The sequence below is a fragment of the Macaca nemestrina genome, chromosome 17 (assembly GCF_043159975.1).
Source record: "Macaca nemestrina isolate mMacNem1 chromosome 17, mMacNem.hap1, whole genome shotgun sequence".
Lineage (NCBI taxonomy): Eukaryota > Metazoa > Chordata > Mammalia > Primates > Cercopithecidae > Macaca > Macaca nemestrina.
The window spans coordinates 75,842,597-75,961,644 of record NC_092141.1 but is presented as its reverse complement, the minus strand read 5'-3'; the positions used below and the strand labels follow the sequence as shown (position 1 = coordinate 75,961,644).

The 119,048-nt window shown below is 47.5% G+C and overlaps 1 protein-coding gene across 2 annotated transcripts; it reads right to left on the bottom strand.

Moving 5' to 3' along the window:
* Positions 1-15,305: 15,305 nt before the first annotated feature.
* On the bottom strand, positions 15,306-105,300 carry LOC105469030 (calcium voltage-gated channel auxiliary subunit gamma 5). Of its 2 annotated transcripts, none has more exons than XM_071083487.1 (6): positions 105,145-105,300; positions 60,720-61,018; positions 59,192-59,278; positions 57,564-57,704; positions 53,659-53,804; positions 15,306-16,215 (listed from the first exon to the last, which is right to left on the bottom strand). In XM_071083487.1, the coding sequence occupies exons 2-6, from the start codon at positions 60,913-60,915 to the stop codon at positions 16,210-16,212; spliced, it is 576 nt and encodes a 191-aa protein (XP_070939588.1). In that variant the 5' UTR covers positions 60,916-61,018; positions 105,145-105,300; the 3' UTR covers positions 15,306-16,209. The 2 variants fall into 2 exon arrangements, with proteins under 2 accessions (XP_070939588.1, XP_011717856.1); XM_011719554.2 differs by lacking the exon at positions 15,306-16,215 and adding an exon at positions 49,352-53,349.
* Between the last annotated feature and the right edge of the window lie 13,748 nt (positions 105,301-119,048).

The following is a 119,048-nucleotide window of genomic DNA, read 5'->3' as shown; positions in this document are numbered from 1 at the left end:
CCCCCAACCCCTCCCCCCCCCCACACACACACACAGCAGGGTGAGGATAATGAATGTTCTATGAGCAGCTCTCATCTGAAGGGAACTAATTGATTCCAATTTTCATTTTACCGGATCCCATAATTCTTTATTATGCCTTCCTTTACGACTTAGAAGGCTTTGGCGCTGAGCTGCTGTGTAACAGGAGGGCTGTGTAATCCACACGATAATCATTTATTCACCAGCAGGACAAATGTGCTTTGTTGTCATTAAGAGGATGCACGACTCCTACCCCTGTCGCCCTTCTTTTCCCATCCAAGACAGGTGTGTCAATCTCAGAGCTGCGGGAAAAGTCATCTTCCCCTCTGAGAAGGAAGGGAACGGGAGGCCTCCAAGGAATTTCACAGATGAATCTGAAATCTCAGCCTCCTCTCCTTGGACATTCTAAGACAAATGGAAGGTTTCTGGGAAAATCGTGCTTTGAGATGGATCCCTGGTGGCAGGTGGCTTGAGACAAAATTCATTTAAGGAGAAGGGATACATCTACGTCTCTACAAGGGCAGGTGTTCGCCTCTCTGAAGCTGGCTGGGCAAAGTTCCAGAAAGCCAGGTTATTCGGCACGTTTTGAAAGACAGGTCATTGCTGTTCTGTCCTCTTTGCAAAACCCACAAAAAGTCAGCTCCTCCCTGCAGCTGACTTCACAGCTTCCTGAAGGCACGGCCTCATTCACTCACTCACTCATTCACCCTCTTACTCCACACACATTTATCAAGTCCCCGCAGCGTGTCAGGCACTGGGAATATAGAGATGAATAACACTCGTGGCCCTGTTGTCAAGGAACCGACTTTCTGGTAAGGGAGGAAGAGAAAAGCAAGCAAATAAAAGAGCTACAGAGCTGGGTGCAAGCAGGGAAAGAAGCAGTTACAGGGGAGGGCGGGGTGAGCTGGGGTCTGGGAAGGCCTCCCAGAGCTGGGGAGCCGTGAGATCATTCAGGCCGTGTGGGGTGGAGAACGCAAAGCCTTGTAACCAGAAAACGACTTTAGGGAATGGTTAGCAGCTTATATGGCTGGTGTGGGAAGTTCAAGAGGAGGAATGGCTGAGGTTTGGTGAGCTAAGTCACGAGGGCTGTGCCGGCCAAGCTAAGCAATTTAGGTTTTGTTCTGAAGGCAGCGGGGAGCTGGGACCAGGACAAGTTTTGTTTTGTTTTTTGTTTTTGTTTGTTTGTTTTTGTGAGACAGAGTCTCCCTCTGTTGCCCAGGCTGGAGTGCAATGGCGCCATCTCAGCTCACTACAACCTCTGCCTCCGGGCTCAAGCAATTCTTGTGCCTCTGCCCCTCAAATAGCTGGGAGTACAGAAATCTGCCACCACATCTGGCTAATTTTTGTATTTTTTAGTAGAGACGGGATTTCGCCATGTTGGCCATGGCTGGTCTCGAACTCCTGGCCTCAAGTGATCCTTCTGCCTCAGCCTCCCAAAGTGTTGGAATTAAAGGTTTAAGCCCATGTGCCTGGCCCAAGTTTTTATGAAAAAAAGAAACACTATCCAATGTGCAATGTATGCATTTTAGAAAGATCCCTCTGTCTGCATGGGGAGAAGCTTTGGAAGGGAAGATTGGATAGGGGTGCATGAGAACCTGACCTAGGATGTAGTCAGTCATCATGGCAAGGAGGGGAGGAGGTGAGACACCAAGGAGATACAAATCTCCAGGACTCCAGGAGTCATGGGACGTGGAGGGTGAGAGAGAACCCGGGAGCTGAATTTTGCTCCTGAGATCCCAGCTTGGGAAGCTGCATAGATGATGTTTTAGGGACGCTTGCAGTTGTAAGAGAAACTTAACAGAGATCTAAGCAATAAGGGCACTTAATTATTTTCACACATTGAGAAGTCTGGATGTGAACCTTTTAGGGCTAGCTTAACATTTCAATAGTGTCATTAAAGACCCAGGATTTTTATTTTTTTTCTGCTCTTCTACTTTTTTTTTTTTTTTTTTTGAGACAGAGTTTTGCTCTCGTCACCCAGGCTGGAGTGCAATGTTGTGATCTCGGCTTACTGCAACCTCCACCTCCTGGGTTCAAGGGATTCTCCTGCCTCAGCTTCCCCAGTAGCTGGGATTACAGGTGCCCGCCACCATGCACCATGCCTGTCTAATTATTTTGTATTTTTCGTAGAGATGGGGTTTCACCATGTTGGCCAGGCTGGTCTTGAACTTCTGACCTCAAGTGATCTGCCTACATTGGCCTCCCAAAGTGCTGGGATTACGGGCATGAGCCACCGCACCTGGCCTCTCCTACCATCCTTGATGCACTGGTTTTTTACCTCACGGTTGCAAGATGGCTGCTGCTGCGCTGGATATTTTCATGGCATTCAAGGTAAGAAGAAGGGGAAAGAGGTGGTCACAGCCACATGTCTGTTACCTCTTATCAAGAAAACAAAAACTTTGGCCATCCTTAGCTACAAGGAGACTGGGAAAATTAGTCTTTAACTTTTTAACTTTTCCAGCACTAGAGTGGAGGCAAGTAAGGAAGAAGGGGATTGGGCATGGGTTATTGACTTGGCAGTGTCACCAACCAAGATGGAAAAACTCAGAGGAAAAGCCAGCATAGCCCTGTGCCCTGGGCTAAGAGGGATGTGGGAGAAAGAGCAGCCTCTACCGGCGAGGGTTATGGGGCAGCAGGTGATATATGGGGAAAGCTTGGGGCAGTGTGTCCTTTGCTTCCAGATCATTCAGTTAGTGGGAGGCGCTGGAAAGAGGTGGAGGGTGGCAGGAAGAGAGAAGTTCAAGCATTCCCCTACTTCCCTGTCTTCAGTGGCTGCGTCTCTTTGCAGGCTCTGGGTCCAGCCTGCTCTGGTTCCATCTTCCCCTGGTTAACCCCAGGCCCTCCTCCCTCTGTTCCTCCAGACGAGAGCTGATCGCTCCTTCCTGCTGTTGCTCGTGTCTGGGCTGCCTTACTATGGCAGTTTGGCTTCTCAGCTCTCCACCCTACCCCATTGCCCATGTAATCAGTTCCTTAGATTAGATTCTGTCTGTTTCAAATACTCAGAAGGGCTTCTGTTTTCCTGGTTGGACTCTAACTGCTACACCTGTCTTTGAAGAGGCTGGGGGTAGGGAGAGGTTCAAAGGAGTTTGTTTCCTGAAATAATGGTCACAGGAGGTCCCAATAAACAGAGACAGAAAGAGAGGGAAGCAGGCCAGTGCTGGATCGGAGAAGCCGAACTGAAAGCAGGAGAGGGAAGAGGGAAGACTGCTTCTTGGCTTCCTGAGGTTGACAGGGACGGGAGGCCTGGCCAGAAGGGCTCCACAGTTGGAAACTTCAGTAGATGGGAGGGCAGGGGGATCCTGGATCCAGCCTAGGCTGGAACCTGTAGTCGTCTGATATCCTGGAGTAGGCGGGGATGGGGTGATGGCCACTGTTTACAGAGAGCGAATTCAAGATGTGGAAACTGCCCAGAGTGCTTAGTGCAAAGAGTGAGGAAACAGGACAGGGCTCCTACATTTGCACTCTCTGCTTAGTGACCTACAGTTTTGCTTCTGGTGATCTGTTAGTATATAACGACAAGGCTTGCACCATGGAAAGCTCTGCCAAGGCTCAAGTTGGGGAGGTCAGTTTTATCCATTAGGAGATGCTCTGTTATGCAGCGGTAACAAGCAACCCCCAATTCTCAGGGTTTTAATATCTTGAAAGTCTATTTCTGACTCAGGCTACATGTCCATTATAGTTCCACAGGGGGGCTCTGTGGCTGTCAATCACCCAGGTACCTATCTGGTCACATGTGTCCCTGAGTACTGCAGCTCTGGGGAGGAAACATGGCATGCTGTGTGCTAGCTCTTAAAGTTTCCACCCAGGACAACTGTCATTTCTGCTCATGTTGCATTGGCCAAAGCAAGGCACATGTTCACCCCTAACTTCATTGCCCAGGAGGAGACATGGAATCTTTGGAAAGAGATCTGGTGAATGCATCCCAACCGAAGTGGTCTGGCACTTAGCCAACTACACTGCTGCTGCTGCCACTTGGAAAGTCATTCACACTCTAGTAATAGTTAGAGCACCTACATTGTGGTAGCAGCTCTGCCTGTGTTCACTGTGATGAAAGCTCTAGGAAGGCAGGTATCTCTATTTTGATCATTGATGTATCTCAGGCACTTAGAAGAGCAATCAACACATATTAGGTGTCCAACAAATATTGGTGGGATGAATTATTAACTCATCAAATCTCACGACAACCTTGATGCAGTAGGTATTGTAAGTATCTCCATTTTTTCAAAGGAAGAAGCTTAGGTTCAGAAAAGTTAAGTAAATTGCCCAGAGCTGAATATCTTGACTTAGAAATCATTGGATCCCACATAGACCTGGTCTGAGCTCCTCTCCTCTCCCTTGCCTGTGCTTCTCTCCAAGACGCTGCTGTCCCCTGCATCAGTCTGTCGTGGGGGACACCTTATCACCTCTGAGAGGCAGGAGAGTGTTTGCTATGCATTTTCCCCTGGGGAATGTTATTGCACTCTCCTTCCACAGGCTGATGGATGGATGGCGGGTGTCCTGAGCTCTCAAATCCCCTGCAGATGCTTTGGGTCATGTGGCAGGTCCACTCCTGCCCTGCAAACATCAGAGCATCTGTGACAACCTGGGACAGAGGGGATGGAACTCAGTGTGCACAGGGTCACACACCCCATTACTTTTCTGGAAATGTCACCTGCGGGGGAATTATCTGATCATCCCCATTCAATTGGCATGTATCAGACCTACTGTGTGCTGGACACCATCTTTGGTGCTGGCCTTGACTTTTGAGTAACTCACAGTGAAGTGGAATCCTTCAAGATGGAGATGATTTTTTTTTTTTTTTGAAGATGAAGGAAAGCCCCAGACTATGGATAGTGATGGATAGTGACAGTGGGAACAGCCAGCACCTCAAAACTCTCAACAGCACTAGGCATAGTTATCTGAAGTATGTTCATCCCTGTTGGTAGACTCAGAGTTGTGTTTCTAGACCGCTGTCACACCACCTAGGGTGGTGGGCTTTGGGCTTCTTTTGGCTTTGCCCCGGTGGTGTCCCTTCCCCTTTCTGTGGGCAATGGCACCTCATCTCCCCCTGGAGGTCCTCCTGTCCCCTGGATGCAGCATAAGGGGACTGTTGACCCAGGCGCCCTTCCCTCTGCTGACCAAGGTTAATGCAAAGATACGGATCCCTCCTGGTACCGGGTCCCTAGAGAAGGTGCCCAGTGGTACCCACCACTGTGATCTTGGACCTCTCTCTGTTTCTGTCCCATTTTCTCTGCTTCTGTGAGCCCTCCTCTGCCCACCTCCATCATAGAGAGCTCTTTCTATGCAGCTTAGACAGAGTTGCCAGTCTACCGCATGCAACCAAAATAACCTAACTGATGTACACAGGGTTACTAATTCCAGAGCTGGAGGGCAACTGAAGGGTCATTTGATCCAACCCTTTAATCCTGTTGCTGAACAAATTAAGACCCAAGAGTAAACTGAAGTCTGGAGAGTGGACGTAATGGCAGGCAGCCGCTGAGAGCTCTCTGTGAGTCAGCCGTTCTACTGAGCCTCCCAGGCAAGTCAACAAGCCAACAGGAGGGTTGGCGTTCCCATCTGAGAGTCAGGAAGGTGCTGGAAAGTAAAACAAAATAAAAATTTAAAAGGCCATTCCCCACCTCCATGCCCTTGCTAGCACTGTTTTCACTGCCTGGAACACTCTTCCCCACCTCAACTGCCTTGAAAACACCTATCCATCTCTCAAATGTCAACTTAAGCAGCACTTCCTCTGGGAGAATTTTTGGGCCCTCAGGGTAGGTAAGCAGCCCTCCCTCCGATGCCTCATTAGCCTCTTAATAAGCCACCATAGCACATGTAAATGGGTTTCCAGGTTTGTCTCATGACCGAGCATCTTGGGTGCTCCGTAAATGTTAGTTGAAGAACGGATGAATGGTATGGAGCTGTGGCTGCAGGCTGAGCTGGTGAGGGAAGGCTTCCTGGAGGAGGAGGCATTGAGCTGTGTATCAGTGATTATAGACATGGTCAGGTAGTGGGAAGAGTGTCTTTTAGCACATGGCTGGCTGGCTCACTTACCTGGGGTCTTCCCTACTACACTGTAAGTTTCCTGAAGGTAGGAGTAAAGTCACATTTAATATTGTGTCCCAGTCTTAGCACTGTGTCTGGCACAGCATGAAATATTTGCTGAAACAATGAATGAAAACATCATGTATAACCAACAGACACTGGCCCAAAAGCTGGCCAAGCTGAAGATTGTGGCTATCACTAGAATTCTGGTCATAACCTTTCACTGTCTGTGTGATGTTGGGCAAAACCCTTCCCCTCTCTGAGCCTCAGTTTCCTCATCTGTTGATTGAAAGTGACAGGGAAAGTGTGGTCTCTAGGATTCCTTCTGTTTGTCATCTTGGAGATGGCGCTTCCTATGTTTGGAGAGCTTCCCACATTATGAATTTTCTTCCTCTGTCCCCAGGCAGAAATCAGAACTCACTTTCCCAGACTCCTTTGCTGCTATGGTACTGTCATGTGACCTGGACACCACCTATCAGATGCACAGGCATGAGTCTCCCATGGGTAGGGCAGTATTAGGCAATAGAGAGGCACTGCTTGTGCCTTGTCCTTTAGTGGGGAGGGACAGCAGTGGTGGAGTCCTGGTGGTAACACCCATGTAGGGCACACCTGTGGTAGGAGCTGAGGTGCCTGTGTTGGCAGCAGGAGCCTCTGTACTGGGAGCTACTGGTGGAACGTGCTGCCTCCTCCAAACCTGATTCCCTGAGCTCGTGCACAGTCTGTGATTTGCATATTAGCCCTTAAAAAAATTCCATTTCAGCTGAGACCAGCTAGAGTGGGTCCTGGTGCTTGCACCTAAGAACTGTGATAAATGCACCATCCAATTTGAAGATTCCATCATTCCAAATAGGATTTGGTGGTCTAAGACTAGGTTTTAATTTGATTTGATTTTTTGAGACAGGTTCTCACTCTGTCACTGAGGCTGGAATGCAGTGGCACAATCATGGCTCACTACAGCCTCCGCCTCCCAGGCTCAAGGGTTCCTCTGAGTAGCTCAGACTACTGGCACACACCACCATGCCCAGCTAATTTTTTTTTTTTTTTTTGTAGAGACGGGGTCTCACTGTGTTGCCCAGGCTAGTCTCAAACTCCTGGGCTAAAGCAGTCCTCCCACCTGGACCTCCCAATGAGCTGGATTACAGGCATGAGCCACTGTGCCCAGTCCTAAGACTAGGTTTTTAAATGAAGATAGAGTGGTTATTCCACAGTACTGATTTATAGGTCTGTTATCCAGCTTTCTTTACCTTTCAGCACATGTTTCCTAGTCATTTTTCAAAGCCTGGAAAGCTGTGTTTTTGAGAGATCTCACCACTTCAAACCACTAATTTGGAGAAAATGTCTCAGACCATGGTGCTGGCCTTCACATCTCACTAAGATCCAGGGCCAGTGCTATTTAGTTTTCTGCCAGGTGGATTCTGAATTTGGTGTCACATAGGAACAGAGACAAACATGCATTGCTCGTCTGCACACAGACCTCAAGGCTGCAGTGCTGGACGGTGGGGCCGAAAGCAAAGCCTTTAGAGTTTGACAACCCTGAGTTTGAATCCCAGCTTGAGCACACACAAGCTGTGTGGCCCTAGCTGTGTAACTTAAGCTCCCAGAGTCTCAGTTTCCTCATCTGCAGAATGAGGATAATAATGCCTACTTTGACAGTTCCTGTGAGGATTAAATGAAATAATGTTTGTATGGCAAGATATCATTGTTGATGCCTTCTCCAGAATCCATTTTCTATTCCTGTATAAAATTCACCCCAGAGTTTGGTAGCTTAAAACAGCACTCATGTATTCGCTCATAATTCAGCAATTGGATGGGGCTCGACAGAGCTAGGTCAACTCTGCTTCACGGGGTGTTGGTTGACACTGGCTTTTCAGCTGAGATGGCTTGAACAGTTGGGGACTGGCTGGGTCTGCTCCCTCCTTCCTCTCTCTCCTCTTGATCTTTTAGCCCCTGGGGCCTTTCTCTTCCTATGGTGTCTGCTTGGACTCTACAAGGCAGCTCCAGGCAACAACAGAGTGGAAAACGGAAGTTAGAAAAGCAACTCCTGTAACTCGCACAAGTTCTATAGGTCACTTCTGAGATAGGACTCAATCCCAGAGGCAGGGCTTGGGCTCAAGACCAGACTGAAGACTGAATGAAACAGGGAAGAGGCAAAAGCACTGTATTAGTTCATTCTCATATTGCTATAAAGAACTGCCTGAGAATGGGTAATTATTATAAAGAAAAGAGGCTTAATTGACTCATAGTTCTGCATGGCTGAGGAGGTCTCAGGAAACTTACAATCATAGCTGAAGGGGAAGCAGGCATGTCTTACATGGTGGCAGGTGAGGGAGAGAAGGAACTGTTAAACACTTATAAAACCATCAAATCTCATGAGAACTCACTCACTATCATGAGAACAGCATAGGGGAAACCGCCTGCATGATCCAATCACCTGCCACCAGGTCCCTCCCGAGACACGTGGGGATTATGGGAATTACAATTTGAGATGAGAGTTGGGTGGAGACACAGAGCCCAGCCATATCAAATACCTCTCCATAGAACATGCCTACCAGTGCCATGTCAGTTTACCATTGCCATGGCAACGCTAGGACGTTACCAACCCTTTTCCATGGCAATGACCCAATGACCAGGAAGTTACCACTCTTTTCTGGAAATTTCTGCATAACATTAATTTGCATGTATCTAAAATTAGGTATAAATATGGCTGCACAACTACCTTGAACTGCTACTCTAGGCACATTGCTCATGGGGTAGTCCAGCTCTGCAAGGAGCCTGGACGTCTGCTGCTGCCATGCTCTGCTGTTTCAATACAGGCTGCTATCTAACACCACCAGCTTGCCCTTGAATTGCTCCTGGGTGTAGCCAAGAACCCTGCCAGGCTAAAATTCAATTTGAGTGCTCACTTACCTCCATCACTTCCACTGCCTTCAACTGGTCCCAGCAAATTGAAATCAGCCCAGATTCGGCATGAGGGTTCACACAAGGCTGTGACTTCAGAGAGGCAGGATTCATTGGAGGTCATTGTGTAAACTATAAAATATATCTTAGGGTTTTTTTTTTCTTGTTTTTTCCTCCCCCTTTTCCTGTCAATGGAGTCACCTAGACTCTTGCACATTGTCTTAGGGAAGAGATGCAACAAGACAGAACATAAAGAGGAAAACAAAAAGTATCTTCCTAGCTTTGGTTCTTAAAAGCCTAAGCCTGGCAAGGCACGTATCATATCCCCTTCTCCCTCCCGACACACAACTGTCAAGAAAGAGAGAGGGGACTAGAAACTGACTTTGCTTTACAACGTAGCAAAGTCAAGACCCTAGCATCCCACAAGACTATGAATATGAAACAGAAATTAAGGAAAATAAAGCAAATTAGAAGTCAATTACTCATCCTCAAATAATTTTTTTATCTTTACATTTTGTTTATTTATCTTTACATTTTGTTTATTTATTTATTTGAGATAGGATCTCATTCTGCTGCCCAGGCTGGAGTGCAGTGGTGTGACCTCAGCTCACTGTAACCTCTGCCTCCTGGGTTCAAGCGATTCTCCTGCCTCAGCCTCTCAAGTAGCAGAGCCTACGGGTGTGTGCCACCACTCCCGGCTAATTTTTGTATTTTTAATAGAGATTAGGTTTCCTGGTGTTGGCCAGGCTGATCTCCTGACCTGAAGTCATCCGCCTGCCTCAGCCTCCCAAAGTGCTGAAATTACAGGTGTGCAACACAGTACCTGGCCTTATTTTAATTATTGGTTTGGTAAATACATTCTCATGGTGGACAGTTGAAAGGTACAAGCATGTATAGATGGGAAGTCCTCTTCCTCCTCCTGGTCCCAGTCACCCAATTGTCCTCTCTAGACCAGCCAGAGTTGCTCAATTTACAGGTGTCCTTTCAGATAGTGAGTCTCTAAAACCAAGCAAATATGTTTTTTTCTCCTCCTTTTTTACAAAAATAATAACATACTCTAGATTATATCCTATATCTTACTTTTAAAAATCTTATCAACATATCTTGGAGATAATCCCATTTCTGTATGTAAGATCTTTCTTATTACCCTTTTATACATATATATTTTTCCATTATGCAGCTCTATCATAATTTATTGAACAAGTCCCTATTGATTGGTTGTTTCTCAACTTTAACTAACACAAATTACACCACAATAATAATCTCATATATGTGTCGTTCCACACGTGTACAATTCTGGTATGGGATTTGTAATTGTGATTGATATTGTCAAATTGATCTACATGAGGTTCTACTATTTAATGCCTCCATTATCAATGTATGAGAGCACCTGTCTCCTCTCACACCTTCCAACATTGAGTATTATCAAGTTATAATAACTTTGCCCATCTTGTAGGTAAAATACGGTATCTCAAGATAGTTAACATCCTTTTTTCTTTTTTTTTTTTTTTTTTTTGAGACGGAGTCTGGCTCTGTCGCCCAGGCTGGAGTGCAGAGGCCGGATCTCAGCTCACTGCAAGCTCCGCCTCCCGGGTTTACGCCATTCTCCTGCCTCAGCCTCCCGAGTAGCTGGGACTACAGGTGCCCGCCACCTCACCTGGCTAGTTTTTTGTATTTTTTTAGTAGAAACGGGGTTTCACCGTGTTAGCCAGGATGGTCTTGATCTCCTGACCTCGTGATCCGCCTGTCTCGGCCTCCCAAAGTGCTGGGATTACAGGCTTGAGCCACCGCGCCCGGCCTTTACATCTTTTCATTTATTTCAAAGCTATTAATATTTCTTTTCCAGTGAACTCCTTGATCATAGACTTTGCTTAATTTTCTACTGGCTTGTAGACTATTTTCTTTTTGATGGGAAGGAGTTCTGTATACAATGGGGGAATTTATGCAAATGCATTTGGGTCCTCCCTGGCTCCCTATTATGAAATCTGAAAATCACAGAGGCTTTAATTTTGAGATTGGTTTTCTTCTCCCCTTGGTGCTTCATTGCTAGTGTTGTCCTCCCAATGTTAGGACATCCAATTAACCAAACAGATAACATAGTCAGTGGAACTGAGTAATCATGAGGGTTTCTAAAAATCAGAGAGGAAAGGAACACATCAATGTGCTGTCCCCCAGATCTAGAGCTAAGACACCTCACTTTTTGCTGGGCATGTCTCTAGGAATGCTCAGGTCAGGGCTGGTATGATTGGCAATGACTTTTCTCCCCACAGGCTATTTGAAGTCGTGGGCTCTGTTCTTGTCTACGCAGCAAAACTGTAACATTCACATGCTTCACCCACCTTTGTTAAGTCTGTTTTCTTGTTTCAATCCAATTGGAGGTTGGTTGACTACTGCAATGGGGAAAGATTAAGAAGTGAAGAGTATGAGTGCTGGAATGAAATAGTGATATGCTGGGTATTGCTGTGTTTAGAATGCATTATCTCATACATGCCTCTTAGCAATCCTATTACTCCTATTTTTCAGACATGGAGACTGAGGAACAGAGAGATCACATGTCTTGCACAAGGTCCTACAGTTGGTATGTAGAGAAACCAGGATTCAACCTTAGGAAGTCTGGCTCCAGAGTTCTCTGTTTTACCCTATGATTCACCTTATCTGCAGCCTGCTGAATATTTTTGTCTTTTGTCCCCACGAGAAACAATGACTATTTCAGCAATGGCAAATAGGGCTCATCATGTATGCACACTCTGATTGCTTTGTGGTGGCTGCCTGGAGCACTGGGTTGAAAAAGACCCAGGCTCTGTAGGAGGTGGTTGATTAATGATGTCTGCCATTCAGAACAAAGACGTAGCAGCAGGTGTACCTCATCTTTGCTGTTTCTGGACTGTTCCATTGAAGTCTTTAGGTCCTGGATTATCCAGTTAGCCCTGCCTTTCCTGGCAGTGTGATCTCCCTCTGCCTTAATATCAGCCCTCAGTCCTCAGGGTTCTTCTCTCTGATATCCACACTCATCGCCTTTGCTTGTCTGTGCTTCCTAAAACACGGACTCTCCTCCCACAACCCAACTGCACTTAGTCCTACCTCCAGTGTGAGACTGCCTACGGTTGCCCCCAACCTCACTCATCCTGGAGTGAGTGTTGTGACGTGAGTCAGCATTAATGAACTAATCTGAGATGTATCTCAACACCATCATAGTCCCTGAAGGTAGGAACAGGTGGGGGCAAATTCATCCTTAGTCTCTGTCTCCCCCAGAGCCTAGCACAGAGCCTGGTGCAATTTGGATCCTCAACAAATGTCTAGAAAATAAATAAATGAAAGAATAAATGGATGGCATTATTCTGATGTTTCACATTTGTACATCGCACTCATTCTTTGGGAGCAGGGATGGTATCAACATAGCACCACTGTGATGGACGATAATAATTTCTTTAAATCTGTGGGGACAGAAATTGAGCTAATAAATCATCTTTCACAGGGTGGTTATGGAGAATTCTGAATGAGATAGAGAATAATAAATGCTTACAGAAGGAACTCGGTAAATATTTGACTGTTACCAACAGTAACAATAGCAATAATAATGCCACATATTGATTTAACTGTTGTAACTGTACAGAAGCTATTCATCTTATGCTTTTCATGCTGTTTATTCAATGCTTCTCTTTCACTGTCAATGTTAATACATAATTTATATCAGTTAGCTTTGGCTGTGTAACAAACAACCTGAAAACTTAGTGTCTTAAAGCAATGTTGATTTATACACTTTAAATGGGTAAACTTTATGGTATGTAATTTAGGCTTCAAAAAGATGCTTAGAAAATAGCAACGGAGAAATTTTACTTTTTGCTTAACAAATTAGTAAAGATTTTTAAAGTTGCTTTTTAAAGATAATGGTCCCTGAACCCCTAGGGCTTCGTGAGGCCCTTTGAAGATCTGCAGGTGATCAAACTATTTTCGTAATAATACTAAGATTTTTTTTGCCTTTGCTACTCTCATTCTCTCCCTAGTAGACAATGGAGCTTTCCACAGGCTCTATGATGTGTCATTTTGCAACATATTGATGCAGAAGCAGATAGGAGAATCCAGCATCTTTCATTAAGCTAGATTTTGATGAGATTTGCAAAGATGTAAATCCATGCCATTCTTCACACTAGGTATTTTTTGTTTTGTACATAACATGTTACCTTAATTTATGCTAACATTTAAGGAGTTTATTGTCCTTATTTTAAATGAATTAATATTCTTGAAATCTCTATGCTTTAATTTCTAAAATGGCTAGTACCTACACCATCCCCTTTGCCTCTCTGTGCTCCCTAAAATGCAGCCACATATTGATAGAAGTAACTAACATAAACACAAGCACTTTGGGATCCTCAGTATTTTTTAAGAGTGTAAAAAAGCACTGAGACCAAAAGGTTTGAGAACTGCTTCTATACAGCAATGTGACAATACAATCCGAGGCCTTGAAAATGGAACTTTTCTTTAATCCATTAAAGAAAAGAATGGAAGTTTTCTTTAACAATAATTTGTCCTAAGGAAAAATCAAAAGTAGATCTTAAGATATTTTTGCAAGTACAGTCATCACAATCTTATTTAAAATAGTAAAATATAAAAACAGTGTCAATGTCCATCCATAAGGGGTTATTTCAATGAACAACAATGAAATAAAATACATATGGCTAACAAAAATACTGTAAGATAGTATTTCATTGCAACAAAAGTGTTCACAATTCATTAAGTTAAAAAAAGTAGAATACAATTTGGTCTATAGAGTGTGATCCTATTCCCTTTTTGTTTAATTTAATGAATGTGGGAGACTAGAATATGCCTCCCAAAATATGAAAGATTGTTGAACTGAAGACAATTAAGAATCAAATACAGGATAGTTTTTCGTCCTCCCTCTATTGCCTGAAAGCAGAACATAGATTTGCAAACACAAGTATCCTGCCTCCCTCTCTACCAGACAGAACAAAGGTTAATCACGGAAGACAGCTTTAGATGACACCACAGGAATTTATATTAACAAGCTTTACGAACTAGCTTTTATCTGCCATTTACTTGTCTCCCCACCCCCTCAAGTTGCTGCCCATAGAGACTCAAAGTCCTTTTCCTTTGTTTTGTCACTTCTCTAAAGATTTATGCTTCTAGGCAACCTACAGAACAGGAGAAAATTTTTGCAATCTATGCATCTGACAAAGGGCTAATATCCAGAATCTACAAAAAACTTAAACAAATTTACAAGAAAAAAGCAAACAATCCCATCAAAAAGTGGGGGAAGGACATGAACAGACATTTCTCAAAAGAAGACATTTATGTGTCCAACAAACATATGAAAAAAAGCTTGTCATCACTGGTCATTAGATAAATGCAAATCAGAGCCACAATGAAATATCATTTCATGCCAGTTAGAATGGTGATCATTAAAAAGCCAGGAAACAACAGATGCTGGAGAGGATGTGGAGAAATAGGAACGCTTTTACACTGTTGGTGGGAGTGCAAATTAGTTCAACCATTGTGGAAGACAGTGTGGCGATTCCTCAAGGATCTAGAGCCAGAAATGCCGTTTGACCCAGCAATCCCATTACTGGGTATATGCCCAAAGGATTATAAATCATTCTACTATAAAGACACATGCACACGTATGTTTATTGCAGCACTGTTCACAATAGCAAAGACTTGGAACCAACCCAAATGCCCATCAATGATAGACTGGATAAAGAAAATGTGGCACATATACACCATGGAATACCGTGCAGCCATAAAAAGGATGAGTTCATGTCCTTTGCAGGAACATGGATGGAGTTGGAAACCATCATTCTCAGCAAACACAGGAACAGAAAACCAAACACCGCATGTTCTCAGTCATAAGTGGGAGTTGAACAATGAAAGCACATGGACATAGGGAGGGGAACATCACACACCAGGGCCTGTCAGAGGCTGGGGGGCTGGGGGAGGGATAGTATTAGGAGAAATACCTAATGTAGATGACGGGTTGATAAGTGCAGCAAACCACCATGGCACGTGTATACCTATGCAACCAACCTGCACGTTCTGCCCATGTATCCCAGAACTTGAAGTATAATAATAATAAAATTATTTATTGTTCTTTGTTGAAGATGCTATAGAAGTTAGAATTCAAAGCCACCTCTTTGAGAACTACTCATTCTCTGGTTGTCTCCCATGTATATATGAAATATACATGTTAATAAATTTCCGCCTGTTTTCTCTTGTTAATCTATCCTTTGTAACAGAGATCCTTTGCAACTAATAACCTATTGGAGGTTATTATTACACTCTATGCAATATTGTGCAATGTTGTACATGAACATCTATGCAACATTGTGAACAAAAATATTTGGTCTTCCTCCTCATTTCCTGTCATACAGATCCAAAAACCTTTGGAATCTCCAGAGTGATAAGAATATCCTTTGCATGCTAATGAATGACTGGTGGCCAGGAGTTCCCTAGGTAGCTTCAGGATGGGGGTTGGTTACTGGAAAGACTAAAGTATGATTATGAGGTTGGAACTTTTAGCACCAACCCTCAACCTCTTGGGAGGGAGAGGAACTGAAGGTTAAGTTGATCACCATCGGCCAATAATGTAATCAATTGTGCCTGTATAATGAAGCCTCAATAAAAATCCCAAAGGAAAGGGTTAAGAGAGCCTCTAGATAGCTAAACACAATGGAGGTTCTTGGAGAGTGGCATGCCCAGAGAAGGCATGGAGGCTCTGCACTCCTCTCCCCTACAGCTTGCCCTATACATCTCTTCCATCTGGCCATTCTTGTCTGTATCCTTCATAATATTCTTTATCACAAATGGGTAGTAAAGTGTTTCCCTGAGTTCTGTGAGCCACTCTAGAAAATTGATTGAATGCAAGAGGGGGTCTTGGGAACCCCAACTTATAGCAGGTTGGTCAGAAGTATAGGTGACAACCTACTATTTGTGACTGACATCTGAGGTTGGGGGTAGTCTTGTGGGACTGAGTCCTCAACCTATGGGATCATACACTATCTCCAGCTAGACATGGTCAGAGTTGAATATGATAAGAGGACACCCAGCTAGAGTCTGCTGGAGAATTGCTTGGTATGTGGAGAAACAACCTCAACATAGCAGGTGTCGGAAGTGTTGTGTTGAGTAGTGTATTAGTCCGTTTTCATGCTGCTGATAAAGACATACCCAAGACTGGAGAAAAAAAGAGTTTTAATGGACTTACAGTTCCACATGGCTGGGGAGGCCTCATAGTCATGGTGGAAGGCAAGGAGGAGCAAGTCATGTCTTACATAGATGGCAGCAGGCAGAGAGAGAGAGAGAGAGAGAGAGAGAGAGAGCGCTTGTGCAGGAAACTCCCATTTTTAAAACCATCAGATTTCATGAGACTCATTCATTATCACAAGAACAGTGCAGGAAAGACCCGCCCCATAATTCAATCACCTCCCACCAGGTTCCTCCCCAAACACATGGGAATTGTGGGAGTTACAATTCAAGATGCGATTTGGGTGGGGACACAGCCAAACCATACAAGTAGAGAGTAGAAAAACCACTTTGGTTTTTCCAATATCTCAGAATACAAAGGAAAAAAAGAGTTTGTTGTTTTTTTCCTATCATATCAGAATCTACACATAGTAGATATCTCTGTATGCATAAAACAAAGAATACTGAATGTTAAGAGTAGTGGTATGTATTTTAAAAACATTATATAAAATATGTTTCACTGTATTAACTGAAAAACTGGGCAAAAAACATTATTAAAGATTAAAAATTGATGATTTCTTTAGCCCACAGTTTTGCGAGTTGGCAGTTTAGACTGGGCTCATCTAAGCGGTTCTTCTGGTCTGAGCCAGACTTAGCTAATCTTGCCTGGGCTCACCCATGTGTCTATATTCAACTGCCAGTCAGCTTGGTGGTGCTGCCTCTGGAAGTCAGCTGGTTGCTGGGGGTAACGTGTGTCTTTCATCATCATCACCCAGCAAGCTGGTCTGGATTCCTTCACATGATGGCTCAGGGTTCCCAGAGCAGCAAGAAGGGAAGGTGCAGGGCCTCTTGATGTTTATGATTAGCAATCACATGTCAGTTTCATGGTATTCCATTGGCCAATGCAAGACAAGCCCAGCCCAGATTCAAGGGGTGGTGAAATTGATGACTTCATCTCTTACTGGGAGGAGCTGCAAAACATCCTGGTGCTTTATGCAATCCACCACATAATAACACCAAAGACCCATTTATGTGACAGAGGTTTAGTTTATGCTAAGCACTGTGTTAGGGGCATGGTCTTTGCTCCCAGTGTGGGAGACGGACGTACATCTCACTAGGATACAATTTCATGCACTCAGAATGCCAAGTACACCGTAGCTGCTCAGGAGATATTTGTGGAAGAAGGAATAAAGCTCGCACAACCCCATGCTCCTCCTACCAACCCCACTAATAAGCTTTGTTATTCTTCGCCTGTCATGATATGTCACACGGCATCAGCAAATCGTTCAGACGCAAATTCACATGAAAGCAAAGAAAGGTTTCTTCTAAGATGAACAGACAATATGCTGAGTTGTCACGGGGTGCGGTCTGATCCAGTACCAGCAAACTGCTCGCTGCTCCACTTTATACGGGAGAGGGAAAGAAGCGAAGAGGTATTCATTTAGGAGAAAATCATTACTCTGGATTTAGACACGAGCAGACAAGCATATGAAAAGAACACATTCCTTTGATGTTGCCACTGATACTGAGTCTTGACGCTCCAGAAGACAGTCTTGCTATACTGAGCTTGACAAACAAGCTTCAGAGAGAAGAGGAGGCTAGCAGGAGAGGAGGCTGGGGAAGGGGAGTGTGTGTGTGTGTGTGTGTATTTGTGCATGAGAGAGAGAGAGAGAGCGTGCTTCAAATCTTTTCATCTCTGAGAACAGAACACAGGATACCTGTGAAGATTTTGGTTTACTTTAGAATTTTATTGATTAGAAAAAAAATCAATGACTTAGTCCCAGGAGTCTTCCTCCTCCAGGGAGAAGGTGGTGCTTGGAGCAGAACCTACACCTGCTGTCTGTATCTCTCTCCCTGCCCTGCACCTTCAGAGGCAGCCACTCATCAAATCAGGACCACGAAAGTGTGGCCACAGGTGTGCCATCCGGAAACAGGCCTCTCCCTCTCTGAAAAGCTCACAGCCTCTCATGAAATACAAAGAGAGCAATGCCCAGGGATGCTCCCGTCTTGTCCTGGTCGTCTCCTGGCCCTGGAATGCAGAACAGCTTGGGTTCCTCGCAAGTCAGAGTGGAAGAGGTTGGTCAGGAGGAGCGGAGGGATGTGGGCTTTTTCATCTTCTGGACATACAAAGTGCCGTGGGCACAACTGTCCACAGTGGTTAAAAAGCGTGGACTTGGCTGGGCACGGTGGCTCATGCCTGCAATCCTAGCACTTTGGGAGACCGGGGCAGGTGGATCACTTGATGTCAGGAGTTCAAGACCAGCCTGGCCAACACGGTGAAACCCTGTCTCTACTAAAAATACAAAAATTAGCTAGGCGTGGTGGTGCACACCTTTAGTTCCAGGTATTCGGGAGGCTGAGGCAGGAGAATCGCTTGAACCAGGGAGGCAGAGGTTGCAGTGAGCCAAGATTGCACCAGCCTGGGCAACAGAGTGAGACTCTGTCTCAAAAAAAAAAAAAAAAAAAAAAAAGGGGGGGGGCAGTGATGCATTTCACCTGGGACACCCAGGGGAGTGCATTATGCAGATGAGTGGATTTGTGTCAGAATTCTTTTGGTTGTAACAGAAGCACTTAATCAAGGTTAAGCCAAAAGGAATGTATTTGGTTTGTTGGATGAGTTGAAGAACTAGCTGTAGGAAGTGCAGGGATGTAGCTGGAAACTCGGGGATAGCTGCATCTTTACAAAGACCCAAATGCCACCAGGACCATTTCCATCCCCGAGCACTGCTGCTCTGCCGGTGGCTTCCTTCTGCATTGTTACTTGGTCCATGTTGTTGGAGGGAAGCACAAGCACACCCTTTGAACATGTCCCATTGTGACTTCTCCCTCCAGGCACCCACTGGGCTCCTGAGCAAATTACTCTGTGCCAGCCCAGTGGGCGCTCCCCAACATCCCTTCTAATCATTCCCATCCTTGCCCAGAGGTCCTCTCAGAGCCCAGTCTCTTCTTAACTTATCTTGTGTTCTCCTCCCCTCTCCTTCCCACCACTCCCGCCCACCCAGGCCTCCAGCAAGACTGAGTAGTGCTTTGGCGGCCTACTGGGGCGGACAATTGGAAATGTAGGAACCATGTCCTCCACAGAAAGGTATCATTCAAACCCTTATCAGTGAGCCCCTTGCTACCATCAGCTCATTGGTGGTGGGGCTCACTGCGCTGGCCTCCCAAGCCAAGCAAAGTCTTCAAAACTATCTTGGGGAAATGCTAATGCCCTAGCAGGGAGGAACAGGAAGAAGGAGGTTCCAATTCCCTTCCCCAGCTGGACCTGGTCTCTGGGTTGGCCTGGGATTCAAGGAGCAGGAGCTATAACAAGGCCTTTGGGCTTGGAATAAAGGGATAGCTTAAAAACGAACACACAAACACAGCGGCAGCAGCAGTAAGACCAGTGCCCCAGACACAAAGATAGAACTGAGGGGCAAGAAGGCAAAAGACAGGCCAAAAGCAAAGGGTCCCAACCAGAGAGAGCAGGATGGGAGGGGGCCCACCAGGAGGGCAAAGCAAGGTGGAAGGGCCACTGGTGAGGGTCACATGGCAGAGCCAGGGAAGCTCCGCATGGGTCGAGGACTAGCGGGTACCTGCAGCCTGACCGTGGGGACATAGCAGCTGGTAGACAAGAATCCAAGGTGGTTCAGAAAGGTCCATTGGAGGATCACTCCATCCCGCCCACCGCATGGGCCTCTGTAAATGCTCTCAGTTGAGCAAAGACTCAAGAGATTCTGCCCACTGTTTAAGAATGACCAGGCTCAAATTAAGCCCTTATTCTGACTGACAACTTCCTTGCACGCTACCCTGCACCTTGGGCTTGCTATGCCCTGTTAGTCGTTATGATAATAATAATAATAATAATATAGTAAAGAGAGAGTAAAAGTTTTCTTTTTCCCCTTGGGATCAGCTTTCTTTGGGTCTTCTTGGGTCCCGTTTTCTTTAGAAGTCCCTGATTGTGGGGTCCCCAATGACCTTTTCCCTTTGGAACCGTCGCGGGTGCTTATGCCCAGAACCATCTATTTTACAAGGATTATATCCACGTTAGGGGGTGCTTATCTCTTGTTAGTTTCTATTGTTTATTTTATGCCTTTTTGGGCTCTTGAAGGAAACTGTAAGCTTTGCAGCCTGTCTTACGTCTCTCTCACGTTCCCTGTGATGTCCAGCACATCATTGGAGAAGAGGTTGGAGTCCGCAGCCCAGTTTGGAGAGAATATTGTCTGAGGGAAGATGGTGAGTGTGTTCATGTATCTGCCTTTGGTCAAGGTAATGTAGTGTAGAAGCCTCTCAGCTAAAGCCAGGCTCACTCCACCACCAAGTGCCATAGTCACAGAACCCTTAGTGTTTGGCTGGGCACACGGCCACCTTGAATAAAGACTGCCTTTCCTAACCTCTCTTTGTAGCAAGGTGAGACCCATATGACTACATCCCACCCTAAAGTATGCAAGAGAATTTTTATAGGTAACTTTCAGGAATTGTCCTTAAATAGAAGGTATTGTTTTCTTTTCCCTTTTCCCCCTAATTGGAATGTAGATGTGACGCCTGGAGCTCCAGCAGCCACTTTGGATCACAGATGATTGTAGGAATGGAATCCTCTTGCGACACAACAAGATTGAAAGCCTGGGTCCCTGATACCATGAGAACCACACAAGCCATACCTCCCTGCTTCTTGGATATGAGAGAGAATTAAGAATTTTATCTCGTTAAGCTACTATTATTTTGGATTTTTTGTAGCCAAATCTAATCCTATGCTATATCCAAGGGTGCCTCTGGGCCTTTCTATCTCTAGTACCATTCCCACTCCTTCCTGTCTCCACCAGCGTGACCCCCATGTAACACAAATCTAGTGGCTTCCAATGGCTCTCCATCACCCAAACAATAAGGCTGCCCACACACCATAGTCTTGCACCAGCTCCTCAGTGATGAGGTCCCTTTACCTCCCCAGCCTCACATCCTCCACTTGCCCTCCGCCTTCCTGCCTTGCTGTGATCACACAAAATGATTGGTGGCTCCCCAACAGGGGCAAGCTCACTTAGTTCTCTGTCCTTTCTCTGCTGCCTGGAGTGTCTTAGGCTCCTTGCCTGCCTGGCCAAATGCCTGCTCACTCTTTAAGGCCCTGCCCAAGCATCCTCTCCTTTGTAGTCCATCCAAGTAGGTCTGACAACTCCCATCTGGGTCCCCAGGGTCTCCAGTAACCATGTAATAGCACTTAGCTCCCAGAGCTGCCCCTCGACCCTCTTGCGTGGATTGTGAGTTCATTAAAGGCAGGGCCTGCAGCTTCTTATTTCTCATTTCCTGGGGTCTGAATAGCACCCAGCGGACTACAGGTGCATTTGCTTGCTGGCAGGTTGATGATTCCCCAGCAACTGCAGAAATGAGTGGTGTTGATCCTGGCATGCTGCTTCCTAGCTGCCCCTGGAGAGTATCCTGAGCATGCATCTCCTCTCCCGGAGGTGGGCCTGAGGGTGGGCAGATCAGGGCTCAGGACAAGCATTTGGGCATGAGGGAAGCCATGCCCTGTGGGGCGTGTCTTCAAGATGGCAAAGCAAAGCTAGGACCAAAAACTCCTAGAGAAGACTTAGGGGAAGGAGGGGTGGAGTGTGTGTGTGTGCACCTGTGCACGTGTCTGTGCGTGCCCGTGTGTGTGCATGCGCCTGTGTGTGCCTGCGTGTGTGTGCGTGCACGCATGTGCTCGAGAATGTGTGTGTCCATGTGTGCATGTGTGTGTGTGTTGGGCGTGGGTATGGGTGAGGCTATGGGCTTGCATATGTGTCTTTCTGAAGAGGGGTGAGTTCGAGGTGTGTGTGGGTGAGGAGATTGGCAGAGACCCTTTGGGCCTTTCTGTGTACACGAGCTGCAGGCACACACGTGTACATGCCTGTGGGAGAGGTAGGAGTGTAAGATGTGAGGGGTGCCCTTATGTGTGGACTTCTGTGGGTGGGATGAGGGATGCATGCCTTCTGTGTGTGAGGAGGGATGACCGTGTGTGTGTGTGTGTGTGCATGCACATGTGTGTGCATGAGAGAGAGAGAGAGAGAAGGAAGAGGAAGATGGGGAGGAGGGGGTGGAATTAGAAAGGAACAGAGAGAATGCAGATGAGGTCAGCACCTGTGTGACTGGGTGTGGCTCAGGACCTGCATGGGGTCTATAAGTGCTTCCTTAAAGTGAAGACAACTGGTTTTGGGGTAGGCAAAGTGGGTTTTCTGGGCTTCTTGTGCACTAAGGGCACATCTCCCGCTATTTCCTGGCCAGTGGGTCAAGTCTGGGCTAGACGCCCTGGCAGGAAGGAGGGCTGCACGCTCTCCAGAGCTGATTTCCAGGACGGCTCCTGCCAGCCTCCCCTCCACCTCCCGCTTCTACAGAGCTTCCAGCAGGCAGAGGCTCCCCTTCCTGGACTGGCAAAGCCAGTGGGAGCTCCAGTGGGACAAGAGAGGCTCCCATCCCACTCCTCTCCCTGGTAGGTGCCTGCCTCGCTCTCCCTGCCTCAGGGTTTCATCCAGTCCCTGAACGGCAGTGAAATACTGGACCAGCCGCAGCATCAGCAAGATGCAGAACTTCTTAGAACCGGTGCATCTCACCTCCTCCCCAGACTCCGAAGCAGAATCTCCGGGGCAGAGTCCAGCCGTCCGCTCGACCAGCTTTCTGTGTCATTCTGACACTTTCTAAAGTTTGCAAAGCACTGTCCTGGATGGCCTCACAGAAGCATCATGGGGTGAAATAACTTGGCCATGGATACACCCACTTTGCCATGCACCAAAGATGTATTGACCACCTGATATCTGCCAGACCTTGGTTTAGGCACTGTGGATATGTCAGCGATCAGAGTAGACAAAAAGCCCTGCCCCCATAAGCTTATGTTCTAGTGCGGGAGACACACAGTGAAGAACACACCAGAATGCTAAGTGTGTCGGGTGTTCACAGGTGGAGGGAAATAGTCCAGGGAGAGAGGTAGGGGGGTGCCTGGCTGGAGCTGCAATGTTCAATGGTCCAGCAAGGGAAGGCCTGGCCAAGAACGTCAGAAAAGACTGAAGGGGGTGACGGGGCAGCCAGGCAGATATTGATCAGAAGAGAGTTTCAGGTCCAGGCGAGGTGGCCCACATCTATAATCCCAGCACTTTTGGGAAGCCGAGGTGGGTGGATCGCTTGAGCTCGGGAGTTTGAGACCAACCTGGACAACATATAGTGAGACCCCGTCTCTACAACAAAATATAGAAATTAGCCAGGCATAGTGGTGTGCACCTGTAGTCTCAGCTACTTTAGGAAGCTAAGGTGGGAGGATTGCTTGAGCCCGCAGGTTGAGGCTGCAGTGAGCTGTGATCTTGCCACTACACTCCCGCCTGGGTGATAGAGATTCTGTGAAAGAAAGAGAGAGAGAGAGAGAGGAGAGAGAGGGAGGGAGGGAGGGAAGGAAGGAAGGAAGGAAGGAAGGAAGGAAGGAAGGAAGGAAGGAAGGAAGGAAGGAAGGAAGGAAAATAAGAGAGTTTTAGGGGTAGGAAGCAGCTGCCCTGGGGCAGGGAAGCATGCTGGGGGCATCCGTGGAGTGGGAAGAAGTGAGAGGTGAAGCAAGGAAAGCATGGAGCCTCTAGTGCAGACCCAGGACTTCAGCCCTGACCTTCTCTTTGCCTTACTTAGAGACAGCTGGGAGCTGAGCCCACTGATGTAAGGCTGCTGTAACCTAGAGTATGAGGGGAGCCGTGGAGGGCTCGGAGCAGAGGTAAGAAGTGGTGAAACTTGGATTTCCTGAGATCCCTCTGGCTGCTGGTGGAGACTAAGGATGACGTCAACAATTCCAGCAAGAGTTTTCTGTGGCTCGGATGGGGATGGTAGCAATAAAGTGGGTAAGAAGGGATCAGATTCTAGGTGTTTTGTTTTGTTTTGTTTTTGTGATAGAGTCTCACTCTGTCTCCAGGCTGGAGTGCAGTGGTGCAATTTCGGCTCACTGCAACCTCCAACTCCCTGGTTCAAGCAATTCTCCTGCCTCAACCTCCCATGTAGCTGAGATTACAGGCATGTGCAACCATGCCCAGCTGATTTTTGTATTTTTAGTAAAGATGGGATTTCACCATTTTGGCCAGGATAGTCTCCATCTCCTGACCTTGAGATCCTCCCTCCTTGGCCTCCCAAAGTGATGGGATTATAGGCATGAGTCACTGCACCTGGCCCAGTGTTTTTTAAAAAATTTATTTTAACTGTGGTGTAATACACAAGACATAAAATTTATCATCTTAACCGTTTTATTTATTTATTTATTTGAGATGGAGTCTCACTCTGTCTCCCAGGCTGGAGTGCAGTGGCATGATCTTGACTCACTGCAACCTCTGTGTCCCAGGTTCAACCTGCCCCAGCCTCCCAAGTAACTGGGACTACAGGCGCGCTACCACGCCTGGCTAAATTTTGTATTTTTAGTAGATGTTTCACCATGTTGGCCAGGATGGTCTTGCACTCCTGACCTCAAGTGATCCACCTACTTCGGTCTCCCTAAGTGCTGGGATTACGGACATGAGCCACCATGCCCAGCCCCATCTTAACCATTTTTCAGTGTAGAGTTCAGTAGTAGCCTTACATATGTTCCCATTGTTATGCAACCACCACCACCTCCCTTCCACAGAACTCTTTATCCTGCAAAACTGTAACCTTGTCTTCGTTAGACACTCACTCCCCATCACCCACTCCCCCAGCTCCTGGCAACCCCTCTTCTTCTTTCTGTCTGTAGGAATCTGACTATTCTAAGTAGTTCATATAATTGAAATCGTACAGTATTTTTCCTTTTGTGCCTGGCTGATTTCACCTAGTCTAGTGTCTTCAAGGCCCATCCACGTCGCAGCATGTGTCAGAACAGACTTCCATTTCAAGGCTGAACAATATTCCATTGTATGACTAAGCCACATTCTGTTTCTCTATTCATCTATCAATGGATGTGGATTCTGGATGTATTTTGAAGGTAGAGCCAAGAGGATTGGGTTGGGAGAAGGTGGGAAGAAGCAAAGAGCTGAAAAAGATCCTAAGGGACTTGCTCAGAGCAATGAAGAATGGCACAGTCATTACGAGAGTTAGGAAGGCTGATGGGAGTGGCCTTGAGCAGAGTCAGAAGTTCAGTTCCAGAAGTTAAATGAGTGATGTCTATTAGCTCTTCTGGTGGAGAAGTCAACCAGCCAGCGGGGGTTTGGAGCTCAGGGGAGGGGTCTCGGTGGAGATATATGTTTGGGATGTGTCAGCGTAGACGTGTGTGTGGTATGTAAACCATGAGATTGGATGGACTCCTCTGGATGGAACCAGAGGAGAGAAAAGGTCTAGGAACTGAACCCTGGAAGCCTTAGTGCTTAGCGTTCAAGAGATGAGGAGGAGTCAGGGAAGGGGCTGGGGAGTGAGCGTCTGGGAGGGATGTATCCTGAAGGACAGGTGAAGGTCGTGCTTCGAGGAGGAGCAATTAATCAACAGTATCTGATGGCAGATAGGTCAAAAAAGACCATCCTGGCCAGGCGCAATGGTTCACGCCTATAATCCCAGGACTTTGGGAAGCTGAGGTTGGTGGATCACTTGAGTCCAGAAGTTCAAGACCAGCCTGAGCAACATGGGAAAACCCCATCTCTACCAAAAATACACAAATTAACCAGGCATGATGGTGGCACACCTGTAGTCCCAGCTACTCAGGAGACTGAGGCAGGAGGATTGGTTGAGCCCAAGAGATCATGGGTGCAGTGAGCTGTGATTGTGCCACTGCATTCCAGCCTAGGTGACAGAGCGAGACTCCATCTCAAAAAAACAAACAAAAACAAAATTAGCTGGGTGTGGTGATGTGTGCCTGTAGTCCCAGCTTCTCCAGAGGCTGAGGCGAGAGTGTCGCTTGAATCCGGGAGGTCGAGGCTGCTGTGCACTGTGATTGCACCACTGCACTCCAGCCTGGGCGACACAGTGAGACCCTCCCTCAAAAACAAACAAACAAACAAACAAACAAACAAACAAAAAAACCAAAAACCGTCCTGAGGGCTGGCATTGAATTTAGCAATGTGGGGACCCCTGGTGACGCCAGTGACAGCAGTTTTCGGTGCAGTGGTTGAGGCAAAAGTCTGATGGAAGGGTTAAAAAGAGGGTGGGAGGGAAGGAGCCCTAGGTAGCAAATATGAAACTAGGCAGTGGAAGAAGGATTCCGGGAGCCAGAAAAGCTTTTATTCTGCTCTGTTCCTTTTTGAGACGGGAGACGAACCATGCAAGAAGAGTCTAGCAGAGGGAAGCCCAGCGATACTGGGAAGAGGGAAGGGTGACTGGGGCCGAGGCCTTGAGTGGGGTCTTGGGATCCAGGAAGCAGGAGGGGGACATGGACAGGCTATCCTCAGTGACAGGAGGCATGATGGCACAGGTGGCACGGATGTCAGCAGAGAGGTGGCTGCTTCAGTTTCCTCGGTGAAGGAACGTGAAGATCAATCTGCCGAGATGGAGAAGGTGTTGGGGGCTTGAGGCCAGAAAAGTCCAAGCTAGTGACCAGGTGGCCGGGGGCTGAACAGACTCAGACATAGAGCTTGACCTTCAGTAGCACTGAGGACCCATTGGCGGCCCCGGCTATGACCGAAAGGTGGTTTGAGTTCAGCAGGGCTGGGGGTGTGCCCAGTGAGTGTGCAGAGGTGAGAGGCAGAGCCTGGGTACAGGGGCGGGAGTCCAGGCATGGACCACTGAGTGCAAATTGCACAAGAGCTGCACAGAGCTGGGGTGAGAAACTGGAGCTCCTCGCTCCCAGACCTGAGTTCTTTTTCGGAGACCCCATGAAGCTGCCTTACTAAAGCTTTGGGACAGTCAAACCCACTCTTCATCCACTGGTGTCCGCAGATGGGCATGAGGCACATACAACAGTTTGAGCATCCTTGGTGCCCTCTGCCCTGTGACAGCGCGGGTGCAAGCATCTAGATTCTGGGAGCTTGCGGCTTAGCAAGGGGGTGCCAAGGGCTGTCCCAGCTTCCACAATGGGCCTGACACACACTGGTTGCACATTAGTGTAATCCATATCTGTTGAATGAATAACGAATGAACCGATTTTCGGCCTCAAAATTTCCATTTAATGGTTTTCAACCTTTTGTATCTGTAGCAGTTTTGAATAATTAAATTTTGGGCAATTTAATATTAAATTCCTGGCCAGGTGCAGTGGCTCACACCTGTAATCCTAGCACTTTGGGAGGTCGAGGTGGGTGGATCACCTAAGGTCAGGAGTTCGAGACCAGCCTGCTAAAAATACAAAAATTAGCTGGGCGTGGTGGCACACGCCTGTAATCCCAGCTACTCAGGAGGCTGAGGCAGGAGAATCGCTTGAACCAGGGAGGTGGAGGTTGCAGTGAGCCAAGATTGCGCCACTGCACTCCAGCCTGGGAGGCAGAGCAAGATTCTGTCTAAAAAAAAAAAAAATTAAATTCCCACTTGAAGAAGTTAAAAATGTGAGACTAAATAGGTGAGCACCATTTGCAACATAATCCCCAGTGCTGTAGAGCTGTCTCCCAGTGTCACTAAAAGTTTCTGCAATTATCGTCATTCATTTTTGTTCGCCCTCAATGCTCTGATAAAAGTCTACCCCTCCCCTGCTCTCAGACTGCAACGTCAACCCCTTTCCTAGGGGCCAGGATCTAAAAGTTAACATCTAAGGAGAAAATGCAGTTTGATGAGATTTACCCTTGAACATAATTGAATGTGTCTAGTAAGTGCAAAATTCCTGCTTCCCCCACGCAAACCTCTGCCCTGAGATGCATGTTCAGTATGCTCTGAAATGTGTGGCACACAATTAAACATTATTATGCAAAGTAAGAGTTACAGTATTTTTGACAGAGTGAAAGGGCAAAGGATTGGAATCCACTTAAATTCTCAAATCAGGCAATTCCCTTGTAAATTTCTAAAGCAAAGGTCTTGTATATCTGGGCAAACTCACCATTCCTCTGTCCCCGCCAACTTGACCCGAGACCTGCTCACCTCAATTATCTGCTCAGTCTGGGCAGAGGCGGTGGAGGGGAGATGAACACCTAACCCCAGGTCATTGGAGGGAACCTCTTTAGGTTGCATGAATCCGAAACAATTGCTTCATCTGAAATTCTGGAGCCACAAACCCTGAGTTGAAAAAAGAGACTACCACAAGCTCAAACATCAATGACTGCTGATGGTGGGGTGTGGAGCCCAGTCCCCATGTCTCTGCATTGTAGGCGCTGTTTGCATGAATCATCTAAAGCAGAGGAAACTCCCAGGTAGTGGACCACAGACTCCAAAGGGACAGTGACCTGCTGTCAGAGTCTCAGAGTCCACGTGGACAAGTTGCCCCCATAGACAGAGCATAACCCTACATCTCAAATGTGCACAGATTACTGTTTTCACAGTTGGGTAGACGCTATTGTGATGAATAAACTATATATTTATTCCACAGTGTAATGAAATCCACAGTAACTTTTAATGGGTTTTGTGTGTTCTCAAGCAGCACCTACTAACCATATAATCACTTGGATGTGGGCCTTGTAAGAACAAGGTCTGCACCTTCTAAGTTCAGAAAGCTCAAAAGCTCTGGTCCAGACGTCGTAGCAAAGCAATCTCTTAACCAGGCTTCTCACCCTCCTCCCCACCAGGAAGTCAAGGCCACTGTCCCTTTAGGGTCTGTGTTTCCAGCTGAGAGCTTCGGCAGACAGAAGAGCAGATGGAGCCGGTGAGATGTGGAAATCTCGTTATCCAGGCTGCCAGCACGCTGATTTCCACTGTCTCCCATGGAGGGGCTCCAGGGAAGGTGGGAAGGAGCCACTGTAGGTCCGGATGGTGTCCCATGCTCAGAAAAGCAACCTGGCTTTCTTCAGTCTTGGGAATCCCAGCTTGAGCTTCCCAATTTCTTACATTGTGTCTGCTCTTCCTGATTTCATTTCCAATCAGGTTTTATAAACAGATCCTTAGGTTTTGGAAATGTATAGTCTGCTAAAAATGGCAATTGGCAAGTGACTGATTAGGGACATTTGGCACTGGCAGCATGTTGGTGAGTTACATCTGCCTGCTATGAAATCTCATCCTGGTCCCGGTTGCTGTCTGGGCAGCTGCCCCCAGCTGCCGTCCAGTCTCAAGTCCCCAAGTGGATCAGAAAAAGACCTCTTTCTCCAGACTGATAAGGAATTAGGCCATGAGATGAATTCCAGAGAACAATTGCACATGGCAACTTCTCTGAAATTCTACTTTGGGAAGTTATGTTTTTATAATTGCTTCTCCATTATTTCCCCCTTGACTACTGAATCATGATGCACAAACTTATTAAGAAGTACTCAGAGTCGGCCGGGCGCGGTGGCTCAAGCCTGTAATCCCAGCACTTTGGGAGGCCGAGACAGGCGGATCACTAGGTCGGGAGATCGAGACCATCCTGGCTAACACAGTGAAACCCCGTCTCTACTAAAAAATACAAAAAACTAGCCGGGCGAGGTGGCGGGCGCCTGTAGTCCCAGCTACTCAGGAGGCTGAGACAGGAGAATGGCCCGAACCCGGGAGGCGGAGCTTGCAGTGAGCTGAGATCCGGCCACTGCACTCCAGCCTGGGTGACAGAGCGAGACTCCGTCTCAAAAAAAAAAAAAAAAAAAAAAAGAAGTACTCAGAGTCATACGTATAATTCAGATTTGTTGTGAAGTAGCTTTCAGAGGATGAAACAGAGTTGTATGAAAGGAGGATTTTGACTGGGCACATTGGCTCACGCCTGTAATCCCAGCACTTTGGGAGGCTGAGGCAGGCTGATCGCTTGAGGTTGGGAGTTCAAGATTAGCCTGGCCAACATAGTGAAACCCCATCTCTACCAAAAAATACAAAAATTAACCAGGCATGGTGGCACGCAGCTGTAGTCCCAGCTACTCTGGAGGCTGAAGTGGGAAAGTCGCTTGAACCTGGAAAGCGAAGGTTGCAGTGAGCTGAGATCATGCCACTGCACTCCAGCCTGGGCAACCAAGACCCTGTCTCAAAAAAAAAAAAGAAAGAAAAAAGAAAAGAAAAGAAAAGAAAATGGCTGGGCACAGTGGCTCATGCCTGTAATCCCAGCACTTTGGGAGGTGGGTGGATCACCTGAGGTGGGTGGATCACCTGAGGTCAGGAGTTTGAGACCAGTGAAACCCCATCTCTACTAAAAATACCAAAATTAGCTGGGCATGGTGGCATGTGCCTGTAGTCCTAGCTACTCGAGAGGCTACAGGAGAATCACTTGAACCCAGGAGGCGGAGGTTGCAGTGAGCAGAGATGATGCCACTGCACTCTAGCCTGGGTGACAGAGAGACTCTGTCTCAGAAAAAAAAAAAAAAGAGGAAGATTTTGTTTCACTTAACAGATGACGCTGGCCTCCCCAGGTGCAGAGAAAGAGCACTGGAGTGGGAGTCAGGAGACCTCGTTTCTCTTCAGGTTTATCATTCCTTGTGTGATCCTTTAATACTCAATTAACCCCTCTGAGCCCAACGGGGAGTGAGGGGTGGGAGTTGGTTTATGGTCACCAGGGCCATTTTCCAGTCTTCCTTGTCAATTCCATGCCTGGACAAGAAAACATGCATAGTCTTGAGTTTTTGGCGTCCCCAGGGCATTGCACCCCAGAACTTTAGGGGGCCAAGAGCATGATCTTAAATAATATCCAATCTCCCAATGAGAAAATTATTCTCCTCTCAGTGTCTTTCGTTCCCTTTAATTAAGGCAAGCCTCAGTCCTGCTCCTTTATCTCTCACACCCCAGCCACACTTTCTGATCTCCCCCTTGTAACAAACACAGAGCCAGGCCTGAGGTCCAGAAGAAATCAAACCATGTGATTTGGCATTGCGTGGATTTGTCTCATGGCTATCTTCTACTTTTTTGGTGCATGATATTGGATTTCCATTTACTCTAGGAGGCGGCAAAAGATTTTTCTTTTAAATGAAATGTATTTTAGCAAACAAGTTGATTTACAGGAAAAAGGTTAATATTGAGATCCCAAGTGGTACCTAGATGTTGCAAAACATATGGCATGTGCGGGCATAGACGGATCTACTTGAAGTTTAAAGATTTTTATTTATTTATTTAGGGGATATTTACTGATTTATGGCTTAAGAACACTCATCGTACTGCCTCTGAATTGCAGGGTAATCCAAGGAATTCTCTCTCTCTTGTTATCTGCGGATGTTGAATACGCCCTGAGTTTTGATTTTCTGCCGGCTCAATCCATGCAATTGCTGGATCTGAACACCAGAGGGCGCGTCTCCCTTTGCGTCTGAGGAGGCGACCTTGGCCATGGCTCGGTGCCACATTTCACATTCACAGGAATTATGCCGCCATTTTTGAACGTAATCACAACCTTTAAATAGAGTCCACAAATGTCCCCTGCCATTCACGTCTCAACCCAAATGTCACGTCCTCAGAGAGGCCTCCCCTGGGTCTCTTCCACCTGATTCTATTGTATCTTCATCATTGCACTACGCTTGTGCTGGGCGTGTGTTCTTGTGGTTCTTGCGTTCCATCCTCTCATCCCCACTCCAGAAGGTAAGTTCCTAAAGGTTGGGGGCTCTGCCTAGAATAGCCTCTGGCATGCAATAGGCACTCAATAAATACCACTCAATGGCGGAGTGAGTGACCCTTCAGTGAAAACTCAGTTGCAGGCGGCAGGCAAATTGTGCCAGGACGGAAATTGGGTCAGATAAATCTTATTCCAAATCTCAGGATCCTTCACATGTTGGCCTCCTGGTTTGGGGCAAGTTATTTGGATTTGCCAAGACTCTGTGTTCTCAGGTAAGCAGCGGGGAAAGTAGCCACTGTTTCATCAGGCCATTCTCCTCCTGGTAGAGAAAGACATCAGGCCCTTGTGAACTGGCCTGTCTGGCTTGGGAGAAGTTTGGAGTTGACTGTTTTTTGTTTGTTTGTTTGTTTGTTTTTGAGACAGAGTCTCGCTCTGTTGCCCAGGCTGAAGTGCAATGGCGTGATCTTGGCTCACTGCAACTCTGCCTCCCGGGTTCAAGCCATTCTCTTGCCTCAGCTTCCCAAGTAGCTGGGATGACAGGCGCCTGCAACCACCTCTGGCTGATTTTTGTAGTTTTAGTAGAGTTGGAGTTTCACCATGCTGGCCAGGCTGGTCTCGAACTCCTGACCTTAGGTGATCTGCCCGCCTTGGCCTCCCAAAGTGCTGGGATTACAGGCGTGAACCACCGCACCCAGCAGCAGTTGACTGTTTTTATGAAAAATGGTGCTCATCACCCTCGCCCCCTTTAAAAAATACCAGGTGGCGTGCACAACAATTATAGCCTGCATTTTCACCCCAACCATAGCCTCCACCCCATTATGTTCTTCCACTCTCCTGCTTGCTATCTTGGGCTCCTCTAAGTTTCTCAAGCCCACCTCAAAGCTGTTCCCTTGACAGTCCCATGAAATCCTCTGTCCAAGACCTTTCCTTGGGGAGCCCTCACTCATTCATCCAGGACTGGGCTCAAGCATCATTTCCTTAGGGAAGCCTTCGCTGACCACAGACCCCACTGGTCAGAAGTCCCCTTAGGTCCCCTGTTCAAATTTGTATTTATTTACTCAATGTCTAGCGTTCCCATTATTTGTTGACTGATAACGTGCTGGTGGAAAATATCTCAACGTTGACGTGGTTTGGCTTTTAGCCATGGACAGGCTCCAGGGCGCCAAGACAGGCTGCATCAGAACAGCGGGGGAGTTTGCTCTGCCCCAGAATATACCAGAACCTGCCAGAGCCTGCATCTGTGCACTGAGGGTTTCCATGCCAACCAGCTGGGCCCTGGTGAGGGACACTTGATTCCCTAAATGGCCCCCCAAGTCAATGACAGATGTGCCTCTCTGAAGTTGGGAAACTTGTTTTAAAGTCATGGCTGGTGAATTCAGAGAGCTGGATCTTTACTGTTTAGAAATTCATTCTCAAAGGCAGAAAGACTACAGGAAGTGAGTGGCACATTCCCAGATCCGGGGGCAAGGGCTGAAAAAATGGGAACTCTGCCAGCAGCAACTTTTGCTATCAGCGAGTCCTCTCCCACAGCCCCAGACACAAGGGCTCAAACCCTGTGCCCGGGGCCTGCCCCCTCCTGGCCTCTCCTTCTGTCGCGGCCCTTCTCTGACCCCTTCCTTGTTCTTAGATTGTACTGGCACTAAGCAAAAGCTTTTGGAGGTGATTGCTAGATTCTCCACATTTTTCTTCGCCTTAGCTAGAGATGGTGAAATTTCATAATGATCTACAATGTTCTCTGGCTACAGCCGTGCCTCTTTACAAGTTTGTAGCTTAATTATCAGCCAGAGTCTCCTGATGGCAAGATTCTCCCGGTGGGACACACCTGCTCTGCATTCGGAAGCTTGGCGTTTGGGGGGGGGGGTGTGTGTGTGTGTGTTACCGCTATCTTTTTTTTCCCTACAAATTTTCTGTCCAGTTAAGTGTGTTTGAACTGCAGTGGGTTTTTGGTGTTTCTTTTTTTTAAAAAAATCTATTTAATTTTAATTATCTTTGGTTAATTTTAATCATCTTTGGGGCTTGTGTTAGTCCACTGGGGCGGCTGTAACACAGTGCCGTAGTCTGGGTGGTTTCTAAACAACAGACATTGTTTCTTGCAGTTCTGGAGGCTGGAAGTCTGAGATGAGGGTGCCTGCATGGTCCGGCACTGCTAAGGGCCCTCTTTTGGGCTGTGATGGCTGGCTTCTCTTTGTATTCCCACGTGATGGAAAGAGGGCGAGGAATCTCTGTGGGGTCACTTTAATAAGGGCAGTAAACCCATTCGTGACCTAATGGCCTCTGAAAGACTCCATCTCCTAACACCATCACACCAGGGATTAGGATTTCAACACAGGAATATTGCAGGGACATTCACATTCAGTCTATTGCAGGCTCCTCTCCCAGAGGAAATCCCCTTCTCTCATAGAGCATGTGCCAATGACTGGAACCAAGAAGTGGTGTAGGAATGGCCTCTCTTTCTGTCAAGGCTTCTATGTGTGGGTCCGTGCCGGCCGACCTGCATCCCTCCCCACTGCCTTCCCTGCTGCCCCAGGAGCTGGGCCAAGATCGTCCCGGGGATGATTCCCCCTCTCCCCCGACTCCCTAGGGTGTGCCCTCTGAGCCTGGCCATGAATGCTGCTGTTGCCTCCCTCTGCCTTTTGAGGACACCAGGAATTGGCGGGCGGAGTTTCTGTGTTCTGAGTGGGCAGAGGCAGCTGATGCTGCTTCATGCCGTCCCTGCCCTCTGCCCCATGCCTGCCAGCTCCAGAACCTCTCCCAACTCCCCTCCACCATCCACCCATCCACGCCATGTCCTCTGCTTAGTCTCTGCTCTTGCCCAGTTCTTGGAGTCAAAATATCCTGCTGCATTCTGGATTTCCTTTCCAGCTTTCCCTTCTGCAGCCTGAAAGCCCTGACATGGTTAGGTTTTGTGTTCCCAACCAAATCTCATCTTGAATTGTAATCCCCATAATCCTCACCTGTCAAGGGAGAGACAAGGTGGAGGTAATTGAATCACGGGGGCGGTTTCCCTCATGCTGTTCTTGTGATAGCGAGTGAGTTCTCACGAGATCTGATGGTTTTATAAGGGGCTCCTCCCCGCTCACTCAGCACTTCTCCTTCCTGCCGCCTTACGAAGAAGGTGTCTTGCTTCCCCTTCACTTTCTGCCATGACTGTAAGTTTCCTGAGGCCTCCCCAGCTGTGCTGAACCGTGAGTCAATTAAATCTCTTTCCTTTATAAATTACCCAGTCTTGGGAAGTTCTTTTTTTTTTTTTTTTTTTTTTTATGGAGTCTTGCTCTTTTGCCCAGGCTGGAGTGCAGTGGCGTGATCTCAGCTCACTGCAAGCTTCGCCTCCCGGGTTCACACCATTCTCCTGCCTCAGCCTCCCGAGTAGCTGGGACTACAGGCACCCACCACCACACCCGGCTAATTTTTTGTATTTTTAGTAGAGACGGGGTTTCACCGTGTTAGCCAGGATGGTCTTGATCTCTTGACCTCGTGATTCGCCTGCCTCGGCCTCCCAAAGTGCTGGGATTACAGGCGTGAGCCACCGCGCCCGGCCTTGGGCAGTTCTTTATAGCAGTATGAAAACAGGCTAATACACCCACCCTGCTCCAACCCCATCTCCATCTCCAGTTCCCAGGCCCAGCCCCAACATCTTGCTTCTTAAGAATTTGCCGATTGTACAAACTTGGTCCTTTGGCTTGGTCTGTGATGAAAGAAACTCCTCTGTTGAGACACAGACCTTTCGAGAAGTGTGAAGGTATTAGCTGACATTTACTTTACTCTTACTCTGTGCCGGGCGCTGGCTAAGAACCTCATAAGGCTGTCTTCCTTGAATCCTCATGCAGCTCATAAAGTTGATTCTTATTATCCTTTTGTTAAGTGAGGAAGAGAGAGGTGAGGTGAGTAGCTGGGACCCCAGACCTAGCACATGGCACAGCCTTAAAACAAGTCCAGTCCTCGGACTCCAGTGCTTCCGGAATTAACTGAGATGTTGTGCTGTGTCCTGACAGCTGAACTTCTCCACGTGGCTTCAGTCAGTTTCTCACACCTGTGTTTGGATGGGCCGGCTTTGAGATTCACTACACTATGCTACACTACAATACTCAATGAGGTGCAGGGTTGATGCAGACGAAGCAGAGGGCTGGTCTCCATCTTCACAGTCTGGTGTGGGTTGAGAATCAGCAGGCCCTGGCCTTGGGGGGCTGCCCTCCAGCCCCCTGGTCCCCCCTGGGCTCCTGAGCAGCCCCATCTCCTGTCCCAGCTCAGCCTCTCTCTCTACTCCTTCCACCATCTGTACTGCCGCCCGGTACACTGTTCTCAGAAATGAAGCTGGCTTGCCTGACCTCTGCCTGAAATGTCTTTTGGCTCCCTACTGCCTTTTGGGTGAGGTTCACAATCCTTCATCTGGAGTTCAAGGGTCTTTTGCCTCTGGCCCCAACATATGTCTCTGGTCTTTAAGCTCCAGCCTTAGTGAACTTTGCATTCCCAAACATGCCAAGTTTCCCTAAACCTGTGTGGCATGGCATAGTGTCCCCTCCTACCTGGGAAACTCCCATTCCTCTTTTCCCTTTGCAAAGAGACCCATCAGTCCTGCTGGTCACTCCCTCCTTTGGTCCACTGTGAGTCTCAGTACTGACCTCCATTGTGGCACTTGAATGGTAGTGATGCATTGTTGTGGATTCTGATAGGGATGAGTGTGTTACGTGTGTAGGATAATGTCCTTCTTTGCAGGAAGCACACACTAAAGAATTTAAGGATGACGGGGCACCAAGCTGGCAACTTACTAGCCCAGAACCACGGTTCTCAAGTCATGTTCCGAGGTGCCCCAGGGCGCTGCAGTAAACTTTCAGGAGTGCCATAGGATACTTTATTTTTTTATTTTATTTTATTTTATTTTATTTTGAGACGGAGTCTCGCTCTGTCACCCAGGCTGGAGTGCAGTGGTGTGATCTCAGCTCACTGCAACCTCTGCCTCCTGGGTTTGAGCAATTCTCCTGCTTCAGCCTCCAGAGTAGCTGGGATTACAGACACACACCACCATGCCCGGCTAATTTTTTAATATTTAGTAGAGACGGGGTTTCACCATGCTTGCCAGGATGGTCTCCATCTCCTGACCTCATGATCCGCCCACCTCAGCCTCCCAAAGTGCTGGGATTACAGGCATGAGCCACTGCACCCGGCCAGGATCCTTTAAATGTTTGACGGAAGCACAGCAACATCTACCAGACTACCACTATTAAGCCTCCCTGAGAATGGCGTCTCCAAAACCTGACAAGGAAGTGGTCATTCTCAAGCCATTTAATCAGGGCCGACTGCATAGAGGGGAATGTGTGATGTGGTTGTTTCATGGCCTTGGAGCAGAGGGAACGCACAGGGGCCAGAAGTATAATAACATGAATATTCACGACTTCCAGATTTGTGTTGAAAATGAAGATGAAAGAGTGGCTTCTGGAGGAGGGCGGGTAGATGCTACATGTGGATGTTATTGCCGAAAACGATCCTCGTGACCCTCCACTGGGGCCTGGGGGCTTCCACACAGCAGACCATGTGCAGTTCCAGAGTAGAATGAGGACTAAGGCACAGAAACCTAACTACAGATGCTCCTTGTCTTACTATGGGATTATGTCCCAATAAACCTGTTGTAAGTTGAAAATATCATATGTCAAAAATGCATTTGTACTATTTATCCTTTTAATCAATTCTTAATTAGAGACAGGGTCTCACTATGTTGCCCAGGCTGGTCTTGAACTCCTGAGCTCAAGTGATCCTCCTGCCACAGCCTCCCAATGTGCTGGGATTACACACGTGAGCCGCCACGCCCTGCTGAAAATGCATTTAATACACCTAATTTGCTGAGCATCATTGTTTAGCCTACCTTAAACATGCTCAGAGCACTTACATTAGCCTACAGCTGGGCACCATCATCTAATGAAAAGCCTGTGTTAGGATTAAGTGCTGAATATCTCGTGTGGGAGTATTGTACTGTGCATCCCTGGCGGGGAAAAGATCAAAATTCAAAATTCCAAGTATGGGTTTGAGTGAATGTGTATCAATTTCGCAGACACCACTGTAAAGCAGAGAAATCATAAGTGAACCATCGCAAGTCGGGGGCTGTTTGTATTTGATAAATAGAACTGTTGGGTGCTTTTGGCCTAGGGGTGCTGGGAAAAAGTTTCTGAGGCCCGAGGGTGCCATTTACCGTAAAAGCCTGGGAGCCCTCCTTTATAAGAGTTCTTTGTTCTGGCCTTGCAACTTTTCTGTAAGTTTGTTTCTATAAGATTGTTTCAAAATTAAATAGGAAACACCGGAGGCTGATTCCTAGTCCTTTTGGAGGTTCTTTGTAGATAGAAGTTTCTCCTGCCTTACAGGGCAGCCACAGTTGCCAAGCATGGTGAGTGGATGGCTAGGGCTGAGGAGCCAGGCTCCTGAAACTACCCTCACCAGCCATCTTATTATAGGTTCTTCTCCATTTCCACCAGCAGATGGGAGCTATCCTATATGAAATGTGTGCTACACGATGTCCAAACCGTGTAGGGAATCCACTTGTCCCATTCTGTTCCAGGAAAATAGGTTAAAGAAGAGGAAAATAATAAATTGGCCATAAGAGGGCAGAATTGTTAGCTTTTTTTTTTCCTGATAAAATTGGGTGAGCACATGAATTTGGGAGAAAAAAATGACTCTTCGAGCATGCACGTTCTGTGTTCCATGGTCAAATGTATAATTTGGTAAAGGGGTAAATGTAAAGTATTGACTTTTGGCTCCCCAAACCAATTTTCCATGCACAGGCTGGTGAAGAGAGCTTAGGCACTGCTGACCTGCACAGCACCTGTGCATTGGAGATTACAGGTTTAGGTCATTTTCTTAATAAAGAAAATGAGCAAATACATGGTGCCCACATCAAGAAACGTAAGAGTCCCTGGCATTTGGTGCTAGAGTTTTGAATCAATTCTGGAAATTATATTTTAAAGAGACATTGCAATCTGGAGGTTCTACAGAGGACAGTAACCAGGATGATGAAACATCCGGAAGCACAGCACCCACAGGAGGGAAAAGAGGGAGGGGACATGGTTGGCCACTCAGTGAAGTCAGGTAACTACCCTCAGGTGCTAACCTGAAAAGCAAGGTCTACTTGGTGTGGTTCCTAAGGGCAGAGCAAAATCAGTAGATTGAAGTGACTTGAGGCAGACAGAATTGCATGCAAGAAAGGTCAGCTGCTTGGAGCTGTCTGATTCCAGAAGCACTTCTGCGTGGAAAAGTCAACGTGACATTGGGGAAATCAAGCACAGGCTGCCTGAGATGCCGGCATAGGGTGGCATCCTCCTGGCATGTGAAATCCGTGCAGGTTGAGTTGCCGCCGTTGAAGGCTGGGGAGCACCACCTACTCAGGCTCCTCTTCTCAGGCTCCTCTTCACCTCCTCCTCACCCCCTTCTCTCCAGGGACCCCATGAAGGTCCCAGCGCCCCTCGGAGCCCCATGTGAAAACCATTGGATCCCAGTCCCACCACTCGTTAGCTGTGTAATCTTGGACAAGTGACCTCTTTAATCCTGAAAGATGGGGACCCATGATTGATGTGCTTAGATGCAGTCATGTTTGTAAAAGGCCTGACCTGGTGCCTGGCACTGCAGGAGCTGCCCAAGCTTACCCCTCACCAGCAGAGCCGGGATGAGGAACTATAACCCAGCCTGAGTCCTTTCCTCACTCCTTGGCCAGAAGAAGGGGAGAGGGGCCCTCGGGCAGGCAGAAACTAAAGATGTTCTCTATGGCATGTTCCTGCGGCTGCCTGCAATTTCTCTCAACTTAGGCTCACCTGCAAGCAATCCTGGGCGACATCATCAGCACTTACGTAATTATAGTGATAATATGTTACAGGTTGGATACCTCAGAAAGCAGGCACAGAGAAAGAGCTGGCAGGGGATTGGGGATGTCCTGGAGCCAGGTACTTGGGAAAGGAAGGGTGGGAGGGGCGATGGGCAGGGGGAGGAGCCCGGCTGCAGAGCAGGCCCCACTCCTAGGGTGCACTGGAGGCAGACCAGCCCTTCAGAGTTATCCTGAGTCACCTGAGATCACCAGGCCTTTGTTCCCAGCCCACTGGTCCCTAGATGTGGGCTGCCCAGGGCAGGGCATGACCAAGGGTGAGGTGGTGCTCTGCAGCTGAGGCAGCTCCCAGGGTAAGGGCTGACGGCTGAGGGTCGCCTGAGGACAGGCCTCCCAGCAGCCCAGAGTGCCACAGCCTTGACTGCAGGGACATCCGGGTGGGCTCACGGCGTCTACCACATGGTGATTACGGGAGTCATCAGGGGCAGCATCATGGCTTCTCTGCTCGCTGGACAGCTTCTTGAGGACAAAGGGGCAAGACCTGGGCTTGACTGCTGTCTCCACACCCAGCTGCAGCTCAGAGTGTGGCTCCTGGGAAGGCCCTTTATGGCTGTATCCCCAGTGATATCCCTAATGGGCACCTGTCACATGCATCCTTTGCATAATGTGTGACGTTTTATAGCCTGACACAGAGGCAGGCATCATGCAGAGATGGAGGCTCAGAGAGGGGGACTGATCCGCCTGTCAAAGCGAGAAGCGGGCTGCTACCAGGACCGGCCCCGTTTGCTGTAGGACACAGGCTCCTGCAATCATGTGCGCAGCCTGGCTGGAGAGATGTTCAGATCTGTGCTTGGGGCACCCCCTTCCCAGGTCTCTCACCTCCCCCATGACCTTGTGTCCTCACGCCAACTTGCCAGGAAGCTGGCCTCTGCTGGCACGTCACCCCTCCTCGATCCCCACTGTTCTGCTCTCCTGCAAGGAACCCTGGCCCAAACCTGGCCCTGGGCACTGGCCACCCCGAGCAGGGAGATACGGAGCTCCACGGAACACAGCGGCTTTCAAAAGCCATGGTGCCATGGCCAGGTACTTTGAGGTGAAGCGTCTCTAGAGAGACAGAGGAAGATACTGGGGAGAGGAACATTTGGAGCAGCAAGTCAAAGAGTAAAGGGCAAAGGTCACATGTTGCTCAAGCCCAGGCATTCATATCCTCAAGCCCAGTGACCTCAAGGCAAGTTACATGGCCTCTCTTGGACTCAGCTTGCTAATCTGTCTAATGGGAACAACAGCATTTCCTTCAATAGGTTGTAAATCGAGTTCCATATGGGCCTGGCGCTTAGGTATTGAAGAAATCTTAGCTCCTGTGATTTTATCATTTCCCAAGGAAACAAAGAGGTTCTGGGAGCTTGCTCAAGGCCTCTTTGCTCTGCAGCATCTTGGAGAGAAGGGAGGAGGAAGGACCACAGGAGCAGCGACAGCCCTGTTTTCAGGGGGTGGGGGGTGAACAAAAACACCCTGAAAGTTCCAGATTGAGCTACTGTATGGGAATAATTATGGCTGCTATTTTTGTGCATTTGTTTAATAACGTTAATTTGCCGACAGCCTGATATTATAACATCCTCTCCCACACAGAGGTGGCTTGAGTTCTCTATTCACCAGAATCCATTTGCATTTCTTCTGTGGGGTTTGGGGCTCAGGAGCTGGTGACTCACAGCTGGCGGGGGCCTCCAGGAAAGGCCCCTTTCCACATGGGAGCAGAAGTGGGGGTGTTAGCTCCCAGCAACATCACCCTGTGCCAGGGCAAACTTGAGACCCTCCCAGCCTCCCTGGGAATGGCCTCCAGGCTTGCCCTGGGCCTCTCCAAAACCTAGCAAAGAAGTGGCCATTCTTGAGACATTGAATCAGGGCAGACTTCTTAGGGGAGACATCTCAATGTGGTTGTTTCATGGCCTTGAAGCAGAAGAAAAACACAGGAGCCAGAAAGGATAAGGACACAAATATTCATGACTTGGAGATTTGTGAAAAATGAAGATGAGAGTGGCTTCCGGGGGTGGGAGGGCAGGCAGAATGTTACAGGTGGACGTTGTTGCTGGAAACCATCCCCATGTCCATGCACTGGGGCCTGGGTGCATCTGTAGGGCAGTTGTGTGCAGCCACAGAGTGGCATGAGGACCGAGGCACAGAAACTCGAGAGCGGTTGAAGGGAGGTTTCTCTGAACAGCAGTGCTCCAGCTCGTAATGAAGAAAGAAGGGTGTTAGAACATCACCTCTGTGTAGCCACTAACAGTAATGAACCTGGGCCGTGACTATCAATCACTGCTAACTTCCCAGAAGAAAGACAGCCATGGTGGAGCCTGGTGGCCTATACTCTCAGCACATTGGGAGACTGAGGCAGGAGGATCATTTGAGGTCAGGAGTTTGAGACCATCCTGTCCAACATGGTGAAACCCTGTCTCTACTAAAAATACAAAAATTAGCTGGGTGTTGTGGTGGGCATCTGTAATCCCAGCTACTTAGGAGGCTGAGGCAGGAGAATCTCTTGAACCCTGGAGGCGGAGGTTGCAGTGAGCCAAGATGGCGCTGCTGCACTCCAGCCTGGGTGACAGACCGAGATTCTGTCTCAAAAAAAAAAAAAAAAAAGTACAGCCAGATGGCCAGGTGTCACATGCCTCCTGAAGGAGTTTCATTGTCAACAGGTCAGACCTGCATCCAATCAAGCTTCTAGATCCGTCTACCAATTCACAGGAAATGCAATGGAAAGAAACATTCACCAAGCCCAGGGTGATACAGTCAGAACATTCTGGGCTATGTGATACTGTATGGGCCAACTGATCATCGGTAAGGAGGAGAAACTCATGGATGAAATGTAAGAGACCTGAAAACAATTGCAAGGCCAGGGTATTATATGGGTCTTGATAAACAGTAAAGCACCGACACATATGCATGTTTTAGATAATAAGGAAAATTGGCTGGGCGCAGTGGTTCACACCCATAATCCCAGCACTTTGGGAGGCCGAGGTGGGTGGATCATGAAGTCAGGAGTTCAAGACTAGCCTGGCCAATATGGCGAAACCTCGTCTCTACTAAAAATACAAAAATTAGCCGGGTACAGTGGCAGGTGCCTGTAGTCCCAGCTACTTGGGAGGCTGAGGCAGGAGAATGGCTTGAACCCAGGAGGTGGAGGTTGCAGTGAGCCAAGATCATGCCACTGCACTCCAGCCTGGGCGACAGAGTGAGACTCCATCTCAAAAATTAAAAAATGGGAAAATCTGAACACTGAACTGGACATTTGATGACATCAAGGAATTATTAATGTTTTAAGTGTATTGTTGGCACTGTGATTTTAAAAGAATCCTGATTTTTTGCTGATACAGCAGGAAATCATTGCAGAAGAAGTGATCCAATGTTTGGGATTTGCCTCTAAAGAATCTGGGGTCAGACATGAGTTGGTCCTCATGGAAGCTGAGTGATGGGTATCAGGGAGTTCAGCGTACCATCTTCTCCTGGCCGGGTAACAACCAGGCCTGACCCTGCCTCACTTCTGAGATCAGGTGTTTTGAGGGTAGTTTGGCTGTAGGATTGCTGGGAATGTAGGGGGGAACCCACTAGACTGGCAAAAAGGCAAAAGCTAGGGAAGCCTAAGTAGCTCACAGCTGGAGACAGTTTTCCGCTCAGGGGACATCTGGAGATTTTGGTTGCCACAAGCAGAGGATATGGATACTACTGGCATCCTGTGTGTAGGGGCTAGAGATGCTGCTGAACTTCCTGCAATGCAAGGATCAGCACCCACAACAAAGAATTTTCTGGCTCAAAATGTCAATAGTGTTGAGATTGAGGAATGCTGGGCTGTTTTAGTGGGGATGGGGGACATGGGGAGTATGAACTGGAGCATCTGTGCCGGAGAACAATGAGAACGTGTTGATTAAATTAAGTGCACACATAGCCTGTGATGCGTTACATCCACCCCTCGGTATGGCCCCAAGAAATGGTTGCCAGGTCTGTAAGGGGAGACAGACAGCTGTATTTTCAGCAGTGCTGTTTGCTGCGTGTGTTGTGGGGGAGTTGGAAGCAACATTACCCAAGAGAAGTGCTGGGGGGAATTGGTGTCAGACCCTAAACATGAGTCATGTCAGACTCTGGCCTCCAAATCCCACTTTCCTGGTGTTAATTACTGGGATTTTCACTGGAGTTTAGGTAAAAAGTAAAGGCTGTGGAATACTTGGCAGTAGTTAGAAGCAATGAACTATATGTTCATGGAGGAAAGCAGAATGTTGTCAAAGCAGTGCTGGATGAAAAATAAAGAGAGATGCATATATAATGCAGTACCCTTTATTTAAATTAAAATACACATGCCAGAAAACAATATGCACTTAAGGAGCACATAGAAACAAAAATGTATATATTAACCACATCTGAATGGTTGCTCATGGGGTAGAGGGGCAAGGAAAAAAAAGAATGAATGAATAAAAAATCAAGAGCCAGGCCTTGTGTGAACCAATAATGGCTGTACATCATGAACTGGAGAGGGTAACTAACTCAGATTCTGCACTAGGATTCAAAGCAAATAAAATGAAATCGCACTGGATAAACAGCCCAGGACAGAAGCTGTTATGTAATAGGTGCTAAAGAAATAGTAGCAATAGCCAAAATAATATATTAGTACTAATTTGTTAGTAATAGGATCACAGGGTAAATTATTAGTCCTTCATTTTCCCCATCTCTTTTTCTTTCCCCCAATCCAGGCAAAAAAAGCCCACCATTGAGTTTCTAAGGACCCACTGAGGAAGGATATGCAGGACCCTCCCAAGGGGGTGGCAGATTGGAAGGAGTCCTTGGAGGAGGTCGGGGAGAGCAGTCAACCCGTGGGGACAGTTCCCACACCTGGAAGGAAATGAGTGAGGAGGTGCAATTGATGGGTTCCTAGAGCAGCAGAGACCAGAGTCCTTGGCAGGGTCTGAGGGGGTGGCAGGATGGTGTTTGCGAGGACACAGGATACCAGGTGTCAAGAACCCTGGCACCTACACCACTGGACTTTGGATTTCCAGCCTGGCCGCCACTGCCATCCCCTCCCCATTGGATTCCCATGCAACCCTGGGGAACACTGAATTTCTCACCACCCAGGTGAACAGGGGCTCAGACAGATTTAATTTGATTTAGCACAACAAGGTGACACTCCTTGCATCTAAGTAAAATTCATTCTCACTACACTTTTTTTTTTCTTTGCACCTCACACAGCCATCAACCCAGGAGCTCACACTTCCGGTGCTTCAGGAAACATCATGAACAAACGAAAACACTTCTTCCTCCTCTCCAGCTGATGCATTTCTGAATGCTGCGGGGGGTCTCACCTCCCATGGCACACCCACTAGCCATTTGCTCCATGGTGCCCTGGGAGTCAGCCAGGAAAATGGATTCTGGAGGCCAGAGTCTGACATGAGCTCATCTCCAGGATCTCAGCCCAGTTCCTCCAGCACTTTCCTTGGGGTTACGTTGGTAGGATGCACCAGATGACCCCTAACCACACACTCCAAACATGTGCCATGGTCAAACATGTGTCATGTCTTTCTCCAGTTGCTCTAGTTTCTCCAGAACAAGAGTGTGGTGAGGTTCCACCACTGGCTGACCACAGTTAGGAAAATCCAGAGTTTTTCTGGAGCCATTTCCATTACTCATGACGCCATTGGTTGGCATCATGAGTAGAGATGGGAGAGAAGAAATCAGGATTAATGTGTAGAGGCTTTCAGGAAATAATACATCACTGTTTTTTGCATTTAGACCTTTCCTTCCCCCATTTATCTTTGGATGGGAACCTGGATTATTTCTCTGATTATAGAAGAGGATACATTTACCATGCTGAACATTTAGGACTGTAGGTGCCAGGCTCTTGGGGGTGCACTTGAAACAGGACTTGTAGAGCAGAGCAGTGCAAATATTACCAGCTGTGTGGTCATGAGCAAGTCCCTAAACTTTTTTAGGTCTCAGTATTCTATGTACAGGATGGAAAGGGTTACGTGAGATAATGCTTGCAAAATGCCTATTATGTGCCAAGGACTCTGATACTTTAGATGCATGTTGGTGGTGAGGATGTTGGTGATGACCTGCTGGGTTTGAAGCTGAAGTCGTAGTATCTAAATCAACAGTCGCAAGAGACTGTGTCTGGGTTGAAGATGGTGAATCCCAAGCCTGTGAACTGACCTTGTAGGATGCTCTCCAGAATTGATCATTTAGGACACTGAGAATTGCTACGAATTGAATAGCTGCTACTCACCTTATGCAGTTTATTTAATTTAGTCTCTTCACCATTTTGTTAACGAAAATAACTTAATCCAAGGAGGACTTTACAGTTTACATGGTGTTTTCACACACATTGTTGTATCTGAAATAGGGTGGGAGGTGTATGAGTGTGGGTGGATTTAAAGTAAAAATTTACCCAAGTTAGTCAGCTGGGAACGTTGTGATACGTGGTTCCTTTATTGCCTAATCAGAAACCTCTAAACCTTCGAGCCTTGTTCTTTTTTACAACTGCTGAGCACAAAATGAATTATTCAAAGACCAGTGATGAAGATTGACCTGAACTTGATAGTCAGAGCCCGAGACCAAGAGATCATTTCTGAGGATTTATCATCCCTGCTTACAGCCCGAAGTCCATCCTTGGCCCTGACAGTGGGCTGGAGGGCATGTTGGCTCCAGAATGCTGACCTCTACTATCCTCTTTCCAAGGGCAGGCTCTAGCTGCATACCAGTGAATACCAGCTCCTTGGGGAAAGGGCTCAGGAGCAGAGAGGCTAGGCATGAGCCCATGAAGTTGGCATCTTGCCCCAGGCACAGCCTTGTTGAAGGAGGTGGGGCCTGTGCAGGCTGAGACAGAGCAAGGGGGGTCCCTGGGGCTTCCACCTCCTCAGGGGTCCACCCAGCACCATTCTCCCTTCTTTTCCTGCATTTTGTTTGGGATGCTACTCCCCAGCCAGACTCAGGAGAAGGTGGCCTTATCCCCAGCTACAGTGATAAATCCCAGTAGATCCAAGCCAGTGGTTCTCAACCCTGGTTTCACATTAGAACCATCTGGAGAGCTTTAAAAAAAATTCAGAGATCTGGAACTAAACCCCTAAAGCCTAGAGCCTGTCATGGCCTTGACATCACCTGGAAGCTTGTTAGAGAAACAGACCCTCAGAGCCCACCCCACAGTAACTTCAGAATCTCCAGGCTGGGAGAATAACTCACTGGTCAAAGCCAATCATGGTGCTTGAGATTGTATTTCTCAAAGATGGTTGCTACCATAGATCCCATCTCTCATGCACTCCTCACAATGGAACTCTGACACTCCTTACATCTGAGATGGTGGGATCTATGTTCTCTTCTCTATAAATCTGGGGAGTCTGGGGATTATGATGGAAATGACATGAGGTAATTTCAAAGGCTGCTTCCAGAAAGGCAATGAAGCTTCTTCCTGTCTCTTGGGACCCTTACTCTTAAAACCAAGCTGTCACCCTATGAGGAGGACCAGGCCTTAAGAAGAGACTGTGTGCATAGGTGTTCTAGTGACAACCTTAGCTGAAGTCCCAGTGGACACCAATTGCCAGACCAATGTGCAGGGAAGCCTTTGAAATGACAGCCACTGTCTGACTCCAACTGCCTTGCTGAGCCCAGCCAACCCCTAAAGCTGTCAGAAATAACCATGATATGGGCTGGGCACAGTGGCTCATGCCTGTAATCCCAGCACTTTGGGAGGCTGAGGAGGGTCGATCACGAGGTCAGGAGATCGAGACCATCCTGGCTAACACAGTGAAACCCCGTCTCTACTAAAAATACAAACAAACAAACAAACAAATTAGCTGGGCATGATGGCTGGCACCTGTAGTCCCAGCTACTCGGGAGGCTGAGGCAGGAGAATGGCATGAACCCGGGAGGTGGAGGTTGCAGTGAGCTGAGATCACATCACTGCACTCCAGCCTGGGCAACAGAGCGAGACTCTGTCTCAAAAAAAAAAAAAAAATTATGATTGTTGCTGTCTTAACCTACTAAGTTTTGGGGCAATTACTTGTATATTAATAAATAACTGGAGCACATGGCCACCCTGTTCCCCTCGCCAGATGGTGGTTTAAGAATGGCATGTGACTTGGTTTTGGCCAACGAGACATGACATGAAGTCTGCTGGGGTTGCTTCTGGGAAAGTTGTCTTTGTTCCTTAGAAAAACATAGAGAAAAAGACCACCCTTCTCTTCCCTCTGATGCTGTTGCATCTTGATAGGATGTTTGGAATCACTGTTGCCATCTTGCTACCAACTCATGAATAAAGGCAGCAGAATTCTGCCTTCCTCCCTCTCAACTGTCTCCCCACTGCTACTGCCTGCCATGTGCACTCCGTTATGCATAAATCTTATTCTTCCTTGGGGTGCCGCGAGTATCTGATCTCTTAGCTAAATTCCACATTCTTTGGGGTGTTGTCATCTGGGTGCCTCCATCAGGAGGCAGGCGCTGAGAGGAGTCTACTACTTGAGCTTGGTTGCATTTTGCTTGTAAAACTTACGGCCTCTAGAGATGGGGATAGAGTCTGGGGACAGAGCCTGATGAGGTGATTTTACCTATACCCCACCATTATAGGAATGAAAAGACAGAAGTCTGGAGGGCTGCTGGTAACACACAGAGGGCTCAGCAGCACCCGATAGAACTCAGGCCTCTGAACCAGCAGGACAGGGAGCCCATGCATGCAAACCTTCAAGGACAGGGCCACCCAGGCAGAAAATCTTAGCCTCACAGTGAGCACACACAGAGTCCTGGCTTCACACACCAGAAAGTGGAGGCAGGCCCAGAAGGTTGTAACATGTCCAGGGTCACAGAGTAGAGGCCCAGGATCCTGGTTCAGGGATGTGAGACTCCAGAGACCTCAGCTCTGCCAGTACTAAGGACATGAGGCCCCAGCGCCTGTCCTGGGAGATGTGGATGCTAGAGGGGCACCTGCTCAGTTCCTATTCACTCATCTGCATGCCTGGAAACCAAAGAGCAAAAGCAGCCCTGGTGGGGGCTCTGGCTGGCTCCAGTGTACCACCCTCCACCCCCTGTAGTGGTGACCACTGAGCCTCATCTCTTCTATGGCACATGGAGCAGCCACTGCTGCCATGGATGAACCCACACTCACAGTGCTAGCCAGGCCCCAGGCACAGGCGCATTAGGCAGAATCCACTCATCCATCCACTTATGCACCCACTCCCTAGGCAGAGTGCTGTGTTCCAAAGGCAAGTTAACTTCCAAGTGTCACACGAGCCTATGAGAGTGGTTCACTGAGTGTGGGGAGAAAGTCAAGACTTGCAGAGCTGCCAGTGGGCCTTTGTACCCAAAATCCAGGCAGCTGGTGAAGGAACAGAGCCCAGGCACCAATTTGCTCAGGCCTGGAATGTGGCTCCCCTGGCCTCCACTGTCCTTTCTCCACTTACAATGGTTGGTTTTATGTGTGAATGCGGCTGGGCCACCATGCTGCCCAAATATTTGGCCAAACATTTTTCTAACTGTCCTGTGAAGGTGTGTTTTGGATGACACTAACATTTAAATCAGTGGACACCGAGTAAAGCAATTACCTTTGCTAACGTCGGTGGGCCTCAACCATTTCACTGAAAGTCTTAATAGAACAAAGGCTTGACTACCCCTGAGCAGCCAGGATTTCTGCCAGGAGACTGCAAGTTTAGACTCGAACTGCAAGTCCTCATTGGGTCTCTAGCCCACCAGCCTCCGCCATCATATTTTGGTTGTACTCACCAAGCCTCCACAACTTCTTGAGCTAAGTTCTTAAAATAAATCTTTCTTTCTATATATTCATCCTATTGATTCTGTTTCTCTAGAGAACCCTAATAGACCCCCTGTATCTAGGGAGAAGGGAGAGTTACTCAAACATTAAGGAGGGGTGCCCCCCACATGTGGTTCTCTAGGGACATCACTGATAAGCCTGTGGCACCTGTGGATTTCCCCCACACCTCCACCCCCCCCACCCCAGCTCTGCATGCAGTCCTGGTAACACATAATTCTTCTGAAGGTCACTGGTGGGGCTGGCAGGACATCATTGACTCACCCATGGGACAAGAAAGAAGGTAGGGGATGGGCACAGTAGCTCATGCCTGTAATCCCAGCACTTTGGGAGGCCAAGGCAGGCAGATTACTTGAGGTCAGGAGTTCGAGACCAACCTGGCCAATATGGGGAAACCCCATCTCTACTAAAAATACAAAAATTAGCTGGGCATGGTGGTACATGCCTGCTATCCCAGCTACTTGGGAGGTTGAGGCAAGAGAATTGCTGGAGCCCAGGAGGCAGAGGTTGCAGTGAGCTGAGATCGCACCACTGCACTGATAGAGCAGGAGCTTCACCATCTTGTACAAGCACTGCCATTTTAAAGTTCACCTTGATCAAAAACCACCTAAATCCAAAGGATGTCAGCCTAATGGCTAAGGTCAGCATGACCATAAACCACAAATGACATCTTTGACCAGAACTATTCTAAACCCCTCCCCGACCAGAGACATGCCAGCCCTGAGATAACCTCCCCTCCAGCCAGAGAGATGTCAGCCCCAAGATAACCTCTTGCTGACCAGAGACGTTCCAACCCTGCCGTAAACTTCTCCCCGACACAGAAATAGTCCAAGCTCTTTCACCAATAAATACTCTTAGTCTGTAGGAGAGAGTGCTCCTGACCGAAATCATCCAGAAACCCCTCTCAGGTTTATTCTCCAAAATAAACCTGTCTTTGACTGTTGAGCCACTTTTTGTGGTTCTTTCCTCTTTCTTTAACTCTTACATGCACTCCAGCCTGGGTGACAGAGCAAGACATCGTCTCACAAGAAAAAAAAAAAAGTGAGTTCCAGGTGTGGGGGAACCAATGTCAGATTGTTCCCTGTTACCCCAAGTCATTTTATTCCACAATTCATAACACTTGGGTTTATTCGTGTTATTATCCCCTCCCATTTTTTTTACAGTGCTTGAGGAAACAAAAGATCAGAATGTATATTGAAGAAGAGACCCTAATTTATGATTTCTGAGTTGAGTTTGTACATGTTTAATGCTTGGTAAAAATCTCCTGATTGAGGAGAGGCTGCAACTAGGCCCTGATTCTGAGATGAATTTATAGACAGAAAGGAAATTGTGATGGTGGTATGATTATTGACACATTCACCCACCTCCGATGGGGAAAAAAATGGCCCAGAACCTGTTCCTAAGATGCGTGTAAACCACATCTTCCCAGGCTAAGGGCTCCTTCATTTAGCAGCTCAGCATCAGGGCCAGTAAAGACCGAACCTAGTGATGTCTGAGTCCACAATCAGCTTGTATTTAGGAGTGGATTCTATTTTTTCCAGGTGCACAAAAAACAAGCCTGGCACAGTGACAGAGAAAGTGTTCTAGAGAGAGAAAAGTGCAATTAAGAGCTAATTACATTGATAAAAATTGGAGTAGAGCTCACCTAAATGATTGTCCAGTTTGGAAATGCTATCTGTCTCCAAGCACAAAAACGGATTCCTTTACTTTGTTGTGGGGAGAACATGGTTTTGGTATTATTCTGTAAACAGTAACTGAAGAATACAACAGTATTCATTGCAAGGGTGCCAGTGGAGAGGGAAGGGGGCCTCACAATTGCTATCAGTTTATAGGTAAGGATTGAAAAGTCACATACAAAAGCAACAGGGAGCCTCCCACAGGAGGCTGAGTCATTGGAGTTGTGGGTGGGTAGGAGGAGAGTGGGCTTGGAAACCATTTAGGCCAAGCCCCTCAGAGTGGAAGGGTGTTGCTCAAGGATTCGTGGTGAATGAGTGGCTAAATTGGGACCAGAATTGGCTTCTCTTATCTTTCTCCTCTACCATGCTGTGAGACACATGGAAGAATCCAACAGCAAAATACCTGTTATGGGCTAAACTCTGTCTTTCCTAAATTCATTTGTAGAATGACTATATTTGGAGATAGAGTGTTTAAAGAGGTTATTTCATGAAAATTAACCACCAATTAATTGGGGATGAACCCAAATCCAATCTGACTGGTGTCCGTATCAGGAGAGGGAATTTGGACACACTGAGGGACACCGGGGACACGGCACACAGACCACATGAGGACACAGCAGGAAGGTAGCCGTCTGCAAGCCAAGGACAGAGGCCTCAGAAGAAACCAATCCTGCCGACACCTTGATCTTGGACTCCAGTCCCCAGAACTGTAGGAAAATTCATGTATGTTTTTAAGCCACCCAGCCTGTGGTAGTTCATTATGGCAGCCCAGCTGCCTAACACACAGCCCCTCCAAGGCTGCACATACCACACGTGCAGCTTTCTGGACTACATGCTGGAGTCCGCATATTGCCATCATGGCTTTCTGTTCTCAGAACCTAACGGCATCTTAAAGAGGGCAAGAGGAGAGCAGGCAGAACAGCGACACACAGCATTGTTTTGCTACTCAAAATCTCAAAACCAAAAACGTCTAAGCTGAGCCGACACTTGGAGAGCTAAGGGGTGCATGGCTTGCAGTGGCTTCTGTGGACTTAAGGAAGGTGATTAAAACCCCCCTAGGTCTGGTTTCCCACCAGAAGAATGGGTGTCACACTGCCTGGTCTTCTGGAAAAATCTGATTTGCCTACATCTGTCCTACACCCAGGAAGCAGACACTCCTCTATATTAGGATTAAATTGGCAACCCCCAAATGTTCACAGGCAGCCTTCGGAGAGCAGCTGGATTATTCCAAGTCTGCCTTTGTTTGAACTCAAGACGCACCAGGTGTCATCAAATCCAGCTCCCACTCCCAGGCAGCCTCTTCAAAGGCTACCTTCCACTTAGGTGGTTTAGCTGTCTACAAGATTTCATCTTAGGGCCTTGGTCTGGAAATATTGACCTTGTAAGGGGACAGTATCCCCAGGACCAGAAACAGTGTCTGGTAATAGGAACTCAGACCAGCCCAATTCTAAAATTCTCATTGTCAGAATCAGTTATTTGGGTTAAGGCATAAAAGGCTCTTGTAAAATATGTTATCAAAGGGCCATACGTATTACGATGTCTTCAGCCATTAACACCTCTTTGTGACTTCATCAGTGTGACCTCAGAGCCACCCTTAGTCCCTTAGGGCCAGGGCCCAGGGCAGCTGAGTTCTGGTGTGAGGCAAGGAGAAAAGGTTCACAGCCTGTGTTGGGGAGGGGCGAGCACGGACAGGTGTGTCATGTGGAGGGACATGGGTGACAAAAAGGGAAAAAGGGTTCAGAAGGAACGCTGCCAGCTTGACGTGTCTAAGCCAGCCAGACCTCTGTATCAGAGTCACCTTTCGGCCAGATGGTGCAGATCTTGAACGTGAATGGCCAGGCCAGTTGGCAAGTGCACAAGTCCAGCTGCATCTGTGTAAGGAGCTTGGCATCTCAGAGCTGGCCCTGACCTAGGGCCATGAAGTTGGGGGTGCAGGAAGAATATACAGAGGGAATATCGGTTTCTCCTGGGCTTGTGGGGACCTGCTGGCTTCCTGGAGCCACTGCTGTGATTGGCACTCACATGGGCGGGGCTTCTCCCATGTTCCCAGACAATCAGCTTGCCTGCAGACTCCAGACTCCCACCCCCATGCTGGGGCAGTTAGAGCCCTTCTGGAGAAGCAGGGAGAGGACTGGGGTCAAGTGACAACATCTAAGCATGGGTGGCCTGGGCCTGTCAACCACAGGCCTGGGGCTCAGGGGTCACCTGGAGAGAACAGGAAGGGTTGTTTGGCCACCCACAGTCCAGGGATGGGGGAGGCCGAGGCTCAGCAGGGCGAAGAGGACATCTGGTCATAGTCAGGGCACTTGAGCAAGGCGGGGTAGTTGCTGTTCATCTGCAGGGAGGCCTCGCTGGAGATGTCGGAGGGGCTGCGGCCCCTGACCCAGGCGTCTGGGTGTAGGAACTGGCCTGAGTAATCGGAGCAGTTGCTCAGCCGAGGGCGGTAGAAGCCAGGGTGGGGCCTGTACATGTCCTCCGCGGTGTACCGCTTCATGAACAGGTACACAGACATCACCCCGGCACTCTACAGGGAGAAGACAGCAGAGGACGGCTCACTGCTGGGGCCTGCCTCATCTCCCCTGGCTGGGGTTTGCACAGGACACAGCTCGAGTAGGGTGGGAAGTGAACGTGGGGACAGGAGCAGGGCCCTGGGGGACATCCTGGTTGGAGGAGACCCAGGAAGGTAAGACACATTCTGGGATGAGGAAGGGAAGTAGGGTGGGTGGTCCAGGGTCCAAAATGCTTGTGGAATGTCCCCTTTCCCCTGTTTCCCCTGGCTCAGTGGGGCGACGCCCAGCCCCAGCCTATCCCTACTTAGGGTGACAGGCTTTACCTCCGTTAAAAGGAAGGAGATGGCGGCGAAGGCAAACGACCACCCATACTTGTAGTTGAAGTAGGTCTCTGCGTCCTTGGTCCTGTTGAGCATCTCGTCGTTGATGCTGGAGATGTAGAGCACCAGGCCCACCACGAGAGAGAGGCCTGGTTGGGCAGCAGGGAAGAGGGGATGCTCAGCCCAGAGGCCCTGGAAGTTTGCTGAGGTGGTACCCACCTCCCTTTGCAATTCGGGAGCAAAGCCACCGGCCTTGGGGTAACAATGCTCTCAGTGGAGTTCAAAGGAGAGCAGAAACTTTCCTCCCAAGTACGCTGTTTAGACCAGCACCTTCCAGACAGCAGATAGTTTCAGGGAGGAAGCTCCTATATAGCTGCCCTCCTAAGCCATGGGCTAAGCCCAGTGGTTCTCACGCTGCTGTGCGTATCTGTCACACAGGCCTGAGCCCCAGCTCTGGACATTCTGATACACCTGGTCTGGGATGAGGACCTGGCACTGTATTTCCTTTTTCCGAGGTGCATTTTCACTCTTGTCACCCAGGCTGGAGGGCAATGTCGTGATCTCGGTTCACTGCAACCTCTGCCTCCCAGGTTCAAGTGATTCTCCTGCCTCAGCCCCCCCGAGTAGCTGGGATTACAGGTGCCTGCCACCATGCCCAGCTGATTTTGTGTTTTTAGTAGAGACGACATTTCTCCATGTTGGCCAGGTTGGTCTCGAACTCCTAACCTCAAGTGATCGCTCGCCTCAGCCTCCCAAAGTGCTGAGATTACAGGCGTGAGCCACTGGGCCTGGCACTGCATTTTCTTAAGAGGGCTGTGAACCACTGAGCTAGAAAGTGGCTTTTACAGAACTGAAGGGTAAAATAGGCCCCCTGGGCAGAAAGAGCCAAGATGGTAGGTGGCACCTATCATTGTGGAGTGCCCCCATGTGGCCCATGGTCTGTGCAACCCACCTGACCACAAGGTGTGGCCTGTCTGAGATCTTTAGGTAGGGAGGTAAAGGGAGTTTGTCCAGATTTTGGCAAGCTTTAAATCAGGAGGCCAGGGGGGACCAACCTCCTACTGCCATTATGCAAATGACTGCCTCAGGCATCAGTTCTATCAATTAGTAGCTGTAATTGAATCAAGACATAATTAATTACTCTGTTTTGAGCTGTTCAGGTTTAATTCCACATTATTTTATGAAACTAGGGCATCTGGAAGGATGAATGCTAAAGGAAAATTGGTGTGACTGAAACCTTCCTAGTACTTATGTTTGAATCATTGGTGCCCTAAACAAACCCTCTTTATTGTTATCATTGAAATAACTTCATGTGGCCCATCTCAATCCTAGATTTCTGATCCTGTAGCCCACTGCTGAAAAACCTCATGTATGTCAAAGCTACTGTTTATAGCTTTGGCTATCATGAAGTTCACAGAAGGAAAAATAAAAAGCTTAACCCTAGGTCTGTACCCCTTGGACTATGTGGAAATATCACCATGGAAAGGCTGGGCTGATGACATTGCTGGTGCTCAATAAATATGTGTTGGGTTGATGCATGGAAGGGTGGAAGGATGGATTGATAGATGGAAGAATGGATGGATGATGGGTTGGTGGGTAGATTGAAAAATGGATGGACAGATGGATGGAAAGAAGTGTGGGTGGGTGGGTGGGTGGATGGATGGATGAATGGAAGGAGAAAGAAAGAATGGCTCTTGGGCATCAGACTTTCTGACTGCCACCTGGCTCCCAAGCTATGTTGACAAGAAAATATTGGGAAAAGGATCCTAAAATTAGGAGTCATGTGGTAATCAGAATGCTTTGTATCCAATAGCTGTTTTTCCTTTCTTTCCATCCATCCATCCATCCATCCATTATTCAAGCTATTCACCCATCCATTTTCCATCCAAACATCTTCTCCCCAGGATCCCTAACCAGTCAGTCTGGGGCACCTAAATTACATGCCCCAAGAGCCACTTCTTTGGCCCGAGTCATTATCTCCAAAAGAAAGGGTCTCCACAGGTCACCTTGAAAAGGAGAAAGAGTCCACCTTTATTTACTGTTTTCTTTCCCCTTCTCACTCTACACACCAGCCATGAGTAATCTCATCCATGTCCATGGATTCCTTTCCCACTCCCTAGGCTGGTAGCTCTCCAATCTCTATCTTTGGTCCAAGCCACTCCCATGAGCCCCAGACGCTGACCTCTGGCAGCCTTCCGGACACCTCTTCCCAAATGTCATAAGGATACATCAAACTCAGCATTTCCCACACTAAACTCATGATCTGCCAAAATCTGCCCAAATCTGCTCCTTCTCTCTGTGATCCCTGAATCAATGATGTGATATGCCATCTACCCAGTGCTCAAGCAAGAAATTGGCACTCACCTTGACTCTTCCCTGGAAGCCTCATCCTAGTTCTGTTGAGTTTACCTCTCGAATGTCACTCGAACCCTCTCTTTCTTCTCCACCATCAACCCCCTGTTTGGGCCATCACCTCTACTATGGGAATAGCCTCTTGCCTAGTCTCCCTGCCTCCTGTCTTGCTTCCCTCCCTGCCTCCATTCCCCAGCATGGTCATTCTAAAATCCAAACCCAATCGTGTCATCCCTTGGCTCAAAATCCATCTAAGGCTTCTCCTAAAGTCTGAAATCCATAAGATGACCTCAGATGCCTTCCCCAGTCTCTCTTCTCACTACAGTTTTCCTTGCACCTGCCATGATGAGCTATGATTACACTCAGTTCCCCCAATGTTTCATCCTCCCTCTTCCTTCCAGGCTACTTTTCCACCCCCACCCCCAACCTCACTTCTTTGCCTAATGCTTACTCATCCTTTAGCTTGCCTCCTCCTGGTAGTCTTCCATGACCAATCTTTGCCCTGAGTTTCAGCCACTGGTCTTGACCCCCATTGCAGTCCTTGCTGGCCACCATTCATAGTCCTATTCACACTGGGTTCCTATCTCCTGTCTACTGTTTATATCTCCCATTACACTGCCCTTTTTGTAGGCAGTGATGCCAGCAGCCAGAATAAGGCCTGGTAGATATCATGAATGAATAAAAAGAAGAAAACTGAAGTATAATCTGGCATCAGTCCAGGAAGACAAGTCCATGTTGAAGGGGTCTAGGAGGATTTATGGTGTGGTGTGTGACTGGAGAGGGAAGGAGACAGCAGGAGTCTCGGGAGGACAGCTGGGGGATGGGGGGGGTGAAGGATCCATTATTCCAAAGGCAGATTGTGTTTAATATTCATGCACAAATATGAAGACATAGCCCCTTCAAAAACAGGAATACTCAAGATAGTGGGAATTAAAAAGTACTTAGAGGTAGTGATGTGTGGAGTGAGGAAGGAACCCTGGGTTCCAATCCCAGATTTGCCCGATGGGAGCCTGTGCAGTCACCCCTCCTGTGGAGCCTCTGTTGCTCTTCTGGAAGATAATAATGGGCCCAGGGTCCTCAGATGTTTCCTTCAGCTCTGACTCAATTCTGTCTGGATGACTGACTCAGCCTGTCCTAATTCTAGGAGTTCCCAATGCAGAGTCGTTTGGGAGTTAAACAGCAAAAGTCTAGGGTTACCAGGCATGGTAGCTCATGGCTGTAATCCCAGAACTTTGGGAGGCCAGGGCAGTTGGATTGCTTGAGCTCAGGAGTTCGAGATCAACCTGACCAACATGGAAAAACCCTATCTTTACCAAAAATACAAAAATTAGCCAGGTGTGATGGCAGGCACCTGTAATCTCAGCTACTCGGGAGGCTGAGGCAGGAGAATTGCTTGAATTCAGGAGGTGGAGGTTGCAGTGAGCCGAGATTGTGCCACTGCAATCCAGCATGGGTGCCAAAGCAAGACTCTCTCCAAAAAAAAAAAAAAAAAAAAAAAAAAAAAAAAAAAAAAAAAAAAAATTCAGGGTGCAAGGAAAGAAAACAACACAACTTACCTGAGAGGATAAAGAAGATGCCAGAGACAAAGGCCAGTATTGTCCGGTGGGGACGGATGTGTCCAATGTTGCTCAGGATAAACCCAATGAACATGAAGAAGAGGCTGACCAGAGGGAATGGTGTGGCTGAGCGGATCATCTCTAATTAACGGGACAAAAGGGCAGCCTGTTAGTCTCCAGGCCTGACTCATTCCTCATCATTTCGAGTTGAGTGTTCCTGGCAGTGTCTACCAACAGGTCCTCAAATCCCCACCCCTGCAGGGGTTCCCCAGACTCTACCCCCATCAGGTGGCCTGGGGATCTCCCATTATTAGCAGGACTTTTGTCCCTGAGGTGGGCCTGGAAGGTCTGACTTCAAGTATCAGCATCTTCAGGGCCTCTGTCATTTCCCCCATGCATAAGCTAGTACCTCCCTGGGGGTCTACACTGTCTGCCAATATGGAGTCCATACTGCCTGCAAATATGGCAGTTGTGGAAGGGCCAGGTCATTCCATCTTGCTTCCTCTTCCAGGCAGATTAACCATTTCCTTGGGCAAGCGGTTGCTCTGAATGGTGCAGGGGACAGTTACAGCCTCTGTTTTCTTCAACTTGTAATTACTTGGGTAGCAGTTCTGTTGGGGCTAGTCTTTGTCCCTGGTTCCTGAGAGATAACTTCTAAATTCTTGGAATTTTCCAAGGATGGGAGTGTCTTCATTATTCACGGTAGGTCTCTCAACCACACCTGAGGTTTTGCTAACCAGGTGACTCAGGATGGGGGCTAGAAACACCAACCACGGAATTAAAAGATTGGGGTTTTGAGCCAGGTGATATCAGTCTGGCCTCTAGGGAAGGTAAGGGGCTGGAGGGTGAGATCAGTCACATGATCAATAATGTAATCAATCATGCCTATGTAATGAAACCCAATAAAAACTCTGGACACCAAAGCTCAATTGAGCTTCCTGGTTGATGAACGCATCAGTGTGTGAAGATGGTGACACAACCTGATTCCATGGAGAGAAGACTCTGAAGCTCCACATTCAGGACCCACCCCCAGACCTTGCCCTATGTGTCTCTTCATCTGGCTGGTGCTGATTTGTGTCCTTTGTAATAAAATTGGAATGGTAAGTATAGCACTTTCCTGAGTTCTGTGAGTCATTTTTGCAAATTATTGAACCTGATGGAGTTACGGGAGCTCCCATATTTGGAGCTAATTGGTCAGAAGTGCAGGAGGCCAGGGACCTCTGAACTTGCAGCTGGCATCTGAAATAAGGGTAGTCATGCTAGGGGCTGAGACCTTAAACCTGTGGAGTCTCTGTTAACTCCAGGCGATTAGTATCAGAATTGCATTGCAATATTGCAAGTTCATACTGGGGGCAGAACTGACTCTGTTGAGGTCAAGGCCATAAAGTCAGGCTCCCTGGGACCCAGAGAGCTCAGTTCCCTGATTGATGCCTGGGTCAGTAGACTGGGAGACTCCAGCAACCTGTTTTCACTACTGGAAAATTAAGCTGTAGTGAACTCAGGTCAGCATACCCAGTGGAGTCTAAGGGCATTCCTCTTGAGAAATATGCTGGCACCCTGACTCTTCCCTCTGCCCTGCTCCTCTCTGTCCAGCCAGTGGCCTGGGTTGCCAGACTCAAGGCACTTACTCAGAACATTGACTGTGGACTCGGATGTCAGCTGGGTGTTCATGGGCATCACATATTCAATGGTGAAGCAACGCCCCCGCTCCTCACCTGTGGAGACAAGAATCACATTTCCAGGTCCTTCTTGAACATGGATTTGAAGTTAGTTCATTCAAATGGTATTTCCAAGTGTTTTTAGCATCTTTGACCTGCTGTGTCTTTGCACCTGAGCTGGATCCAAACCCTATGGGGGTCCTGTCCCTGGCTCATAGCCCACAGCAGGGGTGGAGGCATGTCCTGACATGACAACCTTCCTGGAGAAGCACCTGTGTGAGGATGGACCCAAGCACCAAGAGTCACATGAAAAGAGGTTGGTATTGCAAACTCTCCATGCTGAGTGAACAACTGGTGCCATCTCACTGCGTTTGGCCAGATGGGGCTGACAATGGTGCATAGCTGACTTAGATTGTCCAGTGTGGGTGTCATGGAGCAGAACTCCAAAAGCCTTGTCAACCACCCTGGAAACCAGATCCTAGTGACTTCAAACTCCAGATTTAAGCACAGACCAATGCCATGCAGTCTGGGGCAGAAGAAGTCAGAGTTGGATGCCATTCCCGTGGCAGACTCAACACCTTGAGGTATCTTCCCTGCTAAATACTGGTGGGAACCAATACCCACTCCAACCCCCAAAGCTGTACTATCAAGCTGGGAGGAAAAAGGCTGGGAAAGCCAAACTCTGTGTCTTCCCAATGCACACATAAGTTACAGGTCCCTACCAAGAAAAGCCCAGTTGACCACACTGTGGCAATCCAGGCCAGCCCAGGCTTGCAGCTAGTCTTGTATGACTTGGAGATGTTTTTCTTGTGCAGGCTAGTCTTGGCCCGTGATAAAGGGATAAAGGATAGAATTCTTGGAGTGGTAACTTGGAAGGTTACAGAGAAGCCCTAGTGAGTAAAAAGGCAGGTCCAGATAAGTGGGGTCAAAACCTCTACCATGCAGCAGAAGCTGGAGGGACCTGCTCATGCATTTCCTCTGTGCCATTTTATGGAGGAACAGAGAAACTACCAAGTATCTTCTATTCTATAAACTAGTGGATGCAAGGAAGCTGAGTTAAGGAGACTTAACCTCTTTGAATCTTCATTTCCGTATTTGCAAAGTGGAAATAACAAGTCCTGTCTTGCAGTATTGTTGGGAGGATTATATGGGATCAATACTTCAATGAGCTAAGGCATGCATGAACATTTGAGATCTGTGCAGTGTCATTTGCATCCAGTCCTGGGAGCAGAGTGTGGGGAAGGCATAGTTACATTCATCTTTCAGGAAGGAAGACCTGGGAGGTGAAAAGACTGGCTCAAATGGACATTGAGAACCAGGACTTGAGTTTGGAACAGGGTCCCAGTCACTGCAGGGAGCACCACCCGCCATATATAGGGATCATCCATGGTGAACGGTCTCCTTCCAGCATCTCTTGGCCATCTCTTCCCAGGGAGGTACCTCTTGGGGCAGGTGATGTCAGGGGGGCAGGGCTGTCCCCAACCCTGGGCACCTTTACCTGCAAGGAAGCAGACCCGCCAGAGGCCTGAGTGCAGGGACATCTTGATCTCGGTGCTCTGGTTCAGGGGTACAATCACACCCTCCTCCAGGTACAGCCAGTAGTCGGTGCTGACCGCGATACCCAGGAGGCCCAGGCCACAGACAGCAAAGACGCTGCTCAGCAGGGTCAGGGCCTTCCTCCCGCAGGCACTCATCTTCCTGGACTGTTGCTGGGTGGCCAGTTGTCACACTCCCACCAGCACGGACTGTGCTCTGGGGCCAGGGAGAGTGGGTGAGCAGGTGGCAGTGCTCACGGCTCTGAGAAGACAAAGATGAGGAGCCGGTAACTAAAGTCAACCCCCAACCTGGCTCAATGGATGGGTAAAGACCACCAGGCCACCCCCAGGACACCAAGTCACCGAAACAGAGGTGCCACCCTCTCCCCAACCCCGCAGCAATTCAGAGCATTCTTGGCATGCCACTGCAAGGACCCCCTTGTCCTCTCTGGGAGTCCCCTTGCTGGGTACTGCCATTCATTCATTCGTTCATTTCATTCATTCATTCAGCAACCCATTGTGCCAGACATGGGAGATACAAAAATGAACATGACACTATCCTTGTCATTGAAGGGCTTCCCATCTAGAAGAAAAAATGCACCCCCAAAGCAATTAAATGCAGCCCTTTGAGGGCTGTGGTAGAGACCTGTCCAGGAAGTAGAGAGGAAGAATGGAGGAGAGCACTCTGCTGGGTGAGCTGCTCTGTGTTGAAAAGGATTCTGAGGCTCAAATACACTCTGAGAGATGCTGGCTCCAGACAGGACACTGGCAGCAGCCTTGGGAAGGAGTAGAGGGGCAGGGAAGACTTCTTGGAGGAAGGTATCCTCCTCATGTGACACTAATCAGTTGCAGGACTGGGTCAACACAAGCAAAGAAGCCACACCACAGTCCAAGTGCAACAGCCTCCTAAATCCACCTAATCAGAAATGGGCTGACTCTTGCCTGCTCAGCACACTATGTTGGCAGGGGCCAGCTCTGAACGAGAAAAATAGAAGCTAAGTGTCTATGCAAGGTCAACCACAAGCCCCACCTGCTGATACCTGCCAGGGTCAGGCACTGGACTTGGAGCTAGAAAACAGTGGAGAGCGAGGCAGATGGATGCCAGCCCCCATGGAGCCCATAGCCAGTCTCAGGGCTCCTGTGCTCTGGCTGTAATCTAGAATCACGTAGGAAGTGTCTAAAAATCCCTGATACCCTGGCGCTGCTCCAAGAGATTCTGATACAACTGGGCTCAAGTGGGGCCTGGGCAACGGTATTTTTTAAATGCTGCCAAGTGATTCTAATGTGTAGCCAAAGTTCAGAACAATTGGTCTTTGCTACTCCAATATGATCCATGGACCAGTCACACGGGTATCACCAGGCAGCTGGTTAGAAAAATAGATTATCTGGCCTTTCCAACATCCTAAATTGAAATCTGCATTTTAACAGGATCCAGGTGAGTTGTCTGCGTACTAAAATCTGAGAAGTGCTATGCCAATCAAACAGGTGATGGCATTGTAATGTAGCAACTGCTATGATGGGGAAAACCCAGGATACGACAAGGGCCCAGAAGGGGTCATCCAGTGGGGCTGGAGGGGGCAGGAAGAGCCATCTCTAGAAGATGGTGAGGCCTGGGGCAACTCAGAAAGGTTGTGTCACCCAAGCCAGCCGTGGCTGCAAGTTTGCTCTACACTGTCAGCATCTTTCACTGGCTCCTTGCAATATTGCAAAGTCAGAACTTTTGAAACGGGATGTTAGTGATGTTTAGGAAAGAGGTGCAGCAGTGCTTTGGTGCAGTCCACCAATATCAGGGCTCCAGTGGTGTCCTAGGGCCCTACCCCAGGGATGGTATCATGTCCCAGTTGAGATCCGAGGCACGGGTGGGTATTGAGACAGCTGAAAACGGATAGAAGCCAGATTTGTCTGCAGAGTCTGAGTTGACCATAGGAGGAGAGTGGGAGAGATTAGAGCCTCTTTGTGAGAAGGGGTTGGGCGGTGCACGTTGGCCCTGATTCCACAGCGCCCGCCCTGCCCTAGCAGTTGATCATGGGAAAGTTGATTGATCTACAGAGTGAGCCACACATTGGCTTCCTGGAGGCATGCGTGAGTCTATGTCCATGTTTGCAAGGCTGAAGAGCACAGAGCTTTAAGCCACAATGATCCTTCCTGTATTGGCTTTGACAAAGGAGGGAGAAATGAAACGCCAAACAGTCAGCCCTCTCCATGCAGCCAAGTCATTGTCCATGCAACAGGGTGGGCAGAGGGGAGCAGGACAGCTTGTATCTAGCACAGGTATCTACTAAAGCGCCTATAAACCCTGTGCTTGCAGCTGTGGAAGAGGCGACAAAATCAGAGGTGTTGCTGCTTGTAGAGTTTGTGAGCTGGAAAAATGGGAAACCACAGCATCCTGTTCTGACTGAAGGTGGGGTAGCATCGTAACAGGCAGAACCCAGGTCCTGAGGAAGAGAAGCCGACTCCTAGTGGAGGCCCAGGGCAAGGCTGCTGCCAATTGGTGGGAAGCAGTTGTGACATTGTAATGATAGTATTTTTATAGTAGTAGTTAGCCAAATACTGTCATTTACACTTGAAGCTCACAAAGTCCCAACATCTGCCAAAGGAAATGGAATTGAAACCCCAAAGATGGTTAGCAGGGGTAAGCGGATCAGTGGAGAACAAAGGGATATGGCTCCCATAGGCGAACAGAGCCTTGAACTTACAACACTCAACCATGCTACTAAACATCCATGTAAGGTTGGGAAATTAACCCCTCTTCTTTGGTTTGGATAAGGTGGTTTGTTTGTCCCCACCAAAGCTCATGTTGAAATTTGATCCTCAATGTGGCAGTGTTGGGAGGTGGGCCTAGGAAGGTGTCCGGGGTCACGGGATCCCTCAGGAATGGCTTGGTGCTGTTATCATGGTGGTGAGTTCTCTGCTGTGTTGTGATGCCATATGAAAGCCCTCATCACAGGCCAGGGATATGGCCTTGAATGTTTCAGCCTGCAGAACCAAGAGCTAAATAAACCTCTTTTCTTTTAAATTATCCAGTTTCAGGTATTCTCTTATAGCAACACAGAACAAATTAAGACACTCTCTGAAGCCTAATTTTCTCCTGGATAACATGGAGGAAGAGACTAATAATAAAAGCTAAAGTATATTGAATGTTTATCATTGTTAGGCATCCTGTTAAGTACTTTACTCCCTATTCTAATCCTGGCTATTCTATTACCATCCCCATTTTACAAGTGAGCAAACTGAGATCAGAGAGGTTAAGAAGCTTACACAAGAGCACTCAGCTGGCAAATGGTGGTACCTGCATTTGAACCTTACCTTGCCCCACTCCCAAGCCCTTTTACAAGGCTTGCATTCTCAAACTCCCACCCCCATGAGTTTATCCAAAGTGGGTTCTATGGAGCAATAATTCCATGGAATATTCTAGAAAACGTGGTTAAAAGGAAGAAAGAAAAAAAACCCAGCTTGTGAGAAGCACTGCACCTAGCTCTTGAAGAACTGCATTGCACATTATGGTAAAGACTTTGAAAAGCTTGATTAGCTTTGCTTATTTCAGTATTTTCCAAACTTAATTGAGAAAAAAAAAAAAGACATCATGTTCTGTGAAACCCACTTTGGGAACCACACTACCTGCCAGGAAGAATAGGAAGACCTGCCTTGCTCACTCCACAAAATTGCTGGTGTGATTAAACGTGACAGCAGATACGACTACGCTTTGAAAAAAATCTAAAGCATGATCCTGGCATAAGGTATTGTTATTAAGCAACAGTGGACTAAGCCCCTGCGTCTTGCAGAGAGAATGGATCAGAACTTCCGAAGCATGACTGCTGTTACCTGGTTGAAGCTGAGCAGCCAATCTTAATGTTAAGCCTGGCAGGGAGATGAAAAAGATTCATGTCTTGGAGATTTGAAAAGATGAAAGTGGAGAGGAGATTGGATCTTAATCTACAAAAGCAAGAAATAAAAGAAGAGGCTGAAAGTGACCTTGCCTGCCAGACTCTACAACAGCAGATCCTAAAGCCTGGAATAGACCTAGGAAAACCAAAAAGTTTCATCTATTTCCAGAGTATGTAATACATTTATGGAATGCTACCTGGGGTGAAAAACAGCAATCTTATTCATTACAAAATTATATCTATGCTTTTATTACGTAATCCTATTTATTTATAAATAAATAATGTTATTGACTGAGTATTGGTTAGCCCCCAGGCACTGTGCAAAGCCCTTCATGTACAGGGTTTCATCAGGACCTCACGATAACCCCATGAGTAGGTGGGATTAGTCCCACTTTGTGGATGGAGAAACTCAGGGTTACAGATGTGGAGTAGCCTACAGGAAATCATAGGTGAGTGGTAGGCTGGTTTTAAACCCTGGTCTAACTCCAAAGTCTATGCTTGGACTACATCATCTCCCTGCTGAAGAAATATGGGTTCAAAGAGTGTTGGGAAGAAGGAAAATCATCCAAAGTAGGTCACTCAGGCAATCTAGAAATGTATGAGACACAGTATTCGGAAATGTTTCTTTAGAAGTGGCCAAGTGTCACATAAAGGCTTCTCGTTTGATACTATAGGGCATATTGTTGGGAGTCATCCAGCCATATCTTCTGGTAGCTTCTTGGAGGTGCACTATGACCCAGGATTTCTACTTCTGAAACCCACCTTGTGGGGTGGCAGGACTAATATTTCCCTCAAACTACACACAGGAAACCAAAATCCAGAGGGGGAGAAGTACCTGGGATTACCCAGCCAGTTACTTGGAAAGATAAAAGTGTGCACTAGAAATATTTTAGATCCTGACCCAGTACTTTTTTTTCTGTATTGCACAGAAAATTATATAACACAGAAAATGAAAATTACCTGTGCTTTCCCACTCTGAGAACACCATCATTATTAATATCTTAGTTCATTGCCTTTTAGTCGTTTTTCCTACGTAGTTGTGCATGTGTTAAATATTCTCCCACCCAGTGTCTTCAGTAGGGACAGGAGTGACCTTGAATGCACCCTAGTCTGGACTGCATTCCTAGGCCCTTGTTCGAGCTTCTGCTTTTACACGGTTCCTTCTCTATCCCACGAATCTCACGTTCATTTGATTTTTCTTATAGGAGAGGAGCCATTTTTTATAAGTTGCTACCACAAGAGAAAATGTTTACACTATAATAGTAAATGAATGAAGTTGAATGCAACATCACACTTTTAACCTAAACTCAACTGTAAACAAAATTCACAGACTGGAAAGAAATAACCCAAAATGTTGATGGTGGCTGCTTCCAGGTAATTAGGTTATGCATTTTTTTAAAAAAATACTTCTCTGTGCTCAACAAAGTTTCTCAAAGAACATGTATTGTTTCCAGAATCAGAGAAGAAAACTAAATCAAAGATGAGAGTGATCTATTCTCCAATCACTGCCCTTGTATACAAAAGTGCAGGGCTCCAGCTAAACTCCTGGGGTAGAGATGCCAACATGTAGTGTCATCTTTTGAGGACTGGCTTCCAGAAGCAGGCAGCCTTCTTGAGCTTTTATTATTATTTTTATTTATTTATTTATTTATTTATTTATTTATTTATTTTTGAGACGGAGTCTCGCTCTGTAGCCCCAGGCTGGAGTGCAGCCGCGCAATCTTGGCTCACTGCAAGCTCCGCCTCCCGGGTTCACGCCATTCTCCTGCCTCAGCCTCCCAAGTAGCTGGGACTACAGGGGCCCGCCACCGTGCCCAGCTAATTTTTTTTGCATTTTTAGTAGAGACGGGAGCTTTTTAAGATGATTACCAAGGCACGATTACCTCTAAGTATCAGCTTGTTAATTATCAGGAATTAACAGTTGCTAATTATCATCCATGACTAGCAACTAGGGAGAAATGTCTTGTGGAGATTAAATCATTAATGGCACATTCCCCTGCTCAAGCCAACAATAAAAGGACTTGCAATGAAGTGCTTAGGTGCCCAGAGGTAGATTGAGGTTACAGGAGCAAGTGAGAGCCCAGTTATCAACTGCTGGGAAGGATGGATAGGGTTTAATTGGAGAGGAGGAGGAAGAAAGTGGAAAGAGAGTCAAATACAGACACCCTGATCTCAGTTTCCTACTGGTCCAGAGAAAACTCAGAGTGCTTTGATAAAGGGTTCATGGTGTAGGGGTTCTTGACAAGGCTTTGGAGTCAGTGACAAGAGCTGCTCCTGGGAGCTTGTCCAGTGACTCAGTGTCAGCGTGGCCAGTGTCCAGCAGGATGGGCTGGTGACCAGAGGAAAACCCCCAGTGCTTCTCTGGCCCTGCCTGCTTCCCACTATGCTGATCCCCATTATCTTCCTTGGTTGTGAAAAAATGACCACAAAATCTTTGACACTCCATTAAGAGGCGGGGGCCCTGTCTCCTGTCCATGAGTCTAGGCAGCGTTGTGACTGCTTTGACAAATAAAGTACACAGAAGTGATGCTATGTGACTTTTTTTTTTTTTTTTTTTTTTGAGATGGAGTTTCACCCTGTCGTCCAGGCTGGAGGTGCAATGGCGTGATCTCCCTCACTGCAAACTCCGCCTCCCAGGTTCAAGAAATTCTCCTGCCTCAGCCTCTCCAGTAGCTGGGATTGCAGGTGCCCACCACTACGCCCAGCTAATTTTTGTATTTTTAAGCAGAGATGTGGTTTCACCATGTCAGCCAGGCTGGTCTTGAACTCCTGACCTCAAGTGATTTCACCTGCCTCGGCCTCTCAAAGTGCTGGGATTACAGGTGTGAGCCACCACACCTCACACTATGTGACTTCCGAGGCTGGGTCATAAGAGGAGATGTAGCTTCCACCAGGTTCTCTCTGGAGTTCACTCAGGGGAAGCCAGCCTCATGTAAGAAACCTGACACCCTGGGACCACCATGCTTTAGAACAGGGTTTCTCCACCTTAACCCTATGGACATTTGTGGCTGAATATTTCTTTGTTTCTGGGGGCTGTCATGTGCATTGCAGGATGGCGTCCTTAGCCTCTATCCACCAGATGTTAGTAGCACTCTAGTTGTGATAGACAAAAGTGTCCCTTTGATGGGAAAACCACCTCTGGTTGAGAACCACTTGTTTAGAGAGTATGTGCAGGTGCTCTGCTTGACAGCCCAACTAAGCTTCCAACCAATAGCCAGCACTAGCTGCCAGCCATGGGATTGGGCCATCTTGGATGGACATCCAGCCCAGTTGAGCCTTCGGATAACTGCAGCCCCAGCCAACATCTGACTGCATCTGCATGAGAAGCTCCATGTAAAAACTGCCTAGTTGAGCACTTCCCAAATTCCACACCTATAAAATCATGAGCACAATAAAACAGTTGCTGTTTTATACCATTATGTTTCAAGATAATTTGATACACAATGGAAGTTACCCAAATAACTTCTTTACTCACTAACTTAGCTCCTTCTTACTACCTTGATGTGATATAAATTCCAGGCATGGCCTTGTCCAGAATGTGACAGTGATGGAGGGCCTGGGGGTCATAGTTTAGTCCCCAGAGTTTATAGCTACATGGGGGAGTGAATGGCGCATGGAAGTAGGCAAATCTGGGATGTAATGCTGGCTCTCCCATGTACCATCCTGGGCCAGTCACATGACCATGCTAAACCTCAGTTTCTTCATCTGTAAAACAGGGATAACTTCATAAGAGTTATTGTGAAGATTTATGAAAGACTTGTCAAGTAAGTCTGGGTTACCTCATGCCATCTCGGTACAATGCTGCAATCAAAAAGTAGCACAACCTGGCCAGGCGAGGTGGCTCACACCTGTAATCCCAGCACTTTGAGAGGCCGAGTCAGGGAAATCACTTGAGGTCAGGAGTTTGAGACCAGCCTGGCCAACTTGGTGAAACCCCGTTTCTACGAAAAATACAAAAATTAGCCAGGCATGATGGCACACACCTGTAATCCCAGCTACTCAGGAGGCTGAGGCAGGAGAATCGCTTGAACCTGGGAGGTAGAGGTTGCAGTGAGCCAAGATCGCGCCATCGCACTCCACCTGGATGACAGAGTGAGACTCCATCTCAAAAAGATTTAAAAAAAGGAAGAAGAAGAAAGAAGCACAACCTGATACCCAAAAAGTGATAACAAGGCAGATTTAATAAGGTAAATTTGCCCCTGAAAAGGGCAAAATGGCTCAGACTTTCTCATCTTTGTCCAACTCTCCAAATTCCATGGCAGTTGCTCCCTGCAGAATTTTATTTTCCATCCCTGACAAATTTCAGCCCTCCTGTCTCCTCTCTCACCTCCATATCAACGAATTGGAGAGATTTTAGTTTTTTCTGTGAGGAGATAAAAATGCTCTGTTTAATGATGTAAAAGTTGTCTTCACGGTGGACAGAGTGGCATCTCGGTAGACAAAGGATAAATATAATATTAGCAAACATGGGTCAGGTGTGTACTAAGGACATGTCAAGCACAGCAGGGACTCAGCATCAGAAGGGGGTGTGTCACCTGGAGACTGGAGACCTCTAGGTGTCATTACAGTCCTGCTCTTTCAACCTGGGATCCTCTTAGAGACACTGGCCCCTAACAAGTGGTCATGAAGCTGCCAGCTAATGGGGGAGGGAGGGCCTGATGAATGGCCCCTTTTCCCTGCTGGCCCCGCCAAACTCTCTCTGCCACATTGTTGAGGCACTTTGGAGAGTGAGCATTGCTGGGCAGGGATTCCTGTCCTTTGACAAAAACAAAACCCCAGGATTATGCTTTTGGAGTGTGAGGCTCTCTCTGCCCCGAGACTAAGAGCAAAGCCACAGCTAGCCTGTCTGCCAGGAGTCCAGGCTACAGAGCTGAGGATACCAAGCTCTGGCATACCCCTGCCACACTGCATTCCAAAACTTCCTGGAGTGGAGATCAGTGTCTAATACAACTCCTCTCATCCTTGGTTTGGCAGGAGGTAACTGATGGTCCAGTTTCCATAGGGACCAAGGGGCATGATGGGCACCCACCAAGGGTCACTGCTCTTAACAAAAGAAGAAGTCCAGCTGGAGAGAGAGCTGACAATGCCTTTACTGAAAGTCCAACAAAATGTCTCATAAATATCACAATATTTCCTCAAAGACATGGACATAAACACCAAGTAGGAGGGTCATCTAGCCAGGTAGCACTAACCGAGTAGTGATAATAGTAATTCTATCATTGTTGTCTTTGCAGAAATTTTCTATGCATTTAAAATAGAAGGCCAATCCTAAGAAAAACAACAAAGCTGAAGGCATCATGCTACATTACTACAAACTATACTACAAGGCTACAGTAATCAAAACAGCATGGCACTGGTACCCAGACACAGAGATCGATGTAACAGAATAGATATCTCAGAAATGAGATCACACATCTACAACCATCTGATCTTTAACAAACCTGACAAAAATAAGCAATGGGGAAAGGATTCCTTATTTAATAAACGGTGCTTGGAAAACTGGCTAGTCATATGCAGAAAACTGAAACTGGACCCCTTCCTTACACCTTATACAAAAATTAACTCAGGATGGATTAAAGACTTAAATGTAAAATCCCAAACCATAAAAACCCTAGAAGAAAATATAGCCAATACTATTCAGGACACAGGCATGGGCAAAGATTTTATGATGAAATCACCAAAAGCAATTGCAACAAAAGCAAAAATTGACAAATGGGATCTAATCAAACTAAAGAGGTTCTGTACAGCAAAAGAAACTGTCATCAAAGTGAACAGACAGATGACGGAATGGGAGAAAGTTTTTGCAATCTACCCATCTGACAAAGGTCTAATATCCAGAATTTACAAGAAACTTAAACAAATTTACAAGAAAAAAAGCCAACCCCATAAAAAGGTAGACAAAGGACATGAACAGACACTTCTCAAAAGCAGACATTTATGTGGCCAACAAACATATGAAAAAAGCTCAACATCACTGATCACTACAGAAATACAAATCAAAACCACAATGAGATACCATCTTGTCAGTCAGAATGGTGATTATTAAAAAGTCAAGAAAAAATAGATGCTGGCAAGGCTGTGTATGGAAAATAGACAAATAGCTAATGCTATTAGGTTATGGGTTGATAAATGTGGCAAACCACCATGACACGTTTACCTAGGTCCCTATGGAAACTGGACCATCAGTTACCTCCTGCCAAACCAAGGATGAGAGGAGTTGTATTAGACACTGATCTCCACTCCAGGAAGTTTTGGAATGCAGTGTGGCAGGGGTATGCCAGAGCTTGGTATCCTCAGCTCTGTAGCCTGGACTCCTGGCAGACAGGCTAGCTGTGGCTTTTTACACTATTGGTGGGAATGTAGATTAGTTCAACCATTGTGGAAGACAGTATGGATATTCCTCAAGGATCTAGAACCAGAAATACAATTTGACCCAGCAATGCCATTACTGGGTATATACCCAAAGGAATATAAATCATTCCATTATAAATATACATACACACGTATGTTTATTGCAGCACTATTCACAAGAGCAAAGACATGGAATCAACCAAATGCCCATCAGTGATAGACTGGATAAAGAAAATGTGGTACATATACACCAGGGAATACTATGCAGCCATAAAAAGGAATGAGATATGTCCTTTGCAGGGACATGGATGAAGTTGGAAGCCATCATCCTCAGCAAACTAACACAGAAACAGAAAACCAAATATTGCATGTCCTTACTCATAAGTGGGAACTGAACAATGAGAACACATGGGTACAGGGAGGGGAAAAACACACACCAGGGCCTGTCAGTGCCAGTAGGGGGTAGAGGGAGGGAGAACATCAGGACAAATAGCTAATGCTATTAGGTTATGGGTTGATAAATGTGGCAAACCACCATGACACACGTTTACCTAGGTAACCTATAAACCTTGCACTTGTATACTGGAACTTCAAATAAAATAAAATGTAAAAATAAAATAAAATGGAAGGTAAAGTGTGGTGCAGTGCTATAATCCCAGTGCTTTGGGAAGCTGAAGTGAGAAGATCACTTGAGCCCAGGAATTCAAGGTTATGCTATGATCGCACCACTGCACTCCAGCCTGGGCGACAGAGCAAGACCCTGTCAAAAAAATAATTTTAAAAAGGGACCATACTGCACATATCATCCATAGTGGGGACTAGTTTTACTTAATAGCATCAATATTTTCTGCACTGTTTTTAGTAGCTGCAGAATATATATAGTTGCTGATTTGCATATACCAAAACTGATGTAGCCATTTCTCTACTCTAGAACATCTAGGTTGTTTCCAAAATTTCCTCTATTGTAATCAACAATAAATAACCATACTTACAGCTAAATATCTGTGGGCATCTACAAGAATTTTCTCAGGATAAATTCTGCAAGTGAAATTAAGTGGAATTTCTAGCTTAAACAACACAATTTTTTTTAGCATTCTTAGAAATTTTGTCAGACGCTGGGCGCGGTGGCTCAAGCCTGTAATCCCAGCACTTTGGGAGGCCGAGACGGGCGGATCACGAGGTCAGGAGATCGAGACCATCCTGGCTAACACGGTGAAACCCCGTCTCTACTAAAAAATACAAAAAACTAGCCGGGCGAGATGGCGAGCGCCTGTAGTCCCAGCTACTCGGGAGGCTGAGGCAGGAGAATGGCGTAAACCCAGGAGGCGGAGCTTGCAGTGAGCTGAGATCCGGCCACTGCACTCCAGCCTGGGCGACAGAGCGAGACTCCGTCTCAAAAAAAAAAAGAAATTTTGTCAGACTTGGCCGGGCACGGTGGCTCACACCTGTAATCCCAGCACTTTGTGAGGCCGAGGCGGGTGGATCATGAGGTCAGAAGATCAAGACTATCCTGGCTAACACAGTGAAACTCAGTCTCTACCAAAAATACAAAATAATAATAATAATAATAATTAGCCGGGTGTGGTGGTGGGGGCCCGTAGTCCCAGCTACTCAGGAGGCTAAGGAAGGAGAATGGCATGAACCCAGGAGGCGGAGCTTGCAGTGAGCTGAGATCGCACCACTGTACTCCAGCCTGGGAGACAGAGTGAGACTCCATCTCAATCAATCAATCAATCAATCAATCAATAAGTCAGACTTGATCTGAAAGATTTTAAAGGTATTTTTACCCCTGATGCCTGGGGTACAACAAATGTCCTACTATATAGACACAGAGAATTTGAAACAGCCCCGCAACAGAAGAGTCTCTATTTCTACTGAGAATTTGGAACCTTGGCTCTGCTCAGCTCTGTTTGCTGTATCTACGTGATTTGCTAGATTGAAACTTCTATACTATTGATGATACTCCAGAAAATTCCAGGACCTCCTGCGTAAAGCAGAATGTCTTACATCAGTGATTTGAAACTTCTTGGGGTACATCATCACCACCTGTGCAACACTGTAAACATATGGATGCCCAAATCAAAACCAGCTGAAAAAAAGATAAGCAATAATACAAGTGTTGAGATAAATGGCTGTACACAAAAATAACATTAAAAAATAAACAGCTCCACACTAATAGTAGCCAGTCGGAAAATGTAAGGCATTAGAAAATAATAGCTATCTAGTAACAAAATGATAAACTATTGGAAATAAACGTAATAAGTTATATACCAGTGCTACATAAAGAAAACCTTAAAACTACTGTTGAATGACCAAGACACAGTGGCTCATGCCTGTAATCTCAACACTTGGGAGGCTGAGGCAGGAGGATGGCTTGAGGTCAGGAATTCAAGACTAGCCTGGGCAACATACTGAGACCTCACCTTAAAAATATATATTGATGAACATAAAACAAGACTGATAAATGAAATACCACATTTTAAAATAGGAATACAATGTTATAAAAATATCAACTCATCTTTCAATTAACCTATGAATTCAATGAAATGAGTTTGGTTTAGAAGATGATGCATGGTTCTGGGGTTAGTCTAAAGGATGCATTTTAGAATAACCAGGACATTTCTTTTAACGATGAACATAAATGAGTGGGAACTACCAGCTATTCATGCTTATTATGCAGCTACAAACATTTAAACAGTTTGATGCTGATGAAAAAATAAATCAATCAATGGAAATAAAAACAGAGTTCAGACTTCCATTTCTGGCTATAATGGACTAGCTTATATAGCATGGGACCAAACTTCTTGCTGAAAATAACTGAAACAGTTGGATTAAATCTATCGGAAGAAATTGGAGAGAAATCAAGGAAACCAATATTTTAGAGGTCAATAACTGAAGATGAAGGAAATGCGTTGAGATAAGCCTTACATTTTGTACAATTCTGCACTTGAAGTGTGTGCCAGTTCACACAGAATGTGAGTCTGAGAGGCAGAACAAAAGGTTGAGATGGTACAGCAATCTTATGATGCTATGGACTCAACATTGGAGTTTAGAGCCTGCCAAGGAGGACAGGTCTGGTAAATAGCTCAATCTTTCAAATGGGGGTCTGGGAAGGCTCCTACTCTAGGTGAGCAAGTAATAGATCCGCCTTCACAAAGACTGAAACCCATCTTCACATCAGCTCAATTTGTGACTGGATATAGGCAATCTTCTCCTACCTAACAGATTGCCAAAAGCAAAAGTGAATCCTACTTTGGGGAAGATGACAATGCCAAAAACTTCTATTGTGTTCCACACAGATGTCTAGAATTCAATCAAAAGTTACTGGACATATCAAGAGGCATGAAACATCAGACACAGGAATGATGAATGCCAGAACAAAACATGAAAACACCTTTAATATGCTTAAAGAAAGTAATTGTCCACTTAGAATTTACTATCCAGTAAAAATATCCCTCAACATTGAAGGCAACATAGAAATATTTTCAGGCCAACAAAAATGGAAGAAAGTTGTCATCAGCTGACTTGAATAAAAAGAAAATACTAAACAGATTCTTCAGGCAGAACAATTGGCACTGAAGCATAGAAATGCAGAAGAGAAGAGGAACAATAAAAAGAGTGATTATGTGTATAAATCTCAATCAACAGTGAGTGTAGGCTGGGGGTAGTGGCTCATGCCTGTAATCCCAGCACTTTGGAGCACAAGGCAGGCAGATCACCTGAGGTCAGGAGCTCAAGACCAGCCTGGTCAACATGGTGAAACCTTGTCTCTACTAAAAATACAAAAATCAGCTGGGCGTGGTGGTGCATGCTTGTATTCCCAGCTACTTGGGAGGCTGAGGTAGGAGAACTGCTTGAACCCAGGAGGCGAAGGTTGCAATGAGCTGAGATGGTGCAACTGTACTCCAGCCTGAGTGGCAGAGTGATACTCCATCTCAAAACAACAACAACAACAACAACAACAGTGAGTATAAAAAGGAAAAAAGGAATAATAATACTATCTTGTGGGTTTAAACTATATGTAGAATTAATCTGAAGTTAATGTGCCTTTTGTTCTCTGACTAAATTTAAGATGTTCTCTTTGTCTGTTGAACTGAATAATGATAGACACAAAACTTATTAAAACTTGTTGGGTAAAGCAAACTTAGCTTAGGAGGAAAATTATAACCTTAAGGACATATATTAGAAAAAAAAGTGGGCTAGAAGTAAACCATCTAACTACCTAGCCCAAGAAAGTGGAAAAAGAATGTAAATAAACCCCATAAAAGGAGAAAGGAAATAATAAGACAGCAGAAATTAACAAATAAAAAAATACAATATCCACCAGTAGAATTGGTAAACCCCTTCTGAGACACACACATACACACACACACACACACACACACACACACAGAGAGAGAGAGAGAGAGAATATGCTGGCAGACAAGGTTGTAAGACACAGCACTCTCATATACTCTTGGTAGGAGTGAGTGTACAGATCTATTTGGTGGAATCCTCCAAAATTAAACATGTAATTATTCCATGACCTAGTAATTCGATAGCTGGGAATGTACTCTGTGGCTATTCTGGGAAAACTATGCTAAGATGCATATGGAAGCGTATCTCTACTGCTTCAATGACCAATGCTGGGAAGGGGGGCAGGCGATGCTGGTTAAATAAATTAGGATTCAACCATATAATAGAATATTCTATAACTATTGTATATGAGGAAGTTCCGTATGCTCAATGTGGAAAGTGTGATATTCTTGAGTAAAAAAGTAATCATATATACACTACATAAGCATTTTGTATATGTGTGTGTGTGCACTTTTGCATACACACGTGTGCATGTGTGTGCACACACACACAGATATATAGAGAGAGCTCTCTAAGGCAGTTTGTACGTGACAGTTTGGATTCATAGCTGGGTATGTGTAGCCCCCAAGCGCAGACTCTATTCACATCTCCCCAACACCTACACCTATGAAGAGATGGAGACCAGCTTTCTCTTCCATTTAATCCATACATTTAAAAAATTCTGCCTTTTTCCAACAACATAGAGATGAGGTCTTGAGCAAGTATTTCTGCTTCTCGGAGCTTTCTGCTCCTCCGACTTATGACTCAAATCACTCCCAGACCCACCATCAGCCATGCCCTGCAGACACAACCCAACTCTTTGCCATGCCAAGTCACATAACTCAGCCAGAGGGTGCACCAGGGACCCCAGCAGCAGGAGAGACACACCAGCCCAAAGACCAGCCCCAAGGTGAAGGGAGCCACCACCTAACTCCCACCACACCAGACATTTTTATTTTTCAGTATTTGCAGAAAGCAAAACACCCTTTAGAAAAGGCAGGATTGCCTGCTTTCTTCTTCCTCTAGATTCCGCTTAAACATAGTGGCAATGGGGGTTGCAAACCTCATAATTCAGTGACATGAAGTCTTAACTGTTGGCAATTAGGAGCCTGCTCGGGCCACTGCCTCTGGCAGCTCCAGCTGAACACCCAGTGCTCACAGCCCCAGCGGCTAACGGGTGCAATAAGAACCAGCAAGAAATGGAAAACAATTTGGTACCCTGTGTGTTAATATGTGTAGACAGAAACAATGTTCAGACTTGATCTAATTCTAGTGACACTGGTCATCTATCAGGCCCAGGCTTCAGAAGCCTGCAAGGAAGCCACACCAGGGCTTTTTCACCCTTCCTCAGCCTCCCTCACCCATGTACGTCTGCACCCCTATTCCAGCAGGATGACATTTATTGGACCAGGACCACGTGCCAGACACTGTTCTAGGAATTTACACACATTAATTCACACAATCTCTCAACAATGCTTTGCAGTAGGCACTATAATTAAACCAGGGATAACAACGGCATCTTCTTTAAAGGGTTACGAGGTAACACATGTAACAAGCTTAAAATAGAGACTCTAGCCTGGCACATGGTAAGTGCACACAGGTATTCTTTTAAAAAATATTTATTACATTAACCTTTTAATTAATTATTCTGGTTCTCTTCATTTCTTCCGGTGTATATGAGTTACCACTTGATGTCATTTCCTTACTTCAGTACAGCCTGGCTCCCTCTTCCCCCGCCTCCTTTGTGCTGTTATTGTCAAATATTACAATTCCATATGTGATAAGCCCAACAATTCAATTTTGTACATATTTTTATACAATGGCTTTTTATATCTGTCGAGAAGAAATATGCAGTTATACTTTTGTGTGTGTGTGTGCATGTGCACAAGATAATACGTAAAATGCTTATGTAACATATATGATTACTTTTTTACCCAATTATCTACATCAGGGTTGTCTGATCTTCTGGCTTCCCTGTGCCACATTGGAAGAATTGTCTTGGGCCACACATAAAATACACTAACATTAACGATAGCTGATGAGCTAAAAAAAAAAAAAAAGAAAAAAAAAATCAAAAAAAGTCTTATAATGTTTTAAGAAAGTTTACGAATTTGTGTTGGGCTGCATTCAAAGCTGTCCTGGGCCACGTGCCACCTGTGGGCCGTGGGTTGGACAAGCTTGGTCTATGTAATTATCTTTACTGGTCCTCTTTTTTTTTTTTTTTTTTTTGAGATGGAGTCTCGCTTTGTCGCCCAAGCAGTGGCACGATCTCGGCTCACTGCAAGCTCCGCCCCCCAGGTTCACGCATTCTCCTGCCTCAGCCTCCGGAGTAGCTGGGACTACAGGCACCTGCCACCAGGCCCGGCTAATTTTTTGTATTTCTTAGTAGAGACGGAGTTTCACTGTGTTAGCCAGGATGGTCTCGATCTCCTGACCTCGTGATCTGCCCGCCTCAGCCTCCCAAAGTGCTGGGATTACAGGCATGAGCCACTGCACCCGGTCCCTCTTTGTTTTTTATGGGAATTCAAATTAATGTCTGATGTCACCTGCTTTCAGTCTGAAGAAATTCTTTTAACATTTTTTTTTTTTTTTTTTTTGGTCAAATGGCTTTTCCAGCAACACATTCTCTCAGTTTTTGTTTATCTGGGCTATTTTCATTCCATCTACATTTTTGGAGGATCGTTTTATTGCTATAAGATTCTTGGCTGACGCTATTTTTTTTTTCTTCCAGCACTTTAAATAGACGGACCCACTGCCTTCTTGACTCCAGTGTATTTGATGAGAAGTCAGCTCTTACTCTTATGGGGGAGTTCCCTTGTGTGCGATGAATCACATTTCTCTCTGTGCTTTCAGAATTTCATCTTTGTTTTTTGACATTTTGACTAGGATGTGTCCGGGTACGGCGTAGTTCATCTTCATCAAGCTTATTGTCCCCACTTTACAGATAAGGGGGTTGGGACACAGAATGGTAAAGCTATTTGCCCAAGGTCACCCAGCTAGAAAGTGGGGGAGCTGGGATTTGAACCCAGCAATCTAGCCCAATTATCTGCTATACTAAACTGTCTCTCATTCACCTCTCAGCCTGGTTCTCGTGAGGCTGCATAGGTAAGCTTGGACAGAATGCTTAGCTCACCACTTTGAAAACTCTCACTTCTGAAAAACAGAGATTCCTGAATAGCAAATGAAAACTCTGACCTGGTTTTTCTCAACATTATCAGCTTCTTGCCTAAGATAAGCAAGTTAAAGATTCAAGTCCTTTTCTCCTGGGCCTTGGCATCATGCGGGTGAATGGACGAACCCAGTATTTTCCTTACAAAATAGTGATTATGGAGGAGGTGGATGAGAAAGAAGACGGGAGGAGGGAGAGGGTGGAGAGGAAGAGAAAAGGGGAAGGGGGAAGAGGAGGAGGAGGGAGAAGGGAGAAAGCAACCGAGTGTTTCTTGCTGGACACTGAGTTATTCTTAATCATGCCCAGCCCCCTCCATGATTAGAGCCAGTATTTCTGTTTTAAGATAAAATTTATTTTTCTGCTGATTCTTCCTTTTGAGGTGAAGGGAGGAAGGAGGGATTGGAGAAACCTGGGGAGGGAAAGCAATCTGGCTTTAGAAAAGCTCCCTGGAACGCACTTAGAGCCAGCCTCAGCGCCATGCAGAAGACACGCCCCTCAAGAGAAACACGGTGCTGCCCAAGGAGGATTCTCGCAAGATAACCAAATATGGCCCTGCCAGGTTACAAAGCTCTGTGATGCGCTTCTATAAATACCTCCTTCCAGCATCGTTTTCCTGCCTCCAGCACATTTTACTGTAAACCAGGATTCTAATGATATGTAGGACACACACCCAAACCTCTCCTTCCCTCCACCACACTCTATCCCTCCCCTTCTCCCCCAAAGCCAACTCAAAGAGAGGAACTAGACAGGTGGTCAGGGGTCCAGATGCAACACCCATAAGCCCTGAGTTCTAGCCCCCGAAACATGAGTACAAAAAGAGAAATGATGTACCAGCCACTTCAGGGTGAGGCTCTTGAAGTAGATGCAGAAGGAGAGAAAAAAGCTTTACAATAGATGATGTATTTCTCAGAGGTGTCAGTTCTCAACGTGGCATTTTCTCCTCCCCATCTCTGCCCCCGTGACTTCAGATGAAATGGTGTCTGAACACACCTGAGCGCCCCGCTGCCTGGGTTGGAGCGTGTCCCTATGAGTGAGGAAGCCCAAGGTCATATAGGAGCCACAGCAAAAGCCATCACTTCTCATGGCCCAGGAAGGTGGTTCTCGGAGGGTGCAGTTGCTGTCACCACAAGGCTGTGCCTTGGCAGATGACTGGTGACTCTTGAGATGAATTCAAAGTATTCTCACCTTAACCACCTCTCTTTAAAGAACATTGTGAGTATCTTGAATTTATCTCTCAAGAGTCACATTAAAGAGCAGGTGCTATCTCCTGGCTGGATGGCAGAATAAGATGCCTGGGGAGGGACCCCACAGCCAGGATGGAGGGGAAGATTTCACTCTTCATGGGGCCCCAGGAGACAGTCGGTGAGAAGATGTGGGGAGGGAGGGGGCTGCAGCTTGACCTGTTCCTCAGCCAGCAACATGCTGCTGCGCATCGGAGAGCACTGGTCTGGAAAAAGAAGCGCAAGGCAGGACAAGCGTTAACCTCAGCCTGGCTCATGCCACACCTCCTGCTTGCCGCTCAGCTGGAGATCCCGTCGGGCAGATGCAGAGGTGCTGGTGGGGGCGTAAGGGGTGGGAAAGCCCCAGGCCTGGGACTCTTAGTCATGCCAGTTGAGGAGCTGGGGCCATCAGAGAACTCACTTAGCCACTCAGAGCCTCATAAATAATACGGGAATGGCTGTCCCTCTGCAGAGGGGCTATGAGGATGTAGGCCTTGGGCTGTCATCAAATGGCCATCTTTACTCCCGGATCCAGAAAGGAGGCAGGTTGACCACCAGGCTGCCTGAGCCCAGGGTGGAAAATACTGGGCCTCAGAAGATGGCGCTCATGGGTTGGGAGCAATGGGTGGGGAGGCTTGTGTGCACCTCAGTCTAAAACCAGCCTTGTTCACTGCCTCTAGGTGAAGGAGGCAGAGATTTGGGGTGGGCCGGGGAGGTGCAAGGCCAGAAAGCCCAGAACCTCCCAGAAGCTGCTAGACAGGAAAGTGTCTGCTTTCCAAGAAGTCAGGTAAGGAATTGAGAGGAGAAAAGGCATGGTGTGCCCATGACCTCTCCCAGGAGCCCATGCCCAGACGGGATTGGATAGAACCCAACCCCAGACCCATATATCAATGGTCCTTAATCCCCGCTGCCCATGAGTGTCACCTGGGGGGGATTTAAAATAATCCCAATACTGAGTTGCTTCGAGATCAACTATATGTGACCTTCTGGGGGTTCAGGGGGCGGGGGGCATGAGCTGGGACCGGATATTAGTGTTTTTAAAAACTCTCAGTTGATTCTAATGTGCGGCCAAGGTCAAGAGCCTCTAGCCAACGTAAGGGCCCCCACAGGCCTAAAGATATGAACACCACGCTCTCATGATCTGATTTTGGTTTACTCTGGCCTAGAGCTGAGCTGCCCAATATGGTGGCCATTAGCCAGCCACAGGTGGTTCTTGGGCACTGGAAACACGGTAAGTCCAAAGGGAGACATGCGGTAAGTCTGAACATATACCCCAGATTTCTAAAATGTAGTATGAATAAAGAATGTAAACTATCTCAGTGATTTAAAAAATACTGATTACATGTTGAAATGGCATATTGAGCTAGATAAAATATATGATTAAAATTAATTTAACCTGTGTCTTTATACTTTTTTTAGAGTGGCTATAAAAAACTTTCAGTTACATCATGTGGCTTGCATTACATTCCTATTGGACAGTGCTGGTGTATGGACCAGCCAGTTTAAAGACGTGTTCTCAGGCCAGGCAAGGTGGCTGATGCCTATAATTCCAGCATTTTGGGAGGCCAAGGTGGGAGGATCGCTTGAGATCAGGAGTTCAAGACCAGCCTTGGTAATATAATGAAACGTCATCTCTACAAAATATTTAAAAATTAGCCCATGTATTTGTAGTCCCAGCTACTTGAGAGGCTAGGTAGGAGGATCCCTTGAGCCCACAGGGAGGAGGAGGCTGTAGCGTCCCTGCACTCCAGCCAGGGTGACAGAGTGAGACCTTATCTCAAAAAAAAAAAAAAGAAAAAAAAACCCTTAAAAATTGAAATAAAACAAAAATGTGTTTTCTGTATTTCTTCTATGGATAAGTTTATTTGTTTTTGATGATAATTTTCTTTAAAACTTCACTTCATGATTCCACTTACATAACATTCTTACAATGACAAAAATAAATAAATGGAGAACAGATTAGTGACTGTTAGGGTCAGGGACAGAGAGGGGAGAGGGGAAGAGGCCAGTGTGCAGTGTGGCTACAAAAAGACAACACGATGCCGGGTGCGGTGGCTCACACCTGTAATCCCAGCACTTTCAGAGGCTGAGGCAGGTGCATCACCTGAGGTCAGGAGTTTGAGACCAGCCTGGCCAACATGGTGAAACCCCGTCTCTACTAAAAATACAAAAAGGTAACCAGGCATGGTGGCACGTGCCTGTAATCCCAGCTGCTCGGGAGGCTGAGACAGGAGAATTGCTTGAACCTAGGAGGCGGAGGTTGCAGTGAGATGAGATAGCGCTATTGCACTCCAGCCCGGGTGACAGAGTGAGACTCCATTTCAAAAAAAAAAAGAGGGGGGCAACACAAGGGATCCTCATTATGATGGAAATTTTCTATATCCTTGACTATGTCAATGTCAGCATCCTGGTTACTAGGATATCCTATACAGTATCTTCTTGTACTATAATTTTGCAAGATGTTGCCGTTGGGTGAAACTAGGTAAAAAACTACATTGAGTCTCTCAGTATATTTCCTATGACTGCATGTGAATCTACAATATCTCAAAATCAAAAGTTTAATTATTTAAAAAATTTCACCTCTGAAACAATAACTTCCATTCTCTGCTGGCAGGAGCATAAAAGTAGTTAACTCTTTTGGAAAGCAATTTGGTCAAGGGTTAAGCATTTTCATTCCTCTTGGTTCCAGTGATTCTACCTCTGGGAATTGCTACTAAAAAATATAAACACAAGTACAAAATACACAAAAATGCTGATTCACTGTTGATAGTATAGCACAATGCTCAAAGCCACCAGCATGACTCTCTGCAAAGAGGAGTTATAGGAACTATGGTTTATCCACTCAAGGGACTATTATGTAGTCATTGATGGAAAATATGGTAAGGTGATGTTAAACGACAACAGCAACAAAATGTTGGGATACAAAGCATCAATGGTTTGTTTGCTAATTCCTAAAAAAGAATCTTTTAAAATGTGGGATGATGAGTATACAAATATTAATAATACTTGCTTTGATAATAGGATTATGGATGAATGTGTTTATTCTTTCTACTTTAGTTTCTTTTCCTCGATTTTGTTTAATACATACACATGGCTGGGTGCGGTGGCTCACGCCTGTAATCCCAGCACTTTGGGAGGCCGAGGGCAGATCACCTGAGGCCAGGAGTTCAAGACCAGCCTGACCAACATGGTGAAACCCCATCTCTACTAAAAGTACAAAAATGAGCCAGGCATGGTGGCACATGCCTGTAGTCACAGCTACTCAGGAGCCTGAGGCAGGAGAATCACTTGAGCTCTGGAGGCAGAGGTTGCAGTGAACCGAGATCACACCACTGCACTACAGCCTGGGTAACAGGGCGAGACTCTGTCTAAAAAAAAAATACGTATGCACAACTTTTTAATTTAATGACATAATGATCATGCCTCTTTTTAAAATTAAGGAGTTTCCTGGAACTGTCTTCCTGGAGCTAAGGGGCAATGCCGGTCCAGGGAAGAGGGTGGGTAGCTCACTCGCCCCCTGCCGGCTGAACATGGTGGTGTGGCCCAGAGTCCTGAAGAGCCTGAAGGCACAGCCAGGACAGAGCTCCCTGGCTTGGGGCCAATTAAGGGCAGATTTAGGGTTCCCATTCCTAACGCAAAGCCACTCAAAGAATCGCTGCCTGATAAGACAGCAGAAAAAAAAAGAATCAGGAACATTGTAGCTTATGTGAACTCTGACAAGACTCTTGAGCTTCCTGAGTCTCATTCAGTAAAGATGTTAAATGGTGGCAATAACATGATCTCTGTATTGCAGGACGTCTGAGGGGTGAAATGGGCTTTATTTTGCTGGCAATGCCAATTGTTTTTCAATGTAGTTCTACTACCTACAGTATGTAAGAATTCTCATGCCTTCATATCCTCATCAACATTTGCTATTGTCACATTTCTTTTTTTTTTTTTTTAAATTTTCTATGGAATTTTAATATTTCAATTAAATTATTTCCATATAAACATATTTTCTTATTTTATGAAGAACAGCGTATTCAGTTTTAAAAATCCTCCCTTTCAAATCATTAAAATATTCTGCTCACTAAGTAAAAATAGCTAACTTTTTCTTTTTTTTTTAAATTAATTTATTATTATTATTATACTTTAAGTTGTAGGGTACATGTGCATAACGTGCAGGTTTGTTACATATGTATACTTGTGCCATGTTGGCGTGCTGCACCCATCAACTTGTCATTTACATCAGGTATAACTCCCAATGCAATCCCTCCCCCCTCCCCCCTCCCCATGACAGGCCCCTGTGTGTGATGTTCCCCTTCCTGAGTCCAAGTGATCTCATTGTTCAGTTCCCACCTATGAGTGAGAACATGCGGTGTTTGGTTTTCTGTTCTTGTGATAGATTGCTAAGAATGATGGTTTCCAGCTGCATCCATGTCCCTACAAAGGACACAAACTCATCCTTTTTGATGGCTGCATAGTATTCCATGGTGTATATGTGCCACATTTTCTTAATCCAATCTGTCACTGATGGACATTTGGGTTGATTCCAAGTCTTTGCTATTGTGAATAGTGCTGCAATAAACATACGAGTGCATGTGTCTTTATAGCAGCATAATATTGTCACATTTCTTAACTTTTATCAATCACAGTGAGAATCAAATGATATCCCATTGTCATCTTAACTGGAATTTCTATGATTGCCAGTGATATGGAGTATCTTTTTATGCTTGGCCATTTTTCTCTTCCCTTTTCTGTGAAACACCTGTTCATGTCTTTTTCTCACTTTTTTTTCTACTGGATTCTTCATCTTCTTTCTTATTCATTTATAGGAGTTCTTGAGGTGTTCTGGATATTCATATTTTGCCATATGTATGTGCTGAAACATTCTGCACAGTCTGTAGTTTTTCTTTTCTTTTTTCTTTATTTTTCTTTTTATTTATTTGGTGGTGGTTGTTGTTGAGATGGAGTCTCGCTCTTGTTGCCCAGGCTGGAGTGCAATGGCGCGATCTTGGCTCACTGCAACCTCCGCCTCCCAGGTTCAAGCAATTCTGCTGCCTCAGCCTCCCGAGTAGCTGGAATTACAGGCACCTGCCACCACACCCTGGCTAATTTTTTTGTATTTTTAGTAGAGATGGGGTTTCACCATGTTGGCCAGGCTGGTCTTGAACTCCTGACCTCAGGTGATCCATCTGCTTTGGCCTCCCAATCTTTTCACTATTTTTTTTTTTTTTTTTGAGATGGAGTCTTGCTCTGTCGCCCAGGCTGGAGTGCAGTGGCGCGATCTTGGCTCACTGCAAGCTCCGCCTCCCGGGTTCACACCATTCTCCTGCCTCAGCCTCCCAAGTAGCTGGGACTACAGGCACCCGCCACCACGCCTGGCTAATTTTTTGTATTTTTAGTAGAGATGGGGTTTCACCATGTTAGCCAGGATGATCTCGATCTCCTGACCTCATGATCCACCCACCTTGGCCTCCCAAAGTGCTGGGATTACAGGCATGAGCCACAGTGACCAGCCTAGTTTTTATTTTCTTTTTTCCTTCCTTCCTTCCTTCCTTCCTTCCTTCCTTCCTTCCTTCCTTCCTTCCTTCCTTCCTTCCTTCCTTCCTTCCTTCCTTCCTTCCTTCCTTCCTTCCTTCTTTCTCTCTCTCTCTCTCTCTCTCTCTCTTTCTCTCTTTCTCTCTTTCTTTTTTTTGATGGAGTCTCACTCTTGTTGCCCAGGCTGGAGTGCAATGGCATGATCTTGGCTCACTGCAACCTCCGCCTCCCGGGTTCAAGCGATTCTCCTGCCTCAGTCTCCCGAGTAGCTAGGATTACAGGCGCCCACCACATGCCCAGCTAATTTTTTGTATTGTTAGTAGAGATGGGGTTTCACCAGGTTGGCCAGGCCAGGTCTCGAACTCCTGACCTCAGGTGATCCACCTGCCTCAGCCTCCCAATCTTTTCACTTTTTTAATGCTAACTTTTGAGACATTCTTAAATTTAAATTAAATGTATTGTACTATTATTCATTTACATACATTGGTCTTGTATCTAGCGACTTTGCTGCATAAGTTTCCTTTGAATTTTCTATGAGGATGAGCATATCGTCTGTGAACATTGACAGTTTTGTAGTTTTTCATTCTAATTCTGACACCTCATTTTTTTTCTTGTCTTGGTGCACTGTCTAGGGACTTGATGACATAGAAGTGATGATAGTGATATTCTCGTCTAATTTGAAAGCGAATGATTCTAACATTTTATCATTACATATGCTATTTGTTGGAAATACAGCTTATCAGGGTAAGGAAGTTCTCTGTTAGTTTGCAAAGAGGTTTTGTTTTTGTTTTTGTTTGTTTTATAATTATAATGATTTTTACCATTTTTTTCTGCATTTATTGAAATAATGTGTTTATTTCCCACTTTTATCAATGAAGTAAATTATACTTATAGATTTTGTAATGTTAAACCACCCTTGCATTACTGGGATATAGCTTGCTTTTGTTGTCTTACATATATATTCTTAATCTGTTTAGTTTCATCATCAAAGTTACAGTTGAACCACAATGAGATACCATCACACACATACTAGAATGGCTAAAATTAAAAAGATTGGCAATACTAAATATTGGAGAAGGTTTGGAGAAACTGCAGCTCTCATATGTTGCTGGTAGAAATGCAAAATCGTACAACTGCTTTGGAAAGCAGTTTTGCAGCTTTTTATAAAGTCAAACATGCTCTTGCCACACAACCAGAAATTCCACTCGTAGGTGGGATTCCTAGAAAAATGAAAACTTGTGGTTGCATAAAGACTTACACCCGAGTACAGCTTGATTCATATAGTCCCAAACTAGAAACAACCCCAATGTCCAAAACTGGTGAATTGATAAACAAACTGTGGTATATAGAATACTACTCCACAATAAAAAGGAATAAACTACTCATGTATACAACTACATGGGTGATATCTTAAAAGCATTATGCCAAATGAAAGAGTCCAGACACAGCTGGGCATGGTTGCTCACACCTGTAATCCCAGCACTTTGGGGAGCCAAGGTCAGAGGATTGCTTCAGCCCAGGAGTTTGACACCAGCCTAGGCAAGATCGGTGAGATGTGAAGCAGAGGGTAGGGGAGGGTAAGGGAGGGGAGGGGAAGGGAGGGGAAGGGAGGGAAGGGAGGGGAGGGGAGGGGAAGAGAAGGAAAGGGAGGGGAGGGGAGGGGGCAAGGGAAAGGAAGGGAACGGAGGGGAAGGGAAAGGAAGGGAGGGGAAGGAAGGGGAGGGGAAGGAAGGGGATGGGAGGGGAAAGGGAAGGGAAGGGGAAGGGAGGGGAGGGGAGGGGGAAGGGAAAGGAAGGGAAGGGGGGAAGGGAAGGAAAGGCAGGGGAAGGGAGGAGAAGGGGAAGGGAGGGGAGGGGAGGGGAGGGGGCAAAGGAAAGGAAGGGAGGGAAGGGAAGGAAAGGCAGGGGAAGGGAGGAGAAGGGGAAGGGAGGGGAGGGGAGGGGAGGGGGCAAAGGAAAGGAAGGGAGGGAAGGGAAGGGAAGGGAGGGGAAAGGAAGGGAGGGGAAGGGAGGGGAGGGGAGGGGGGAAGGGAAGGAAAAAGAAGGGAGGGGAAGGGAGGGGGGAAGGGAAGGGAAAAGAAGGGAGGGGAAGGGAGGGGAAGGGAAGGGAGGGGAAGAGAGAAAGAGAAGAGAGAGAGAAAGAGAGAAAGAGAGAAAGGAAGGAAAGGAAAGGAAAGGAGGGAACAGGGACGGGAAGGAACAAGGAAGGGAAGGGAAGAAGGCAGGCAGGCAGGTAAGAGTTCAGACACAAAAGACTACATATTGTATGATTTCCTTTATATGAACTTATAGAAAAGCAAAAACTATAGGAAGAGAAAGCAGATCAGTAGAGGGCAGGGCATTGACTGCAAAGAGGCACAAGATAATGTTTTGAAGTGATTGAAATGTTCTATATTATCATGATTACACATTTATCAAACTCTATACCTAGAAGTGGTAAATATCATTATATATGAATTGTACCTTTTTAAAAGTGATACTCACTTTCTAAATAAGTTTGCATAAAACAGCAATTTTCAGTTTCTTAAAGGTTTAGTAAAACTTGCCAAGTAAAACCATGTGGGCCTGTTTCTTTTTGGGGGCATGTTTTAATTCTGCTTCAATTTTGTATTAGGGTTCTCCAGAGAGACAGAAATGGGAGATGATATATACATATATGAGAGGGGATTGATTGACTATGGGAATTGGCTCACATGATTATGGAGACTGAGAAGTCCCATAACAGGCCGCCTGCACGCTGTGGACTCAGTTATACCAACGCTGTGTCTCAGCCCAATTCTGAAAGCCTCGGAACCAGGGAAGACCACTCTCATCCTGAGGCCAAAGGCCTGAGAACCTGGGAGGCTACTGGTGCATGTCTCGAGTCCAAAGACCAGAAAGCCTGAAGCTCTGATGTCCAAGGGCAGAAGAAAGGTGGTGTCTCACCTCCAGGGGAAAGAGAAAGCAAATTTGCCTGTCCCCTGCCTTTTTGTTCTATCCAGGCCCCAGTCAATTAGATGATGCCCATCCACACTGAGAGTGGATCTTCCCCACTCAATCCAACTCACATGCCAATCTCCTGCCAAAACGCCCTCATGGCACACCCAGAAACAATGCTTTATCAGCCATCCAGGTGTCCCTGAATCCACTTGGATCAAGACCTAAAATTAACCATTATCGATTGTGTTAATGGCTACAATCTATTTAGGTTTTCTATTTTTTTGAGTGACTTCCCAGAAAGTCACCCATATTTGCATAAACTCTTTGATGATATTCTCTTAGGTGTTAAATAATGATCCTCCCACATATCATTTTGGTCTTTTTCTAATTCCCACTATTGTTTGTGTTTTCTCTCTCTTTTTCCCTTTCTGGTATTTCCTCAGTTTGGGCAATTTTATTCAGCTCTTATAAACAACCAGCTCTAGATTTTGTTGTTCATCTTTATTTCATTGCTGCTGATGAGAAATCTGCTGTTATTTTAATATGGTTTCTACTCCTTTTACCTCCTTGTTGTTTTAAACACATTGGATTTATTTTATGGACTTTTCCACACTGTTCTACAACCAAGCTTTTGAAGTGCTAATTTCCCCATTTGCTGTCTGTACTAAGTTGCCTCAAGGTTAAACCATGCCCTCATGTGGTCTGTAATTTTTATTGTGAGCTCATCTTCAGCAAGGCTTCCCCCCAGCCATCCCTATGGGAATCCTATATACTCTGGCTCCTGGAAGAATCTCTGGAAAGTGGTTTTGGATTTGATTCAGCTGGGTGAGCTAGAAGTTCATCGGTCCAGGATCTGATTTTACATTAAATTCTTAGCTCAGGATTTCTCCCCCTTGGGGATGTTAGAAACTTAGATTCTGTACCTGTGGGCAGCTCATTCTTCGGTCTTTGTTTTTTTTGGAGGAGACCCTCCTCCACCTTCCTAGACAATCTGGGCAGAGCTAAATGTCCTGGCAATTTTTGGGGCTGGTAGTTGGCAAATTTTAGCCTCCCCTTCGTGGAGGGGGAGTCTCAGTGCCAACTTCTGGCCTTGCCAGGGCCCAAGACCGCATTTTACAGTCCATGGGTGGGCATTAAAATTCCAGACTTGAGCTGTGATGGCACATATCTGGATCCAGTACCCCCTGGTTCTCCTTAGTATTAGTTCACAAGCTCAAGGCTTTGAGTTTCAGTTCCCTGGGGATTTCCTTCTCGCTTATAAGTCAATGATGTATTTTAAAACCTTCTGAAGTGCTGACAGTTGGTACTCCGTTGCCAAAACTAGAAGTCTCAAATTCAGTACATATTTTTTCATCCCCCTCCCTTTCCTAGGGGTGGTATTGGAAAGCTTTAACACCCCCGCCCCACATTATGGATGGAGGAGAGGAGGGAAAGCTGCCTCTTTCTATTATTCTGCATTTCCCAGTATGCTGCAATGAGCACAAATTATTTTTCCAACTGCATTGTGTGTGTGTGTGTATATATATGTATTTGTATATGTATATATATGTGAACTTTAATTTTAAAAATCAACAAAAGATAACCTATATATAAAGAAAAAATATACTTTAGACCAGAGCATTTCATGGAAGAGGGAGGCCAACAGTGAATTTCCTCCCCTCTCCCTGGGATGGCTTTCTTTGCTTCTTCCTGGGGCACAAGCCAGCCTGCCCCAGGCTTTTGCAATGTTCTATTTTTGTTTCATTATTTAACTGTGTCCCATATACACTGCTAAGTGGAGTGCTCAGTTCCATCGTTTAATGGATAACTGACCTCTGTCTGCAAAAGCCCAAGTCACATGGAGCTCAGCAGGCCATTAATGGGGTCCTCAGACCCCCTCCCCCAGTCCATTTCAGTCTGAGGCCAAAAGAGCAGGGATGTGGACAAGTCTTTCAAGGGAAGACACAGAAGGGTTACAGAATGGAGGGCAGGAAGACCGGCTGGGGTGGAGTCCACTTACAGCCTGCTTTTGGGAGCTGAGGGGCTGCCTGGCTACAGGAGCTTTCTCACCTCTCCTGACCCCTTTATGATCTACTGAACTCAGCTCCAGGCTGGATTGACTTGGAGCTGTACTGGGACCCACCTCCTGGAGGATTAGGGGATTTTAATTCTTCTTCCTCTTCTTTCATTATTTAATTTCTAGACCTTCGCAGTGATCTAAACTGTATCTTTTGACCACTTGACCCCAAAAAGATCACACACCCAGGAGCTTGGAAAGACAACGGCAGAATCATCAGGCAAGAGGGAGAAAGGGTACGTCACAGAGGTGTGTGCGCCTCCATTGCCTGACCTTGACCCTGGGATTCACAGTGTTTTACCCAACGCTCTCCTATGGGGTTGTGACCTCCGTGGCTCCTTCCATCAAGCCCAGGAAGATGACATTATGCGTGGCGTGACCCATCTCACCTGTGAGAACACAGAAGCTGAGAGGGGTGTCCTGCCCAGGGAGGCTAGGGCAGGACCTGAACTTCGTGCCTTCTGGGGTGTGGTCCCCCACCTGTGTTCAGCCATTCAGCCCGCAGAGGTAGGGTGCATTCCCCAGGCAGATCCCAGAGCACAGCCCAAGGCCACTCAGCCAGGAAGTGTAATCCCAAGATTCAGGGTTGGGCACCCTGAGAGAGGGGCTCCCGGCCACCACCCCACTGCTAGATCTGCCCTCCCGGGGTGGGAACATGGCTGCCTTCTGTGTTCCTGCCCCGCCTTCCTGGGCTGGCTCCATCTGGCCTGCTGGCCTCCTCCTCCTCTGCCCCTCCCGTCCCAGTGCAGCTAAACCTACCCCTGCCCCCAACCCCGGCGCCTCAGAGGATGAGTGTTCCTCACCCTCCCCACAACAATCCATCCATCAGGATGGAGAAGGCCGTTCCCATCCGGAGGGAAGAGGGGGCGGAGGAAATCGATCACCGGGAATGATGTCTCTGTATTCTGCCTCCCCTGGTTTATTTCCCTCTGCAGAGGCAGGCGGGGAAAATGTTGGCTGCAGTTTTGACATGAATTGATCCTGAAGCTGGGTGAACCCAGTGGTACTCCTGTAATGGGCAGCCATGGCCTGCCAGCTCTAGGGCTGACAACAAGCACTCAATCAATGCACACGGCGGCAGCCCATTCATCTGATCGCACCCCAGAAGGCACAAAGTTCAGGTCCTGCCCTGGCCTTCCTGGGGAGGACACTGCTCTCAGCATGTGTCACCCATCATGTCATCTTCCTAAGCTTAATCGAAGGAGCCAAGGAGGTCACAGCCCCCTAGGAAAACACTGGGTAAACACCGTTAATTGCAAGGTCAAGGTCAGACCTCCTGACTTCTCCTTGCATCCAGCACTGGGGCCTGCTCAGCAGGGTCTGAACGTGGGTCACCAGCTGGCGTAGGGCTGGGGTAGAAGGTCAAAGGAGGGGAGCAGGGCCACTACCAGGACCTCAAATTCATCTCCCCTGCCAAGGTAAAAGCTCCTACCCAACTCGGACTCAAATGCCTTCAAAACTGAGCAGAAATCCCAGTGGCGCGCATGGTCCTATCAGCCAGTAACACTTTGGTCTGAATCTGGAGAGGCTTGTCCTCAGTGAGGATGGTCCCAACATTGTTTCAGGGATGTGGTAGGGTATATGAGGTGACCATGTGCAGGGCCCAGCCCACACCTGGGACTGTCTCCCCTGCCGATTAAGCCGGGTTCTGGCCTTGGCCCTGCAGCCCCCATCTGACGGTGTGACATTCGATGGTGTGCTCTCCCTGAAGCTTCAGTCACCGACGGAGCCCTCCGTCTTCTCACCTGGGACTGCTTCCTTTGTATTCCCAGGTGAGACAACACTGGGAGATCACACTTCCTTGCAGAAGGGCTAAGACCATGAAACATGGCAGTGTATGTGGAGGTGGGCCCAGTGCCTGGCACATGGCCGCTGCTCTCCCGTCAAGCTTCTGGAAGTTTCCCTCAATCCTTGGAATAAGGGGAGAACACAGGGACACCCAGAAATGGAGCAACGTCCCTTAGGAAGGATTCAGAGTGGGCAGCAACCAGTCACAGAGGGCTGGGCTGTCGGGTTCAGATTCAGAAAAAAAGATCAAGAACCCCTGCTACCGGCGGTCTCAGGTAGAGCCGGAGTTGAAGGTGGGTGGGAGCAACCAGGTTGTCTCAACATGAAGGGTGAGAAAAAAAGACATTTTCCATGCACAGAGCAAATCCCACCCTTCTCCAGGAAACAACACTCCTTCCAGGAAGCCGGTGGGGGCCCACCTGACCCCATCACTCACAGCCCACCCCGGCCAGGAGTCTGGGCTCCATCAGAGAGACATGCCCTGTGCCCTGGAAGGAGGGAGCTGGCCTTGGTGCTGTGCATCTGCCGGCCCCAGAGCACCTGGCACGCCCTTTCTGCAGAGCAAGGGTGAGGTTGGCCCAGACATCTTCACCTCTGGGATGAAGAGGTGCAAGGGAGGGCTGCCCACCAGGGAACAGATACCTATTTTGAGACCAAGTAAGATTTACATAGGAAGTCCCCTGTCTCCTAGGGCCCTGGCTGGGGGAAAGTGGGTGAGGGGGTGTCTGGATATATCACCCTAGGGGGAAGGTGATATGGTTTGGCTGTGTCCCCACCCAAATCTCATCTTGAATTGTAGCTCCCATAATCCCTATGTGTCATGGGAGGGACCCGGGGGGAGGTAATTGCATCATGGGGGTGGGTTTTTCCCCTTACTGTTCTCGTGATAGTAAGTCTCACGAGATCTGATGGTTTTAGAAAGGGCAGTTCCCCTGCACACACTCCCTTGCCTGCTGCCACGTAAGATGTGCCTTTGCTCCTCCTTCCCCTTCCACCACAATTGTGAGGGCTCCCCAGCCGTGTGGAACTCTGGGTCTATTAAACCTCTTTTTCTTTATAAATTATCCAGTCTCAGGTATTTCTTCATAGCAGTATGAAAAGGGACTAATACAGAAGCTATTGCTTTCTGGCACACCAACACTTACTGCCCATGAGTGGGGCCTCTGGAGGGCAAGTTGTGTCCAGGTACAGAAGTCCAAGGGACACTCTGGGAGACAGAGGGTGCCAGGTACACAGACAGGAGCCAGGAACAGAATGGAGCTCCTTCAAGCCTCAAGCCTCTGACTTTTCAGCCTCACATGAGCCATGAAGTGAACAGGTTGGTAGCTAAGTGTGCACAGTCCCTGAACGCAAACTCTGGCTCTGCCACCAAGCAGGTGTGTGGCTTTTGACAAGTTTGCTTCACTGCTTAGTGCCTCCACATGTGTATCTGTAAAACATGGGTAACCACACTTCCAAAGGTTTTCAGGAAAATCGTAAGTTTTGGCGAGGATGTGGAGAAATTGGAACCCTCATACTTTGCAGGCTGGCCCATAAAATGATGCAACCACTGTGGAAAACAGTTTGGTGGTGCCTTGGGAAGTTGCACACAGTTACCAGACAATCCAGCAACCCCGTTCCTAGGGATATACCCAAGAGAATTGAAAGCAAGTGTTCAGACAAATATTTGTACATGAATGTTCATCATGCATTATTCGTAAGTCCAAAGGTAGAAATAACCCAAATTTCCATTCGTGTGGTAGCATGCCTGACTAGTACTTTGTTCCATTTTATGGCTAGATAATATTCCATTTCATAAATGGACACACTGTGGTACATCCATAAAATGGAATATTATCCAGCCATAAAATGGAAGGAAGCACAGATGCATGCTGCAACACGAATGAACCTTGAAAACATTATGTGCAGTGAAAGAAGCCAGACACAGGGGCCATATGTTGTATGATTATAATTCCATTTATGTAATATGTCCATAAAAGGCAAATCTAGAGGGACAGGAAGCAGATTAGAGGTTGCCAGGGACTTGGGAAAAGAGGGAATGGGAGTGACTTCTTCACGGGTGATGAAAATATTCTGAAACTAGAGAGTGCTGAGAGTTGCACAATATTTGAATGTATTAAATGCCACTGAATCACACATTTTAAAATGGTTAAAATGGTAGATTTTATGTTATGTGTATTGTGCCACAATAAAAACCCCTAAATATTGCATCTATTTATATCAAAGAATATGATTCACCATGATTTAAAAAACGCATACCCAAAGTGTATGCATATAAGCAATTATGAGGGGCAGGGAGGTTGCTGGGGGAGGATATTAAAAGAGACTGGAAGCAAAGTGCTTGGCATAGAGTGAACCATGAAGTAACAGCTCAGTAAACACCAGCATCCCTCAGCTACCCCTCGTGTTAGAGAACATGCCTCTATTGGCCATGCCCTTTCACACATCACCTGGTCTTGGAGCCCCAAGAGGCAGGAGGTCAGGTCCTTAATGTCTTGCAACTGCACATTGTGGGCCAAGTGACCCTACCTCCCAGAGTGGATGGAGACAAGACCCCAGGGATGGGACTTGCCTTGAAGGTCTTAATAACTCACCTCCATGGAGGTCTGTGATTAGCATTGGGGGACACAAGCTTCTCGGGCCAAGGCAGATCTCCAAAGGGCAAAGGAGACACTGGGCATTGATTTCAGTGACTGTGGCATGAATGCTATTCAACAAGCAGGTAGTAAATATCCCTTTGGTGAGTCCCTGGTCTAGTGGGGTAGCTGGGAAGGCACCGATGTTGGTAGTGCAGGGGCAAGTTGGCTGATGGAGGTGTGCTGGGGATGCCACAGGAGCACAGACAAGGACCCCTAACTGGGGAACATCTGGGAAAGCTTCTGGGAGAAGCTGATCTTTGAGCTAGTCCATTCCATCACCTGGTTCTTATATGGAGAATAGTTTTTTGTTTTTTTAAAAAAATTTTACTTTAAGTTCTGGAATACATGTGCAGAACGTGCAGGTTTGTTACATAGGTATACATGTGCCATGGTGGTTTGCTGCACCTATCAAGCCATTATCTAGGTTTTAAGCCCTATATGCATTAGGTATTTGTCCTAATGTTCTCCTTCCCCTTGTCCCCAACCCCCCGCCCCCCGACAGATCCTGGTGTGTGTGATGTTCTCCTCCCTATGTCCATGTGTTCTCATTGTTCAACTCCTACTTACGAGTGAGAACATGCGGTGTTTGGTTTTCTGTTCCTGTGTTAGTTTGCTGAGAATGATGGTTTCCAGCTTCATCCACATCCCTGCAAAGGACATGAACTCATTCTTTTTATGGCTGCATAGTATTCCATGGTGTATATGTGCCACAGTTTCTTTATCCAGTCTATCATTGATGGGCATTTGGGTTGGTTCCAAGTCTTTGCTATTGTAAATAGTGCTGCAATCAACATACATGTGCATGTGTCTTTAGGGGAATAGTTTTTGTTTTAAATGAAGAGAAGAGAATTTTGGAAGAGTCAGACCCTGTGCTAGATATTTTGGTTACCTTTGCCTTTCACAAATTCCAAAGGTTCAGAAAGAACATGGGGCTCCTGAGGTTCAAATCCTGGACCTATGAGCTTGGTGACTTTGGATGACTTACTTAACCTCTCTGTGCCTCAGTTTCTTCACCTATGTGTTTCATGACAGTGACCTCATAGACATTCAGTAGAGCACTCAGTATGGGAAATCCAAAGTAGGAACTTGTCATCATCATAGCCATTCCCGTGCACACAATGGCTTTGGGGCCGAGATCACTGACACTACGATCACTGCCACTGTTGTCTATAAGGACCCGTTAACTTCTCTCTTCCCAGCCACAAATATCAGCTGAGCCTCGTTCAGACAATATGGAGAGGATATGATGAACTCTGTGTCCTCAGCACCAGGAAGACACAGTGAGTGGCTGTCAATATATCAAGGACCTCTTGCATGACATCTGTCTTCTCCTTTATAATTTTATCATCATGTCCATCTTATACAGTAGCTGCTCTCCTTCTCATTTTAGAATTAAGGAAACTGAGGCTCAAAGAGGTAAAATGACTCACCTAAGGCCACATGGAGCAGTTGAGCTCCAAATCCCATATTCCCTCTGTCCACTGCACAGTGCGTATGGCAGGGGCCCAGGACTAGTGAGTAATAGCCCAGGTTTGAATTCCCAAGCTAATGCCTACAGCAGAACTGGATGCCTGGTCTGAAAACACACATGATGATAAGGTATACCTCATAAGAATGAGACAACAGGATGCTTACAAAGACTTTGACAGTGATAAGCACCCAATGAGTATTAGCTTCTAGAATTACTCTATCATCCTGCTACCTCCTATCAGAGAACTACTGGTGACCCATGCTCCTGCAAGCATCTGGCTCTGGAAGGGACAGCACAGATCTGCTCTCTGATTCATCACTCCAGACCCCAGAGAGTATGGACAACTCCCCAGCCCAGGCTCTCTCCCCCGGAGTCAAGGTCTTCTTTCTTCCCAGCTGTGTCCCCCATGCCAAACTGCACAGACATAAATTCCAGGAGCAGCTCGTACTCTTTCTCTTGAGATCACCCAGTGTGAGAGCAATTCCAACACTGGCTTATTCCAGTGGTTCCTGCCTCCCCCCACCCAGGACCAGGCTGACAGCTGGCTTCCTTCCAGATAGGAGCAGCACCCTCCACCTGACCTCCACCACTATGCCAGCTGCCTTTGAGTTGGGAGCAGGCTGTTTCCACCCACGAAGGGCTCATGGAAGTCCCAACTCCTGGATCAGGACCACCCCTGCTGCGGCATCCTTGCTCCACAGTGATCCAGGCAGCCTGGGTTTAAACACAGGGGAAGATGGGAAACTCCCCATCAGCCAACGCCACGTGAGCAGAAGTCTTCCCACGACTGCACCATGTCTACCTCCTGGTAAGGTCTTTTCCTGCCAATTCAGATTTACTCTCTGGGATTATGGAGATAGGTCACATTTCCCAAACATTCTGCCAGAAACAGAAATTACTTCAACAACCAGAAAATAAAAACCAAAAGGAACAAGGGTCACTGAAGCACGAGCAACTTCCGTCCAACCTGTAGCTCTTGAAATGTCCTGTCCCCCTACGCCCTCCAAGCTTTTCCTCTCCCTCGTTTGGTGCCTTTACTTCTTTAGGTGCTGGACTTCAGAGTGGCGCAGTGAAAGCCTGCCCCCATTAGCATCAGAAGGGCCTAGGTTCAAATCCTGGCTTTGCCGTTTATCAGCCATGGGATTGTAGGCAAGCTACTGAGCCTTGGTTTCCTCATCCGTAAAATGGGAATCATAATACCCTCAACCAAGATTATGGTAGAGGATTCCATTAAATAGTGCAATACATGTCAAGTACAAGCTAGATGCTCCCAAAGTGGTGGGAGTTTTTATCGGCCACCATCTTTTGGAAATGTCCTAACACATCAGCCTCTTTCCAGTTGCTGGCATGCGGGACTGAAGACAGTGCTTTAGAAAAGTACTCAGCCAACTCATAGGCCATTTGTCCCACTTGCCCACTGGCCTGTTTGCCCCCAACAGTACCTGCTCTTTCTTCAAGAACTGACCCCCCTACCCTAGGAGTGGTCCTTATAGGCACATCGCCTGGTCCCAGCTGCTTGGCCAAAGGTGAACACCTGATGTAGCCAACTCCATCAGACGCTTCCTCTCAGGAAGGGCCTGGCTCTTTTTAAGGTCCAACAGATTGCCTGGGGCTCTTATGGCCTGAGGTCTGCAGAGGAAACTAGGTCTGCTGGCCCTGGCGTCAGAGACGCTGCAAGAGCTGTGGGTCCCGCCTCTCTTTAACTCCGGATTCCGGGTTCTCATGAAATCGGACTGTGAGGCCCATCCTTGAGTTCCAGGACACACCTGAGGCCTCTCATCAACTCTGCCTTTTTGCTTGAGCTACACTGAACAGAAGGAGCCTACAGGCTTGACTTCCGAGAGACCCGGGTTCAAATCTCAGCACTGCCACTTATTAAGTGGGTAACTGTGAGCAGTGGCTCAACCTCTCTGAGCCTTGGGCTTCTCATCTGTAAAGTTCCTTTATCTGCAACAACCACAAACCCTCCCGACAGTGCTCTTATTATCTGTCTTACCCATGCAGAAGACTGAGCAAGAGTCAGCAAGGAACTTGGTTAAGGTCCTGGGGTAGTGGGTGGTACAGGTCAGATATAAACTCTCCCAGGCCAGGATGCAACCCTCTCACCACCTTGCCTTGCCTGGTAGAGGCTGATAAGCTACTCCCCAACCCTGGAATCACTTTTATATTTCACAGGCCTCCTCGCAGACCACCAGCCCAGCCCATTTGGCAGTGAAGGTGAGGGCATGGCGGGCAGTGGGGCCGGGGAGAGCAGGGAGTTGAAGCCCCCCTAAACCACACTGGGAAAGTGGCACCCTCTTCTGGCCTTTACTTTTTGTGTGATGGAAGATACTCTGATTTCTCGCTTGGCTCCACAGCTCCATCCGCTCCGTGGTGCCCGTGTCCAGCTTGATTTTCAAATAATCACAGTCCCTTGAGCTCTGGAGCTGCAGGACCTGCCGAGGTTCTGGACGGGAAAACCTCTAAGGGAGGGACAGTTTAATTCCATAAAACATGCCTGACCCTTGACTCAGAGCAGATGTTCCAGAAATAGATTGTGGAGAAGATGAATCCTCTCCCATCCCGTCCTTTTACAGATGGGAAGCAGAGGCCCAGAGGAGTGTGGGGACTTGTCTAAGCTCATGCACAGTGAGAATCACTGGGCCTCAAACCCCTGTTGCCCCTCCTGAAGCCAGGGCTCCTCCTGTGGCAGCCCCCCTGAGAAGATTCCTGGGCAGGAGGCCTCCCTGCTGTCCTGCCCGGCTCTCCGTGCATAGGGCAGCGGGAGACAGCTCGGAGGATGCTCCTTTGGGCAGGTACAGAAAGGGCTGCCACCTGCTGGGCGTTACCTTCAGGTGAGTGGAAGGAGCCAATTCCGGCAGTGGGCATTTGGGGATGTTTTCCTGGATGGGCTGGGAAAGGAAAATCAATCTTGGAGCCCCCAAATCACTAAGCTAAAGGGAAAATCAAGCTGGGAACTGCTTAAGGCAAACTTGCCTCCCATTCTACTCAATGTCATCCCTCGGCTCAGAGATAGATGCATATCTGACTGCCTCTTTTGGAACGGCTAATCAGAAACTCAAACAAATGCAACCATTTGTCTCTCACCTACCTGTGACCTGGAAGCCCTCTCTGTGCTCTGCGTTGTCCTGCCTTTCTGGACAGAACCAATGTACATCTTACATATATTGATTGATGTCTCATGTCTCCCTGAAATGTATAAAACCAAGCTGTGCCCCAACCACCTTGGGCACACGTCGTCAGGACCTCCCGAGGCTGTGTCACCGGCACATGTCCTCATCCTTGGCAATATCAACTTCCTAAATTAACTGAGACCTGTCTCAGATATCGGAGGTTCACAGGCCTGCCCAGCAAAGTCACGTGGCTGTAACATCCCAACGTCATCGGAAGCCACAGGCTCTGGAAGACACACAACCTTTGACAGCCACTTACTCAGGGATCAAACAGGGCAAATGCACAAAGACACACTGGCAGACACACACACCTCCTGAGAGGGATCTCACACATCTGGAGCACACAGAGACACACCAGTGTGCCCGACAGTCCCAGGAAACTTCCTTCCTGGGATCTCGCTGTCACTGCGGCGCATCCCCAAGGAAGACATTCCCACGCAGGAGGAGCAGGGGGGTTCAACCATGAGAGTTATCAGGGAGGTGTCTGCGGATACCAGCAGCTGCTCCTCTTTTTTCAACTCTGGGGTATTTTTAAAACCCACATCTCCAGTGATGAGCCTGCCTCTGACATGTGCCTCTGGAATAATGTGAACCTGCCAGATGGGTTCATTGATGCTCCCTGGATTTAAGTCTTAGGGGTTCTGAGGCTGCAGAATCTTGCTAATGGAGCCTGTGCTGGCTGCCCCTGCTCAACCCCATGATCCTTCACTTGGGTTCAGGCTTAGCTTCCTCGGGAAGCCGGGGCAGCATCATCAGAGGGAACCCAGCAGGCTGGCCCTGAAGACCCTGGGAGATGCTGACTCTGAAAGGGCCGGACCTCCTCCTTAGCTCCAGAAGAGGGAGCGCTTGACTTCCCCTGACCTTCTGGGATACTGGCTTTGACCTCAGCAGATGGCATTGCTGCAGCTCAGTGAATAGATACACAAGTCCAGAGCACGCGCCCGTGGCTGGGCGGATTGGGAGGGGGCCACCTGCCCTCTGGCTTCTCGCTGGCACGCGTGCACAGAAAGGGGGCACTGAGGACAGCACTCCCAACAAAAGCCCTGCAAAGTGGGGATCACCAGTTCCCAGAGGAAACCGAGGGTGAGGGAGATTCTGTGGCTTGTCTAAGGCCACCCGGCTAGTAAGAGACTGTGCTAGGATTTGAACTCAGTTCTATGTGGCCCCGAAGTCCACATTTTAGTGTGGACAGTAGACAGTGGGCTGCCCATGCTCATTCCCCAACAGCGCTGCCCAAATTCCTTAACGCTTCTGGGCCTTGCTTTTCTCAACTGAGCAATCAAGTAAAGGAATAACACCCGATAGCACTTCAGTGCACATGCGCGGAATAGCCCTGGAGTGGCGTTTGTGCCTAGTAGGTAGTGAGCATTCACTGACCTCCCCTTTTTACTCACAGAGAAAGCTCACAGCCCTTGGTGATGGGGGACCCATCAGAGCCCAACCAGCTGCTCCCACATTGCCCACTCCCCAGACTCACTGTTCCTCCGTGTTCCTCCAGTTTCTCTTGCTGCAGCTGCTTTGCTCTTTCCCAGACCTCTCCCTCTCACTCTCTCCCCACCTTCCCATCTCTGATAAATGTCACCTGCGCAGTGAGGCCCTTCCTGGCGCTCCTTTTGAAAATGGCAACCCTGCCTCACCTGTGCTCTCTAAACCCTGACCCTGCTTGGTCTTTCTAGCATCTTCACCACACAGCCTCCTCCATTTTCCACTCCTACACCACATGTGTTGTTCATTTCTCTCTGTGGACTGCTTGCTCCTAAGAAACAGGATTGATTTTTGTCTTTCTTTCTAGCTGTATCCCCAGTGGTTCTCAACAGCAGACTACTTTGCCTCCCAGGGGATTTTTGGCAAGCTCTGGAGACATTTTTGGTTGTCAGAATGGGTGGGGGTGGCCTGGCATAGTGGTTTACGCCTGTAATCCCAGCACTTTGGGAAGCCGAGGCAGGTGGATCATGAGATCAGGAGATCGAGACCACCCTGGCCAACATGGGAAAACCCCATCTCTACTAAAAATATAAAAATTAGCCGGGCGTGGTGGCACATGCCTGTAATCCCAGCTACTTGGGAGGCTGAGGCAGGAGGTTTGCTTGAACCCAGGAAGTGGAGGTTGCAGTGAGCTGGGATCGCGCTACTGCATTCCAGCCTGGGTGAGAGAGTGAGACTCTGTCTCAAAAAAAAAAAAAAAAAAAAAAAAAGAATGGGTGGGGGCCTGGGGTGCTACTGGTATCTCATGGATAGAGACTAGCACTGTTACAGAGCATCCTACACTGCCCAGGACAGCCTCCCCTGCACCAAAGAGAAGAACAAGGCAGCCCTGAATGCCAATAATACTCCAGTCATATCCCTGTTACTTAGAACAGCAGCCAGCACATGCATAGCAGGTACTCAGTAAATGCTCATTATGGAAAAATGAGGAGCTGCTATCATCATTGTTGTCATCGTTAACTATTATTTAAGAACAGATGTGGTTGAGAATCATCCTTAGGGATGGTCCCTTGGGTGCTCATGGCCAATAGGTCACACTGGTGACTTAAAACATCTTTCTTTTGGTCTAGGCTCTGCCCCCTGGAGCATCCAGAAAAGGCAGCAAACTGCTCATTGCTGGGGCTTCACCAGCCAGGACCAGTCCACATCATCAAGCCTCCTGAGCGCCCAGGTGATACCAGCCTTCTCCTCCCCACAAGGAGCCTGGCCATGGGCTGCCGTGAGCAGCGACCCTCAGTCCTCACCCCTCCATCCTCCCTTCCACTTGTCCCCACACTGGAAAACTCAGGACCTTGTGCCCAACTGAGCAAGGAATCACCTCCACAGGCCTTTTCAGGGTGATCCCAGCCGAACTCTGCTCCCCCCAGGCCACTCTCAGCCCAGGAGACTCGTGGGACTGAGTGAATTATGCCATTTTTGCTTCTTTCAAGAAAGGGCAAGAAGAGTGACAGGGGAATTTTCAGGGAGGCACAGCCAGGCAGGGGATACTCTGTCATTGTGCTGACCTAACAAATTATCACTGACGATTTTAAACAGCCAGCGTGACCAGGCCAGCCTCTCCTAATGCAGAGGGCACCACCCATAGAACACACGAAACCCCACGTGGCGTGTTCTGAGCGGTGGGTAGAGCAGCATGAAAAGAAAAGATGCTTTTGCATCAAGGACTATTTCACCTCTCCAACAGGCTGCCGTAGCCCATCCCAGCCACAGGCCTGCCACCCACCCTGTATTCACACGGAGAATTCCTGCTTGAGATTCACAACTTTCCCTGCCTGAGGCCTGCCCCTTCCCCTCACCCCAAGCCTCTCCTTCTCCCTGGGGCCTTCTTGAGCTTAGCAGCTGGGCCTGTCTCTGCAGAACTGTGAGGCCGGCAAAGTACAATCTTCTCTCTGCTATACTCCCCAAGCTTCTCTTTCCCTCCTCTCTGTTCTGCCTTCTCTTTCTCTCCTCTCCAAGGTCCTGAAAGATTCTAAACAAGTCATTGATGCTAAGGCTTAGTAACTGACATAAGACTATGAACCACAGGAATAAGTCTCTAATGGTGGGATATTAAGCATCAGATGACTAGGTCTGGGGAAACAGGATGATATTTGGTGGGCAGGGGTTGTCCTGGTGCCCCTGAAGTCTCAAGTGGCTAGTCCCAATTCTGCCAGGGAGTAGGACTGGCCCAAAACTCAGAAAAGATGACAGAGCAGGCATGTGCCAAGTGTCAATGAACCAGGAGACTGTGTGGGGTGGGCCCAGGACACCAATGGCTGGGGGCAGAAGCTGGGGACAGAAGTGCCAGCTCCCCGCAGAGGCAGGGCTTGCTGGAGACTGGGTTGCATCCTCCATCCTCACTTTTTGGGAATCCAAGTTCAATCTGTGAACTACCCTGCTACTAAAATTCACACCACTTACCCCACCTCTAAGGATGGCATGAGGGATCCTAGCTACACAGCCACTTCCCTCAAGTCCAATGTCAGAGAGTCAGGCTGGGGGCTAGAGAAAGCAGAGGCTACAACACCAGCCCTGAACCTTTGTGACCTTACTTGATTCTCAAAACACCCTGCCAGACCCATCTTACAGATGAGGAAGCTGAGCCTCCAAGCGTTCTGTAAGTTGGACAATGTCACACAGTCAGGGACCTAGCAGGGTTTGGAGCGCATGTTTTCCACAACAGCCTAAGGCCAGTCTCTTCCAAACAAGCATGAACAATTCAGCCAATCTCTCCATGCACCAAGTCACAGAGCCCCAGCTTACAAGCCTGAGAACGGCTGAGCTCCCACAAGCCTGCTGTTGGCTTGTGGGGCCTTGGATGCAGCCAGCCAGGATGCTGGGGTTCTCACATCACCAACAGCCCCAGCCACAGCAGGTCCACATCCCTATCTTCCGTCGAACTGGACTACCCAGCCCCTCAGCACATCCACTGCCTTTCACATGACAAGAGGGAGGAGGTTTGGGGGTAGGGAGGTCTCAGGCACAAGCACAGATTTCACCCTGTTAGGCACACTGGCCCTGAGATGGGGTGTCCCCAAGCTACCTCTAAGGGCTGTGTTAGCAGAGAAGTGACGCAGAGCTAGGGCTTCTCAGGCAGCCAGGAGACTTTGGCATGAGGGGCTGGCTACAGGGTCTGGAAAGGGGTGCCACCAACCTGCCACTGAGATGCCTGTGGTCCTGAGATACTCTGAAACCAGGAAATCAGAGCCAATCCAGGTCCCATACCCACACCCAGGCAATCCAGGCTGTTAACTGATCAAGACCTGGGGTTTGTGGAGATGAGGGGAATGGGTGTGAGGTGGCCAGGAGGGGAAGCCTCATCTTGTGTTCCCCAGGATGGATGTGGAGCAGAAGCCAGCCTTGGTGACAGCTTGTATGTGACATCTGTCAAACTGAGACAGCTCCCACTTGGGGATCCTGTCCTGGGTCCTGCTCTAACCCAGTCACTGATAATCCATTGCAAAGTAGGTGAATCCCTTCCTTTCTGGGAACAAGGGCTTCCTCAATCACCAGTATGCCTGGCAGGTACTGGGGGCAGCCCCGGGGCAGCCCTGGAGAAGCTAGTCAGAATATGAGCTTCTTTCCTCCCCAGCCAGGCTCCCGGAATTATTTCTCAAATCATTTTCAGTCCTAGGAAGTGATAATTTGATTTCACTTTAACATTTTTAACAAGCTGCATCTTCATCAACTGCCAAATTAGGCTGAGAGCAAAGAGATCGGGTAATCACAATGAGGGGCTTTGGAGTGATTGGGGAAATCAAATTTGGGGTGTGCCTGGGGGGTTGACACTTCACACTCAGCACCTGCTGCGGGGTCCTCATCGCACCACCCTGATCACCCCCGTGAGTCCATCTCTGCTCAGTGGCTCCTGGCAGGGACACCTCCTCCTATTAACCCTCCCCACAGGCAGGAGAAGGAAACCCCAGGTCCCACAAGCTGGAGAAATGAGGCCAGCCTGCAGGCTGTGATAAGCGGGGAGTCGGACCCGCGTAGGCCGACAGCCCAGCTCAACAGGTGGTGGTGGGCTCATTCCTTCCTGCATTCTCCGGATAATTCTGCCAGCCCCATTCAAGTCCGACGTGGAAAAGTCTACCCTCAGCTTTGGCGTGGGTAAACTGCCTGGAAGCGACTGCAAAGAGGGGGCGTCATCATCTCCCCCGACACATCTTGGGACAGACAGATGGACAGACACACACGCACACGCGCACACACACGACCGCGCTCCCCATCACCCTGCCCCTTCCAAGGTGTGCGATCGCGGGGTCTCTCTGGCCCCTGCCCCTGGCTGGGCGGTCATGGGGGCACAGCCCGGCGCCGCGGCCCAGCACCAGTGGGAGACCGTCCCCCAGGGACCCCCAGGATGGAAGAGCTGGTCTCTCCCGGTCTTCCCGGCTCTTACCTCGCTGGAGCGGCCGCGACCCCCGACCCGGGTCCAGTGTCCCTCGCCGGCTGGGCGAGCGGGGCGGGAGGTACCGCGCTTATCTGCCCGGGACGCCCGCCCCGTCCAGTCAGCCCGAACCGCTCCGCGCCAGTGACCGTGGCCGCCGCCGCCGCAGCTCGCGCCCTGGACCCCGAGAGGGAGGGGCGGGCAGGGGGCGGGGCCGAGGGCGGGGCCTCCCCACCCCTGCGCTACCAGCTGCGGGCGGGGTTTGGGACCGATCGGATGCGGTCTCCCAGCCCGGGAGGTGAGCACCTCTGGGGTAAGCACCCTCGTGGGGGTGGCAGGTGAAGAGTTGGGGGCTGGCGTGGGAGAGGAGAGGCTTTCAGAGTCCGCATCGGGCTGGGAGGCCCGGCCTGGAGTCGGACTCACCTTCAAATTCCAGCAGCTGGGGCTGCTGCCTCTGCTGTTGCTGCTGCTTTTAAATAAGGATGATGATGATGATGATGATAACGATAACAGAACAACAATGCCAGCTAGTATTTATTGAGCACTTACTAGTGTAAGCGTTCAATGAGCATCACACGTATTAAGTCATTTAATTCTCACACAAATCCCATTTTACAGATGAGAAGACTGAGGCACAGGGTGCTTAAGCAAGGAGTCTGAGGACACACAGCTGGAAAATGGCAGAGCCAGGATTGCAGCTCAGGCCTGTCTAGGTGCAGAATATGAGCCTTTAAAGCCCCACTATGCTTTTGTGCTGGGTGGTCTTAAGCTAAGTGTTTGTCCCTCTTAACTGTAAAATGGAAATATGTGTCCAATAAGTGGTGGTAACTAACACTTAAATATTTCTTCCTTTCTTAGGTTCTATGTCTCTTTTAGTCTCTGGGTCCTGGACACTGAATAGGTGCTCAGTAGATGTTTGTTAATCTGTGACTAATTTGAAAGTGGCAGCTGGAGCCAGTGTGGTCAGCCAGGTTGGAAGGCGCACCCAGGGGCTAACTCTTCCTGGCTTGCATAGCCGCACATCTTTATTGCTTTGAAGTGGCAGCCTGGCCGATGTCTTTGTCCGGCACACTTGTGCAGATGCTCACAGACCAGCAGCTTCCCCTCAAAGGCCTGTAAAATCTCTGCAGACCATGAGGGGGTCGAAGATGTGGCATGTGGAAATATGTGGGAGCCAAGTTGGTTGCTAAATAATGAGACATCAGCAGTGAACATATTTGTTTAGAACTGTAGGGTAGAAACCCTTATAGAAGCGTTTCTGTTGCTGAGGTCTCCTGACATGGGAGGACTTTGTCACACGTGAATGGGGCCAGGTGGAGTTGGGACAACTGAAGGTTTTTGGAAAGGATACACTAAGTGTCTATTCACAGCATTTTAGGCCTATGCAGTTTTTCGCCTTTTCTCCCTTTTCCCACCTACCCCACGAGTGTTCTTCTCTACCCCCCAGAATACCCTGATGGAAAATCTTCATCCGATACGATGGGTGACCACATCTCCCACTGGATTGAGTGCCCCCATATCTCGAATTCTCAATGCCCATTATCCTCAAACTCTTCCAAGTGTGCTAGTTCCTTCTGCATGGATTGCCCTCTACCCTACTTGGAAAACTCCTATACATCCTTCAAGACCTTATTCAGTTTACTCCCTTTGACCCAAGAATGGATTTCTTCTTCGTCTCTGGGCCCAGGAGCCTCTTGCACAGCTCTCACTGGTATGGCAAGGATGAATTTATTGTCAATCTCGCTAACTATGCTGGGAGCCCCTTAAAAGGAGAAGGTCTGATGCATAGTAGGCACGTAGTATTTGCTCAATGAATGACTGGAAGTTGGACGCATCTCCCCAAGACTAAAGCTGTCAAGGAGAAAACCACCAAACAAAACTTCAGAGGGAGTTGGATCAATGAAATGAAAAGATGAAAACGGGCAAAGCACCCAGGAGACGTGCCTTTTGCAAAGTCTGCAGTTCATATTCCCAGCAAAGGCCAGAGAGGCTGGCCTGGGATCCATGCCCTGTGGGTCACCTCTGTGGGCTGTCACCATGTCCTCCAGCCACTGAAGAGTATGTGTATGGAGTGGGGGTGAGCAGACTGCCTGGTGTTGGGTGTCAGGAAAGGGGTGGGTGGGAGAGGGGATGTCCCCCCTTGTGGGCTAATTGAATCCCAGAATGTCCACTTGCCCCCTAGATAGGCCCCCTTTTTGATCTGTGTGATCCTATTCTCTGGATCATCTTGCAATGCTTATGGAGAAATAACAGATCAATTGACTGCAGAAGACACCCTTTAAAAGGGAAGCTAGTGGCCGGGCCGGTGGCTCACGCCTGTGATCCCAGCACTTTGGGAGGCTGAGGCGGGCAGATCACGAGGTCAGGAGATCGAGACCACCCTGGCTAACAGGGTGAAACCCCGTCACTACTAAAAAATACAAACAAAAAAAAAATTAGCTGGGCATGGTGATGGGAGCCTGTAGTCCCAACTACTCGGGAGGCTGAGGCAGGAGAATGGCATGAACCCGGGAGGCGGAGCTTGCAGTGAGCTGAGATCCGGCCACTGCACTCCAGCCTGAGTGACAGAGCAAGGATCCATCTTAAATAAATAAATAAATAAATAAATAAATAAATAAATAAATAAGAAAAAAAAGAAGAAGAAGAAGAAGAAAGGAAGCTAGTGTCCGGGGGTGCTCACAGCCTCCTCCCCAGTCATTCTGCTCAAGGCAAGTGGGGGAGTCCCCACAACATGGGTGGTTGGAAAACAGCAATTTGAATCTGATGGCATGAGGTCTTCAACCTGGCTCTGCTCCTAACTAGCTGTGTGACCTTGGACAAGTTACTTAACCTCTCTGAACTTTCATTCACTTCTCTATAACCAAAGCTGGCTTCAGGGTTCTCAAAGCCTTGCTCCTTGGAAGGCTCTGTGCCTGGTCTGATGATCTGATTTTGCCATCTCGAAATTCTTAATCAGTTTTCAACAAGGAGCTACATCTTAATTGTTGCACCGGACCCCACAAAATTATGTCTCTGGTGCTGGTGATACCGCCAACCTCACTGGGTTGCAACAGTGAGATCGTGTTTGCACAAAGGTCTGACATGTCGGGGGCTCTCAGCAGAAGTTAGTTTCCCTTCTCATGATCTGGCCGTAAATGATAAATAGAAATTCACCAGGTAGACAGAGGGCTGGGAAGGGAGTTTCAGGCAAAGGGGTCATCCTGGGCGAAGGCATGAGAATGTCAAATTACATTCAGGGAAAGGCAAATGGTCTGAGGTAGGGCGGGCATGGGAAATGGAGGGAGACAAAACTGAAGAGACAATTGGGGCCAGAGTGGGAGAGGCCTCCCAGTTCTTTTAAGGAGCTTGGCCCTCCAGCCCTCAGGTCTGTGATCAGGGAGCCTGGGAAGTGAAGGGGTGAGCAACACCAACAACATCTGTGCCCCACAGTTGGACCGTGGACTGGTTCAGATAATGAGACAAGCAGTGGGTGACGTGGGCGGGAGCCCTGCTCGGAGGCTGCCAATACAGCACGTTTGAAGTGCTCACTGTAGACATAATGGGAAAATGCTGTAGGTGTAAAAGCCAACAGCTGTGCTTGGGGATTTGGATACTCCAGGCCTGATGAGTAATGGAGCAGCCCTTCCTCCCTGGGTCTCTTTTTCTATCTTTTTAATAATTCATGGATTCCCCATTGGTTGGGGAGTTTCATAAAACCTCAGCTCTCTCTCTCTGAATCCTGGGCCAGTCTGAACAAATCTGATGGCTTCACTCATTAGGTCTTAATGAGAAACACACATCCATATGCACATTCTTTGCAGAATGAGCCTGCGTAGATGACAAGGAAGAGGCCCAGTTATGTCTGGGAGGAGGAAATGTCTTCCAACCAGGCAGCCTCCTTCTGGTCCCTTGGGGGTGGAGGTGGTGACATGTGTCACTTCCAGGTGGAAGCTTTCAGAGTCACTGAGTGCTTTGCCATGCTCGTCTCTCTGCCTTTGGGATTGTGGAGACAGGTGTCAAGATGGTACTCTGTCACTCTGAACTCCCACGTGATGACAAGGAGTAGAGATTCCTTACTGACCTCTGGCAGCCACATAGCATGAGCTGTGTGTACCATCTAGTCCACACGGACTGGTTTATTTAAGCAAACAGATGTTGCTCCTAGTGTAGAGCAGAGATGGAATCCCAAACTCAGACCTAAGTGGTCATCAACACTGATGTGGGACAGTCAATACCAGACCGATCAATACCAGACCAATGAAGGCACCTTCAATCGTGTTGGGAATGGAGGAGACCAGAGCTTTTCAGCGGATCCAGGTCGAGTTTGAAGTGAGCAGTATCTGAAAATGTGCAGAGTGTGCATATATATGCATGTCAGGACATTGGGGGAGAGGGAAGAGGGCCCCGTGAAGTTGGGAGGGGGTGTAGGCAAAAAAAAAACCTGGTCAAGGCCAGAGCAAGAAGAACTGAACTCACTGTGGAGCTGCCCCTGTAAAGGGTTGGCTAATAATAATAATATTAATTCCCACTACAGCTAATATCAATTACATGCCACACACTCTGCTAAGTGTTTACCATGTGTTAAGACATTTAGTTTTCACAGCAGCCCTCCGAGCTAGGACAAATGCTAGCCCCTATTTCCAGATAAGGCTATGGAGGATTAAAGAGGTAATTTGCCCTACACATGGCCAAATTCTAGTGCTCAAAGGAGAATGGCACATTGAGGCTCCATCCACATCAGCATCACCCATGCCGTGAGTAGGCACAACAGCTGGAATCTTTAGGCCAGCTGTCAGGGCTTAAGCATGCAAAAGTTGGTCTAAGCAGGGGACTCAGGGAGCTGTATCAGAGCCATGTAGCCTGGATGATTGGGCAAACAGGGAAGGCAGAGGTGACAGCCACTGGCAAGGAGGCCCAAGGAATACTGTGCTTCAGAAAGCAAGACGCTGATGGTCCATTCTGCTTTACGCAGGAGGCTGGGTCACCAAACGGCACTTCCTATCTGAGCTGGCTGGTGGGGGCCTAGAAGGTGGGGCTGTGCTTTTGGGAGTGCTAAGCCTCCAGATGAGATTGTTCACTCACAGGCTCCTCCTTGCTCATGGACTCAGTCCTGTGTTTCCCTCTTTTTCTCCTGGACTTGACTTTGTGTGTGGGGGTGGGGGTGGAGTCTGCAGGGACATTGGCCCTACCTCTCCTTTCCCCCTCGCTTAGCCCTGGTCGCATCCCTCCATTTTCCACCACCTCTCAGTTCAGTCTGAGCTGTTCCCCACAGCTCCTCCCAGCTAGCGTCCCTCTCCTCTCCACAGCCCACTAAGGGCCTTATCAGGACTCAAATGTGGCTCCTAAGAGCCACATCTCTTCCTCATTGAGAGTGTGCAGTCTCCTGTTCCGGATGCATCCGAGTGTGAAGCCTGGGAGAGTTCACACAGCCATCCGCGTCCCTGCCGGATCACCGAGCAGCCGCTCGGATGCCCACTGGCTGTTCTCCCAGCTGCCCTGCCGGCTCCCCTAAGACCAGCTGTTCATCCTCTGCTCTCATCATTTGTCCCCTTAGTAACTGGATGATTGCTTATAAAACAGTTCCAAGGGCAGGGCACCCATCAGCAGAATGAAGACTTTTCTCCATTTTGACTGCTGAGAAAGTTACAGGGTGGTAAAGGAAATGGCACCCAATAAAAGCCCCAGATGGAGCAGAATACATCAGGAACAGGGAGGAAAGAAACCTTGGCGGGGAAGGTCTGAAGGCGGCCCAGGAAACTGCGCTTAAATGGATCAGCACCTGGACAGCTCCCTGCAGGGCGAAGGCACCAGGTGGTTGCGGGAGAATCTTTGTAAGAGGCGATTACAGCCTTTATAAGACCCGGACTTTTCCTTGCTCTTTACTGGACCCTATAAAACTCCAGCGACTCGTGCCCATGGGCCTCAGGGAGATAAAATCTCATCTGATCCGTTCATCTGTGCGGATGTCAGCACAGATTCACATGGGCTATGGTGTTACACGCGAGCAGTTCCTTAGAGAACTTCCGGACGCTCAGTCCATGAGAAGTGGCTGCTGTGGCTGCCAGCTCAGAAGGTTTCTGGATGGTTCCAAGAGAAGGGAGGTCAAATAACTGCCGCCTTCCGCAAGGCACACTGCACAGAGCAGATATCAGTGGCATGGTGTGGGGAGGGCCCCCAAAACATTGCCAAGGGCCCTGGAGGGTGGGGACGGGGATAGGAGTGAGGAGAAAGGGAAGCCAGGAAATGAGAGCATTTCCATATATTTCAGAACAAAGAAAGCAGGACCAGGCTCATGTCACCTCCCCAATTTCTTTTTTCTTTGTTTTTTTTTTTTTTTTTTTTTTGAGGAAGGGGATGGAGTCTCGCTCTGTCGCCCAGGCTAGAGTACAATGGCACGATCTCGGCTCACAGCAACCTCTGCCTCCCGGGTTCAAGGGATTCTCCTGCTTCAGCCTCCCGAGTAGCTGGGACTACAGGCGCCCTCCCACGCCCGGCTAATTATTTATTTTTAGTAAAGACGGGGTTTCACCATCTTGGCCAGGCTGGTCTCCAACTCCTGACCTTGTGATCCACCCGCCTCAGCCTCCCAAAGTGCTGGGATTACAGGCGTGAGCCACCGCGCCCGGCCTACCTCCCCAATTTCCTGGCTCCTGGGATGACAGAAAATAACGTCTTTTTTTTTTTTTTTTTTTTGAGACGGAGTCTCTCTCTGGCGCCCGGGCTGGAGTGCAGTGGCCGGATCTCAGCTCACTGCAAGCTCCGCCTCCCGGGTTTACGCCATTCTCCTGCCTCAGCCTCTGAGTAGCTGGAACTACAGGCGCCTGCCACCTCGCCCGGCTAGTTTTTTGTATTTTTTAGTAGAGACGGGGTCTCACCGTGTTAGCCAGGATGGTCTCGATCTCCTGACCTCGTGATCCGCCCATCTCGGCCTCCCAAAGTGCTGGGATTACAGGCTTGAGCCACCGCGCCCGGCCATGTTATAATGTGAAATAAAAATCAGGGCAAAAAACTCTATAATTTATGTTTTCATTTTATTTATATTTACTGTGTGTGCATGTATATATATATATAAATAATAAATGTTATTTGTTGTGACTATATGTTTATGGTAAAAAAATTTGAGCAACATAGAAAAGCATGAAGAAGAATATAATTATCATCTACAATGTCTGTTTTAGGGTTAACAACAATAGTCCTTTTTATTTTTCACAGTGTGTGTATATATATGGTATTTCACACTGTGAAAAATGAAAAAGACTACAAGGAAATATACCAACGTGTTAACAGTTGTTAGCCCTGAAACAGACATTGTGGATGATAATTAACATTCTTCTTCATACTTTCCTATATTGCTCCAGGTTTTTGTTTTACCATGGTCATATAGTCAGAAAAAATAACATTTATTATTATTTTTTATACGGTGGTAAAATACGCAGAACATAAACTTTACCTTTGTAACCATTTTTAAAGTGTGTAGTTTATTGGCGTTAAGTACATGGACATTATCACCATCGTAGAAAACATTTTAAATGGAACTTGAAACTTGAAATTTTCTGTACAGATTGAAGTAGAGGGTTGGAAGCTAGAATTTTCACATTGCAACATGAACATCTCTCAATGGCCTCTTGAAATTACTCAAACAAAAACTAGGGTATGCTCCACAGAAAACACTGAAGTTGGCTGTATCGGTCAGGACTGTTTTGATTGTAAGTGACAGAAAACCAGGAAAGCGAATGAATGGACTCAGATCACTGGCATCTGGACTGGAAAGTGTGATGGGAACAGGTCCTCAAAGGGAAACTTGGAGACAGCTATTAGAAGAAGGGACAAATGTTGTTTACTAAAGCAACTTGTACAGCCTGTCCTATACAGCTTAAGGAATAATACAGTACTTTTAGAATACACCCGCCCAGCCTCCTACCCAGGCTGGTATAACTATGATACTAATTTTTTTAATTAAGAAAAAAAACTTTTATTGAGATAAAATCATGAATTCATAACATAAAATTAACCTTTTAAATCGAACAACTCAGTGGCATTTAGTACATTCACAGTGTTATGCAACTACCATCTCTATCTAGTTCCAAAACACTTTAATTATCCCAAAAGGAAATCCATGCTCCCTAAGCCATTATTTCCCATTCTCCCCCGCCGGCAACCACCAATTTGCTTTCTGTGTCTGTGGAGTTTATTATTCTGAATATTTCATGTAAGGACAATGGCTTCATACATAACTCTTTGTATCTGGCTTCTTTTACTTAGCATAAGTTTCAGAGGTTCATTTACATTGTAGCATGCATCAGTACTTTGTTCCTTTTTTATAGTTAAGTAATATTCGTGCGTGTGTGTGTGTGTGTGTCACAATTTGTTTACCCATTCATCCACTGATGAACATTTGAGTTGTTCCACCTTTTGGCTATTGTGAATAGTGCTGCTGGAAACATTGGTGTACGCTTACTTGTTTGAACACCCATTTGTACTTCTCTTGGGTATATATGTTGGAGTGGAATTGCTAGGTCATATGGTAGCCCCGTGTTTAACTTTTAGAGGAACGGAAAGGCTGTTGACCATAGTGACTGCATCCCGCCAGCCATGTATGAAGGTTCTAATGTCTTCACATCCTCATCAACACTTGTTGTTTCCCTTGTTTGGTTGGTTTTTGACACTCTAGCCATCCTAGTGGATATGGAGCCTATGACACTGGTTTTGTGCAAGCATCCTGAGGAAATGGCAAGGGATGGTGAGCCCCCCGGAAGGGAATACCCACTGCTGAAATCCAAGCAATGTTGCTTTGCCACAGGCTCCAGCTGCCTTTCTGGAACCAGCAAAGGCTTGTAGGATTCATCTGAGCTTGATTCTAGGAAGTGGGACTCCCCCTGGGCATAGCAAATAGGCCTCTTAGAAAACGGGCCTGGCTCCGGTTATCTGGAAGCCTCTAGCTTGTGAAAGCCTCAATGAAGGTTGACACATGGCTCAGCCATCACTTGCAAAGACCAGAGATTCTGCTCCCACCGTGGGGTAGAAAAGATTCCCAGCTCCTCAACCACCACCATCTACTGGGAAGTGCGTAAAATTTGCTGTCAGTTTGTTTTTATTGGAGAAAGTTTAGCACAGGCTGTGATCCTGCTCTTGTTAAAGACAATGACAGTTATGGAGGGCCCCTGAGTTGGGAGGACAAAGCTGCATGCAGCCGGAGGGACGGGCTCAGGAGCTTCGGTCACTGGGACGCAGGCCCTCTGCCTACCCGGAACTCACTGATGGAACAGTCCCAGTGGAGGCTTATCAAGGATTAGGAGCCTGTGTCTTGCAGTCAGCTGAGTCTCAGGTTGAATCCCATCTTTGTCTGCTGCTGTAGCCAAGAACCTTTGGTAAGTTACTTGATCCCTGTAAGTTTTGGACTCATCATTTGAAAAGCGGGTGTAATGCTCATAATATCCACCTTGAAAGGCTGTTGAGAGAATGAGGGAGATGCTGTATTCAAAGTGTGCAGCACAAGGCCTGGCCCAAAGTAGCAAGTGATTACTGTTATAATTCGAGTTTTAGTGCGTATTCAATTCTAAATCCCTGCGGGTCGTGTTTCTAGATCATTCACAGTTGTCTGCTGAAGTGCCAGGCTCCATCCTGGGAGCAGGTGTTGGCAGTGTGTGATCACAGGAGAGGCAGGGAGGGAACAGTAAAGGAAGAATGTTTTCTGGGTGCTGTTGATGTACGTGGTAATGAGTCACCTGGGCATGCTGGGGCCCCTCTGTGGCCCGCCAGGGGAAGAAGGGAGGTGCCGCCCTACCCAGAAAGGGAGGATGGGGGATACCAGGTTAGATCTCGCCTGGTCAGGTGTCTTCTGTGAGTCTGTAGGCGTTGCCCAGTGCCAGCCCCTGTGGCCATAGTCAAAAGGTCCTGGCCTGGGTCAGAACCCTTTGGTGTCTTCCCTAAACCTCATGAGTGCTGGACTCTGCAGTGCGGTCAAGCAGTTCTTCCACTGATGACTCAAGACAACCTAAGAGGAGCAGGAGATATGACCTCTAATTCCTGCTTTTATTCCCATGGGTGGGGGAAGTGTGGAGCCCCCACCTTTCCCCATGGGATTCCCAGGGACAGACGACAAACCCTAGGTCTATCATGGTTTCTCAAGACCTTTTTTTTTTTTTTTTTTTTTTTTTGAGGCAGGGTCTCCCTCTGACACTCAGGCTAGAGTGCAGCAACACAATCTTGGCTCACTGCAGCCTTGATCCCCTGGGCTCAGGTGGTCTTCCCACCTCAGCCTCTTGAGTAGCTGGGACTACAGGCATGCATCACCATACTCAGATAAGTTTTTTGTATTTTTAGTAGAGATAGGGTTTCACCATGTTGCCCAGGCTGGTCTCAAGCTCCTGGCCTCAAGCAATCTGCCTACCTCAGCCTCTCAAAGTGCTGGGATTACAGGTGTGAGCCACGCCCAGCCCAACCTTAAAACTACTGATGTATCATTGATGGGGGCGGGGCGGGGGTGTGCTGCCCTGTTCACTGCAGGATGGTTAGCAGCATCTCTGGCCCCTGCCCCTCTAGATACCAGTAGTACCCCTTTCCCAACCGTGACAACCAAAAATATCTCCAGATGTTGCCAAAGTTGGTAACTGCCAGAGTTACCACTGGTTGAAAACCACTGGGCTAGATGTTAACTGAGACTTTTTTCCTGCCCATACATCTATCTGCTGGCTTCAAAGCAGGCGGGCGCAGAGGTATGGCCCTATTGATATGGGAAAAAACTCCCCTCGTTCTGAATCCTGATGAATTTCCCTACTAGTGAAAGACACAGACCCCTACCCCTTTTTTAGTTACTTAAGAGCACAACGTCTCACTCCACCAAGTCCTAATTTTCCTCCAAGGACATTCTGGTCTGGTGTCACGTGAGGACTGAGCCTTGCTCCTCTTGCCATGCTCCTGGTGAAACAGCAGGGTAGCCCCTACTGTACTCGTGGAGTGGCCCTCTCCCTCCAGGCCTCACTTTCCTTACAAAGACCCCGCAGTAACCAGCAGTGGCCATCCCCAGATAGATGCTTCTGGATCTCCTAAATGGCCTCTGAGAGAATAGGTTGGAGGAGGTCCTTTCACACTGCACCCATGTAAGGCAGATCAGCAATCTTTTCTTTGTTGTTCCAGTGAGCAAATTAAATATCAGAGAAATTAACTCACTCACACAGAGTCCATCAGTGAGTTTAAGACTAGACTGGAATTCATTCAGCGTGCATGGCATGTCCCAGTGGGGTGGGGGGCGACCCAGCTACAATCTTCCCACTGCAGGTGCAACATGTTTCTGGACTGTACCCCCAACTTGGTTCTCCAGGGGCATGGAGGTCATTTGGTTGGGAGGCTTAGATGATCTCCTATGGAGACACCAGCCCCTGCACGTCATAGCAGGGTTTCTAGAAATGGCCTTGGGGAAAAAGGAACATATTTCTTCCCCTTCTTGAGAGGTCCTCCATAGCTCCATTTTGCCCATTCTCATAGGTGGCCTCCTGCCCTGCCCTGTGACTCAGTCTCTTTAGGCCCCAAGATTAAAAAGCCATTAGCTGTCCAGGGAAGCTTTAACCCAGAAGCACACCTGGGCCGGAAGGATGGGATTAGAGCTACTTTCTCCCCAGGGGACATTTGCCCAATGTCCAGAGACACTGTGGGAGGAATTATCACTGGCATCTAGTGGGTAGAGGCCAGGGATGCTGTTAAATATTCTACAGGGCCCAGGACAGCTTCCCCACAATAAAGAATAATGCAGCCTCAAATGTCAGCAATGTTGAGGGTGAGAGGCCCTGAAATAGATATGGTATCAGAGTCACAAGCTTAGAATAGGGGACGGGGGTCTCCCAAAAGGTAAGGTGATGGGAGGTGGGGCAGGTGGCAGGTTCTTACCAGAAGCAGTGAGGCACCTTGCCAGGTGACCCTACATCTGCTTTGGGTGGTCCTGGCTCATGGCCATGACCCCAGGAGAGTTAATGGCTCCCTCTTGCACTTTCACACCTGTCCTGGTTTGGAAAGTTATATAAGTCACCCCACCGATAGGTGAGGATGCTATCCACTCCCTGGGTGGGCTAACGCTGCTGGATGAGGGGACAGAGTTCTGCTCTTTTGGAACCACAGCAAAGCCTGGGGACACCAGGCTTTGAGTACCAGGTACCTGGGGAAGGCATTAGAAACTTCTCAAGCACAGAAATCACGTGGGGCCTTTGGAACCAACTCACAAAACGATTACTCTGCATTTTTTTTAGCCTAATAAAATTTCCCAGCATCTCCTCTCTGGCCATTTGTCTTCTCTCCAAAATTATTGGTTTTTGTTCTGTTTTGTTTTGGTATAAACTGTTCATGCCACAGCAGCGGTTTTCTGTCCAATATTCCCTGAGTAAGGCCCTGTGGAGAAACCACACAGAACGATGCCATCTCCTGTTATAGAAACCCCTGGGAGCTCTTTGATGACGAGCTGATCTCCCTTGGGCCTGCCCCAGCCCAGTTAATTCCCACAGGACTTTTGGAGGCCAAGAAAGGCTCCTCAGAGTCCTCACTTGGGTCTCGCTGTGTCTCACAGGCTCTGCCTAAACCAGCCACTGGCAAGGAACATAGAATTCCCACAACAGGCTTATGCCCAAGAGCATCCATGCCCTGGGGCCCTGGAGGACCCATAGTTATCACAAATCAGTCCCAAGCTGGTGTTCTGTTAGCAAACATTTAGGCTCTTTCCAATGACCTGTGAAGTAGATATAGCAGTTAAAGCACCCGCCTGGCCCAGCCCTTCTCAGAGGGGACCTCCCTTTGTTCATCTCTTTGATGACGGTGTGGGCAAGGTGGCCTTGTTTTGTGTCAAACAGCTTGCTCCACTCCGCCACAGATGAATGAACCAGACATGGGAGCCTGGTCCCTGGACAGTAAATCCAGCCAACTTGTCAGTGACCGATGATATGGCCGGACCCACACGTGCACCGGGCCACAGGATTCCCTCTCTCAGGGCAAAAGCATGGAGTGAGACCCACCCACCAATGGACGCTGATGCGAAAAGCATGACCAGAGGCTGAGGAGGGGCCGGAAAAAGTTATGGTCAGTTGACATTTTGAGAAAATGGGCAGGCTGGGGAGGAAGAAACACACCAGGAGGTTAAAGGTTATATCCTGTGTGCTTCCATTTATATCACACTTCTGAAATGACAAAATTACAGTGATGGGGAACAGAGCTGTGGTTGCCAGGGGCTACGGTGGGGGGTGGGGCATGATGACAAAGGTGTAGCATAGGTGAATTTCTATCTCTATAGAAGAGCTCTGGATCTTGATTATGATGGTGGTTACATAAATCTATACATATCATTTCATAGTCACACACACACACACACACACACACAATGAGTGGTATATGTAAAACCTGGTGAAATTCAAATAAGGTATATAGTTTAGTCAAGAGTATTCTAACCCCGTCTCTATTAAAAAAAAATACGAAAAAGTTAGTCGGGTGTGGTGATGCTCTCCTGTAATCCCAGCTACTCCGGAGGCTGAGGCAGGAGAATTGCTTGAACCCGGGAGGCAGAGGTTACAGTGAGCCGAGATCGCACCATTGCACTCCAGTCTGATGGGTGACAGGGCGAGACTTCATCTCAAAAAAAAAAAAAAATTCTATTGTGTCTGTTTTCTGGTTTTAATAATGTACTATCGTTAAGTAAGGTGTTATCGTTGAAGAAGCTGGGTGAAGGGTACAGGGGAACTATTTTGGCAAATTATTTTGAGTCTTAAATTATTCCAGAATAAAAAGTTTCACAAAGAGAAAGAAGCTGAGGAGCTTACATGAGTGAGAGAAAAAATCCAGCTCCCAGAGCTGCCTTGGCTCTAGAGATTTCCAGCGCCAGTCCCTGGTTGGGTCCATCTGTGTTTACTGCCACCCAAAGAGCCGGAGCAAAACAAACATCTCGTACCTAAGTCTTTGTGTGC

Excerpts from the sequence above, each read along its gene's own strand:
- LOC105469030 (XM_011719554.2), bottom strand. The coding sequence starts at position 60,915 with ATGAGTGCCTGCGGGAGGAAGGCCCTGACCCTGCTGAGCAGCGTCTTT. Across the intron at positions 59,279-60,719 it reads GCGGGTCTGCTTCCTTGCAG|GTGAGGAGCGGGGGCGTTGC; the intron begins GTAAAGGTGCCC and ends TTGTCTCCACAG. Across the intron at positions 53,805-57,563 it reads CATCTTCTTTATCCTCTCAG|GCCTCTCTCTCGTGGTGGGC; the intron begins GTAAGTTGTGTT and ends CTGCCCAACCAG.